At 42.6% G+C, this 134,151-nt stretch overlaps 2 protein-coding genes and 1 non-coding gene across 3 annotated transcripts; 1 reads left to right on the top strand and 2 right to left on the bottom strand.

Moving 5' to 3' along the window:
• Window positions 1-33,811: 33,811 nt before the first annotated feature.
• LOC145394146 (peptide transporter family 1-like) lies at window positions 33,812-63,550 on the top strand. The gene is made up of 8 exons (XM_080268127.1): window positions 33,812-34,055; window positions 36,606-36,826; window positions 45,456-45,622; window positions 48,101-48,236; window positions 53,699-53,921; window positions 56,434-56,658; window positions 59,282-59,497; window positions 62,208-63,550. The coding sequence occupies exons 1-8, from the start codon at window positions 33,816-33,818 to the stop codon at window positions 62,886-62,888; spliced, it is 2,109 nt and encodes a 702-aa protein (XP_080124253.1). The 5' UTR covers window positions 33,812-33,815; the 3' UTR covers window positions 62,889-63,550.
• Window positions 63,551-83,451: 19,901 nt separating this feature from the next.
• LOC145394383 (5S ribosomal RNA) lies at window positions 83,452-83,570 on the bottom strand. Its single transcript, XR_013896407.1, has one exon. It is a non-coding gene; the product is annotated as a 5S ribosomal RNA (ribosomal RNA).
• Window positions 83,571-107,519: 23,949 nt separating this feature from the next.
• LOC145393979 (uncharacterized) lies at window positions 107,520-109,319 on the bottom strand. The gene is made up of 2 exons (XM_080267955.1): window positions 109,245-109,319; window positions 107,520-108,029 (listed from the first exon to the last, which is right to left on the bottom strand). Exons 1-2 carry the CDS (start codon window positions 109,317-109,319, stop codon window positions 107,520-107,522), a joined length of 585 nt encoding a protein of 194 aa, XP_080124081.1.
• Window positions 109,320-134,151: the final 24,832 nt, after the last annotated feature.

Genomic DNA, 134,151 nt, shown 5'->3' with positions numbered 1-134,151 from the left:
GAGGCTTGGGCTGATTTTATTATTATTATTATTTTTATTATTATCATTATTATTGTTATTATTATCGGTATTATTATTATTATTATTATTATTATTATTATTATTATTATTATTATCACCTACTTCATAGGTGGAGACTATTGTTTTCGCTCGTATTATTAATATTCCGGCCTCAGAGTCTCGTGACGATTCCAAGACAACCGGTGACCGAGCAAATAATCTGAATGACCCAGGTTATGTGTCCTTGCATGGGCCATTGCTACTTGAAAAATAAAATCCAAATCCTTTACGCGCAGTGGAAGGGCATGTCAGAATGAGTCATATTATTCTAAGTGAACGAGGTAAGTGGTCGGGTCAAACGGAGAATTCAATGCGAACTTTGATAAGAATGCCGACAGCAGCCTCTCTCTCTCCCACAGAAGGCGATGATCTTTGACCAAAATGCACTAAATTACCACAGAATGTCCCCTACCATGACCAATGAACACTACCGAGGTGTCCTGTTCATGTCTTAGTTATTGTTAGTCAAAGGCCTCCATCCGGAACAGTAGGTGGAGGCTATAGTCTATTTGAATGTCCTGTGCACCTGAGATGTATGGGGCAAGTAGGGTGTGTTTGTTCCGCGGCTGCTGACTGGCCGCCGATGATGTCCTTGAAGTAAATGCATTCATGTATTGTAGTGCAGCATCTGGACGTAGGTGTACACCGTGAGTGGATATTATAGTGCAACATGCGGATGTGGGTGTACGCCATGGGTAATTTGCTTCAGCCATCACTCATCGTTTGATAAAACTTTATAATCAAGTTTAATTTTCTTTGATAACAGTAACATTTTAAAGCTAATTTTGACCTCCAGCTTCAGAAATTATTCCAAATTTAATCTGGTAGCTTGTATTGAAGGCTCTGTAAATATGTAAACATATATGTGTTAAAATAAGAAGAGGTATAGATTTAAATCATCGGCAGCCAATCAGCCGCTGCGATTCACACACTCCCTACTCGCCCCATACATCTCAGCTGCACAGGTCAATCAAATAGGGTATAGTTTTCATTACTATCTCGGCCTCAGAGTCTCGCGACGATTCCAGGAGAACCGGAGACTGCGCAAGGAATCTGAAGGGCCCAGGTTATGTGTCCGGGCATGGGCCATTGCTGATAGAAAAAAAATCCAAATTCTTTATGCACAGGGGAAGGGCATGTCAGAAAGAGCCATATCCAGTATACTGGAGATTTCAATGCGACCTGTGCAAGGAATCTGAAAGGCCCAGGTTATGTGACCTGGTATGGGCCATTGCTGAAAGAAAAAAAATCCATATCTCCCCAATGGGGTAAAGGCCATTGTAAGAAACAGTAGGTGGAGATTAGTGACTATCCATAGGACAGTTAGTGTTCTAGTTATCATTGTTATTATTATTATTATTATTATTATTATTATTATTATTATTATTGCCGTTATGGCGGTTACTCTGGCTGAACTTTGAGATTTTGCCGCTGACGATAAGATAAATAGACACTGACAAGTAGATAGATAGATAGATGGATAGACAGATAAATAGATAGACAGACATGGAGAGATGGTGATAGGAAAGGGGTGCGTCTTGGATTTGGCAACTTATTACCTCTCTCTCTCTCTCTCTCTCTCTCTCTCTCTCTCTCTCTCTCTCTCTCTCTCTCTCTCTCTCTCACACACACATACACACACACACACACACACACACACACACACACACACACACACAGTCACTTTCACTCACACACCCACGAGTCATCGTCTTCTTACATCTCTCTAGATTCATTTAACTTTCTAACCTCGCCTGACCTTTTCTATTCATTCCCCTCTAGGCTAACTTTGCTCAGTCTATACTCCAATCACTTCAAGATGGCGTAAAACTGGCGTCAGTTTCTATAATAAATCCGAAATTGCAGCCAGAGATCGAGACTAGAGGAACGCTACAGGTGAAGAATGTGAGCAAGGTTGTATTTCTGGACTTTTGGGGGGTTACATCTCTCTCTCTCTCTCTCTCTCTCGTTTATTAGATTTGGTTAATTTAGGTTAGTTTTGCTTAGGCTAATCTAGATGATAAGTAGTTCACCTTAAATAGGTTGCTAATCACGAAGAAGTGCTATGGGGAGGATGTAGAGCTGCAAAAAGACGAAAACTTATATTTCAAGGACAACTTCTCGTCCTTATGTAGCTTATTTCTCGCAGCTCAACATCCATTTCATAACACTTCCTCGTGACTAGCATTCTAATCTCGTGTTACAGCCAGCGTGTCCATTTTCGTCTATTATTGCATCTAGATCTCTGTCTCTTTTCAACTAAGGGAGCGGGGTCAGTCTTACAGCCTGAATATTGAGCTGTGGGTGTGTGAGATTTGATGCTTGTGGCGTAGGGTGGAGTGCAGTGTGTTCGGCGATGATTTGGTGTAGTCGCATAACTGGGGAATTGTGTGTGTGTGTGTGTGTGTGTGTTTGCGTGTGTGTGTGTGTGTGTGTGTGTGTGTGTGTGTGTGTGTGTGTGTGTGTGTGTGTGTGTGTGTGTGTTCAGATGAGCCTGAGGTTGCAACTACTAGTACTACTACTATTGCTACCGACACCACCACCATTACCTTCACCACTACTACTACTACTGCTACTACTACCATCCCTTCCACCACTGCCACTACTACTACTGCTACAAACACTTTTTTTTTTTTTTTAATAAACAATTGGAAAGAAAGCCACCTCCATCCATTTGAGACTTGTATTGTGAAGATCAAAACCAACCTTCATAATACGGTTCACCAATTTCAGTTGTAACGTGAAGGTTGCCAATAACTTTCAAAAAACAATCCGTTAGCTCCAAGCAGGCCAACGGCTGTGCATACCAACCACCTAATACTGCTTTCATTACGTTATTTTTATTCATTAACGTTACAGTGTTCATAAAGACACTGATCTGTTGGAGTCGCTGGTCTATGCGACTGTCGACCAGAGCAGTTTCGTAATCCTTATCCGCCAGAGAGACAGGCCTGAGGGCTGATGATCTGGTGCCCCTGAGGCATAAGAGTGCAGACCTCACGAGGAAGATTGACACTCCACATCTCATCAGGCCATTACTACTACTACTACCACTGCTACTACTACTACTACTACTACTATTACTACTGCTACTACTACTACTACTACTACTGCTGCTGCTGCTGCTGCTGCCAGTGCTACCACTATTACTACTACTACTACTACTACTACTATTACTGCTACTACCACCACCACCACCACCACCACCAAAATAGCCTACTTCGCATATATAGCACAGGAGAGAATAAGGAGGTATAATATGCAGAGTAAATGGCTTAAGAATAGGTGTTAAGAAGTGTAAGTGGTAGAAGGTCACGGGTCACAGGTTAAGCAGCGTTTGATTTCCGCAACAGCGATCCGTTAACGATTCATTCTGCACATTTAAACCTCAGTATCCAGCAATATATTATTGATGCTAAAGTGTAATACTCAAAATAAAATCGCAATGGAGGAGGTGCTAGGGAAAAGTCTTGGCCATCTAAAATACGGTCGGAAAAGTGTGGTGGTGGTGGTGGTAGTGGAAGTATTGGAGTGAGGTAAAATGCGGTGGAGTGTGGTGGTGATGGTGGCGGTGGTAATGGTAGTGGTGGTGGTGATAATGGTGGCAGTGGTAGTGGTGGTGGTGGCAATGGTGTGATAGTGGAAGTGGTGGTGGTAATGGTAGTAGTGGCGGTGGTGGTGGTAATGGTAGTAGTGGCGGTGGTGGTGGTGACGATAGTGGTGGCAATGGTAGTGGTGGTGACGATAGTGGTGGCAATGGCGGTGATTGTGGTGATAGTGGTGGCAATGGTAGTGATGGTGGTAATGATGGTAGGGATAGTGATGGTGGTGGTGGTGGTGGTGGTGGCAATGGTAGTGGTGGTAGTGGTGGTATTGGTGATAGTGGCAGCAATGGTAGTGGTGGTGGTACTGGTAGTGGTGGTGGTACTGGTAGTAGTGGTGGTAATGGTAGTGGTGATGGTGATACTGGTGGCAATGATGGTGGTAGTGGTGATAGTGGTAATGGTGGCAGTGGTAGTGGTGGTGGTGATAGTGGTGGCAATGGTAGTGGTGGTGGTGATAGTGGTGGCAGTGGTAGTGGTGGCAATGGTAGTGGTGGTGGTGATAGTGGTGGCAATAGTAGTGGTGGTGGTGTAGTGGTGGCAGTGGTAGTGGTGGTGGTGATAGTGGTGGCAGTGGTAGTTGTGATGGTGGTGACAGTGATAGCAATGATAGTGGTGGTGATAGTGGTGGCAATGGTAGTAGTGGTGGTGTTGTGGTGGCAATGGTAGTAGTGGTGGTGATAGTGGTGGCAATGGTAGTAGTGGTGGTGATAGTGGTGGCAATGGTGGTGGTGGTAAAGGTGGTGGTGGTGGTGGCAGTGGTCGGACAACTTTCACGACCTGCCCACGGCCATCCTATCCCTTCCCCCTCTGTGACGTCACGTGCATTGCCTCGTGCGCTTATAACACCCCCCCCCTCTCTCTCTCTCTCTCTCTCTCTCTCTCTCTCCCTCTCACATACACACACACTCTCTCTCTCTCTCTCTCTCTCTCTCTCTCTCTCTCTCTCTCTCACACACACACACACACACACACACACTCTCTCTCTCTCTCTCTCTCTCTCCCTCTCACATACACACACTCTCTCTCTCTCTCTCTCTCTCTCTCTCTCTCTCTCTCTCTCTCTCTCTCTCTCTCTCTCTCTCACACACACACACACACACACACACACACACACACACACACACACACACACACACACACTTCCATTAGACCATTAGACTCTAAACCGCAGTGTGTTAGGAATCGCGAAATGAAGGTGTATTTTTTATGGCTTGATTTACCTTTGTGTGTGTGTGTGTTGTATGTGTGTGTGTGTGTGTGTGTGTGTGTGTGTGTGTGTGTGTGAGAGAGAGAGAGAGAGAGAGAGAGAGAGAGCTACGTGCTAGTTGTGTAAGCTTCCTACCAACCTAAACGCAATGAAGGTTAGGGAAATTTTCTTGCTTAAACTAGGAAACTACTCGCCTTTACTGACGTCACATCCACACCAGCTACACCCGCTACACCTTCAGTCGCGTCACACTTCCTCTTTTGAACTCTTACTACGGATAATATTTAGCAGAAGCCACACTTGGAATTCACGTGTTTTGGTTTTATATTTTATCATTTGCTAACACTTTCCTTCTATGACAATTCCGTCGAAAATGACAATCTATCTGTCTATCTATCTACAGCCAGACGCCTTAATCACGTAAGGGGTGCCCACAAACAAATCGCCTTCATACTGTCCTGTCTCCTTCCATTTCGCTGCCCTCCCTCCAACTCACACCCCTCTCTCTTATACTTCTCTACTCCATCCCTTCATCCCAACCTCAGTCTCTCTCTCGCTCTGCCTGAGGTTATGAATACCTCAGGAGGAACTGATGACCTCAAGGGGGGAAGGGGAGGAGTTCATAGCACCGGAAATGTCATAGGAGAAAAGTGTCAGCAAAGAGTGAGATATAAACACACACACACACACACACACACACACACACACACACACACACACACACACACACACACACACACACACACACACACACACACACACACACAAAATACTCTAAACTACTTGAATGCCTGTTAGGGTTTCTGCTAAATATTTACCATTACTACTGGCTGGCGTTTGTTTTGAGTTTAGGGGAGGCTTTATGAACTTTAAGGGATAGGTACAATCATCCTTAAACCCTTCAGTACACAAAACTGTCCCTAAATCGAACAGAATCTTGTGGTGGGTGCGGGAAGATGAGAAGTTAATAGGTTACTTAAATAAAAGACTTGTTGGTGAGAGAGAGATTAGTTGTAGTAGCTGTAGCAGTAGTGGTAACAGCAGTAGTAGTAGTATTAATAGAAGTAGCAGTAGCAATAGTAGTAGCAATAGTAGCAGCAGCAGCCCAAGGTTCATCAGAAATTTGAACCCAGTGGACTGCAGGCTTATGTTCCCTTCTTCTGCAGTTCATCATCCTCGTTTTGGGTTGATCGGGAAGTAGACGAGGGACATTTGTATACCCGGGCAGCTGAGCCGTATGTTTATATCGGTGCCACCACGTGAAGGCGTATACGTATTACATAGAGCTTTTAATATAACCTGACAAAACCCTAAACTGTTTTCAGCTGGGTTGATGACCAAATAGTTACCAAGGAGACTCATTAGCACATCGTAAATAAAGTTCATAGAATTCCATACAACCACGATATAGTATTTTGGCAGTGGGATTGGCACAGTTCTGTTAGATGATGATAAACCGAGTGTAGTTATTTTCTGTTATTTCTTAAGTTGGTCAGGATACTTTTACGCACCTGAGAGAGAGAGAGAGAGAGTTTCGATTGAACTTGGCCCAGATTTTCGTCCTTTTGCAGCTTATTTCACGTAGCTCAGTGACAGAAAGAGAATACCAAGACATCCTATGGAAAGTTATGTAAGCCTTCCATACCATGTTCCCTCATAGAAAACGAAAATAGTTACAGGATTACGGTAAGGGGGGACTCAGCCAATTTCTCCCTCCTTCAATTACCCCACTATCGCTCCCTTTAGACTCCCTGGTTTGACATATTTAGTGTACGATATTCATATTTTCAGCGGTTTTCTCCTTCTCACCAGCATGTTTATGTTCCGTGTGAGTTAATTTAATGTTGTTGGTTGTCGGAAATGTGTTTTTAGATAATAAACAACTCCCCGCTATCTCTGCATAGAAAATATAATGAAGGGGACGAGGTGTTTTGGGAAGGGATGCACGCCCTTTGTTGTTGCGCTTGGCGAAGTAGTGCCGTCTGAACACACTGCGGTCCCTCTTGGTTTGGTTAATGAGGTTAGTTTGAACACACCCACCCACACACCTACCCACACCCACCCACAGAGAGAGAGAGAGGGAGAGAGAGAGAGGAAATGGGAAAAATAACGTGTGCCAGAGAATACCAACGTGAGAAATTAAAGATGAAGGGTGAAGATGTGTTACAGACTCATCCTGCATCCTCAGTTTCTTATGTTTTTATTCCTTGACACACGGATTTGTTTGTCTCCTCTCCGCCCGGTTATACAAGCACCCCTCAACGCCCTCATTATCCCCCCGAAAGAGGCATGGTGGATTGCAGGAGGGGGACACCTTCAGTCTGCACTCCACTGGGTTGTTTACGTTTCAGATGAACCTGGGGCTATAGGTGTGTGTGTGTGTGTGTGTGTGTGTGTGTGTGTGTGTGTGTGTGTGCGTGTGCGTGTGCGTGCGTGTGTGTGTGTGTGTGTGTGTGTGAAACAGACACACAGCTATGAGTTTCTTCCCAAAGTTTGGCCGAATACAGTGAGGAAAAATCGAACCATCTGAAATACGCACTAGTACGGATAGGGGTTTTCAGTGTATGTCGCTAGTTGTAAATTATCTTAAGACGGACCTTGGAAGATGATTTGCTTGGAAGATGATTTGCTTTGATTTTACAGTTGTGAAGAATTTTCCGGGAGTGGAAAAGTGACGGTAACAGAGAAGAATACTTCGCAGCCAAGCTTGGGGCTAGAAAGGAAGTCTACAGGGCAAAATCTGAGTCTCAGAAACTTTTACTGGATAACCTTAATAGCACTGAAGGTGTCAAATCAGATGAAGAGGGAAAACAGGGATATCATAGGTGAGCATTGTGTGAAGAATGATGAAGGAAGGGTAGTGGTGAACAATGATGATATTAAAGACGCCTGGAGAGAGCATAATAACCTGTCGCTGAATGAGTTTGACTGGAACAGGGAAGGTTTGGAGTCAGTGGATCCAATGTTTGGCCCTTTGAGTGGTGTTGCTACTGTGAGCAGGGCAACAAGCAGGATGCAGATAGGGAAGGCAGCTGGTGTGTCTGGGTTGACTGCTGAAATGCTGAAGGCATTAGAGGTAGGAGTGAGGTTTGTTACTGATTTGATAAACACAATTATATATGAGTGTGTTGTTCCAGATGATAGGCTGAAGATTGTAAATACAGTAAGTACAAGGGGAAGGGTGGTGCCCTGAAAGAAGAAATTATAGAAGCATAAAACTTTTGGACCAGATAATGAGGATAATGGAAAGAGTCCTGGGAGGTACGAGTAGGGAAAGAGTGAATGTTGATGAAATGTAGTTTGGGTTTATGATGGGCAAATGGGCCACTGATGCCATATTCATTGTTCGACAGTATAAATCAATCAATCAATCAATCTATCTATCTATCTGTCTATGATTGATAGATAGATAGATAGATAAAGATAAGAAAGGTAAGGGATCTGTACTTTGTTTTGTAGATCTGGAGAAGGCCTTTGGGCGAGTCCCTAGCGGGATATTGAAGTGGGCGATGAGAAATCTTGAGATCGAGGAGTGGCCAGCTAGAGTGGCTATGGCTATGTGCGAGTATGTGGGTGCTCACACCCAAGCGAGAATGAATGAGTGATGAGTTCCCATTGAATGCTGGCGCGCATCAAGGGCCAGTCTTCAGCCCCGTAATGTTTGTATTGGTGCTTGAACCTCTCTCACGTGATTTCAGAAATGGACTCCCATGGGAGATGTATGCTGATGACTTGGTGTTGACTGCAGAGAATGATAGGGCGGCTGAGGGAGTTAGGAAATGGAGAGACGGAATGGGACACAAGGGTTTGAGAGTAAATGTGGATAAATCGAAAGTGACGATATCTAGAGCTGGTGGCGGTACTGTCAAAGGAGAGGGAGAATGGTCATATGTGGTTTGCTACAAGGGTGTAGGAAATAACTCCATCTTGTGCAGTGTTCGTAATAAGTGAGTGCATAAGAGATGTAGTTGTATATATAGGTAAAGTGCGAGATAATGCTGATTTCCCGTATGCAGTGTGTCGGTGAAAGCATGTATAGATGGCCAGGTATGAAAGGAATGATCTTGCTGGCGAGTCTCTTGACTATATGGAAGACTTTTGTTTTTGGGGGGACGTTATTTGCTGGAGGTGGAGCTGGTAATAGCTCCGTGGCTAGGGCAAGGAGTGGTTGGAGGAAGTTTAGGGAGCTGTTACCTCTCCTGACATTGCGAGGGCTCTCCCTGCCTGCTAAGTTATCTTTGTATGTGGCATGTGCTAGGAGTGTAATGCTGAATAGTAGTGAGGCCTGGGCAGTGAAGAATGATGATATTCGTATGCTGAAACGTACAGAAGCGACAGTGATTAGATTGATGTACAGTTCGACCTTGACTGCGAAGCCTGGGGGGGCTGTGATTACGACTGAAGGGTTGAGAGGAAGAATGGGACTGGAGTGTATTAGTGTTGTGATGAGGAGGGTGGATTGAGGTGGACTGGGCATGTTGAGAGGATGGGGGATGACAAATGGGTGCAGAAGGTGAGGAGTGTGAACGTCGGGGATAGGACTGCGAGAGGCAGACTGAAAAAAATCTGAGATGAAGTCATAGAGTGTAACCTCAGGGATAAGGGAGTGAATAACGAGGCTGACAGAGACGGAGCTGCGTGGAGGGCTGGCAGTGGGTTACAGAAGCATGTTGGAGCCTTTATAGATTGTAAACAATTCAATACGATACACTATTGTCGAGGCTGTACATTCTAAAACATTACTTATTAGGTTCATACTTGCATAATCACGTACTGACTCTTACGTCGCAACATTGTCTTATTTGTGATATATATATATATATATATATATATATATATATATATATATATATATATATATATATATATATATATATATATATATATATATATATATATATACAGTATGTATTGTGTGTGTGTGTGTGTGTGTGTGTGTGTGTGTGTGTGTGTGTGTGTGTGTGTGTTGTGTGTGTGTGTGTGTGTGTGTGTGTGTGTGTGTGTGTGTGTGTGTGTGTGTGTCTGTGTGTCTGTTGTTTGTTTGTCTATTTGTCTGTCCTATTTTGTCTGCCTATCAGTCTGTCTATCCATTTCTCTCAGAGGTTCTCAGCCATTGTCATGTCACGCCTGCCTCAGCCTTGTCACCTATCAGCACCTCGCCCACCCCATCCCCGCTTCCTGTCATTATGACTGAAATCTTATTCCTGATTTACTGATGTTACTGATGTTGCTGCAGATTCATGTGAACGTTAACTCAATTGAATACAGGCAAAATTAAGCCTTTTGCAATCCACTATATCCTTTTTCGGGGGGGGGGGGGGGCTGCCAGGTATGGTGGCACCACGTGAAGGAGTCCCTCTTCTACACCTGCCTCGTTCAAAATGGAGAAAGCAGAATCCGATTTCACTTTCATTTCTTAACAAGTACACATAACTCAGCTGGACAGTACACAACATACATGAAAATTTGCTACGTTATTGATATTTTGCTGCAGATTTTTAGTGCAATGCCGCGTGTCAGAGAGGACAATGCAGAGTACTATAATGTATATTTTTTTCTTTTGCTGTATTTTGTCTCGAGATCAAGGAACGTGGGAAATGTGTTCTTACAGAGATACTGGCCCCAATTCTCGTAGGGTGAGGAAGCATACTAACACCTCTTCCTTGGCGATTTAATTTGCATGTTGCACCTTACCAGACACCTGTATCACATTTATTCCTTTGGGTTATCAACAAAAATTGCATAAATATGATAACAGCAGTTAAGATGGCACATGCAAAAATAAATTAGTAAGGAAAATGTGTTAGGGAGCTTCTTCACCCTACAAGAATACGAGAGAGATTATAAACACCACCAAATGATAAGGAATACCAGCCCATGTTTATAAATATGGCCACATGGTTATAAACATCATCACATGGTCAGTCATAGCCTCCACATCTAGGTGGTTAACAGCTCCGCCACATGATCAAGGACAACCCCTCATCGTTCTCAACACTGCCACAGTCAATAACATCACCACACAGCCAAAACACCACCACAGCAACACAGCACCATGATCCTAGTCCTAAACGCGACCCTAATATTATGGTCATGAGGCCTCACCACCTGGCCACACGCCGGTTATTAACAGCGAGGTTGTAATACGGATTGATGGTGAAGTACACTGGGGATAATTTGACTTTATTGTCGTAAATTAACTTCTATATATAACAGACACAAAAATTTTATTAACTAATTTCGCCTAATTTATGGTCATAATGTTCTGGCTACGTATTCGTTTATGTTGGTGATTAACATAAGATTGTACATTGTCTCCATCCGGAATGTTTCGTCCGTACAGAATTAACAGACTGTTCAGACCTGTATATACTGTACCCTAGATAACCATTCCTTATATGTTATACAGGCTGCACCTGATGGGCTGCACCTGCTGTGGCAAACATCAACCGTCTTGGCTGATAATGTGTGTCAAAGAACCAAACTCATTGCCCGGTATTCCTCGTACCTGTGTCATAATGTTTTACACTAGCCACATATAGTTTTTGGTGCTATTGTAAGGGCGGATATATATATATATATATATATATATATATATATATATATATATATATATATATATATATATATTGAGAAAGAGAGAGAGAGAGAGAGATTATTATTGTCATTAAGCTCTTGATCAGGTCAAATAAAAACATATGATTTTTTTTTTTTTTTTTAATGAAAATCCTGTTGTACTACAAAGGAAAAAGAATCCCGATAGTTTTTGTGTTGTCAGCGGCACATCACGTGTCAGGTGATGCACCGAATCCAGACACTTCATTACCACTTCTTGCTCCTCACGGCGCCGACCAACAGTGTGCCGCCTGACCCTGTCTGCTCTAACTTGACTCAGATTTTTGCCTTTTTTTAATTTTTTATTTATTTTGGCTTATATCACGTAACTCAGTGGCAGAAAAGGACAACACTAAGGCTGTAAACTTCACATAGTACCTCTTCGTGACTAGCATCAGTTTCTATTGTTAATCACTTGTTACAACTTAGCACTCAATGTAGAAAAGTGGTAATTTTAGGCCAGGTTAGAGTGAACAGGGTATAGCATCGTACAGTCATGTGCAGAAAGCTGCTTCGTCTTCTTCTTCACACTTAGGACACGGCCATCACATCGATTTGCATTGGTAATTCATGTGATAAACAGAGAGAGGCAAAAATATACATGACATAGAGGGACTGTATTGAATGTTTGCTAAAATCTCTGCTACTTATGTGGTAGCAGAGAGAGATCAACACAATGTGGCCTAGGATATGGACGTTCAAGAAAAGGGGAAAAGAGGACGAGTAGTAGTAGTAGTAGTAGTAGTAGTAGTAGTAGTAGTAGTAGTAGTAGAAGCAGTCATAGCAATAGCAGTGGTAGTAGCAGTAGCAGCAGTAGCATTTATTATTATTATCATTATTATTATTATTAGTAGTAGTAGTAGTAGTAGTAGTAGTAGTAGTAAGAAGAAGAAGAAGACAGGATAGGAAATGACTTAGAGAGAGGGGGTCTTAATGAGGGAGGAGGTGGAAGACTGTAATGAGTGGAGGGGGTTAGTTAAGTATGGTGACAACACACAGGCTATAAAAGAAAATAGGAACAGAGAGAAATAATGAGTTTAATAATAATATTAATAATAATAATAATCATAATAATAATAATAATAATAATAATAATAATAATAATGATAATAATGATAATAATAATGAGAGTAATAATAATTTTGAAATATTGATAATGAATATTACCGTGCTATTATTGGTACTGCTGCTACTACTACTACAACAAATAATAATAATAACAATAATAATAATAATAATAATAATAATAATAATAATTAATAATAATAATAACTATATTCTGAAATTGCTGAAGCAATATCCAAAGAACTCAACATTCCAGATGAGAAAACTTTTATCACTGTAGACCTACTATTAAGGATTTTAGTATGATTCAAAATATTTTACGGATTTTGACCTCTGACCTTGAGATCAAGGCAAGGTCATTCATACTAAGCAAATCATGTTCACTCATGACCCATTACATTTCCACCAGGTTTGGTCAAAATAGGCCAAATACTTTCCGATTTAGCTCTTTGAGGCACGAGGCGACCATTTTGATTTTCCTCAATATCTCTGAAAGTATTTGCTGGATCTTAGTATCAATACCCGGGTGCACTAGTTTATGTTGACGACTGCATACTGCAACATTTGCACAGCAATCGGTTCAGTATTTTGTGCTGAGCAGCAGAGCAAAAAACTGAAAAAAGTAACATACAGGGCGCTAGTGCGGCATTAGTGTTAGGGGGAAAAAAATGTTGAACTGTACCAAAAGAAGCCTGCAGCCAAGTTACACTACTCCTGAAATTTCAAGTTTATATCTCGAGCGGTCTTCGAATACCAGCCTTCTAGATCTTCACGAAAATAAAAAACTAAAAAATAAGAAAATAATACCTACAATATCAATAAGAACTCCAAAGAGTGTGTAGTTCTTAACCCACTTGTGCCCAGTGTCTTCAGTGTAGGACGGAACTGGGCATTTTCAAAAGTTAGTAAAGAAGGGGACCTATGGGTTTCGCAACTATGAGCCGATAGACGGAGGGCAGTACGCTTAGTACACTTCCAACACAATCCAGCTAATGGGTTAATAATGATAAAATAAAAGCATCGGCAGATTATTATGAGCGGTAAATGAGGGATGATTGGCGGTTTGTAACTTTGAACGTGTGGATTTAGAGATAATGTGGAGAAAATTGAAAAAGTGTTTTGTTTGTAAGTGTTTATAAGTGTTTGTGGCGTATATTTTCATCTGACGGAACTGGACCACTAACATTACCTAAATACTGTGCCATGAATGTAAGAAATTCTATGAGCCTTAGTAATGAGGTAGTAATGAATCTCCTTGGTCACTAGTCGAATTAGCCCTCCAGTCTAACTATACTGTAGCTGGCCGTCAACCGAGCTTACTGATCTAAGGCAGGTTACTCTCTCTCTCTCTCTCTCTCTCTGTCTCTGTCTCTCTCTCTCTCTCTCTCTCTCTCTCTCTCTCTCTCTCCGTCACACTTAGGGCATGTCGGTCACTACTCTCCCTGTGGTATGTGGATGCAGAGAGAGAAGTTGAAGAGAAACAAAAGGCATGGAAATTTTTTTATAATGTCACCATATTCAAGAGATTAGTATAAAGTATCAAGAATAATTTAGTTTATGGTATTTTTAGACGCGGGAGCTTCCATGCAAGTAGCCCTGTTCGAATATCACTAGCATTTTAAAGAAACGAGATACTTTACTGCCTGTAGACCACGACCCTAGCGAAACCACAGCACACAACACAGCACAACACCCTCCCACACCACACAACACAGCACAACACCCTCCCACACCACACAACACAGCACAACACCCTCCCACACCACACAACACAGCACAACACCCTCCCACACCACACAACACAGCACAACACCCTCCCACACCACACAACACAGCACAACACCCTCCCACACCACACAACACAGCACAACACCCTCCCACACCACACAACACAGCACAACACCCTCCCACACCACACAACACAGCACAACACCCTCCCACACCACACAACACAGCACAACACCCTCCCACACCACACAACACAGCACAACACCCTCCCACACCACACAACACAGCACAACACCCTCCCACACCACACAACACAGCACAACACCCTCCCACACCACACAACACAGCACAACACCCTCCCACACCACACAACACAGCACAACACCCTCCCACACCACACAACACAGCACAACACCCTCCCACACCACACAACACAGCACAACACCCTCCCACACCACACAACACAGCACAACACCCTCCCACACCACACAACACAGCACAACACCCTTCCACACCACACAACACAGCACAACACCCTCTCATACGACTACACACAAATACACCCTTCCACACCACACTCCACAGCATAACACCCTTTCATACGACTGCACCCCCCTACACCACACAACACAGACAACACCCTCTCATATGACTACACCTCCCGCACACACAACACAGCTTAACACCCTATCATATGACTACACCTTCCACACATACTTCACAGCACAACTCCCTCTCGTATGACTACACCCTTCCACACCACACAACACAGCATAACACCCTCTCATATAGGTACACAAAAATACACCCTACCTCATGATACCACACTCAGGGCATTACCGAGAGGCCATGAAATTCCTACATTTAGTACTTGTTCACTTTGGTCTTTTGTCTGTTTGGGGTGTGAAGTTTTATTTTTTATGCAAGAAAGAAGGAACCAAAGGCCAGAAGTCCGCAAGATTGTCCCTTCCCTAGAAGAAATAAAAACAAAATAACAGGAAGCCACATTCAAGATCCGTTCATTTGGTTCCTGGACTTGTCGGGATAAACGAACAAAACAAGTGATCTTAAAAACTGTTTGAGGTGAAGACAGCTTGTAAATACGATCCTTGGTGTGTTGTGCTGTGTTGGGCTGTGTTCTGGTCTGTGTTATGCTGTTATATCAAAGAGAGCTGCTGTGTTGCTTTGTGGTGTATATCAAAGAGCTGCTGTGTTGTCTTGTGCTGTGTTGTGTTGTGCTGTATATCAAGGAACTGCTGTGTTGTATTGTACTCATTCTGCTGTGCTGTATAAGGAGCTGCTGTGTTGTGCTGTATGTAAGGCTGTACTCTGGTCCTGTGTCATGCTGTGGCTATATCAAGATGCTGTGTTACATTACGGCGTGTATGTAGCCTGTCAAATTTGTGTTAGGTAGTAAGAGTATGTGAGTAGTGTGTTGTCGCATCACTGTGCTGTTGTGCTATGTTGGTGCTGTGTTGTGTTGCATGCTTTGTTTAGGTCCATAGCACAGTTTTACTTCCTTGTGTTATGCAGTACCTGTATGAAAGGGGGTATTCCATAGTGTGTGTGTATAGTGTTATGGCATTACAGCGATGTTCTGTTGTGCTGTAGTGTTGTGTTGTGTAGTGTTGTGTTGTGTTTTATTGTATTGTGTTGTATTGTGTTGTACTGTATTGTGTTGTACTGTATTGTGTTGTATTGTGTTGTGTTGTATTTTGTTGAACTGTGTCGTGTTGTATTGTGCTATATTATGCTCTATTGTATTGTGTTGTGTTGTGTTGTGTTGTATTATGTTGTGTTGTGTTGTACTGTGTTGTGTTGTGTTGTATTGTTTTGTATTGTGTTGTGTTGTATTGTATTGTGTTGTATTGTGTTGTGTTGTGATTTGTTGTTGTGTTATGTTGCGTTGTATTATGTTGTGTTGTGTTGTGCTGTGTTGTGTTGTGTTCTATTGTGTTGTGTTGTATTGTGATGTGTTGCATTGTGTTGTGTTGTGTTGTATTGTGATGTGTTGCATTGTGTTGTGTTGTGTTGTGTTGTATTGTGTTGTGTTGTATTGTGTTGTGTTGTATTGTGTTGTGTTGTATTGTGTTGTGTTGTATTGTGTTGTGTTGTGTTGTGTTGTATTGTGTTGTGTTGTGTTGTGTTGTGTTGTGTTGTATTGTGTTGTATTGTGTTGTGTTGTATTGTATTGTGTTGTGTTGTGTTGTGTTGTGTTGTGTTGTATTGTGATGTGTTGTGTTGTATTGTGTTGTGTTGTATTGTGATGTGTTGTGTTGTATTGTGTTGCATTGTATTATGTTGTGTTGTGTTGTACTGTGTTGTGTTGTATTGTGTTGTGTTGTGATGTGTTGTGTTCTGTTATGTTGCATTGTATTATGTTGTGTTGTACTGTGTTGTGTTGTGTTGTGATGTGTTGTGTTGTGATGTGTTGTGTTCTTAAATGTTGCATTGTATTATGTTGTGTTGTGTTGTACAGTGTTGTTGTGTTGTATTGTGTTGTTGTATTGTGTTGCGTTGTATTGTGTTGTGTTATATTGTGTTGTGTTGTATTGTGTTGTACTGTGTTGTTATATTGTACTGTGTTGTGTTGTATTGTGTTGTGCTGTGTTGTGTTATTTTGTGCTGTGTTGTGTTGTGTTGTGTTGTGTTGTATTGCGTTGCAATGTGTTGTGTTGTGTTGTGTTGTGTTGCATTGTATTATGTTGTTTTGTGTTGTTTTGTATTGTATTGTACTGTGTTGTGTTGTGTTGTGTTGTATTGCGTTGAAGTGTGTTGTGTTTTATTGTATTGTGTTGTATTGTATTATGTTGCGTTGCATTTTGTTGTGTTTTATTGTACTGTATTGTGTGTTGTGTTGTGTTCTGCTGTGTTGTATATCAAAGTTGTGTGCTGTAGTGTGTTAGTATCGTGTTATAGCATCACGGGGCTGTTCCTTTGTGCTGCATTGTGTTCTGGTCTTGTGTTGCGTTGTATTGTGTTGTATCTGGGACGTCTGAGGTGCACGTCAGCGTCACGCATATCGCACCACACGCACGTACAGTCATGGACAAAAGTTAATCTATCAATTTATCTATCTATCTGTGTGTGTGTGTGTGTGTGTGTGTGTGTGTGTGTGTGTGTGTGTGTGTGTCAACTTGTTTATGCTTCCTGTCTGCTGACGATTTTATTCATTTCACGGGGTATCTGTGTACTGTGATTTTCTCTCTCTCTCTCTCTCTCTCTCCTCCCAGGCGCATCCTATAATAAAGTATAATACGTATAATCTATGGGCAGAGACATATACCAAGCCCTTCAGCTATTCTATTGGTGTTGGAGAGGGAGGCCTTCATGTGGTGGCACTGTTATGTCTGGGATGTTCAGTTGCCCGGGTATAAAAACGCCCTTCACCTTCCTCCCCATCCCCCAAAAGGAAGATGGCGGACTGCAGGAGGAGAGCAACTTAAGCCTGCACTCCATTGGGTTCACATTTAGACTAGAGGCTACTACTACTACAACTACTACTACTACTACTACTACTACTACTACCACCACCATCACCGCCTCCACCACCACCACCACAACATCTACGACTACTACTACCAATACCACCACCTCCACCACCACAACTACAATAACTACTACTTCACACATATCATTCCGTCACTTTCCTCCCACCACTTTCAAGAGCATCATCTATGGCCACGACAAACATATCAGGCCTCCCTCAGCTCAGGAATATTGGCCATTAGGGGAAAGTAACAAGCAGAAGAGGTGAAAGACACGGTGCTTCATACATAGCGCCCCTCTTGTGTGTTGCTGGGACGGCCACAACTACTGGATACCAATGTCTCTTTTCACATCCTACTCCCACTGCCAAACTTAATATCATACCCCTACAGTCACACCTACGCCCACACCAGCAGACTAAGCCACTTCTACATACGATACTGCCTGTGTCTAGAGTGCAAATTACTGACCACTCTGTATGTAACAAACTTTTATACCCCGCTGGATGTGGATGTGATAGGAAGCGTTAGGAGAAACACACTGAGGTGGTTTGGCCATTTGGAGAGGATGGAGAGTGAGACTGACGAGGAGAGTGTATGTGAGTGAGGTGGAAGGAGAGGTAGAGCGAGGGGGAAGCCAAGGATGAGATGGAGGGAAGGAGTGGAGAAGTATATGAGAGGGGGGGGGGTATGAACCGGGAGCAGGGCAGTGAAATGACGGGGAACAGGGCGACATGGAGGCGATTTGTTTGTGGCCACCCCTTACGGGATTGAGGCGTCTGGGAATAGATAGATAGATAGATGTACACGTCCTCCTGACCAAAAAACGTGTTCTTCCACCTCACGTACCAGCGGCCGGGGTCACTTGGTTGCTGGTGGTGGTGATGGTGGTAGGGCTGGCTTTTCTTCATCTGATGGAACTGGGTCACTAGCACCATTTGTATACAATGAGCTTTGGGTCTGAGGTACGAATGAGTCTCCTTGGTTACTAGTCAAATCAATTCTCCAGTCAGACTACACTTGGCCATCAGGTTAGAACAAATACGCTATAGGCAACCCCCCCTATGTCTGTCTGTCTGTCTGTCTGTCTCTCTCTCTCTCTCTCTCTCTCCTGTGTACCGTGAAAGAGTTAAAAGGAAATATCTAAATCTTCTTTTAAGAAAAATGTTTATAATTGGAGTAAAATCGTCCGGAGCCAAGAAGAATAAAATAAGAAATACATCTGATTGTAGTTGTAGTAGTAGTAATGGTTGTGGTGGTGGTAGTAGTAGTAGTAGTAGTGGTAGTAGTAGTAGTAGTAATGGTGGTGATAGCAGTGGTAGTAATAGTAGTAGTAGTAGTAGTGGTAATGGTGGTGGTAGTAGTAGTAGTAGTAGTAGTGTTAACGAGAGTAGGAGTAGTAGTGTTAGTGGCAGTAGTGGTAGTGATAGTAGTAGTAGTGGTAGTGATAGTAGTAGTAGTAATGGTGGCAGTAGTAGTAATAGTAGTACAAGTAGTTAGTGAGATAGTAGTAGTAATGGTGGTAGTAGTAGTAACAGTAATAGAAGTAGTGAGAATACTGTAGGAGTAGTAGTGTTAGTGGCAGTAGTGGTAGTGGTAGTAGTGGCGGTAAAGGTGGTAGTAGTAGTAATAGTAGTAGAAGTAGTGTTTATGAGAGTAGGAGTAGTAGTGATAGTGCCAGTAGTGGTAGGTGTAGTTGCAAACCCACTCTCATCTGAGCGTGAACCTGGTGGACTGCAGACTGAGGCTACCCCTTTCTTGCAACCCACCATCCTCCTTTCAGGGAACAGGGAGGGCGTTGAGGGACAGTTTGCACCACCAGGCAGGGAAGTTACCCAGCTGTATCAATGCCACCACGTGAAGGCGTCCCCTACCAGCACTCAGCGCTACAATTTAGTCTATAGTGCGTTTACTCTAACTTGGCAGAGATCCCTAACCCCATCCAGCTCGGTTGATGGCCAAGTGTAGTCAGATTAGAGGGTTGATTTGACTAGTAACCAAGGAGACTCATTTCCATCTCATAACTCTCATCTAATTTTATGTAACCACACCCAGGTCCGTTGATGGCCAGGTGTAGTCAGATCAGAGGGTTGATTTGACTAGTAACCAAGGAGACTCATAATATTCAAGCTGTGATAGTGACCCAGTTCCCTTAGATGAAAACAAGAGGATTATATTTATGGTGAAAAGTGTATGGTAGTTGTAGTGATAAAAGAGTATGGTAGTTGTAGTCTGTGTATGGTAGTTGTAGAAATAAGTGTATGGGAGTTGTGGTGCGTATGGTAGTTGTAATAAAAGTGTATGGGAGTTGTAGTCAAAGTGTATGGTAGTTGTAGTAATAAAAGTGTATGGTAGTTGTAGTAATAAAAGTGTGTGGTAGCTATAGTCTAAATGTATGGTAGTTGTGGTAATAAAAGTGCATGGTAGTTGTAGTCTAAGTGTATGGTAGTTGTGGTAATAAACGTGTATGGTAGTTGTGGTAATAAAGTTGTATGGTAGTTGTAGTAATAAAAGTGTATGGTAGTTGTAGTCTAAGTGTATGGTAGTTGTAGTAGCAACCAGCAACCGTCCTTGTGTTGTCAGTCAGTGTGGCAAATGGCTTCCTGGGGGATAGCAAATTACAGGAAACATTTGCCTTGTCACGCCGAGTAGAGTGTAGGTAAGCGCTACAGCCAGTGAGTGGATGGTAACCGCCCCTAAGTTCCGTAATAATAATAATAATAATAATAAAAATAATAATAATGAAAATGATAATAATGGTAATAATAATAATAGTAGTTGTAGTAATAATAATAACCATCATCATCATCATCATCATCATCATCATAAATACAAAGTTCCAGCCACATTGTTATGCACCCTGGCATGCGTGAAATCCCTATTGTCGATTGAGGTGTGTGTATGTGTGTGTGTGTGTGTGTATGTGTGTGTGTGTGTGTGTGTGTGTGTGTGTGTGTGTGTGTGTGTGTGAGAGAGAGAGAGAGAGAGAGAGAGAGAGAGAGAGACGTGTTCGTCCTCCTCATCTCCTTTTGTTGTGTGCTCACTTATAGTTTTGTCTTCCGTCTTGAGTCACGTCAGTAGCTCATTATTCACTCTAGTCTGAGAAGTGAGATGCTTTTGTTTTCGTCTTTCATCATTTATCAAGTGTGTTTCCACTTACATTTATCATACGACTTAATTATGCATTTCTTTTGACATGCACTAGAGTGAATGATGCGTAAGTTCATCTAGGGTGATACCTATGTAATATCTACTTAATCTGTTTCTTGCCAGACGCCTTAATCCCGAGGGTGACCACAAAAAAATCTCCTCCACGTTGCCCTGTCCTTTGTCATTTGGCTCTGCTCCCTCCACCTCATTCTCTTCACGCCGTTCCTTTATCTCATCCTTGGTCTCCCTCTTCTCTCCTCCTCCACCTCTCACATGGACTCTTCTAGTCAGTCTCTCATTCTCCATCATCTCCACATGGCTGCAGGACAAAAAAAAAAAAAAAAAGAGGAGGACAAATGACCATTCCCTGGTGGATGCGTTGGATGGAAAACAGGGTGCTCAAAAGCCGGACGTCTGGTCACCCTATTGAGATCATAACTAGCAGCATAAGCCCGACTCCTGCCTTGTCTTATTGGAAGCTACGTATCCATTCACCCACCTACCCACAAAGTCCACTCCCTCAACCTATCCCATCCTCCTCACTCACCCTGCCTGCCCGCCAACCCAACTCACCCAACCACCTAAGAATCTACCCACCCCACACCAAGCTCCACCAGCAGGATGACTTGCCATCTTACAGAGAGAGAGAGAGAGAGGTTACACCACACTCAAAGAACCTTGAACACAATGCTTAGAGACTGTTTATGGAAGTATCTCAGTGGCACAATATGGTCGCTCTAAAACGGTCTAGTAAGAACATAGCAATCAGTATGAGAAACAGGGAAATACTGTTGATAGTAGTAGTAGTGGTGGTTGTGGAGATAAGGATGATCATGATGATGGTGATTAACAAGGAAGGGGAAGCTGATATAGTTTTGATAATAAAAAAAAAATAATAATAATAATAATAATGAGTAATAATAATAATGATGAAACACCGAACTCAGTCCCCAGTTGTCGATGCAAAGCGTCACTCGGTATGCCTCTGCCTGGCCCTGCCCATGGACTCGATATACAACCTCCATTGCCTTGCTGACCTAGTCCTTTCACTGTTCCTTCATACACTATCACTGACAAAAGTTTGGTCGAAATCCGTCGAGGGGTTCAGGAGATATAGAGCCCACACCCGTACGGCCTTGACCTTTGACCCCTTGACCTTGGTGACCTAATCAGTTCATCGTCCCATCATTCTGTAGCACTGACAAAAGTTTGGTGGAGATACGTTAATGGGTTCAGGAGATATCGCGCCCACAAGCATGTTAGGGACGCATGGACACACGCACGGACACACGCACGGACAGACCAATCACTTAATCCCTCCTCCATTATAGTAAAATGAAACTTGTAAACCATGAAGTAAAAAAAAAAAATCTTAGAAACCCGATAATAAACTTTTTGCCACACAGGGAAACCCCCACAGCCCCAGGGACCTGGAAGTGGGAGAGAGAGAGAGAGAGAGAGAGGGAGGTGTGTGTGTGTGTGTGTGTGTGTGTGTGTGTGTGTGTGTGTGTGTGTGAGAGAGAGAGAGAGAGAGTGTGTGTGTGTGTGTGTGTGTGTGTGTGTGTGTGTGTGTGTGTGTGTGTGTCTGTGTGTGTGTGTGTGTGTGAGAGAGAGAGAGAGAGAGAGAGAGAGAGAGAGAGAGAGAGATCACCGGACCAGGTCCACGTCATTATCCCATGGGCTTTTCCACCAGCGCAATGTCTCTCTCTCTCTCTCTCTCTCTCTCTCTCTCTCTCTCTCTCTCCAGACAATTTTATTCAGCTTAGGAGTGGCTTTTCAACCTAGAGGGGTTAGATATAGCCTTCATTAACTCCTTCGTTTCTATACCCCTTTCACTCTAACTTGGCCTAAAATTATCCCTCCATCCACGGTAGCCATAGAAAACTTGTATATAATGCTAGTCACGAAGAAGTGCTACAGACGTGTTGTGGAGCCATAGCACTGTCTTTTTCTGCCAATGAGTGAAATAAGCGACAAAAGAACGAAAGTCTGAGCCAAGTTAAGGTAAAAGGATTATAGAAACTTTCTGTCCATTCATCCATCGTCCAATATTTTTTTCCCCTCTGGAGGATAGGGGCCCGTGGCTAGGCTGCTCTGACTGGACATTTAAGGCAACAGTGTGCAGCATCGTTCGACTTTGAGTGGTATTATTTGTTATACCCATGCATGCGAAGCGAGAGAGGGTGTTGTGTTTCGCTCGACGTGTGTGTGTGTGTGTGTATGTGCGTGTGCGTGTGTGTGTGTGTGTGTGTGTGAGAGAGAGAGAGAGAGAGAGAGAGAGAGAGAGTGCTGTGTTTCGCTCGACGTGTGTGTGTGTGTATGAGAGAGAGAGAGAGAGAGAGTGCTGTGTTTCGCTCGACGTGTGTGTGTGTGTATGAGAGAGAGAGAGAGAGAGAGAGAGAGAGAGAGAGAGAGAGAGAGAGAGAGAGAGAGAGAGAGAGAGAACTTCTTCGTGACTGGCACAGTATTCTTCAGAACTCAGTATTCAAGACGGAAAGATTATAATTTTAGGCCAAGATAAAGTAAAACTATATCCCAGATGATTTTTTCAGTTTAGGAAGAGGCTCTTGCAGTGAAGGGATTACTGAGGCAGAATCTAACTCCTCCCCAACCTCCCTAACACCTGTTCCTAAGCGATTTGTTTTGCTTATTACTTCTTACTCTCCTCTTCCGTCATTTAAGTCATCCAAATACCTCCACATTCGGTATAAGTAAAATACAAATTCAATTAAAATAAATAAATCGCTAAGGAAGAGGTGCTAGGGAGCTTCCTTAACCGACGAAAATACGGACCTTCAAGATACCAAGAAGAACAAAAGTAACATTGTTGGTCTGAATGGGTTAACTCCTTCACTGCATACTTCGTTCACCTTAACTTGGCTGAGATTTTCGTCCTTTTGCAGATTGGTTCACGTAGCTCAGTGGCACAGGAAGGCAATACTACTGCTCTACGTCCTTTCTGTAGCACTTCTTCGTGACCAGCATCATTCCCTAGCGTTATTTTCTTGTTTCACCTCAGTATTCAAGATGAAGAGATGGCAGTTTTGGCCAAGTTAGAGAGATGACAATTTTAGGTCAAATTAAGATGATGATTTTAGGTCAAGTAGGAGACATTATTTTCGGCCAAGTTAGAGAGACAGCAATTTTAGAGGAAGTTAGAGAGATAGGAATTTTAGACCAAGTTAAAGTAAAATGTGTGTGGTATTCCCTTTTTACTATAGCTTGGCCTAAAACTGCCACTTCTCTGCACTGATTACAGAGGTGCATCAATAGATTAACACAGGAGTATGCTGCCAGTCGTGAAAAAGTGCAATGGAAAGGATGAGAGCCCTACCAGTGTCCTTTTCTGCCACTGTCCTACGTGAAATAAGCTGCTAAAGGACGAAATTCTGGGCCAGGTTAGAGTAAGAACAGTATAGGATCCTCTCGAAGTGAAGTTGAATCATGAGGTAGGAAGCAGAAAATTATGTTAGCGTCCTTATCCTGAAGGGTGACCACAAACACGCTGCAACCTTCAAACATTATTACCTTAGACCTTTTCTTGTTTTGATGTCTTGTTATTTGCTTTCCTATGGCCTTCTTGTTGTGATAAAGTCAGTTTCTTTGCATGCATCTATGTTAAAGTCAGAGTCTGTCTGTGTATGTGTGTGCCTGTCAGTGCTCTTCTTTTTTTTTCTCTCTTTTTTTCACGAGAATAGTATTAGATAATTATCAACTTAATTCTTTTTGTATTAGGTTAGGGTAAGTCCAAGGAATGTCAGAAGAATGACAAACAAAATTTTTGGCTATCGTGTGCAACGCGACGGAGCGAAATTATCGGAAATCGCGACTCGCGAAAATATGCAAAAGTAATTTTTTTCGACTTTTTGGTCAGAACTGGTCATTGTGCGTTCAATAACGGTATTGAAGCGAAGATAACTGTGTTTGCAAACATTTTGTGATGGAAAAGCTATTATTCATGCTGCAAAGTTAGTGTATCTGTATTAACAAGGCGTGTCATGAATGTTTGATTCGACTTGGTTCAGAACTGGCACATACTGAGTGGTTCCTAATATAATGCTTTTCTTCCACACTGCTGTCAATTTCAGTCCTCGCAACACACAAAATACTGCCGGCCGAGTTTCTAGTGCAACACCATTTACAAACTACTCTTTACATTGCTTGTGTGATAAGGAAAGAAGTGATGCGATTATAGTACTGAACGATCAAAGGTAAATGCCATGGTCAAAGCTCAGGATGCAAGAGAGAGAGAGAGAGAGAGAGAGAGAGAGAGAACGTGTGTGTGTGTACGTGGTTCAGTGTCACAGGTAAGATCATTTTCCAGTGCATCGTTTTTGTCGTTTCAGAGCACCTTTAATTTACCACCTAATTTGTACTTATCTTTACTACCCCAGACGTTTTTATTCATATTAAGAAAAAGACCTCTGGCACTGGAGGGGCTAATAGAGGCTGTATTTAACCCCTCCAGTTGGAAAAGTTGCTCCGAAGATGGATAAAATGGAGTGGAGAGAGTAAGGATGGAATTCCAAACAAGGAGGTGGATTCAGCTAGTGTAATACCCACGTCCACCAATTAATCAAAGAGCCTGACATTTAAGTTTGCTTTATGACCTTACTTTTCGACTGAGTTCTCTTAAAATCTAATTCATTCTTGCCTGACCCTCTACCCTTCCACAAAGTTTGTTCGGATAAAAGCTGTTTAGGTTGATCTTCCCATATGACCTTAACCTTTGACCTGTTACTCTAAAAAAGGCAATACAGCTACCTTTTGGATGATTCTCGACCCTTCAATTAGTTACGTTCAAATAAGATAAAACCTTCTATAGTTATATCGTTCACACAGACACAAGGGTCGATTTTTTTTTTTTTTTTTTTTTAATGTGTCCAAGTCTGGGCATAGGATTCACAGCCTGTTCCCAAGCTCAGCAGTTCCCCTACACACCATACACCTCCACATGTCACCACTTCGACGCTAACACCCACCGTCCATACTGAATACATGCTAGGGCTGTCTCATACAGGACTGATGTATCAGCATTAGCGGGGGTATTTTTACGACATGTCTGCGGGTCATCTGGTAGATCAGAAAAATCTACCTATCTGTCTGGCTATTGCCAGACGCCTCAATCCCGTAAGGGATGGCCACAAACAAATCACCTCCATGTCGTCCCGTCCAACGCCATTTCACTGCCAAACCTCCACTCACACCCCCCTCTCTCGTAGACCTCTCCATTCCATCCCTCCACCTCATCCTAGTCCTCCCCCTCCCTCTCCCCCCCTCCACCTCACTCGCATACACTCTCCTCGTTAGTCTCTCACCCTCCATCCTCTCCACATGGCTAAACCACCTCAGTGTATTTCTCCTAAAGCTTTCTATCACATCTACAGTCACACCACAATGCTCCTTCGCTTCCTTATTGGTCAGTCTGTCTCTCCATACAACTCCACATGCTCCTCTCAAATAACCCTTTCCACTTCTCTCACTCTTGACTTGTGTCCTTCCAACAAGGTCTAAGCTTCACTTTCACACGTTGGAGTTGATATCACAATACTGTCACGCAACGACTTCTTTACTTGGCATGCCCACTTCCCTGTTCCTTATCACTGCTTCCAAAGAACCAACAACTACTCTTCTCTGTTGTACCCTTTCAAGCACTTCACCCTCTACACTTCCATCTTCACTCATCACACTATCCATGCACTTAAAAGCACTCACGGTTTCCATTTCCTCCTCATCCAGCCTCACTGTACATTAAGTGACTTCAGTTCTCTCGAAGACCATAACTTTACTCTTCCCTACATTCACCTTTAGATTCCGTTTCTTACACACTCTCCCAAACTCATTCACCAAGCCTTGCAGTTCCCATTCGTCTTCACTTAACAATACAGTATCATCTGCAAACGACAGTACAGGGACCTTCCAAAGCTGCCCTCTCTCATTAGGGCAGCTCCAACATCCACTGCCATACCTTGTATCTTTTATAACCTCATCCATATACAGACTGAATAACCACGGGGACATGACACATGCCTGTTTCAGTCCAACCTTCAAATAGAAAAATTCACTCAGTTCACTGTCCACACGCACTGCAGCCTTAGTCCCCTCATACATACTCGTCACGTCATTCAGCAGCTACCCATTTACTCCATATAATCTTAATACTTTCCACATTACTTGTCTATCCACCCTGTCATATGCTTTCTCCAAATCCATGAAGGCTGCATACAACTTCTTTCCCTTTTCTAGAAACTTTTCCACTAAAGATCTAAGAATGAAAATCTGATCTACACAACCTCTTCCTTTCCTAACATCTCCCTGTTCTTCTCCAGCTAATTCCTTTGTTATTTCCCTAACTGTCAGTAAGTATCCTTCCAAATACTTTTTCTATTACACTAAGAAGACAAATACCCCTCTGATTACCACACACTTCTTTTTCCTTTTTTTATTTTTTTGTACAAGGGATTGATTATTCCTGACTTCCAATCCTCTGGGACTCTACCTTCCTCCCAGGCCAATCTGCATATTTTCCATATCCATTCTATTAGTATCTCGTCCCCTTGCTTCAGCATTTCACCACACACTCCATCAATTCCTGGGGCTTTCCCCGTTTTGACTTTCTTCATTACTTTAACTACTTCCATCCAACTAATGTCTTCCTCTCTTCTCACATCCCTCCTTCTCCCAGCCATTTCCCAGCCACTTCTACTCGCATTACTTTCATTCTCTATGTTCAACAATTCGATAAGGTGTTCTCTCCATCTGCTCACTTTTTTTCCTTTCTCCACTAGCAATCTACCATTTTTACCTTTCACTTCCCGACTTACTTCTTTATCACCCTGTCTAACTCTCTTTACCTCTTTCCAGAACATTTCTTTATATTTCCTCCACTTTACACTCAAATTCCTTCCAAAATCCTTATCCACTCTCCTCTTACTCTGTCTTACTAATCTTTTCACCTCTCTCTACCTCTCTACATGTAACTCTCTCTTCTGTCTCTCAGCCTCCTCCACATCCCTGTTTCTCATCCGCTCACTATATGCTTTCTTCTTTTGCGCCACAGCCTGTCTCATCTCTTCATTCCACCATGCTGTTACTTGCACCCCCTTTCGTCTTCTCTTCACCCCACACACCATCTCAGATTTCTTCTGTGAATGTCTTGCACACACCTTCCACGTCTCTCGTCTGCTCCAAATCATATTTACCCAGTCGCTCCTCCACTTCTGTCTCATATTCTGCTTTTTTCCTTTTTTTTTTTTTTCCATCCTCTCGCTTTATGAAATTCAAACCCTTAAACTGTTCCTTTTCCAAGCCGGAATTTGAACCTAGGTCCTCCTTTCTAGCGATTCGGCCACCACATTGTGCCCTTGAGCTTTTACTTCTCAAAATCGTATCTGTTCGTTCTTGCCATACCCTCAACCCTATTCTTAAGTTTGATCACAATTAAATAGAAGCTTTATGCGTTGACCTTGCTGTGTATAGCGTTGACCTGACCTGTGATCTTCATCTTTGACTTCATATTCTAAACGGTAATAGATCAACTCCTTGTCTTACCCACCAGTAAGTTTGGATAAAATCGGATAAAAACTGTTTGTGTTATTTTGGTTACAGACACACATGCACTCACACAAACACACAAATAAGCACATAAACAAATACACACATCAAGCACATAAACATACACAAGCTAATAAACACACACACAATAAAGCAAATAAACACACACACACACACACACACACACACACACACACACACACACACACACACACACACACACACACACACACACACACATCAGGACGAAACATAACGCCTACGTTAGCTTCACGAGCGCGGGCGTACCTGATTCAACATTACGGTACTGAACACCTGACTTCCGGTAGCTAGGTGAATTGAGGTAACCGTATTGTGGGGAGTGGAAGATTGCAAGATTGATGGCTGAGAGATTTGACCTTGCAAGAAAACAGTTATCGCTCTCTCTCTCTCTCTCTCTCTCTCTCTCCCACACACACACACACACACACACACACACACACACACACACACAATACAGTGCTACGGCTCCACATCCTTCCCACTGCACTTCTTCGTGACTAGCATCATATTCTAGTCTATCTTTTGTTACAGTGTTGCGGCTATACATCCTTTCTATGGCACTTTTTCGTGACAAGCATCATATTCTGTTACTGCTTATTTCACGTAGCTCATTGGCAGAAAAAGACAGTTCTATGACTTTACATCCTTTCTATAGCACTTCTTCGTGACTAGCATCATTGCAGCCTGTTTCACATAGCTCGGTAGCAGAAATGGGCAATGCTACGGCTCTAAATCCTTTCCATAGCACTACTTCGTGACTAGCATCATAATCTAGTGTTAATCCATCCTTACAACTCAGTGTTCAGGATGGAGAGATGGCAATTTTAGGCCCAGTTGGAGTAAAAAGAGTATAGCAAAGTAAGATGATGCTGGGGTGCAATGTGGAAAATGAATCGCTAAGGAAAAGGAATTACGCCATAACCAAGGTCACTTACGGCACGAGAAAACTTCCTGTACGTGAACTGCAATGAGGGCTTTGTGGAAGGTTGTAAGGCTGCTGGTTGATATTGTTGATCTTGCACGTAACTCCCTTAGGTGTTGGTCTGCCATCGTCATCATCATCATCATCGTCATCATTCATGTGTTTGTCTGTTTCTGCCCATCCATTTCTCTCTCTCTCTCTCTCTCTCTCTCTCTCTCTCTCTCTCTCTCTCTCACGTCGTCATCAACATCATTGTCGTCATCATTCATGTGTTTGCCTCTTTCTGCCCATCCATTTCTCTCTCTCTCTCTCTCTCTCTCTCTCTCTCTCTCTCTCTCTCTCTCTCTCTCTCTCTCTCTCTCTCTATCATCATCATCATCATCATCATCATCATCATCGTCGTCATCATTCGTGTGTTTGTCTCTTTCTGCCCATCCATTTCTGTCTGTCTGTCTGTCTGTCTGTCTGTCTCTCTCTCTCTCTCTCTCTCTCTCTCTCTCTCTCTCTCTCTCTCAACCTTTATCTCACTGTCCATCTTCCTCTATCTATCCATCCATCCATCCATCCATCTATCTGTCAATCTATCCATCCATCCATCTATCAATCTATCCATCCATCCATCTATCTGTCAATCTATCCATCCATCCATCTATCAATCTATCCATCCATCCATCTATCAATCTATCCATCCATCCATCCATCCATCTATCAATCTATCCATCCATCCATCTATCAATCTATCCATCCATCCATCTATCAATCTATCCATCCATCCATCTATCAATCTATCCATCCATCCATCTATCAATCTATCCATCCATCCATCTGTCAATCTATCCATCCATCCATCTATCAATCTATCCATCCATCTATCTGTCTATCTATCCATCCATCCATCTATCTGTCTATCTATCCATCCATCCATCCATCTATCAATCTATCAATTTATCCATCCATCTATCTGTCTATCTATCCATCCATCCATCTATCTGTCTATCTATCCATCCATCCATCCATCTATCAATCTATCAATTTATCCATCCATCTATCTATCCATCCATCCATCCATCTATCTATCAATCTATCCATCCATCTGTTTGTCTATCCATCCATCCATCATCCAGGTGCATTTTCCCTCTCAAGGACAATATGAGGAAGGCTCCAGAGACAGCGAATTAAAATCTGTAAATTGGAAAGAACTATCACCAGCCCAAGTAGTGAAAAAAAGCCACACACTCATCCACATATGTCCAAAGTCATTTTAAGTGAGTTGGGGGTGGTGTGTGTGTGTGTGTGTGTGTGTGTGTGTGTGTGTGTGTGTGTGTGTGTGTGTGTGAGAGAGAGAGAGAGAGAGAGAGACACACACACACACACACACACACACACACACACAGAGACAGACAGACAGAGAGAGAGAGGGCACTGATCCGCCCGTGTCATTTTATTAACTGGTGACGCAGGTAAAGTAATTAAGAAAGAAAGAGAGAGAGAGAGAGAGAGAGAGAGAGAGAGAGACGGTGGTGTGAAAAATGAATGCACCAGATCCTAATGATTCATCCACGTAAAATAAATAAATATAATAAAAAACACAAAAATAAAAATGATAATCTGGCATTAGCTAAGACACAGTACTAGACTTGTTCCATTCATGAGCGGGTTAATCGGGACAAAACTGACATCTAGACTACTATGATTCACATTTACCCGAATGTTATCATGGCATTAACTGGAGTAAATAGAGTTGTTTAGCCCATGAGGGTGTTATACTCCCTTCATCTAAACTTGACCTAGATATTATTCCCCTGACAGCCTATTAATCTGCACGTACTTCTTCGCTACTTCCATCATATTGTAGTTTATTGTTTCAACTCAACATTCAATTGGCAGAGAAGGCAATTTTAGGCCAAGTTAGAGTAAAATGAGTGCAGTAGTGACAGTACTGCACAGTCACTCAGAAAGCACCATCACCCTTGACAAACTCTTCTGGCTATCCCAAGTCCATGTGGTTCTGGTAACAAGACGTAACTCCACATCCTAAAGCTCATGTTCAGTTGACGTTGCTTATGATAATTTGGTTCTCAGCTTCTCTTCCATGATTACAATGTACTCCCCTTTCTCTATCCATCACACACCTCTCAGTTTTTGCCTTTCATATCACATTCATAGTATCAGATACCCCGCCTCATAGTCCTCTCAGCCCCCCTCGTATCAACAACACACCTAAGTGTCTTTCTACAAGCATGTAATCAGTTAGGCTCCTCCTTTCCATTCTCTCTCATTATGACAACACATTTTTCTCTTCTAATCATTTCAACATTCTTTCATTCACTCTAAATATTTCAACATTCTTTCCATAGGCTATAATTATTTCAACATTCTCTCTAATTATTTCAGAACTCTCTCAATTATTTCAACATTCTTTCCATTCGCTCTAATTATTTCAACATTCTCTCTAATTATTTCATCATTCTCTCAGTTATTTCAACATTCTTTCTTTTCTCTCATTATTTCAACATTATATTTTTTCAACATTCTCTGTAATTATTTCAACTTTCTTTCCATTCGCTCTAATTATTTAAACATTCTTTTCAGTCATTTTTATTACTGTCTGCGTCTTTGTGACAGTATTGTGATACCAACTCCAACGGATGGAAGTGATGCTTGGACCTTGTTGGAGGGACACAAGTCAAGAGTGACAGCAATGGAAATGAGTTATTTTAGAAAAGCATGTGGAGTCACATGGAGAGACAGACTGACAAATGAGGAAGTGAAGGAGCTTTGTGGTGTGGATGAGGATGTGATAGAAGGCGTTAGGAAAAATACACTGAGGTGGTTTGGCCTTATGGAGAGGATGGAGAGTGAGAGACTGACGAGGAGAGTGTATGTGAGTGAGGTGAGTGAGGTGGAGGGGGGGGAGAGAGGGAGCGGGAGGCCAAGGATGAGATGGAGGGATGAAGTGGAGACGTATATGAGTGAGGGAGATGTGAGCTGGGAGCAGGACAGTGAAATGACGGGGGACAGGGCGACATGGAGGTGATTTGTTTGTGGCCACCCTTTACGGGATTGAGGAGTCTGGGAATAGATATATAGACAGCCTTTGTGCTTAAACTATAAATAATTGCAGTGCGACTCTAACCTGGCAAAGATCCCTAACCTCTCTTAGCTCAGTTGATGGTCAGGTGTTGTCAGATTGGAAGGCTGATTTGACTAGTAACCAAGGACACTCAACCATAGCTCGTCGAATTTCATGCAACCACACCTTTATGTTTGAATTAGGGATGTGAGTCTGTTCCGCCAGATGAAAACAGTCAGACTCTAATGCATGAGATGATTTGGCCATGTGGTGAGGAGGGAGAATGAGAGACTGACTAGGAGAGTGTAAGTTAGGTGGACGGGGAGAGGAGGAGGGGGAAATCAAGAATGGAATGGAGAGAAATGTGAGAGGCTGCCTATGTGGAGGATGGAGAATTAGAGACTGACTAGAAGAGTGCATATGAATGAAGTGGAGGGGGAGAGGAGGAGGGAGATATCAAGGATGAGAAGGAGGGTTGGAGTGGAGAGATATATGAGAGTGGGGGTGCAGGGTGATGAAGAATGAGACTGAACAGAGGAGTGTACTTGAGTGAGGTAGAGGGGAATAGTGGAAGGGGAAGACTAAGGATGAGACAGAGGAATGGAAAGAAATAAGGTATGAGAGGGGGGGATGTAAGGTACGCTGAGGGGGAGAAGGGGAGAGCGACCAAGGATCAATTGTAGGTATGGAGTGGAGAGATATGTGAGAGAGGGGGGCGTGAGCTGGAGGTGGGGTAGCTACATGGCGGAGGACAGGGCTACGTGGAGGCGCCTTGTTTGTAGCCACCTTGTATGAGATTAAGGCGTCTGACAGTAGATAGATGCACAGATAGACAACTTTGCATTTGAGTCAAAGGAGTAGCTCAGTTCTGGTGGATGAAAACTGACTGCCACAGTAACACATAAACTTCAATGGCTCACATCCTTCAACCACTGTCCATTATCGTTGTATCCTGGCACTCTTTAACGACCCATTACATCGTTTACAATGTCATTATTAACTCTGCCATTCAAATATCTCATTATTAACACTCTGTTGGCTACATTCTACAGTACGTGGCAGTGTGTGACTAATTATACCTATTATACGCTAAGACTGGTGTTATTTACAGTTCACTCGTATATTTTACTCTAGACATGGCTTCTGTCAATAGCATTAAAAACGACAGGGAGGTTAAATGTGCTGGATGAATCGCTGAGGAAAAGTTGCTACAAGTTCACCCTTGCCACCTAGAAAAATAATATTTATAATTCTTCACCTTTCAGGTTAAAGAAAAGACAAAAATAATAAGAAAAGGAGTTTCAAGATGGCGGGCTCAGGCGCTGACGGAAAACTCCCATACCCCCGGAGTGCCTTCTTCATACTGTTCGGGTACCTTCTGGAGCGCTTTGTCTACTATGGGCTCTTCGGCGGGGCAGTGTTCTATATGCAGAGGGTGTTGGGCTTCACCTCCTCCACCGCCAAGACTGTTAAGGCTGTCATGGAAGGACTGATCTACCTCGCCCCCATCGCTGGTGCCATTTTAGCCGACACATATCTGGGAAAGGTAAGGATTTTTTAAAAGGTGAAAAAGTAAATTTCGGAATTTTTCGTAATATCTTGTTGCACATTAGACTAGAAATTAATAAGCTTTATTAAAAATGCAAAGGTCTGGAAATTTACCAAACCTGCCATAAAATTTGCATTAGTAACTTTGATTTTACGGTGTTATTTATTCAGTTATCTTAGCCAACAATTATCTGGGCAAGGTGAGATTTTGGTTTTATTACAGTGATTTCATTAATATCTAGGACGCTAATGCCATGCTTTCTTTTATGAAGGTGAAGAAAAAATGGTTGTTATGAATTCAAAACACTGAAAATTTACCAGACCTGTTATAAGATTTGCACTGGTAACTCTGACTTTATTGAATTACTTGTCTGCTGTGCTTCCACTGCTGGCGCCATCCTAGCTGACACATAATTGGGCAAGATGAAGAGTTTAGATTATTATGGAGAGTTATTAAAATTTTTAGGTTATTTCACGTGTAAAACTCAGATTAATAATGTACCTTACATATCAGGTTAAAATTCAGTTTAGACTATGAATTGCACTTTAATTTGGAACTTATTTTTCGTACTCTCATTAACGGCACCGTCCTAGCTGACATATTTGGGCAAGGTGAGAATAATGTATGTTTATCACGATTTACAAAGAGTTCTGGGGAATTCTAGTAATATAAATTGGCTAAACGGATATTAAAAATTAATAGGCCTTGTTAAATATGCAAATAACTGAGTATTTATCAAAACCTTATATGATTTTGGACTTCATGAAGGAACTTATTTTCCGGATTTCCTCTGCCATCTTCATTGTAACTGACATATTTTGTCAAGGCAAGGATTTTTTATTATTATGGCTAATTAAGCAAGTTCCTAAGGATATGTATTGCAAATTTATCAGAGCCATACTCTATAAGGCTCAGCTTATAAAAAAAAAAAAAAAAAAAAAAACTTTACCTTTCAGGTTTGATTTAAATCTGGACACTGAATCCCAATATATATATATATATATATATATATATATATATATATATATATATATATATATATATTTAAATTTCCATCAATGCAACCATTAACGGACTGGTAGGTGGGTAAGTTGATGATTTTGTTTTATTTGGAAAAGAAATTCAGTAGCACTGTTAAGAAATAAATATTTAATGTGAACCTCTAAACTTTTGCCTATTGGAGGGACTTATTTCCTGAGTGTCATCGCTGGTGCCATATTAGGTGACATGAGTTTGGCAAGGTGAGGAGACTGATTTTATTATGGCAAATTAAACAGTATATAGAGCCGTTTAGTACTGTATTTTGGCTTATGTGGGTGAAATTACTTCTGCTTTACCCCTCGGCTGCGTATAGCATTCCACAAATGCCGATCGGTAGGCTGCGTCTTACGTTCCGGAAGAGCCACGTGACAAGCTGTTAACTTTTTGGTCATTTTCTCGCCTACTGCATGCTTATGCTTGATGAGTGGGTCACGAATCGTCAGTGTGGAGGGCAAACTTTGTCTGACTAAAATGTTATCATGTTTGGTTAGGTATAAGTGGATCAAAACACATGATGAAATTACGATTTTATTAACCGGGTTTCCTGCACCACGGACATAGGAAATGTTTAGGGCCGCCACAGTCTAGGCGTTAAAACGTAAAGGGTTGCATATTTAACTCCCAATTTGAAATTTGGATTGGTAACTTTCATTTTGTGGAGGGATTTATTTTCCAGACTTCCATCATAGACTTCATATTAGCCGACACATATTTAGGGAGGGTGAGTAATTTAGTTATTATAGGGAATATACATAAATTGCTCTGTATAGAAAAACAAAGTTGATGTGAACTGCTAAGCTTTTACATCATGGAGGATTTACAGTACAGTTCTCCCATCGCCAGGGCAGTCACAGCTGACATACAACGTGATCCATACATAACATTCCTCTTCTGCTCCACTGGTTGATTTCTCGTGTGATGCTGGGACGGCTTAGCGTTATCAATGTTTATCATGCATTATTTATTCACTCCTCTACTCCCACTGCCACACCCACACCAGCGGACTCAGCCATGTCCACAGTTTATAAGATATTGCCAAATGAGTTTCTAGTGGAGCGCTGTTTACAGAAAACCGTGTACTTAGTCAAGGTAAGGACTGTGGATTGCTAAGGCAATTTATATAAGTTGCTAGGACTTTCAGCGCTGCATTTTATTGTATTAATTTAACCATTTCTGTTCCCACCCTCTATCAGGACTGGACAGGTACTGAGATTGACATCTGATGATTCTGTTCATCTGAGAATAATCTGTATTACTGATTTGTTTGACGCTGGTGAAACCGGGTCATACCCACAACTTTAACTGTAGCTCGCTGTTTAGTAGAGTTTGATGATGATTAGTTGGAAAGTCAGTTAAGATGAAAATTGGTTCAAAGGTGAGAGTCAGTCAGGTTAGAAAACTCAGGATATAGAACACAAGGTAATCCCTTCTGCAACACGGACCAGCCTCCACATCACGTAATCCATTCTCCCTGTAACACGTACCAACCTATCTTTCTCCCACCAGGCGCGTACGGTGTTCCTAATGTGCTGTGGGTACACAGTAGGGGCGGGGATCTACACCCTCTCCTCTGCCACACCCATCATGGCCACAGTAACGGCAGCACAGGTGACGGGCATTGCTGGCCTCCTGGTGCTGGGCATCTGTGCTGGGCTTATGAAGGCTGTGTATTCGTCTCTAGGAGCTGACCAGTTTAAGGTGCCAGAGCAGAGGGATCAGCAGCAGAGGTAATGACACAACTGGATTAAGTTATCTTACTATCTGACTGTAAAAGAAACACTGCCTACTCAACAAATAGTGTAAAGATCAATGATGTCCTATGCCTCCCTTGACTAGGCCCCTTTCCTATCTAACACCACTACTGCACCTTTCAGACCATACAGAAAAACGTTGTATGCATCACCTGCAGCACCAACGCCACCCCCATAATTCACTTACACCTTGAAACTAATGTTCTTCCTGTCAGAGAATATCTTGATATGCGTGGCACACAATTCAACATGACAGCTTGTGCCAACAACACACACCACCTTTGTCATATGACAACCACACAACACAACTGAAATAAAACAGTCACCACACAAATATTATCAGACCCTTTTCAACAACCCCCCACCTCCAGACATTCCAACACTAGCAATGAAAAAACACCTACATACTTATTTCACTTGCAGGGCAAAACAACCCTGTCACGAATCAAATTCGCGACATTTCCCTTTTGTGAGAAGCCACGAACTATTAGTGGAAAACTCACTGTTTATCGTTCAGTTAACCGCTCATTCGGACGGAAGCTTTGTCAAATCAATTTTTCAGTGTCATACGTTATCGTCTTTGCGTGAGACATTAGCGCTTCCGCTGAGTGATTTATTTTGGGCGCGTTTCGCTCACTCGACCGTTAAAAAATGCGGCCTACTGCTCCCCTTTTTTTTCCCACGACTTACTCAGTCAAGTGTTTGCTCTGACGGAGAGAGGTCCTGTGCCAGCAGTGTGAGAGGTCAGCTAGTACCCAAACTCCACTTCACAGTTTCTCCAAGCTCCCAGCCTTAGCTCTCCAGCTTTGGGTGATACACAGCATTCATCGATCAGTATTTCCTTTTTGTATTTTCCTAGGTTTAAGAGTTTAATTAAGGTGTTTTTCTTAGGCTTAAGTATTTAGCTTTTGTGTGATTGAGTGCGATCTCATTAATTTGATTTTGAATTGTAACGTTAAATTTATTTTGTAATCAATAAATTTAACAGTTCTTTTTCTTGAGCTTAATGTAAAGTAAACTCTTGTTTCATTTTTCCATAATTAAGCTTATTTTCCATATAGCTCCTAGCTTGCATAAACGTTTTGCTATTCATAACTGGTACTTAGGCCAGTCTTGTGTATTAAGCTTAAAATCCGTTGTGCCACCGAGGAGTTAAGCATCAGCAAGAACCTGATACTGTTATTAGTATTAGTTATTTATTGTCAGGGGTGAAGTAACTTTCTCCAGAGGCTAACAGTACTATAAACAGCAATTGAGTAATTAGTCTCTGCTGTGTACTATTGAGAAAGTTTATAAATTCTCGTTCTTAGAGAATCGTGCGAAGCAGGCCAGCGTAAAGTAATCGTTGCTTGATTTAGCAAGACAATCATTGTCCCTGCTCGTCAATATTATTGAATATTATTATCAATTAAATAATATTTAGCATTTATTTTAAAAACTACCGTGATATTTTAAAAACCCCGTGACAATTGGCGACCTCATTCCAGGATATTAACTCCTAGCTCTAAAGCTATTCACGAGATAGTGCTCACTCGTTCATATTTAGGTATTTATCATTAAAGTTTATAGGCACAAGCTTACTGGTGTTTACCGTTAATTTAGCAAGTGAATTTTTGCTTTATTAATCCATAGAGTATTTAACTCTATTTAGTACTTTATTTTGGTAACGCCAGACGATTTTATTCGCTCCTGGGCAGCCGCCGTACCCATTGTGTTAATTATTGAGTCTTCCCAGTCATTTGCATTTTTGCCTTATTCTTTGCCAGTTAACTAGATAAGACTGGTCACCATTAGCTTGTGTCTGTACTCTTTACTTGTGTCATTAGCATTCGTTTGCGAAGCAGTCAGTACTCAGTTTCGGCTTGCTCAGTAAATTAGCGCCATGGCTACCACTGTATTTTTACAGGAAGCCAAAGAAATGGGTCTTTCGGACCCAACTGAAATTAAAGAGTACGTACTCTCACGGCATAATCAGGAGCAGCAGCGCGAGAACGATGCCCGTGAAGAGCGTAAGATTCAGCGCGAATACGAGCGTGAACAGCGCGAATACGAGCAAGAACAGCGCGAACAACGTGAAAGAGAGCATGCATATGAACAAGAGCAGCGTGAGAAAGAGCGCGAATACGAGCGTGAACAACATGAACGCGAGCGAGAACAGCGCGAATACGAGCGTGAACAACGAGACAGAGAACGAGAACACGAACGTGCCGAGCGAGAAGCGCGCGAAAAACATGAACTTCAAGTGCTGAAGCTCAAGCGAGATTCCTTGGCTTCAGACACGTCTGGTGCAGTTGGTCCAAGCTCCACGAGCGTTCCCCCTGCACATGTCCTGGCGACCCCACGCATCAAGCTTCCTTCATACAAGGAAAGCGAGCGAATCGAGCTGTACATAGCTCGTTTTGAGGACATGGCAGACATGTATCAACTGGATGAGGCAGCTAAGCAGCTTCAGTTTCTTAGCCTATTTGAGGGCCCTGCCCTCGATATTCTCCACAGAATTCGTGGAGACAATCTCACATATGAGATGATGAAAGCTGCACTCATTAAGGCTTATGGTCTAACAGTAGACGACGCCAAAGTTCAGTTCATGCGAGCTCGTCTCCAAGACAAGGAGACAGCTGTTCAGTTCCTTGATCGTCTCACAGCTTACTTAAATGAGTGGATGGAGAAAGATGAAACTCCTTCCACGCGTGAGGGGATAATTGACCTGATCCTGCGTACACAGCTAGAGAGGTCGTGGCCTGCTGAGCTCATAGCACAGCTTAAGATCTGCCAGGTGAAAGATGCCAGCCAAATGGCAGAAAAGGCTGACGCATTCGTTACTGCATACGGGTATCAAACTCATAAGCAAAACACCTGGAGCAGAAAAGATACTGCCAAGTCTGGGAAGCCGTCTCAGACTGAATCCCAGCACCAAGGCCGTTCTCAGAGTAATGGCCAAGGTCCAAGCAAACCGCAGAAGGACCAGGGGCAAAATACACAGCAGCCTGCTTGGAAGCGGTACAACAAGCACCCCAACCAGCAGCAGTTCCCCAAGCAGCAGCAGCAGCAATACAAGGACAAACCACGTAACCCTCAGTCAGGTCAATTAGTGTATCGGAGGCAGGAAGCAAATGCAGCCTTCATTCCACAACAAGTACCCGGTGGTGCCATCTCTACCAGTACAGGTACTTCCCAACAGTTCACAAGTCCCCCTCCGACCATGAACTCTCCTCAGACACCTAGTTCCCAGGGCGCCACGTTTGCTGCATCGGTTGTTCCGCAGTCTCATGAATGACTGGCTGCTACCTCCTCAGACCCTTCCACCAGCAACACTGCCTTTCTTGTTCAGCCAGGGTCTGTGGGAGGTGTTTCTGTAAATGTTCTGAGGGACAATGGTACCTCAGGTTGCTCTGTTAAGCAGAGTTTAGTTCAGCCTGATGAGTATACAGGTCGACAGAACCAAGTTAGACTTATTGATGGATCAGTGAGATTGTTCCCTGAGGCACGTCTCCAGGTGGCATCTCCATTTTATACTGGTACGACACTTGCAGTTGTCATGCCAGAACCTCTATTTGACGTAATAGTAGGAAACATTCATGGAGTCAAAAATAGTTGCACCGTAGACGTTGCTACTCAGACTTCAGCTGCTGCGATAACACGAGCCATGGCCAAGGCTCCAAATCGCATCACTCCGTTGACCGTCGCAACGCCGCAAGATCTGATTTGTAGTCAAGATGTTGTCCAAGAGCAACAGACTGACTCGACACCTGCCTCAGTGTGCAAAAAGCTGGAGGGTAAAGTGATCAAGTATTCACGGGGAGGACAAGCCAGGTTCCTTCGTAAGCGAGGACGGCTGTACCGTGAGTCACAGACACCCCAGGGTGAGGTTCGACTGCAGTTTGTCGTTCCTGCAAAGTATCGCAGAGCAGTGTTTGAATTAGGTCATTGTTCAGCGATGGGAGGTCACATGGGTCAAAAGAAGACCTCTGACTGCATCCATGCTGACTTTTTCTGGCCAGGAATGGGACGGGAAATAACGAGGCTCGTACGTTCCTGTGATGTGTGTCAGCGTACCACTGACCGGGGACGTGTCCGTCCTGCTCCATTGAAGCCAATGCCTATAACCTCTGAACCATTCGAGAGAGTAGCAGTTGACATAGTTGGGCCAATCTCTCCTAGGGCTAGTGATGGATCAAAGTATATCCTCACTATTGTTGATTTCAGCACACGGTGGCCTGAAGCCGTGGCCCTTAAGAATATAGAGGTCGTCACTGTTGCTGAGGCATTAATTGAAGTGTTCTGTCGTGTAGGTATCCCTAAGGAGGTCTTAAGCGACCGGGGTTCGCAGTTCACTTCAGCAATGATGAACGAAGCGTTCAGGTTGCTGTCCATCTGAGGCTTACGAACTATGCCGTATCATCCCATGTGTAACGGGTTGTGTGAGAGGTTCAATGGAACTCTCAAGAAGATGTTGAGACGCATGACCGCCGAACAGCCAAAGGAATGGCTGCGGTTCATTGCTCCTCTTCTATTTGCTTATCGAGAAGCCCCACAGCATTCATTGAAATTCTCACCCTTTGAACTGGTGTATGGGAGGTCGGTCCGGGGCCCACTTCAAGTCCTTCGTGAGTTATGGGACGATGAAGAACCCGACCCTGAAGTCAAGACCACCTACACCTACGTCCTTGATTTGGCTGACCGCCTCCAGTCGACGTGCGAGTTAGCTAAGGAAGAACTGATCAAGGCGCGTGAAGTTCAAAAGGCTTATTACGATAAGAAGGCAAAGCTTCGGAAGTTTAGTCCAGGCGATAAATGCTTGGTATTACTCCCCACTGCCCAGAACAAGTTGTTGGCGCAGTGGAAGGGTCCATTCGATGTAGCAGAGCGCATTTCAGACCTCAACTACATAATACAGATGGGGAATCTTCGTAAAAGGTTCCACATTAACATGTTGAAGGCTTATCATGAGTCAGACCCCGAGGAGACTGGCCTACGAGTAGCTGATGATAGTGACCAGCCACTGGAAGAAACCGGGGCAGCCGCGGTGATCCCAGCTGATGACCATGATGACGAGCCCTTAACCGCTCAGTCCCTTCAGGAAGAGACTGTCGGAGATGTTTTGCTTAACCCTGACTTAGCAGTAGGAGACCAAAATGCCTTATGGTCACTGCTCTGTCAGTATGCTGATGTCTTCTCAGACCAACCTAGACTTGCAAAGGTTGCGTGTCATAAAATTGAGTTGACCAGCAATGCTCCTATAAAGGTTAAGCCATATCCGATTCCCATGCGACTACAGGGTGCAGTAGATAAGGCAATTGCTGACATGGAGACTGCAGGCATTATCGAAAAGTCCTCATCTCCTTACTGTAGTCCGATGGTAGTAGTCCGCAAGAAAGATGGTGGAGTCAGGATTTGTGGCGACTATAGAAGGCTCAATGCAATCACCAAAGTGGATGCTGAGCCAATGGGTGACCATATTGCCATCTTCTCCAAGCTGGCAGGGTCACGATATTTCACGAAGCTCGACCTAGCAAAGGGTTTCTTCCAGATTCCCCTTCATCCTGAGAGTCGTCAGTTCACTGCCTTTGCTACTCCTGGGGGATTGTACCAGTATAAAGTCCTCCCATTTGGACTTACCAATTCCCCAGCAGTATTCAATCGTGCCATGAGACAAGTGCTCCATGGTATTGTAGGAGTAGAGATGTTCATTGACGATGTCCTCGTTCATTCCGCCACGTTGGAGGAGCACCTCAGACTCTTGGAAATTGTCTTCAGTAGACTCCAGTGTTTCAACATGACTGTGAAGCCTAGCAAATGCAAGATTGCTCACAGTGAGGTGGAGTTCCTCGGTCATATTGTTGGCAACAATCACTGCAGGTGTCAGGGTGACAAACCCCTCGCTCGGAGCACTGTATTATAAGCCCCCATTCCGACATGCATCCAACAGATATATCCTTAAATACAACTGATGGAATTCACTTTGGTATAGCCTTGGATAACACAGCTCTCCTCTGTTATCGGTTTAGATTTGGGTTGAGTGAAACCATAGATGTCACGATTTTTGCTTGTACAGTAGACTTATCATCGACGTAGATCTACTCCCATTTCCTGGGGGAGATTTTTGAGACTTAATTGTAATGTAAAGAGAAGACCGCCGTGGGAGGTGAACTGATACAATTGCTTGCATATGAACTTTTAAAGATAGTCATAATGTCAAATTAGGTAGCACAAGGACAGGATAATTCAATACTTGTGGCCACAACTGGGACCATTACAGCATCATAACGGTGCTCGTTTTAAGAGATGAGTTTGCTGCATCATACTAACTTACATTTTCTGATGGTATAATATTTGCTGCAGGTTCAGAATTTCCTGGTTTTGCAAAACTGCATGCTCAGTGTAAAGACTCGTTTGAGGGTAACTTTAGGCTTAACTTTGCATTTCTTCTGAACGGCCTGAATTGTGGAGACGATGATTACATAGGACATTCCACCCTGACCCGCTGGAAGAGGGTATATCCTCCTCCTTCCTCCAGGATCTACCCTCATGACACCTACACAACATAACACACACAATGGAAAACTGCACAGTACATGCCTCACTAAGACGCACACACAGCGTCAACTGTACAAGGATCCAATGGGACGACGCCATAGGGGGAATTTCTTGCCTGCTGTCGACAGGTCTGTGAGGCCAGGCGGACCGGAGTTAAGCAACAACTATTTCTGTGTGTGTGTGTGTGTGTGTGTGTGTGGTCATTTTTAATTTTTCATACTTTTCCACATAACATTCGTCTTTGCATTGATATCAATATATATGCCTAATTACACTCGGTCTTTTATTAGGTTCACTGTAACTCACCAAACGATCAGACCAAGGAGGTTAGAGATATGGGCCCGTATTATCATCCAGTAAGGCTCCCTAGCACCTCTTCCTAAGCGATTTATTTTGGATATGGTTGGTTGATATCCTTTTGTGTGTTAATAATGCAGAATATAACAATGAAGGGTTTATGTAACAGAGAAAAGAACAGTAAGGTGTAATAAGGAAAATAAATCGCTTATGAAAAGTTGTTAGGGCTCTTCCTTAACTAACGAGAATACGTGCCATGGAAAGGCCACGGTGTTTTCCCTCCCTGCACGAACCCAGAAGACGGGACTTCGCGGCCATATTGTTCACTCAAAACAAAGAATTTCATCGAGTATTATTCATGTAACTAACAGCCCAAAATATTAAACCAAGTAAAAAATTCTGCTGTGGCTACATCGAAATCAGTAACAGATATGATCCTGCATGTGGAATGACAGAAAAACTAGTAATATTTTCACTGTATATTCCACCACCAGCACCACAAAATTACCGCCAGTACTTTATCATACTTGGATCACCCATACCTTCCTAGTTTAGCACTTCCTTCACCTCAGCAGCGCCATCTTCACACTAGGACCACCATTAAGCACTCTCTTGAGCCACACTGGCATCAGACCACCAGTGTTCACCGTACAGTAATTACTATGCTGCACTAGTACCACTTCCATACCTATAGTCCGGGAAACTTGACGACTTCAAGACTTCCTCAGAATTAAGTTGGCTGTACATTCCTTCCCAGCATAACAGGACCTAACCTGAAAATACTTTCCAATATTGGCTGTGAACAAAAGTATTAGATGATTAGCAAGGGGTGTACACTTGGTCAAATGGCTAGCAGAGGAAAATAAAGCAGGTTCCTGCAAGTAAAACTGCAATGGGCTACTGACTGCATGAGCTCATGAAAAATTACTATATAATATATTTGCATTTGAACAGTGCTTTTACGTTATAGAGACATTGATGACAGCATCTGATGGAAAAATCAAAGCATGAAAGGAGGTATGATTTGTACTCTTCAAGGCATCAGTACAGGGTTCATAGTATGGAAACAATTTTCAACTTAAAAATCACAAATCCACCACTGTAAGCAGTAATATGCTTCGTGACAACTGTGTTGGGTTAGGAATGGATACATAATATGCTCGACATATCCATTTTTATAACTTCAAAACTTATCAATAGAGGGCTGTTGAATCTAGCACGTCCCTCTAAGTACACCCAAAAGCCGATAGGCTGGCCTAATGAACAGTAAATGGGGGAGAATGAACACATGTCCAGGAGACCTTGAATGACTGTGGTTATATGTCTTTAATAGACTTTTGCCTAACAAACCCTTATGTATATTACCAATGGAGGGTTGCAGAATCTTATTCATCTGAGTACACCATTTGTACAGAAGACCCTGTGGCCATATATCCATATTTAACTGACTTATACTCGCCATACACATATATATGAAACTACAAAACTCACCGTTGGAGGGTTATAGAATCTCTTATCCCCCCCTCCTCTCTCTCTCTCTCTCTCTCTCTCTCTCTCTCTGAACGACATATTTCATTTTAACAACTTGATCTGTATGTGCAAAACAACATAAGCACTTTATTGCTCTACCTTTTGCTGGATCTATGCAATTTATCTTGTACCTCTCTTTCATTTCAATATCGTTTCAATAAATAATAAATAGGTAAATATATAAAAACTTGAACCTCATCTGCTCAACAACTTCCGCGCTTGATGGTTCTACCCTTCGCAGGTTCTTCTACGCCTTTTACTGGATGATCAACGCGGGAGCCTTCGTGGGGCAGTTCATGACGGCGCAGCTTCGAGACTCGGTTCAGTGCTTCGGTGACGACTGCTACCTTCTGCCTTATGTTATTCTCGTTGGTCTTATGGCTGTGTCGACTGCCATCTTTGCTCTGGGTACGTTTTGAGAAATTATTAATATTGTTATTATTATTATTATTATTATTATTAAAACTTCCCGCATCCCACTGGGAGGTTTTCTTGTTCATATTATTATTATTATTATTATTATTATAGGGAAGATCTAAATCGCTGCCACTCGCATACCGTTTGGGCTACAGCCTCGATTGTTTGCCATTTTATAATACTGGTTGGTCGCTTCATTTGACCGAATGTTATCCTGATCTGTCTAACGGAACCCAAATAGAATCCGCAAAAAGAAAGTGAATCTAAAGCTCAAGAAACACTTAGGTTAGAAGGCTGAAGCTTTTATAACATATACCTGGAAAAAGGTCAGACTGCAGTGCTTAATAGAGTCCAGATCGGATCTTTATTCTCTGAGATCGCCATCATCGCCTATGGTCCATAATTTTGGACTACTCTGGAAGACATAGAAGGCACCTAATTCTACATGAAAGAATAAACCTAAAGCCACCAAACTTGGTGGACTTATAGATCTTGATGACCTAAGAAGACATGCACAAGATCAGTGACCTTGACCTCAAGGTTCATAGCTCATCTTCAAGTACGCAGTACCTGTAGGAAGTTTTTCATTACCGAAATTGTCCTTAGACAATTTTATGTTGTTGTTGTAGTTTTTATTATTATTATTATTATTATTATTATTATTGTTATTATTATTATTATTATTTTGGTTCCGTTCAGTGCTTCGGTTTTATCTGCTACCTTCTTCCGTATGTTATTCTCTTTTGTCTTTGCTTCGGGTACATTTTGAGAGGTTTTATCATTATTATTATTATTATTATTATTAATATTATTATTATTATTATTATTCATCCATCTATCCATCCATCATCCAATCCTACATTACCCCATGAGGAGAGTAGTATCCCGGGGCTAGGGGGTTAGTCCCAACAATTAAGATGAGAGTGACCAGCCTCACTCATCCCTGAGTGGCATTACGTGAGTAATCAACCCCAACCATCCCTTGGATATAAACCTTCACCCGCTCAATCTGATTGGAGCACAATAATTATATTATTATTATTATTATTTCTGTAGTAGTAATGCCGTTTGTGGTGGTAGTAGTAGTAGTAGTAGTATTTGTAGTAGCAACCGCGGTATTTTGTTTAGTCTCTACCATCATCCATCTAGACATTCATTCATCCATCCTTCCATCCATCCATCCCTCCATTCAGCTATATCTTCCTATCTATCACCAAACATATCTATCTCCACCAGTTGTTTTATCGTTATTATCCTTATCCGTCTGTCATTCTATCCATCCATCCTCCATCCCTCCGGCCACTCTCGCGATGCTGATGCTGCAATAGATATCATGCTATTTCCATTTATGCGATGTGTGTGCCATGCTATGCGAATATCTATCAGCATATCTATCTGTCTATCAATTTTTCTATCTACCTATCTATATCACTGTCTGTCTATCTATCTGTCGTATCAATCTGACCATCCACTGAGTTATATAATTTCTCTCTCTCTCTCTGCTTGTCTGCCTGTCTATCTGTCCGTATTCTTATCTATCTATCTATCTATCTGTTTATCTATCTATTAATCTATCTATCTACAAGTCGCTCCCGTCACACAGAAGCTCCAAAATACACCATGAGTCATACAGTCTATCTACCATGTATATCTATCGATCTATCTATCGTATTAATCTATTTATCCATCCGTTCTTTCATATCTAGTTATCAGTCTATCTATCTATCTGTCTGTCTTCCTGCCTGTTTGTCTGCCTGTCTGCCTATCTATCTATCCTGTCTATCTATTTATCTATCGTATTAATCATTCTATCCATACAGTTATTAATATCAAGTTATCGGTCTGTCTGTCTGTCTGTCTGTCTGTCTTCCTCCCTTTCTGTCTATCCACGTAACTGTCTATCTATCTTTCTATCTATCCACATGCCGCTCCTGTTTTGTCGAAGATCTGCCAGACACACGCTGATCTGTGCTGTGCGGTGTGTTTATCTGTCTATCTATCTGTCTATCTATCCATCTATCTATCATTAATTTATCTATCCATCCATTCACTTACATCCGGTTGCCTGTCTGTCTGTCTTCCTACCTAACTATCTACCCGTATACCTATCCAAATATCTATGTCTATTTACCTACCCACCTCATTATCTATCCATCCATCCATCCATTAATCTATCTATCTATCTATCTATCTATCCACAGGGCGGTCTCGTTCCGTCGAAGCCCCGCCAGATACCATGCTGATCAGGGCTATGCTGTGTTTATCTATATATCTATCCATCTCTTCCTCTGTCTGTCTATTTGTCTGTCTATCTACCTACCTGTGTATCTATCTATCAGTCAGTCTACCTATCTACCTATCTGTCTATCTCTCCTATTAATCTATCTATCCCTCTATTCATTTACATCCATTTATCTGCCTGCCTGTCTTCCTATCCATCTATCTATCTATCTATCTATCTATCCACAGGGCGGTCCCGGTACGTCGAAGCCCCGCCAGACACCATGCTAATTAGGGCCATCAGGTGTGTTTGTCATGCCATCCGAAAGTCATGGGACGCCGACCGGAAACCAGAAGCACATTGGATAGACAGGGCGCATGACAGGTGAGGGAGAGAGAGAGAGAGAGAGAGAGAGAGAGAGGTGGATGGATAGATGGATGGATGGAAACAGAATTATGATTAGATTGATGACAGAGAGAGAAAGAGAGAGAGAGCAGGTGTTCATGAGACCTCCTCTAATCAACTTATTATAGCAACTCCATCCCATGCTGAATAAAATCGTCTGGAAGCAGCAAGAATACAGACATCAAAACACTGACACAACAGTCAACGTTATGTCAAGGTCCCTAATTATTCGTGTCCTTAATTTACCTAGTTATGTAGAAGACAGTCCTGCAGTAGTAGTAGTAGTAGTAGTAATGGTAATAGTTGTAGTAATAATAATAATCTATCTATCTATCTATCTATCTATCTATCTATTGCCGGACGCCTCAATCCCGTTTGGGGTGGCCACAAACAAATCGCCTCCAAGTCGCCCTGTCCCCCGCCATTTCACTGCCCTGCTCCCAACTCACACCCCCCTCTCTCATATACCTCTCCACCCCATCCCTCCATCTCATCCTCGGCCTCCCCCTCCCTCTTCCCCCCTCCACCTCACTCACATACACTCTCTTCGTCAGTCTTTCACCCTCCATCCTCTCCACATGGCCAAACCACCTCAGTGTGTTCCTCATAACGCTTCCTATCACATCCACATCCACACCACAACGCTCCTTTATATCCTCATTCGTCAGCCTGTCTCTCCACGTGACTCCACAGGCTCCTCTTAAATAACTCATTTCCACTGCTCTCACTCTTGACTTGTGTCCTTCCAACAATGTCCAAGCTTCACTTCCGTACGTTAGAGTTGGTATCACAATACTGTCATGTAGTAACTTTTTCACTTCCATGCTCACTTCCCTGTTTCTTATCACTGCTTTCAAGGAACCAGCACCCTTTCTTCCCTGCTGTACCCTTTCAAGCACTTCACCCTCCAAACCTCCATCCTTACTCATCACACTACCCAAATACTTAAACGTACTCACATTTTCCAATTCCTCACCATCTAACCTCGCTGTACATTCACTAACTTCACCTCTCTCAAAGACCATCACTTTACTCTTCCCTACATTCACCTTTAGGTTCCGTTTCTTACACACTCTCTCAAACTCATCCACCAAGCCTTGCAGCTCCCCTTCGTCTTCACTCAACAACACAGTATCATCTGCAAACAACAGTACAGGGAGTTTCCAAACACTATCCCCTCTCACCAGGGCCACTCCAACATCCACTACCCTACCTTGTACCTCTTTTATTACCCCATCCATGTACAGATTGAAAAACCATGGAGACATGACACATCCCTGTTTCAAACCAAGTTTCAAAGAGAAAAATTCACTTAGTTCACCATCCACACGCACTGCAGCCTTCGCACCATCGTACATACTCTTCACAGCATTCAACAACTTCCCATCTACTCCATATATTCTTAACACTTTCCACAATCCTTGTCTATCCACCCTGTCATATGCTTTCTCCAAATCCATGAAAGCCGCATACAACTTCTTTCCCTTCTCTAGAAACTTTTCCACTAAAGATCTAAGAATGAATATCTGATCTACACAACCTCTTCCCTTCCTAAAGCCTCCCTGTTCTTCTCCAACTAATTTCTCTGTTCTTTCTCTAACTCTGTCTATAAGTATCCTACCATACACTTTTCCTATTATACTAAGAAGACAAATGCCCCTATGATTACCACACACTTCTTTTTCCCCTTTTCCTTTGTACAAGGGAATAATTATACCTGACTTCCAATCCTCCGGGACTCTACCTTCCTCCCAGGCCAATCTGCACATCTTCCACATCCATTCTACTACTATCTCTCCCCCATGCTTCAGCATTTCACCACACACTCCATCAATTCCTGGGGCTTTCCCCGATTTAACTTTCTTCATTGCTTCCACAACTTCTATCCTACTGATTTCTTCCTGTCTTCTCACCTCCCTCCTTCTCCCAGCCATTCCCCAGCCACTTATACTCGCATTACTTCCATCCTCTACGTTCAACAATTCCTTAAAGTGTTCTCTCCATCTGCTCACTTTTTCTCCCTTCTCCACTAGTAATCTACCATTTTTATCTTTCACTCCCCTGCTAACTTCACTTCCACCCTGTCTTACTCTTTTCACTTCTCTCCAGAACATTTTCTTACAGTCCCTCCACTTTACACTCAAATTCCTTCCAAATTCCTCATCCACTCTCTTCTTACTCTCTCTTACTAATCTTTTCACCTCTCTCTTCCTTTCCACATATAACTCTCTCTTCCACCTCTCAACTTCTTCCACGCCCCTATTTCTCACCCATGCATTGTATGCTTTCTTCTTTTGTGCCACAGCCTGTTTCACCTCTTCAGTCCACCACGCTGTTCCTTGCACCCCCCTCCGTCTTCTCTTCCTTCCACACACCACATCACATGCTGCACATATTTCTTCTGTAAATATCTTACACACACCTTCCACGTCTCCCATCTGCTCCAATTCATATTTGCCCAATCGTTCCTCCACTTCTCTCTTATACTCTGCCTTTTTCTCATCCTCTTGTAACCTTTCCACTCTCCTTGCAACTACTCCTTCCTCTCGTCTTTCCTTTCTTCTATTCCTTCATCTCACTTGCATCCTAATTCTGGCCACCACCAAGTAGTGGTCAGAAAGTCCACTCCCCCAACCTCTATACACCCTTGCATCCTTTACACATCTTCGCATCCTTTCATCCACACACACATAATCAATCATTGCCTTCCTTTCATTCAGTTCACCACCCACCCTTCTCATCACTCGCCATGTATACCTGTGGATCATTTTATGCCTGAAGAGGGTATTGGCTATCACCAACCCCCTCCCAGCACAAATGTCCACTAACGCACTCCCATTCTCATCTATCTCGGCAGGCACACCCCACTCACCAACTATTCCATCCACCTTCACATTACCAACTTTACCATTCATATCACCAATCAAAAACACTCTCTCATTCCTTCCAAACTTTTCCATGCACACTTCCACATTTGTCCAGAACTCTTCTCTCACTCTTCTAGCACGATCTTGCGTTGGCGCATACACACACACAATCGCCCACATTTGTATTCCAACTTTCAACTTTACCCACACAATCCTTGACCCAACTGATCCATACTGTCTTATGCTCTTCTTCCATCTTTTACTCACAACTATACACACTCCTTCCTTTGCCCTCTCATTCTCATCTACTCCTGCACATATACCCCATCCATACTCCCATTCTCTCACACTTTCTCCTCTCCATTTTGTTTCAGTTATTCCACATACATCCACTTTCGCACCCTCAAGCACCTGGACAATCTCTCTCTCTTTCACCTCATCATTCGCTCCTCTTACATTCCATGTACTCATTACCAAGTCCTTTGTCCGGTCCTGGGTCGTCATCGTTTGGTCAGTCCTTGTCCGAGGCTTCTTGTTTGTTTTTTTAGTTAGTTGTTTTCCGGGGAGGGGCACTAACCCTCCGCCAACCCTTTTAGTCGCCTTTTACGACAAGCAGGGATACTGGGGGAGTATTCTTGAAAACCCCCCTACCCCTAGGGGGGTAATAATAATAATAATAATAATAGTAGTAGTAGTAGTAATGGTAACAGTAGTAGTAGTATTAGTAGTAATGGTAACAGTAGTAGTAGTAGTAGTAGCAGTAGTAGTAGTAGTAGTGGTAGTAGTAGTAATTTGATTAGTGTGTGTATTCAAGAGGAAGATTGTGATGGCATGAACTGAATGTCTGACTTAAATGTCATTCTCGTGTAGTCGGTAGGAGCTGATCCTAAGGTGCCACACAAGAAGCGAGTGGAAGGTTGTGAATCACAGGAACCCATACAAATTACAGGCGGGTGCAGGTGAGAGCATAATCTGGCGTGGGTGCAGGCAAAAAGAGCTGAAAATTAACTTCTTTCAGTTAAAAACCCGCTGCCAGTGAATTAAAATGGGTATGCACACCTCATAGCTGATATTTTACTCTCAACCCTTATCCGAGGCGGTATGTGCCCAGAGCTTGTGAGCGGCTGAGGGAAGATGGATGCCTCTGCCCTGCATAGTTCCCGTTTATCCTTGGGCAAGTTGTAGCACCTGTTAGCTCACCAAAAAGGTGGTGGGTAGATGGTTACCATGGTTCCGGGTGGTACTACCAATGTGATGTAAGGCCAAGGCCTGGCAGCTGGCCTTGCACAACATTCCCATACTGGGAACTCAACCACATTTACCAAATAGTTAGTCTGGCCTGAGATTACTACTCGTACATACTTCCTGTACACAGATCATCCCCTGGACCTAGCGGCTTTGTCTCCATTTCCTTGTACCTCACCATATGGAAGGACCCTGTTTTGACCCTGGCAAGGCGCTGTCTGCCACAGGAAGGCTGTTGATGGGTTTGCTTGGCCAGATAGACCGGGGTAGAGCAACAACAACCTTGATTTGAAATGCTTCCCATACCAACCTTAGTGCATTGAGAAACTGAAAAAAAAAGAAAGAGAAAGAAAGAAAAAGAAAGAAACGAAAAGGAAGCTTAATCATAGTTTTACTATCGCCAGCCCCCCGTTGCCCCTGTCGGCCGCACTCGCCTGCTTCTTGTATGGACAGAAATTCATTTTTTTTGTGTGTGTGTGTTTGTTTAAGGCTTTATTATTTTCACTCCGATGATGTATTTTTTCTAATTAATTCCTGCCACTTCAATTCCAGGCACTTGTTGGAAGGGGGATAGGGGGTGTTAGCTTTATCCGAGCAGCTGCCCTTTTTGTGTTGTAATTGCGCCCATTGTGCTCTTAGCGCCCCTTTTGTGCTCTAAGTGCCCCCTTTGTGTTCGAAGCTATCCCTCCTTGTTTTAAGTGTACCCTTTGTGTTCTACGTGCCCTCTTTTTGTTCTAAGTGCACATCTGAATTTGAACCCGGTGGACTGCAGGATCAAGGTGACATCCTCTTGCAGCCACCAACCTCCATTCGGGGAATCGTCAGGCACCTGAGGGAAGAGTGTATAACCAGGCAACAGATCCGCCTGCTTATATCAGAGCCATCAAATGAAAGCGTCCCTTTCCACCTCCTGCAGAGCAATATTAAGACGACCCTCCCTCCCGTGTTTCTGGGCACTCTCCTATCAGTCCTTCCACTAGCGTAAACTTGAAATGATTCCATTTTAACCCCTCTTGCGATCGCGTCTACTCTCGTATTGTCATCCAGCGAAAGTCAGACTGTTATTCTGCCGAGAGTAGTGAGTCACCTGAACCTGAGAGTGCTGATGCTGGTACCATTAACCTTGTCATAAGCGGAACAACTCTGGTATTCAGTTCCAACCAACGCCAGACGATTTTATTCAGCTGAGATAAAAACCATCCTGCGTGCGCAGATGCAATTCTAGTTAGGATATGCTATGTTGTGCTATGTTAGGATAGGGTAAGTCTGATTATGCTAAGCATGATCATGAAGGGAATCAATATTTATGTCTGCAACTGTACCCCACAGATTCGACACTCAGCTGCTTCGCGACGTCAAGACCACCCTGCGTGTGCTGATGCTGTTCTGCACGTTTCCTCTCTTCTGGGCGCTGTTCTACCAGACCTCCACTGGCATGATCTTCCAAGCCAAACGCCTTGATGGCCTGGTGGGCAGCTACCGGATCCCGCCAGAGATGTCCTCCACTGTCAATCCGCTGCTCATCATCACCCTCATCCCACTCTTCGACTTGGTACTATATTATTAGTTTCCAGTACAAGTTAGTTTTTGCTGAACCGTCCTAGGGGCCAGCCTAGGAAAGGGGTTGTCTCTTAGTCACTTCCCGTAACATAGCACGTAAATGTACCACGGCCAGTCCCATGTTGCATCACCAATGCAGTCTACACTGGCATACGATAATACTAGATGTCTTATGTGAATATCATGTTTAGAGTCTCCACTTGTATAAAAGTATATATGAAATATATTGCATATATTTTCTTTGAAATACGCCTAAGAGGACAGGTTAGTGAACACAAACAAATGTGAATAATTTTTCAGCTTTTTGACTTCTGACATTCAGTAACAAGTCACGTCTCTCTCTCTCTCTCTCTCTCTCTCTCTCTCTCTCTCTCTCTCTCTCTCTCTCTCTTTCCATTTATCTATATATCTCATTTGCTCAGTTTGGTTTTAGAACTGGGTGGGGTGACATTAACTGCTCCTCACCCTCCCTCTCTCCTTCCCCTAATCATTCCTAATCAGTGACATACATCTGTATGAAATAACACTACGGTACCTATGTAGCTTAGGTTTATTTTTTGGAGGGTCCAGTAAATACAGTGACCGCTGCTCTAGTATTCCAGCTCAGGCCAGAGAGTGTTGTTATTCATTTGAGGGTGAGTCAGAAGTCTGAGTCGTAGGAGCCTGAGAGTGAGTCATAGGAGCCTGAGAGTTTCAATATTGTTGCCACTTGCCCCGCACATGGTCGGGGTAGGTGGAGGGCCACGTCTTTGTTCCTCTGTCGTGGACGTTACCTTCTGTTGCGTCCGATTTTTCCCTTCGACGATGTTGCATGAAATGTAATTTAGCCTGAAAAGCGTTAATACTCTGCCCCGTGCGAATGAAGGCAGAGTATATTAACAGTGTTATATACAACTTACGCTCACACATTGTAAAGTCTTTCCCAGGTGATTACCCAGTCTGCAGGTGGTCTAGTATTCTGACCTGTGCCACCTCGTGGAGGGTCCAGAGCATGACACTCGCACTACTTACTTTCGCCAACGAAGTTGGACGAAAGTTCTGTTATTGCCTTGTTCTTTCTTCGAGGGGAGGGTTTTGTTTCTCTTTTTGTGTGCAAAATATCTCAAAAAGTCATCAGATTTCAATGAAATCTGGTGGTGAGTAGGTGGGCAGTGGGGCAAAGTTTATTAGATTTTGAGATGGATCCAGATCCGAAAGTAGGAATGTAGGCTGTGGAAGAGGGCAGACGAAGACCGTAGAATTAACTGATTATGTGAGCGTACAGCAGCAAATTGTAATTTTTATTGGCATTGGCGAAGGTATGCACTCTCTGAGTTCTTCCTAATTTGACTGAAGTGTTTGGTCGTCGTAGGAGTGAAGGCAAGTGTACATACTAGCAGTCTTATAAACATATTAAGCCAACGAGTTACATAAGACAGTACACAATCGTCTGTGCGACCGGTTCAACGTTGTCAGCTGTTGTATGAGTGAAAGGACACGTTTTTGCAAATCTGACACAAAACTGAAGCACAGAAGAGTTAATAAATACACTGCCTTGCAGGTTATCTGTCCTCAGTACGATCGATTGAACGTCCTTAATTGCCTTATGAAATAAGAGAAACATGTATAGAAGGAATACTGACCCTGACTTAAGCATTGCAGAGTTAATGAATATGCCATACAAGATATTTTAAAGACACCTGAAGCTTAGACTTAATTCTTCCAAGGTTATGTATTTATCCTCTGTGTGATCGGTTCAGTGTCCTTACCTGCTGTGTAAATGAAGAGAAACACATACAGGTATAGAGGGAATATCAACACAGATTAAGCGTAGGAGAGAGAATGAATCTGGCATACAAGATATCTTAAGGGCACCTGAAGCTTAACCTTAATTTTCCCACTCCCTCTTCTGTCTTTATTTCCTTCATTCTTTCCTCTTCCTTCTGCCTATGGGTGACTCTACACTGAGTGACAAGCCTAATGGTTTGCTGTACACCAGGAAACCATATATTATCCTGGGTGGTAACCGTATAACCAAATTATGGCGCCTGGTGGTTTAGTCGGATATTAAGGTGCTCCAATCGGATTGAGCCTGTGTAAGTTTACATCCAAGGGATGGTTGGGATTTATTGCTCACTCAGTGCCACTCAGGGATGAGTGAGGCTGGTCACTCATCTTAAATATCAGGACCAACTTGCCTAGCCTCGTGGGGCGACATAGGACTGGATGATGGATGGGTGGATGGTTATAATCCTGTGTGCAACCAATTCAGCATCCTAACTTGCTGTACAAATGAAGAGAAACGTGTATAGAAGGAATACTGAACACAATTGTAGGACAGACAATGAACATGGCACACAAGATATTTTACAGACACAGATGAAAGTTGGAGGGAGGGCAGCGAGATGGCAGGGGGTAGGGTGACATGGAGGCTATTTGTTTGTGGCCACCCCTTAAGGGATGAATGCGTCTGGCTGTAGGTAGATTGATGGATGAAGCCTAAACTCAATATTTTTTCCCCTCAGGTGATATATCCTCTGTGTGATCGGTTCAATGTCCTCACTCGCACCACGTCACGCATGATCCTGGGTATGGTGTTCGCTGTGGTGTCGTTCATCTTGTACGCCCTGGTGAACATGAACGTTGAACAAACCATCGTGCCGCCGACGTGGGCTAGGGTGCACGTTTACAACACCCTGCCGTGCGAGATTACAGTTGGACTACCGGACATTAATGAGAATCTTATTAAGGTGGGTGCTGGGGATAAACAGATAGATATAGATTGGTAATGGATGGATAGATAGATGGATGGGTGAATGGATAGACAGGTAGATGTATGGATATGTAGTTAGATATATAGATAGATGGATAAATGGATGGATAGATACAGACAGATAGGTAGGTGGACAGATAGATGGATGGATGGGTGGATGAATGGATGGACAAATGGAAAGATGGATGGAGGAGAGAGAGAGAGAGAGAGAGAGAGAGAGAGAAATGGAGAAATGAATTCCCCGAGCTAGGCAACTAAGGCCATATAGCCCCGCTGGGGTTACAGGAGCGAGCTACCCCTCCCGGCAACGGTAGCCCGGGCGAGGCTCGAACTTGCGACCTCCCGATCACAAGTTCAGCGCGCTACCACTGTGCTGCCGCGCCCCCAGAGAGAGAGAGAGAGAGAGAGAGAGAGAATCAGCCAACTGGACCAAACTTCACTTCTTCAACACTTCACATTGCCAAATCGCTCTTTCAGTCTGGATTCTGGTATTCTATTGCAGCTAACGCCAGACGATTTTATTCAACTTAAATGAGCCACAAACACCTAAGAGTGAGTCATAGGAGCCTAAGAATGGCTAAGATTGAATCACAGGAGCTTGGAATGTTAACAGTTGTGGTTTCTCCCCTAAAGGTCGAAAAGCCCCGGAAAACAACGATTCCAGACTTCGAGATAGTAGATTCGGACATTGTGGTATAGGACAACTCTAATACCCAGCTGCAGTTAACGACAGATGAATGTGTTAACTAAAAATGACCCACAGGAGCCTGGGAGTATTAGCAACTGTGCATTCTCCCCTGAAGGTCGAGCGCCCCAGACAAACTCCTTCGAAACAGGGGACTCAATCAGTGTTGCAACAGGCAACTCTAGTATTGTGTTCCAAACATTGATTGGGTATTATACTGAACTTGTAGTGGGTTATAGGAACTTAGTTTTAACAAATACCTAATTTTCTCTGAAGACCAAGGGCCCCAGATGAACAGTGACTAAAGTTTTTGAGATGGAGTTCGAATAGTGTGATCATGATTAGCTAGTAATATGCAACAGATAATGACTGATGAACATATTGACTGACAATGAGTCACAGGAGCCTTCATGTGTTAAAAGATGCATTTTTGCCTCTGAAAGTCCAGAGTCCCGAATGAACACCTCTCTCTGAGACTTCAAAAGAGGGGGTTCAAACTTTGTGGTAATGAATATATTTAGTATTCTGTTCCAGTTAATGATAGGTGACTACACTGTTCTGATAGTGAGTCATAGGAGCCTTATTATTACTGGATCTCCCCTTAAAGGTTGAAAGCCTGGGGCAAACAGCGATTCCAGACTCTGAAACAATGAATAATGAATTCTGTGGTATTAGGTAATTAATATCCTGTTCCAGCTGACAGTACATGGAATTTTAACTGAAAGTGAGTCATAGGAATCTCATAAATAAAAGATCTCCACAAAAAGGTTGAAATCCCTGGACGAACAGCAATGCTTGAATTCGAAACTATGGGCTAGCAGTAATTGCCATGGATAACTTAAATATTTTCTATTCAGGTAGTGATGTATGATTATAATTACCCGATAGTGACTCATAGTAGCTTCAACATGTTAATATTTTGCATATTTTAAACCTCTGAATGTTGAAGCCCACGACGAACAATGATTCCAGACTTCGAAGTAGGGGAGTTCAAACACCTTGGTAATGGACAATTCTAGTATTCTGCCCCAGATAACGACAACTGATTACATGGAACTGGTAGTGAGTCAAAGAAGTCCGAGAGTTTTATGATTTTTTTTTTCTTTTAATGTCCATGAGCTCTGGACGGACAGCAATTCCACAGACTTCGACATTGGGGGTTTGAACGGTGTGGTGATAGACTTTCTCTCCCAGATAACGATAGATGATTACACTCAACTGGCAGTGAGTCATAGGAGACTGAGGGTTTTAACAGATGCCTTTCTTGCCTCTTAAGACCGAGAGCACCATGCAGACAGCAATTCCAGACTTCGAGACGGTGGGTTTTAATGTAGTGGTAATGAATTGCTCTGGTATTATAATTCAGCTATCGATAGGTAATTACCAAGCAGAGAGCTGTAGGAGCCTGAGAGTGTTAATGGATTAATTTTTTACCTCTGAAGGTCGAGACCCCAGATCGAACAGCTATTCCAGAATTCAAAATAGAGGTTTGAACATTGTGGTGATAGATATTTTCCAAATAATGATAGGTGATTACATTTATCAAGTAGTCAGTTATAGGAGCCTGAGAGTCGTAACAGATGCCCTTTTTGTTTTTCCCCTCTGAAGGTTGACGGCGCCGGAAGAACACCGATTCCAGACTTCGAAAGAGGGACTTTGGACTTTTTGGTGATAGATATTCTTAGCTGATAGTGAGTCACTGGAGCCTGAAGGTTGTAACAGATGCCTTTTTCCCTCTGAAGGTCGAGAGCCCCGAACGAACAGCCGTTCCGGACTTTGAAACACTGGGTCTGAACGTCGTGGTAATGAATAGCTCTGGCATTCCGCTCCAACTATCCATAGGTAATTACATTTATCAGACAGTGAGGCATAGGAGTCTGGCAGTTTTAACAGAGGCCTTCTTTTGCTTCTAAAGGTCGAGAGTACTGGACGGACAGCGATTCCAGACTTCGAAATCGGGGGTTCTGATGTTGTGGTGAGCGTGGCGACGGATTGCCCCGGGCCAGACATGAGCAGAGTGCGTGTGGGTATCGAGGGTGCCCATGAAACCACCCTGGTTGTGACACCGGCTGGACCCTATGTGATGTCACCCACGCTGGAGTATATCAAGGACGTGGATGCTGAGGCTAAGGTAGGAGAGAGAGAGAGACAGAGAGAGAGAGAAAGGGTTGGATAAAAGGAATATGTAATAGTGTGATTTGAGGATGAGAGAGAGAGAGAGAGAGAGAGAGAGAGAGAGAGAGAGAGAGAGAGAGAGATCCTTCCCATACTGTGTGTGTGTGTGTGTGTGTGTGTGTGTGTGTGTGTGTGTGTGTGTGTGTGTGTGTGTGTGTGTGTGTGTGTGTGTGTGCGTGCGTGCATGCGTGCGTGCGTGCGTGCGTGCGTGTCAGTCAGATTGCTGTTCGTATATCATTCGCATGAAATAATCTAACACCACAGTAGATGGCCGTTGAATAATGTCCTTTGATCCCACCTTCACGTTTATAGCCCTGGTTTCATGAGGCTGCAACAGATCACATTTTGTCGTGTTTTCCTATCGGTATTGGTATCATATGCAAAATAGGTTATACGAGATGGTGGGATGGGTGGAAATGTGTATGGTTGAGGGGTGTGTGTGTTGGAGAGAGGGCAGCTTGATGGTGGGCAGAATGACAGGGAAGCGATTCTTTGGTAGCCATATTATCCGTCACATTAAGAGATATATTGATCAGCTGGGATATTTTCAGACCTCTCCCCGTGCTATTATGATGATGATGATTTTTATTTTTATGATATGTTGTGTGGAGATAGACTTGAGCACTTCATTAACTGCTCTGAGTATTTGAGATGTGAGTGGTTGTCTCCCCTATGCCTCATGTTCTTAGCTGTGGATAGCTTCGTAACACCTCTTCCTGGGCGATTTATTTTTGTACAATCTCGGTATTTTCTTCTGTGTTACTGATAATAAAATGGCATAGAAGAGGAACTTGAGCTGTAATATGCAATAATTTAGTAAAAAATAAAAGGAGATACCCCAAAGCCCCCTATGATATGCAGTACATCATTAGCACTGTCTGATAGGGAGATATACCTTCACTCGGTGGCATCATATAACAGGGCGGAACCCCTACCCAGTTATAGAAACGACCCTAACTTCTTCCCTGTTCCCCTGAAAGATGGAAAGTGGGATGCAGGGAAAGGGCAACCTCATCCTGCAGTCCACCGGTTTGACGTCCAGATTAGCCTTAGTGCAGAATTTTCCCACATGGATGTAACCACAAAATGGATGGGTGGAAGTGACATGGGTGTGAGGGTTGGGTTAGTAATGGAGGAAGGATTCTGAGTATGGAGAGATGATGCAGAGGGATAACAGAGACTAAAATTTTGTAATGGAAGGAGGATATGAATATGGAAAGATGACGTACTAGTAGACAGTGAAGAGACCAAAAGTCAGTAATGGGAGGATGTGAGTATGGAGGGATGGTGCAAGGGCAGGGAATGCAGGAAACCAAGAGCAACAGAGCAAGATGGAACTATGTCAACAAATTGCAAGGATATAAGGTGGAATAAGCGTGCTACAGGAACAGGAAATAATGTCTAAAGAGGAACCCAGCCAAACTTTGCGATGAGTCTCCGCATCAGTTAACTGTAGCTACTGATCTGTTTACTTCCCTATTTTGTCCCTTTAATATTCACAGTGCATTCACTTTCCTTGCTGGTGAGGGACGCCTTCATGTGGTGTCACCGATATAAACAAGCTGCTACACTGCCTGGTTATGCTAATGACCTGCAGCTTCTTCCCTGTCCCCAGAAAGGAAGATGGTGAACTGGAGAAAAAGAACAACATAAGTCTATAGCCCACTGGGTACACCTTTCACGTAAGCCTTGGACCACAGCAAAAAATAAATAAATAATAAATAATAATAATAATAATAAATAAAATAAAAGCAGCAACAAGCAATATTCACTCTGATATAAATTACCATGAAGTGATCGGTAACTGTTGTGTGAAGGCAAACGTATATACAAGCAACTCCATAGTCAACACAAGCTGAGGAAAATTTGTAATCACGGGCCCAGGACTGGTTAGGCAAACACAGTAATGAAGGTTACAGGAGGATATACAAATAGTCTTATGCACAACTTACCTTCGGAGGATTTACTAACACATCCCGAGGAGTAGTAAGACAAAAACAGGTATAAGAGGTACATCAGGCCATACAGCAGTTTATACAGAACTTTGCCTAGGAGAATTTATTACATCCGAGGACTGGTAAGGCAGATAGAAGCACAAGGGTCACAAGAGGGAATGGATGTCAACAGTGGCTGAAGCTGGGTATAGCTGAAATTGTGGTTGCTTCCTGAGGCACGAATATGCTTCTGACGAGGGTGTCTGGTATAGGGAAGGGAAAGGAAGGGAGCTCGGAACCTTCAAGGGTTGTCCTGACAGTTGTCCACAGGGGTTTTTATTGTTTTTTATTTGTGTCAGCATCATTACAATGTTTCTCCCTGGGTAGGTGAGGACACTGCATTAGGCAGGTGGCCTAGGCTGAGTTCATCACACTTTTGAATAGTGTTTCCCCCTGTGATTACGTGCCTGAGCAACAATCACAACAATGTCAAGGGGTACCCAACCACTTACTCACCCCTTTTGGTAGGCTTTTCGACTTCAGTGAAATACATAGTATCATTCTTTATTATTTTTTTCAAGGATAATGTGCGTTGTATCAGATATTGATAGCCCATATTAGTTCTGCTTTAATTTTCTGAGGTATGTGTTGTATGTATAGTCTATTTCAGTAGCCCATTGTGTGGATTCGTTGCTACATGTGCATTCAAATCACTCACTTTCTCTCCTCCAGGTTCGAATGATAGCACCAGCAGGAAACGCTGTCAATGTGACCCTCAAATACGACACATTAGAGGAATTCTTTGAGCTGGAGGAGTCTGGTAAGAGAGGCGCCACTGTCTCCCTGTTCAAGCGTATCAGCCCTAAAGATTACAAGATTATTTTAGATGGTGAGGAATTAGGCGAAGCACCCATTAGGGAAGACGGTGTGTACGATGTGGTCATCACAGATACGCTTGATGCTCATCTTTTCCCCATGACTGCTCCTGCGGGGGTTCATATGTTTTGGCTCTTCCCTCAGTACCTCCTCATTACCATAGGGGAGGTCCTGTTTTCAGTTTCTGGCATGGATTTCGCATATTCTGAGGCTCCCATGGCCATGAAGTCCACTCTGCAGGCAGCTAATCTGTTCACAATTACGATTGGTTTGTGGCTATTCGCTGGGTTAACTTCACTGGCATCACTGACTGGTGCCTTTGACCACCGTGCCTCCAACGAAGCCTTCCTGTATGCTGGCCTCATGGCACTGAACACCATCGTCTTTGTGATGCTGCTGAAGCGATACCACAGCACCAGTGAGCACGATGAGGAGCAACAAGAGGTTATTGAGGATGAGAAACCTACTCGGCCCCAGCGCAGGAGCCAACAACCATCATCACATGACAATCCTGCCTTCGTGGAGGAGAATATATAACTGACACCAGCCTCCATTGTACGACAACCCCACCTTTGTGGAGGATAATATATAACAGACATATACAACCATTGTTGCATAAGAACCCAGTCTTCGTAAAGGATAATGTCATGCAGACATTATAAAGTCATCACCGCTAGACAGTATTTCACAACATTTTTCCTTGTATCTCACTTTGATCACAGTACTGAGGCCAGATTCACCAAGAGTTTCTACATTCTTCTCGTCCTTCCTGCAATAAAGAAATCATAATTACGACACGCAGTTACTTGGAAGTGTGTCTGTGCAACCGGGCCCAGGTTGGGATTGTGCCAAACTGTATTTATATCATGACTACAAAGATACTGTTTAGAGTTTCGTACCCTATGACCACTGTGATCTGATTTCACTGCCAGTGGAGGGTGTTTTGTATGGACATTTGAGGACATAAAATTCATTCATTCTATCATTATAAATAACGAGAGAAATAACTTTTAAAATCCAGTGTTGTAAGTGGGGGTGCCCATCATCCACTCATTCGATGTAGTGGTGTATTCAGGTGCGTCTGCACCAAGTGACAAGCCAAATGTTTCTTGTAACCGAGGAACCCATTTACTTCACTGGATCGTAACCATATAACCAGTTGATTCCTGGTGGTCGAATGGGTTAAGGCCTTTCAACCAGATGGAGCCTGTAAGGGTTTCCATCTGAGGGGGGGCTGAGGTAAATTGCTCACATAATGCCTTTCAGGGAGGAGTGAGGCTGGTTACCTTCACTTTAAATGATGGGAATGAATAATTTATTAATTTAGCCCTAGATGCTTACATTCTGATGGAACAAAGAGGGACTGGATGTTGGATGGATGGATGTGATCTTCAGGACTCAACAGCCTTCTCAGAATATTGTGCAGTTGTATCCATCATTTTTCTCCTATATGACTTTTGCTTTTACCCCATTCCCTTTGATAGTTTCATATCTTTTATAATTTTTACTGACTCTTTAAGTTACTCGCATCTTTTATTTCATTTACTCCATATTACTTGCTTGACAAGAGTTTTAATTAGTTTCCTTTAACACTGTCTGAGTGCCACATGGTCTTTTCTGCATGGCGCTAGCTGTTATTTTATCTTGTCTGAATGTTGTATCAGTGTTATAATTGGCCAGTTATAAAGTGGATTGATCAGTTAGCAAGTGGATCGATATGACTCTTTGCAATTGTACCATCAAAAACAAGTCTGTTCACCTTTCCATCCTCTTCATCATTGTAGTCACTGATGCCTGAATGAGATGTAGTGGACAAATGAGCCTAATTTCACCCACAGATGGATAATGTCATGAACCTTTGTCTCTTGTGTCAGACTCAGGCATTTATGAATCCAGCCATGAGAGAGGGGAAGGAGAGGCGAACTTACTTTTGTATTTGACTTTACATAATTATGAAACACTTACCATGCCTTTCCATTTCTCCTGCCACAGTATAATTAAAATTATAGATTCAACACCTAAGCCTATTATATGATTATGGCATGAGCTGCTTTATCCTCTCACTGAATCTCCACTTTTTACAAAACGGTTTTAATCCATCCAGTTTCACATAGTGCCCATAAAATTTCGTCTATCCTCTGAAAGTATCCTGTTACCCATTCCGAATTTTTAACTGGCCACTTGCAAGTTCTGGGCTGCAAGAAGCTGAAAATATTAACATTGATAATTTTCGTAGTATCATCATAAATCATGTTTAAAATTGATAAATGTGTGAAAATAGCCGTGATGTTATTATCAGGTACTTGCTGGAGAATGTTTTACTTCGATTTTGCCAAATATATAGAAAGTACAATATCAATGTCCATCCATTTTTTCACAGTGTTTGAGAAATTGCTTATTATTTCTTTGTTCACAGCTAAATCGAAGCTGAACGTTGTTCGGCAAGTACTTAATAATCATGTCAATGCTATTTTCACACGATACTTTTCGCCGTCCCGTTGACGTATGGATACGTCACCACGTTTTGTCACTGTGACACCCGACGACATATCCATATTTTTTGCAATTGCGAGGTCCATCATTTGCACGTTTTTCAAGTTTCACAGGTGATTTTTGGTAGGCATATGTGGGAGACCTTCCTCTATCTGCCGTCAGGAGGGGATACTGCCTGGCCCCACCTGACCCCCTTTCCCCCCTGCACGCCATTTTCTCGGCAACTCACCTGTTAGCAGTGATCTGGCCAGCAAAGATGTCGCACCACGGTCTCTCCAATGACGAAATTCAAGGCGAAAGTGATTCCTGAGATGGAGGACAAAGGAAGAAACAAGCCAGAGCAAGAAACAAGCAGAACTGATGGGACAGTAATGTCGTAAAAGAATGAGCCATATGTTGATGTGTCTGGTGAGTGAAACAATGCTTACATCGCTTATATTACTGTGTGAAAAGCAATATACACTTGTACTACACATAAATTCGTACCAAATAAATAAATACCGTTTATGAGTGGTGTGGAATAGTTACCCCTCCCATAGAACATTTTCTCTGGAGCCTGCTTCATAGAAAACAGTAAGGTAAGGGGTACCCTTACCTGTATCCGGTATTTTAAACCTCAGGGGAGTGATTTCTCTATGAATTTTCAATGTTTCTCACCAAAAGCAGGGACTGGGCCAATACACGGCCCGGCCCCGTCGACATGACTGGGATATCTTTCAAAAAACAAAACAAAACAAAAGCGGAGGTTTGAGTAAATTTTTTTTTTTTTTCCAAAATCTGTCGGGATTGGGGAAAAAAAATCGGTTGGGACGGGGCAGATTAAACATTATGCTGGTGCTAGGAAAATCATCAGTGTCGGTATTTTCAACTTACTTGTGGCTTGTCACTCACAAGTGGCCAGTTTGGAATGGACTCAAGTAATGGACAAGTAGCTCAGGTTTATGACAATGGTGCTAGAGGATAAGACATGCTGAATTGATAGGCTTGGCAAGTGAGAATGACAGTCAGATATTTGGTTGTGTCTGAATGAATAAGATAAAGTAAACTGCTCTCTTGAGAGAAGGATGATAATAATACAGTATACTTGGTTGTGTTTGAATAAAACAATGAATTGTTCACTTCAGAGGAGGATGAGAATGATGCATTTGGTTGTGTCTGAATTAATAAAGTATAGTAGGCTAAACTGCTGACTTCAGAGGACGATGAGAAGAATTATTTGAGTGTGTCTGCATAAATAAGACACAATGAAATGCTCACTTCACAGGATGATAAACTAATATTACCCTTGTGTTTTAGCAATAGTTTTATTACCTGAATATACACCCTGTTTCTTTATATTTTAATATACTCTGTTTTACTCTTTTTGCCCTAACTTGGTCTAAAGTTTCCCATCTCTCAATCTTGAATGCTGGGATGTAAAAACAGTGCAACACTAGAATGTGCTCTGTAAAAGATTTGGAGACGTAGCACTGTCTTTTACAAAAGGACGATAATCTGGGCCAAGTTAAGGACAGGGAACTATAGTAATGATTATATTAAGTGGGCTTTGTGATGATGAAATTTTAGAAGATATTTGTTCATTTAGATTTGACCAATTATTTTAGTTCACTCATTGTTTTTATGTATACTGTGATAATTAAAAAAGTATTTAGGTTCTGCTAAGGCAGTTGCACATTTGTTAGATCTGAAATAGTTACAGGCTGAGAGTTAGGTTGTTAATGTACGTGATTAAAAAGTAAAGAACTATATATTTGTGCTGACTGTTTGATTGGTGTCCTTTTTTGCTCCAAGGGAATGATTGAATTAGTAGGAGGCAGTATACCACGTTTACTCTAACCTGGCAAAGATCCTTAAGCTAATTAAGCTTTGTTGATGGTTAAGTGTAATCAGAATGGAGGGGTAATTTGGCTAGTAATCAAGAAGACTCATACCTACCTCATAATTAATCTCTCTATCTATAGCCCGACGCCCTAATCCCGCAAAGGGTGGCCGCGACAAAACGCCTCCAAGTCGCTCTGTCACCCACCATTTGACTAACCTCCCCCCAACTCACCCCCCCCTCCCTCATATACCTATCAACTCCATCCCTCCACCTCATCCTCGGTCTACCTCTCCCTCTCCCTCCCTCCACCTCACCTACATACACCCTCATAATTAAGACTCCTCGAATTTCATGGCAAAGATCCTTTGTCGATGGTAAGTGTAGTCAGAATGGAGGGGTGATTGGCAATCAAGGAGACTGATACCTGCCCCATTGTAGGGGGACTCCAGTGAAATCTAGGGCAGGCTGTTGTAACTTTATTGATGACGTGTCAACCTGCAAAACTCACAACAATACTGAAATGTTCACAACATCCTACCCCGAACTAGCTTCCCAATACCCTGAACTAAGTTACCCAAAACCAGTTAATAAAGCCTATCTCAGATCATCTCTCAAATATCATATCCTGGATCAATATACCAACAATATGCCTCACTGCAACATAACAAAGTTTCATTCGTTAGAATACATATAAAGATTTATACATTCTGCATGACTGTCACACGTAAGGTAACTACTGAGAAGAAAAATGTACAGTTATACAGCACACTATACAGTAAACATAAACAGGTCATTAACTTACACGGTACCTCCCGCCACTGGAGACCCATCAAAAAACTGGATCATTCATAGCACCAAATTTGTTCATCCTACAGTACAAGTCCCGATTCCATATGCACAAGCGCTGGTTTCTACTCAGAAATCACCAGTCCAGAGCAGCGGGCTTCCATGTCACAACCACGACTGCCTGACTAAAACTAGCCTACTGTGTTTCCCTAGTCATTAAGGTTACCTCCCCAGATCGTACTTCTTAATACTAAAACAATCACATTACACAAAAACAAATTACATACAAAACTAAATCAGATATAGGTAACACAATGTTTACATAATATTATCTAAATGAAATAACATTAAAATATGTTACTAGAGAAACAGAAAACCTCCCGAACAGGATACACTGCACTAATTCTGCATATCGTCTCTGACGATACACCCATGACTAAGACTCGATCAGATTTCATGCAACCACGACATAACATGGAAGTTGTTAGATGAGCCCAGTTCCCTCAGGTGGGTCGATTCAATTTTGCTGGGTCCCTGGTCATGTTGGCGTTGCCGGTAATGAACGTGTAGACTCACTGGCTCGTTCTGCTGCCTGTCTCTCACGTCTTCTCCTCGACCCATTTCTGCTCGTAATTGTTTTTCTATTCTTACTCGCCTCTTCCGTGACCTATGGGAAACATCCTGGGATTCCCAGATCCCCAAGAAGCTACATCCCGTTAAACCTTCTGTTCTTCCTTGGTCTATTTCCACTCATCCTAATCGTCGATGGATGACTGTCCTTGCTCGTCTTCGCATGGGTCACACCCGCCTCACTCACGGTCACTTAATGAGTGGTGACCCCCTGCCACCTTGTTCACACTGTAACTGCCCTTTGACTATCCGGCAAATTTTTCTCTACTGCTCGTGTACCTTTCGCGACCGTCGCTCTGCTTTCCCCTTCCACTCCTTACCACCCCGGCCCTCGTTGCTCGCTGATTTCCTTGGTGATTCTTCTGCTTTTTCTATTTCAGATATTATTGCTTTTCTTTCTGCTCCACGTGTTCTGCATCTAATATAATTGTCCTTCGTGCTTTGCCGCCTTAGTGCCACATAGCCCCTTTAGGCTTGGTGCTAATTTTTTTCTCACTGTTCATTCATTCATTCCCTCAGGTGAAGGCAAAGTGACTGAACCAGAGCCTCTATTCTCGTCTATTAAAGAAGCTCCCTAACACCTCTTCCTCGCCGTTTTTTTTTTTTTTACTTAATACTGCCGGCTAATAACGTTTTGTGCTTTATTTCTGCAGATTATGCTGATGATAGAATGATCGTGCCACAGCAGTGCACGACAGGGTGTAATAAGCAAAATAAATCACTTAAAAAGACGTGTTAGGAAGCTTCCTCAACTGATGGGTATACGGGCCCAGGAGGAGTGTGAGGCCAAAAACTCTGTAGTTGCCCTTGCGCAAAACTCTTAGGCGGGGGACTCAGCCACATTTAAGTGACTTTTAAACTGAAACTATTTTACATACATGCATATATTCACACATACAGACAAAAATACATATATACATAGATACATATCTACACTACAGGGTGGTCCATACATAGTGTTGGACTAGAAACTTAGCTGGAGATATTTTGTTGCTGGAATGGCTCAGTCTGCTGGTGAGGGTGAAGGTGTGGCAGTAGGAGTAGCAAGTGAATAAATGATGAAAGGTAAACATTGATACCCTATATGTTTCGGGAACGGCTCAACCTTCTGGTGTGGGTGTAGCAGTAGGAGTAGTGAATATTTGATGCAGGGTAAACATTGATATGTTGTGTGTGTGTGTGTGTGTGTGTGTGTGTGTGTGTGTGTGTGTGTGTGTGTGTGTGTGTGTGTGTGTGTGTGTGTGTGTGTGTGTGTTTTTTATAATAACAGAACAGAGGAAGGAAAAACAAATGAATAAAAAAAATAATCCATACACCACATTACTGGTGTCCTCTGTTCATAAAATATCTGTAACAGTTAGACTTGAACAGCTGTAGGTTGAAGTTTGGAGGGAAACAACTCTGGGGAAGCGAGATCCAAAGAGATGCAGTACGGGGGATGAAAGAATTCTGATAGGCAGAAGTTCTGCAATATGGCTGAGTGACAGTCCAGTCATGAGCGCTACCAGGTGCCCGTGTAGCACGAGGGAAGGCATGGAGAGGTGGCACCATAGACGCAACTTCGTCTGAGGATTTGCCATAAAAATATCTGTAAAATAATGCAAGGGAGGCAATATTCCTTCTAACTTGTAGGGAAGGAAGCTTATTTGTACTGGCAGGGTTGTTAACAATTCTAACAGCCTTGTTCTGAATTTTGTCTAATTGTTTTAATGCAACCTCTCCACGTACTGTACATTCCACAAGGGTGAGCAATATTCAAGCTGAGACTGCACATGACTTATAAATTATAGCTAACTGCTCGTCAGTGAAGAAGTTATGGACTCTGTACAATAATCCAAGTTTCTTTGAGGCGGTTTTAGCAAGTGATCTAACATGAGAGGTCCAGCTGAGGGCATTGTTAAGTGAGACGCCAAGAATTTCAATACTTTTGGAGATGGGAATATTAGTAGTACTGAAGGTAATATACGAATCTGGCAATATCTGTCTATTAGTAAATTGTATACATGTAGTTTTACTCGCATTAAATGAGACAAGGTTGTTGTCCCCATTCACTGATCGTAGATAAGTCTTAATTTATGGAGATGGCTGTACTGAGTTGAGAGGTAGAGATATTAGACTTTGTAAATGGGTGTCTGAGTGTGAATGAACTGTGTAGTGTTGAGTCATCTGCATGTGAGTGGATGGCATTGTGGGTGACATAAGAGATCATTAATATGAACCAGGAACAGGGTTGGGGCCAGAACTGATCCCTGCGGCACGCCGGCGTTAATTGAGTGAAAATTGGAATAAACATCATCTACTTTTACTCTTATTTTCCTGTCACTGAGATATGAGGAGATCAAAGGAACGTTAGTCCAGAGCAAGGGAGTATAGACAGCAGGGAACGGTGTCATACTCTATGTTGCGAGGTGGCTCAGTCTGCTGGTGTGGGTGTGGTAGTAGGAGTAGTAAGTGTACAAATGATGCAGGGTAGACACTGATATGTTGTGTTGCGAGGACGGCTCAGTTTGCTGGTGTGAGTATGAGTGTGGCAGTGGGAATAGTAAACAAATACAATAATTATGTACGGTAGACACTGATATAGCCTATGTGTTGCAGGAACGGCCCAGTCTGCCGGTGTGGGTGTGGCAGTGAAGATGATGACTAAATTACACAGGGAAAACACTAATAACGCTGACTGAGCCGTCCCTGCAACGCCCAAGGATTTTCCCAGTGGAGTGTAGAGAAGCGATACATATGAACCATCCTGTGTGGCTCTCACGAACGGGTCTGGCTGTTACAGATTCGTTGCCCTGACATATCTTTTTTTTCTTCCTGTCTGCTTTCTCCTGACGGAACTGAACCACTCCTGCAAGTTGAATACAATGTTGTAGTTGCATGGAAAGTTATGAGCCTTAGTTAGATATGTTAATTACGGTTGCTAAAGTGGCGCCCCTGATGGCCAAGGTTTAGAACTTCCTAGAAATAATTAACATCGAAACATGGTAGCCAATGACCGTAGTGTTTTAACCTGGAGGATTCTCTCTCTCTCTCTTTGTTTCTCTCTCTCTCTCTCTCTCTCTCTCTCTTTCAAGGAAAGTTCGATTATCTGCTCGTGAAGAGCTCTCAACAGTTTTCTTATAAAATACAATGTTGCCCAGCTTGAAATTTTGATGCATCAGCTGACTAATAAGCGATTTTCAATTTCGGTTACAAGGGGACATTTTAGCAACTTTCTTATGAATGACAAAGTTGCTCAACATGAAAACCTGAGTTCCTTTGCCATGTCAGCTGTTGCATCAGATGATTATTTAGCAATTTTCAATTTTGGCCATAAAGAAGCAGTTTAATTAAACATTTTCTCATATACTAGGAGTTTCGCAGAGAGAAACTTCTAAAAATTGGCTGGAATAGTCTCGCTGCAGGTGTGTGAGATACTCCCTTCTTGTTTACTTCTACTAACATATTATTAGCTACAACGGATCCTTTGACTAATGCAAAAAAGCCTTGATTTAATCACGCCTGTTCTAATGCTGTCCACAACAAGGAGAGGGCCTATAAAAGGTACCAGAGCCAACCCACCCCTGAATCACATTTTTTTTATGTTTCTGCCCGGAATCGTGCTAAGTCTGTTCTTCGCTCTGCTAAAAATAATTTCATCTGTACTAAATGCTCTCAACTCTCCAAGTCGAATTCTTCCCGCTCCTTCTGGCACCTTGCCAAAAACATTTCTAACAACTTTACCTCATCATCCTTCCCTCCTCTTTTCTACTCTGATGGTTCTGTAGCTATTTCTTCTACTGATAAAGCAGATCTCTTCGCACAGACTTTCTCCTCCTATTCCACCTTAGACGATTCTGGTGCTGTTCCTCCATCACTTCCCCCCTCCGACTTCCTCATGGCTGACATGAAAATTTCTTCAGCTGATGGATTTTCTGCCATCACAGGCCTCAATACTAATAAGGCATATGGGCCTGATGGAGTCCCTCCTGTTGTCCTCAAGAACTGTGCTTCTGTGCTTACACCCTGCCTAGGCAAACTCTTTCGCCTTTGTCTATCAACTTGTACCTTTCCTTCTTGCTGGAAGTTTGCTCTCATTCAGCCAGTCCCAAAGAAGGGTGACCATTCCTAACCCTCCAACTATCGTCCAATTGCTTCAACATCCTGTATCTCAAAAGTTTTCGAGTCAGTTCTTAAAACAAAAATTTTAAAGTATCTTTCCTATCACAACCTTCTCTCTGACCTTCAGTATGGGTTCCGTCAGGGATGCTCCACTGACGATCTCACCTACCTTTCAGACTCCTGGTCATCCTCCTTTCGGGACTTTGGTGAAAGCTTTGCCATTGCACTTGACATCTCAAAGGCTTTTGATCGAGTCTGGCATAAATCTTTAGTTTCCAAACTGCCCTCGTACGGTTTCTATCCTTCTGTCTCTGCCTTCAGCTACTGTATAGCTTCCTTTCTGGTCGTTCTATAGCCGCCGTTGTAGAAGGCCATCGTTCTTGTCCTAGATCTATCAATAGTGGTGTTCCTCAGGGCTCTGTCCTATCACCAACTCTCTTCCTTTTATTCATCAGTGACCTTCTAAGCTGTACATCTAACCCTATCCACTTGTACGCTGGTGACTCCACCCTTCACCTCTCCATTCGGTTCCCGCAACGTCATTCTCAGCAGTTACTTCAACAAACCAAGGGATGAGGCTATGGCACGCCTAATGTTTGACTTGGCTCGTATCTCTGACTGGGGTAAAAACAATCTTGTTTTTAATGCATCAAAGACTCAGTTCTTACACCTATCAACCCGACAAAATCTATCACAGGTGTACCCACTAATGTTTAATAATATTCAGCTTAATCCTGCATCATCCTTGAACATGCTTGTGGTTTCATTCACTCGGGACTTATCTTGGAAAGATCATATTACAACTCTTGTAAAATCTGCATCCAAGAGATTAGGTGTGCTAAGCCGACTCTGTTCCTTCTTTACCCCTGCACAATTGTTGACTCTATACACGGGTTTTATCAGCCCCCGTTTAGAGTACAACTTTCAAGTGTGGGGAGGTTCCCCACATACAGCTTTTCTCAGTAGGGTGGAGTCCAAGACTTTTCGTCTCATTAACTCTCCTCTTACTGGCTCTTGTCAACCTCTGTCTCTTCACTGCACTGTTGCATCTTTATCTATTTTCTATCGCTGCTTCAATGGTCACTGCTCCTTTGAACTGTCTGCTTGCATCCCTCCACCTCTATGGCGGGCGCGTAGCACCCTTTTCTGTCCAACTCTCTAATGCAAGAGTTAACCGTTACTCCTAGTCCTTCATTTATGGAACACTTCAACTCTGGAACTGTCTCCCTCTGTCTTTATTTCCTGATAGCTATGATCACCAATCCTTCAAACATAGTGTGTCCAGGCATCTCGAAATCATCGGATATTGAATTTGGCTGTCTCTAGTACTATGTTTTTGTCTTGGAAGGAAGAGTTTTAGCGGGCTAGTGGCCTTTGGTTCCTTCTTCCTAGCATGAAAACAAAAATAGAAGCGTGGACAGATTGGTGGGGTGGGTGGGTGGGGTTGGTGAGTGGGCTGGTATTGGGTAAATAGGTCATGGTAGGAATAGGTCCATGGGGAATATATCCCTGGGGTAAAGGGCCCAGGGAGGTACATTGGTTCAGTAGGTACAATGGGACACCGGGGGTCTTCTCCCACAGAGGAGTGGCCATCCAGGGTATGCCGGTATGCATGTTCATAGGGTTTTATCCGGGCAACGCCGGGTACCCCTGCTAGTGAGAAATATGGAAGACAGGACACGGTGTTGGCAGGGAATTATCGACGAAGTTTTTGCTCATGGCTGTACCAACCACAGTAAAACAATGAAGAAGAAGAAGAAAGAAATTAGTAAATAACCCCTTACATCCTGGTGAGGATATTTATAGTGTCTTCCTGCTGTTGTCAGACTATTTTATTCAGCTTGGAAATTTAATAGAAAGTTGTATTAAAGAGAGGGTGGGGGTTAGTTCACAATCCAACTCTCAGAAGATACCGATAAATTTTTTGCTTGCAGTAAGTAGTATTCATCAATGTGCATGGCTTTTCATCTATGGTATTTCCATTGCAAAATGGTCTGACATGGTTGATAAACTTGGGGTGTCTCTGTAGAAAACCAGTCACGAGCAACACAAGAATCCTGCACATGTCTCAGCTTACTTGAGTTTACCTTAAAAACTGCTTATTTTCCTTTATTAAACGCTGTCACGAAATTACCCCTCAGTAGAAAAATTAGCTAAATATCTACGAAAATGCATAGAAAGCCTGTACACTAATTTCGTAATGAGAGTAAAGCAGATTTTCAAGTATAAGCAAGAAAGGGTAGGGTAAAATGAAACCAACTCCCCAATAAACCGAGCCATCAATTAACTCACTATCGAGCCCTAGTCACTTCCACCCTAGCAGTCCTCCACTCTACTCCACCTCCACACTGTCTCTCCACCGAGCTGAGTCACCACACACACCTGCTGGGCCGCACACCGACAGACACAGTAATGGGTTTTCCTGACGTACTTCTGTTGTACTAAAAATCATGTACCTCTGTTGGTTCCATTCAATGAGCAACCTCATGTGCTTATTTTCCCTCTCTTGTTATGATCGTGATGATGATGATGATAATGATGATGAACATTACAATACTTTGATTGATGATGAAAATGATTATGAAGGTGATGATGATGATGATGATGAACAGTACAATACTCTGATTTCTGATTGATGATGATGGTGATGATGATGATGATGATGAACACAGTACTCTAATTTCTTCTGCTTAGACCCTGAGCATATACTGTGCTGAAGTAGTTAAGAATATTGAGGCTGTGTTATAAGTGGCCTTGGAGGCCTGGTAGCACCTCTTCCTAAGCGAATTATTTTTGCACGTCACCCCTCGGTATCATCTTTCATGTTACAGACGAAAACTATGCCAATATCACAACGTTATAAACAGCATACAATACAGAGCTAAAGTGCTATGTGCAAAATAAATCGCTTAGGAAGAGGTGCTTCGAAGCTTGTTGCGTCACTTATAAGGTCTTTGGCATCATATTTTATTTCCCATGGTTTGACTCGTGCGTAGTTTGTCTTTGCACCCGTGTATAAAAACTAGCTGTTTTACTTTGTTCCTTTGACCAAGGCACCAAGTCCCTTTTTACAGGTAGCAGTTGGTGTTGGGGTAAGTGGGAGGTTGTGGGGTCAAACTGGCCACTTTTCAGAAATGGGTCTCGGTCGCAACACAAGGTCGTGGTCTACAAAACAACGTAGCATCTATTTTATTGCGATTCATGCTGCTCAGTACACAACAAACTCTGGGACGTACCTAGAGATTTGGGGGACCGGGGGGCTAGAGTCTTTGCGAGGCCCCCCTCCAGCATCTAGTGAGATTTGACGAAAAAAATTTGCACTGAACAAACATGCTCCACCACTTAATTGATAAAAAAGCCCAAAGCTGACCCACTAGATTAAGAACCAGCATTCAGCTCTATGCACAACTGAGTTAAGATTATAAGCAGATCGGGTTACAACAACAGTGTTTTAATTAGGAAGGTGTGTACAGTTTTTATTCTAGTTGCCAGATATCTCAGTCTCAAACCTTATCTAATATCTCAGCCGGGGTTGTCGGGATGATAAGAATATATATACTTTTATATATTAATAAAAAAGCTTATAAATTTTTAAGCCTTTTGGGGGTCCCCCTCAATTGGGGGCCTGGGGGAAAGTTTCAAACAGCCCCCCCCCCCTCAGGTACGCCACTGCACAAACCCTTCTTGTAAGTTACTTTTGCAAACTATGGTGATACTAACAAGTTACAAAAAGATATTACAGTACTGAAGAAATTAGTACTTGTAAATCTTACTTATATATTCACCATATTTATCACTGCATCAAGTGGGTCAGGGAGGGTAGGATAGATATGATAATACTACAACAGACTGTATGTGCATCAGTATGACATTGACAAAATTTCTCCAGTGATGGTACAGTTGCTTTGGATTAATTTTGATTACAAATTAATATTTACATGTAGGAGCAAAAACGCAACATAGGTACAGCAAAACAGAAAATAAAGAAAATACAGCATCACAACTGTAACTCACCAATGTACTGACTCACCAGTGCATTAACCCACCAATGCATTAACCCACCAATGCATTAACCCACCAATGCACCAACCCACCAATGCACCAACCCACCAATGCACCAACCCACCAATGCACCAACCCACCAATGCACCAACCCACCAATGCACCAACCCACCAATGCACCAACCCACCAATGCACCAACCCACCAATGCACTAATCCACCAATGCACCAACCCACCAATGCACCAACCCACCAATGCACCAACCCACCAATGCACTAATCCACCAATGCACTAACACACCAATGCACCAACCCACCAATGCACTAACACACCAAAACACAAATTCACACAGCGTACAAGAGTGTGCAAAGAAGTACAAAGGAAAGCAAACAGCAACAGATGTTATAGTCCTTTCGAGGCTGTTTGTTACCGAGTAGACTATGATTACGAGATCTAATTCTATATGCTGAAGGATGAGGATATTAAAACAAGAAGGCTTCCCCCGCCTCCAAACCCTCCAGTTAAATCTGGCAGGAAAAAGTGAGAAAAACCACCATGCAGCATGGAAAAACTAACATGGAAATTTCATACGAAAGACTGAAAAGGAAAAGTTACATTCTGTAATACCTTATCTATATGCTACCAGTTTGAATAACCTGAAAGAGAAATTAGTAGATTAAAATGAATAATCAAATATATAAATAAATAAAAAATGCTTGACATTATGTGCGGGTATGTCGAGCTAATGGGGAGTCTATAGACACAGCGTGGGAATTGCACAGTGTGAGTGTTCAGGGGTGGTACGGCTGCCTTGCCTGGCGCTTTCAAGGTAGGCAGCAGTCAATCAGGCCCCAGTCCCGTTCACTCCACTGAGACAAGGAACTTTCCCATGCAGGACAAGCACACAAGTTTCCTCCTGAAGAAGTGACCCCTGGTATATTAAAAGAAAAAAAAGAATCCTGATGGTGGTCACTTGACTAACACGGACCCTCAGTGATCCACAGCCCATCACAGGTTGAAAGTAAGAGTAGTGACCACTAACTCAGGGCTATCTGTGGATATCCTAGTCTGTGCTTATACTATATTTGCATTTAATAAATTGATCCGGACTCTGTATATATATATATATATATATATATATATGTATATATATATATATATATATATATATATATATATATATATATATATATACACGCACACAAGTGTTTTATTTAGGATTACATGTATTGGGGGTTAGACGACAGATATTTATCCAAGCTACATACAAAGGCTAGTACTGTAGTACAATTTACCGCACTGGAGGGCAATTTGTTCCACATATTTACAACTCTGTTAAGGCGGACACGGTGCAGATGGGAGCATGGTTCCAATGGGCTGATTATTTTCTGAGATCGCTTGGGGTAAAGAATGTGGACTTTTCCGGATATTACAGACGTCACGTAATTTTCCATGAAGACTTAAAGCTAAAGCCACCAAACTTGGTGGACTTATTGACTACGATGACCTAAGGTGAAATGCACACGATCAGTGACCTTGATCTCAACGTCCATAATAGCTCGGCTTCTAGTAGTCAATAGCTGTGGGAAGTTTTTCTTTATCAAAATTGTCCTTGGACAATTTCAAGTGATTCTTGTTATTATTTTTTAATTAGCATTAGACAAGTATTAGCATTATCATTATTAGTGATACCTTAAACGTTACTCCTCTGATTATGTTTATTTCTATAAATGAATATCAATGAATTGATACAGCAGATTTATTTAAAAAAAAAAAAAAAAAAACTTACTTGGCTGTGTCTGTGTGTCAGAATTACCATATGCATTTTTGAATTTGGGAAAAAGTGACGGAAATTCGTATTGGTGATGAAAGGCACATAGATACATAGTGCACATAGAAACATAGTGCACATAGATACATAACTCACATAGATACATAGTGCATATAGATACATAGTGCACACAGATATACAGTGCACATAGATACAAAGACTACATAGATCCATAGTGCACACATACATAGTGCACATAGATACATAGTGCACACAGATACATAAGGCACATAGATACATAGTGCACACAGGATATATAGTGCACATAGATACAAAGACTACATAGATATATAGTGCACATAGATACATAGTGCACATAGATACATAGTGCACATAGATACATAGTACATATAGACATACAGTGCACATAGATACATAGTCAACATAGATACATAGTCCACATAAATACATGGTGCACATAGATACATGGTGCACATAGATATATGGTGCACATAGATACATAGTGCACATAGATACATAGTACATATAGACATACAGTACAGTGCACATAGATACAAAGACCACATAGATACACAGTGCACATAGATACATAATTCACATAGATACATAGTCCACATAAATACATAGTGCACACAGATATATAGTGCACATAGATACATGGTGCACATAGATACATGATGCACATAGATATATGGTGCACATAGATACATAGTACACATAGATACATGGTGCACATAGATACACAGTGCACATCGATACATAGTGCACATAGATACATAGTTCACATAAATACATGGTGCACATAGATACATAGTGCACATAGATACATGGTGCACATAGATACACAGTGCACATCGATACATAGTGCACATAGATACATAGTTCACATAAATACATGGTGCATATAGATACAGAGTGCACATAGATACATGGTGCACATAGATACAGAGTGCACATAGATACATAGTTCACATAAATACATGGTGCACATAGATACACAGTGCACATAGATACATGGTGCACATAGATACATAGTGCACATAGATATATAGTGCTCATAGATATATAGTGCACATACCCGAAGATAAATAGTGCACAGATATATAGTGTACATAGATACAGAGTGTACACAAACATATAGTGCACATAGAAACGCATTTGACTACATGGGTCATGCCTATGTCGTTTAATATAAATACGAAAGGTGTTCTTACACTGAAGAGATGAATTCTTGCCATTGTCATTATCACCATCATCAGCATCATCATCTGAGTCGTTATAGGGTAGGGAAGGGAAGGGTACGGAAGGGTAGGATAGGGTTGCATAGAGTTGAGTGGGGTGGGGAAGGGTTCGGTAGGGTAGGGTAGGGAAGGATAAAGTAGGGTAAGGTAGTTGGGTAGGGAAGTGTTAGGTAGGGTAGGGTAGTTGGATAGGGTATACCTGAAAAGGTTAGGGTAGCATACTGTAGGGTAGACTAGGGCAAGGTAGTTGAGTAAGAGGGTAAGGGGGTAAGGGAGGTAGGGTAGGCAAGGGTAGAGAAGAGAGTTAAAATCACGACTGTGTATCCAGGCGGTGATAAGGAAAACACGTCACCATAATCGCCTCAGCTGATAACGTTATCACAACTCTCGGGGGAGGCTGAGAGGAAGGTTAGGGCAGTGGCGGATTAAGGGGGGGGGGGCTGACTGGGCTGCAGCCAGGGGCCCCCAATTCCTACAGTATGTCAACAGAAAATCTAATACAAAAGGTCACCTAAGGGGAATGCATGATTGAGGGCCCTCCAGGGGGGGCCCCTTCCCAATCCCCCATAACAAACCTTCCCTCAGGTATTCCCCCACGGCTACATTAACAATATATTTAGGTTTTCATTATATAAAGTAATAAAAATAACAATAGGCCTACATACAACTTAAATGGACCCCGTGCATAAAAATAAAATAGTTACCGGTTTAATTATGTTTGGGCTGTGGTTTTCTTTCATGACTTCGTTATTTTATGCAGATATTTTATACAGATACTCAGGATAATTTCTCCTTTTTTATTGAGTTATATTATGTTTAGTACATAGTAATTACTATAGTATCTGTGAGACCTACAGGAGAGAATCAGAATATTATTATTATTAAAGTATAATTTTATTCCTACTCAAATGCTGAAGTCTTTGTTGACATGATACTCCGGTACTCGTGTGTAGTAGAGGGAATCCAAGACCGTCCTAGGCGGCCCAAATAGCAACATTTAGACGTAAGTTTCTCTATTTGATATTTTCATTACTTCTTTTATAAAATGGAGTACCTCAAGCATTATTGTGAACTCTACTAAACGCACATCGGAAAGACAGAACAAAGGTGCAATGCTTCTGCAAGCCGACCTGCCAATTAGCAGCTGTGCAGCATGTTATTGTACAGAGAAAAGAGAAAATTACTCTATCACTATTCCTCACTATGGTGCTATCGATAGGAAGTTCCGGTTTAGGTTTTGTGTTCTATTTACTTAGTTTATTTTGACTAAAGATAATTATCGAGTAAGCCTAATGCCTGACGATTTTTCCCATCAATTTTTATCGTGTTCTTCGAGCTGTGAAACACGGAAAGATAAAGTAATTGTAAAAGCATATACCGGTAGTACCTAGTTTGGTATTATTAGGTTCATTTTAATAGGCTAAGTAAACCTAATTACCTCCGCCAACGAAGTTGGAGGGGTTATGTTTTCACCCATGTTGGTTTGCTGGTTTGTATGTTTGTCTGTGAACAAAATTACTCAAAAACGAGTGGGCCGATTCTTACGAAATTTTGCATATAGACTGGACACGGTCTACTGAACAAATGATTAGATTTTGGTGAAGATCGGGTCAAAGGTTAAGGTCGTGGACGCGAAAAGGTCATACCCCACAATTTCGTACTCAAAAATACTTGACGGATTTCAATGAAATTTTGCGGTAGGCTTTGATATTGTCCAAGGAAGAGGTGATTTGATTTTTGTGAAGATCGGGTCAAGGGTCAAGGTCACAAACGAAAAGGTCAAAACATTTTTGGCCATAATTTCTTTTCTAATAATGATTGAGACGTGGGACCAACGAAATTTTGTAGTATTAAGCAAGGCCTTTCGGATGTGTGCTGTCAAATTTGTCAAATGTTTTATTTCTTTGTTTTTGTTTTTTCTTTGTAAGATTGTTTGTTACCAACATGACTCAAAAAGTACTTGATGGAATTGAGTGAAATTTTGTGAGAGGCTTTGATATTATCCAAGGAAGAGGTGATTTTACTTTGGTGAAGCTCAGGTCAAAGGTCAAGGTCATAGAAACAAAAAGGTCAAAACATTTTTGGCAAAAATTCCTAATAATGATAGAGACGTGGGACCAACGCCATTTTGTAGTATTAAGCAAGGCCTTTCGGATGTGTGCTGTCAAATTTGTCATGTTTTATTTCTTTTTTGGTTTATTCTTTGTAAGTTTTTTTTTTTTAAACATAACTAAAAAAGTACTAGACGGATTTCGGTGAAATTTTCTGGGAGGCTTAAGGCTTTAATATTATGCAAGGAAGAGGTGATTTTATTTTGGTGAAGATCGGGTCACTCAGTAGAGCGTATACCTTCGCCAACGACAAAAGAAGAGGAAGCACCAGTTTGATGAAGGTCCCTCGGCTGAAACAGTATTTTCACCCAGAGAAAGTTTCAAGTTTGAGGTATTTTTACCAATCATTGACAAGCTAATTTCAGCTCTCAAAGATCGTTTAAATACTTACAAAGAAATTGAGGATAAGTTCGGCTTTCTTTCCAACCTAACCAAGCTTAGCAATGATTCCATCAGAAAAGCAGCAAATAAATTGATGGAAGAATATTCAAATGATTTTAAAGGCTGCTTTCCTTCTGAATTAATACAATTTTCAGAACTATTGAAAACTGTCAGTGCCCAAGAATGGAATAAAGCACAGAGCACAAGCCCAGAGTCAAGGATGTTATCGCTTCTGAATGAGAATAAGTATACTCAGTGCTTCCCAAATGTCCACATTGCACTGCGCATTATCTTTCAATGGTAACTTCAGACTACAATGGAGAACGATCCTTTTCCAGGTTGAAAAGAATAAAAAATGAAGTTCGAAGTACCATGGGACAGCAGTGACTAAATCAGCTCTCTCTTATGAGTATAGAAAATGATATTGTAGAGAAACTGAGCTTCACTGACTTAATCAATGAGTTTGGCTTGAAAAAGTTTGTAGACGTGCAATGTAAGGGCAGCCTAGTATCATATTTATGAAGTGTTCATTCAAGTTTTTAGGCTTATTATTGTTTTGCAACATTAGAAAGAAATTATTTTCATATAATAAATTTGATACGTTAGAGTTGATATTATTTTATGCTTTTAACTACATTTTTACCTCAGGCTTTGCATATTGATTTTCTTAATGCCTTATTTGAAAGGGGTTTTACAAATCTGCCCTAACTGTGATATCGGTAAAGATAATTTAGCTTTGAGTTAGAGATATAGGTCATTTCAAACCCAATCAGTTGGCTGCTGAATACAATGATTTTCGATTTGAATTAAATAATCGAGACTCGCTTCGCTTGCCAACTGTTTGATAATAGGGCCCCCACCTGAAGTTTAGCCAGGGGCCCCATGCACTCTTAATCCGCCCCTGAGCTTCCTGCAGAACCAGCAGCCTCCTCTGATCTCACTTGTTGCACTCCACTTTCTGATGTCCTGGCTTCTTACAATACCAGCAACTTCCTCTGATCTCCTGTTCCCTCTTCCATTTATAACAGTCCTCTTCCTATGTCCTGGCTTTTCACGGTACCAGCAAATTCCTTCAATTTTTTCCACTTCACATACCTGCCCCTTTCTTGTCTTGAATCCTGCACTACGACCTGCCTGAAAAGTGGCCATATTGGACCTGACATAGGACTCGAACTCTAGAGCCCTGGCTAGTACTTCTTGCAAGCTTCTGGGTTGTGCCTGCTTCACTTGTACTTTCAACTCTGCATCTCAAGAGCATCGATGAACTTGTCCCTCAGAAGAATAGCCAACAGGTTAGGTGCTGCTCCAGGGTCCACCTTGTATGCCATGCTCTCCAGATTATGAGCAAGCTGCTGTAGGGATTCACCTTGAGTCCGTACACCTCAGGTATTTATGCTGGGAAGGTATAGCAATGTTCAGTACACTTTTCTGATTACTTATTACTTCAGCATCTATCACAATTTGCATGTCTTTCTCACTGTGAATGCATTATCTTACACTTGCTTGAAGATAGGTTCAACCTGACTTCATTACGTACAGTCCTGGCACTTACAAGAAGGTATTTACAACTGGACTTCACTATATAGTCCTTACAGTTACAAGAAAATATTTACAACTTACATCATTCATTCATTCATTGCCAGACGCCATGTATCCCACACGGTGTGGCTAAGGGCTTAGAGTTATCTGTTTTACAGGGAGGGGCACTAATCCTCCACCAACCTCACTTGACACGTAGGGATGCCAACAGCATCTGGTGTTCCCAGGCGGTCACCCATCCAAGTACTAACCAGACCCAACGTTGCTTAACTTCGCTGATCGGATGGGAAGCGGTGTACTCAACGTGGTATGGCCACTTACATGAAAATATTGACAAAATGCCTTCATTATGTACAGCACTGGGTAAGGCACACAGGCAGAGTGAGGCAGAGCGAGTGTGAGGGGGGAAGCGAGTGAGTGTATGGCCTTGAGAGCCTGGGGGATGGTAGAGGAGCAGTTATCTTACATGCCTGCCAATTTTTACTCATGAATCTTGAAAAATGCGGTCATAGTGAAGTTTTTTATTTTAGACCGTTTTAAAACGGCACTGGCACACGGCGGGTTAATGACCCTCGTATGGCTGATAGGAAGTCCTACCGGACCCAAGTTCAAATCCCTGCTGGGGCAGGGAACAGTTTAAGGATTTGAATTTCATGAAATCAGACTTTACTGATCTACCAGAAGACCCACCGACATGTTGTAAAAATACCCCTGTTAATACCAATACGCCAGTCCTGTATGAGACAGCCCTAGCATTTATTCAGTATGGAAGGTGGTGGTTAGCGCCGAAGTGGTGACATGTAGAGGTGTATGGTATGTAGGAGGACTACTGGGCCTTGAGAGCAGGCTGTGAAGCCAATGCCCAGAGTCGGACACATTAAAAAAAAATAAAAATTAAAAATTAAAAAAGGGTCACAGTGCACAAATGGCAAAGCAAAAATGGGTCACAGAGAACTTGCAGAGGGAACCCCTGCATTAAAGGAATAATTCAGCTTTGAATTTCTCTACATGATTCGACAGATCCATTCATTGCTGATATTTGTGTTGTGCCCTGGATTAGCTCTCCTGCTGACTTTCTAATAGGTGTACAAACCATGGCAAACGAAAATATCGATGTGTTACCAGCACATGGGGACTTTACTATTCAAGATTTATTTGTGCCAGAGATTGCAGACAAATGTTCATGTTCACGTATTGATACAGTTACCATCTCTCCTATCAATTCCTCATCCTCTGACCTTCCTGATTCCATTACTGACTTTTCTCTTCCAAAGTGGTGGCCCTCTCCTTCTGATTTCATTACTGATCACATTCCTGATTCCCTGTACTCATCAGATTCTCACCCTGATTCTGAAATAGATAATCCAAGTGAGCCATCCCATGGCATTGAAGCGTTTCCAGACTCGTCATTACCTACCTCATTGCCACTAGCAGACCTTATGTAGTCCTCAACAACAAACCTGGCAGTGGTAAAACAACGCACAGATTTATCCCCCAGTGTATATAGTTGCTTGGAGGATTGTTGGGTCACCTAGCAGTGTCACTGTTATTTCTCTGTCCGAAACCTGTCATGTTAAGGGCTTGAGTTACGAGTCTGCAATGTGCTCAGTGTCAGACGATGGCTTAGGTTATTTGTATCTAGCCAACACTACTAATGTCCCACTTAAGCTGTGTACTGGGACACAGATTGGTGATTTTTTGGTATATCCAGTGGCTGTACGTGTATGCCAAGATTTCCTATGCTTTGTTGCAAATGTGTGCTCAGTTGTTCATTCTACTGACAATGTCACCCCAACTGATCTTGAATTTCATGTGAAATGAGGCGATTATCCTGAGTACAGAAGTCAGCTTTTTAACTTTTTTCGAGACAACTGTGAGGTTGTAGCCCAGCCCACCAGTGAGAATATGAGCAAAACAAGTCTAGTTAAATATTCTGTTACATTGCAGCCTGATGCTCAACCCGTGTATATGCCTGCCTATCGTGTACCACATACTCAGTGTCATCAAGCTGATGGTCTTATTCAAGAAATGTAAGAATCTGACGTTGTGAGACATTCTGAGTCCATGGAACAGTCCATTATTCCTCGTTTCAAAAAAAGATGGAGAGTTGCACCTTGTCATTAACTATTGCCACGTCAGTCTCTTGACTGTTCCAGATACATTCCCAATACTGATGCTCACTGATTTACTGGAATCAGTAGGAGAAAATAACTGTATTTTCATCATGGGATTTGTTGAGTGGCTACTGGCAAGTGGATGTGGAGGAATCATTTCAACAATTTATGGCCTTCAGCACCTCATCCGGTCATTACCAGTTCCATAGACTTCCTTTTGGTTTGAGAAATGCCCTGTCAGCATTCATGCGGCCAATACATAGTCTTCACTGGCATGATAGGTCACTCAATCTTTACATAGCTTGATGATGTCATTATCTTTTATCACACTGTTCCAGAACACAGAAATTGGCAGTGGTATGCACTAGACTCAAACAGGTTGGACTTAAAATCAAGCTGTCAAAGTGTCATTTCTTGCATAAGAAACAGAAGTTCCTAGGACATGTCGTTGATGCTAACGGCATACATATTTTGGACCAAAAAGTAAATGCCGTAATCAACTTTCCAACTCCTACCAACAAAGGTGCAGTTCATAGTTTCCTCTGTTTTAGTGGCTATTGTCGTAGTTTCATGAAGGGGTATGCCCAAATTCCTGCACTGCTGACTAAACTGTTATAGTTGAGCCGTTTGTGTGGTCAGATGAACTAGCTATTTCATTACTGCACTGAAAACTGTTCTTGCACAAGCTCCGTTCTTGGCGTTTCCTGATTATTCCAAACCTTTCTTACTATTTACAGATGCTTCCTGAATGGGCCTTGTTGTGGTTCTCATGCAAGATGACCCAGAAGGCAATTAACGTGTCGTTGCCTATGCCAGTCGAGTTTTAAACTCGGGAGAAAAGAATTACAGTGTAACTCATTTGGAAGCACTCGTGGTGGTCTGGTCCCTAAAGTATTTCCGCAACATCATCTGTGGTTACCCTCTTCATATCCAGACAGACCATCTTCCTCTTTGCAACCTGTTTTGAGGGCGTAATCTTACTGGTTTCGTTGCATGTTGGGCAGTAATTTTTAATGACTATAATCCAACGTTTGAATATGCTTCTGGAAAGTTGTAGCAGATGCTGTCTCTTGTTATGTTGCTACAGTCTCAACTGGTTGTGAGGTAAATTTGGCATTCGATCATGACACACTTCGTGGGTTCCAGTGTGTGACACACTCCGTGGGTTCCAGCGTGTGACACACTCCGTGGGTTCCAGCGTGTGACACACTCCGTGGGTTCCAGCGTGTTGACTCTCTATGGTCTCAGGTCATGTACTTTCTTGAGTCTGATGATGATTCTTTGTCATGTTACCAGTTCCAGTATCTGATCTCTTCCTATTTAATGACTTACTCTGCAAAAAGGATGGTACTCACAGGTAGTGATGTGCCTCGTCGTGAAACCAGGCAACTAGTCATTCCAACAGACTTAAAGCCTGCTGTCCTCCATTTAATCCATGACACCCCTCGCACGTTACGCCTGGGTAAGAACAGATGCTTCCTATAGGAGTGTCTTTTATATTATTGGCTTACCATGCGAAAGGATGTGGAAGTTCACTGTGATGCATGTCCATCTTGTGCTTGTAATATAGGAATTACTGGTCAGCCTGCACTCATATTGCAATACCCTGTACTGTTGAGGCCTTGGCAAACTGTCTCCCATGATCTTCTGAAATTACTACGTATGGAATCTGGCTTTGTTTATCAATTAGTGGCAGTAAATCATTTCTCCCAATTTAGTTTTCCCTGGACCACAAACATGTATCAAAACTTGATAGTAAGTTCCTGGGCCCTTTCCGTGTCATCTCTCGTAAGGGTAACAAATTTTAAATATGGGATCTGTCTTACCCCAAGACCAAGTGGGTGCATGCCGATGACCTTAAGCATGCACCGAGGGGCATAGTATCGGAGGAATCACTTGCAAATTCCTCATCATCTTCTCTACCTGGCAATGCTTCTTCTTCTCCCATTCCTTCCTCTGACACTCCTTCTCATTCTGAGACACTGTCATCCTCTCCTGCTGTTAATGACTGTCGTTCAAAATTATGCTCTGCACAAAAGGTTCTGGCATGAAGAGACTGTCAACCTAGACTCTCGTCATAATCATCTTCATAATCATAGTCTTTAACTTGAACTTGTTTTATAGATAAGATGTTGTGGGTCCACCTACTGGCAGTGCTGACCCTAGTTGGGTCTGAGTTGGGAGAGGGCAAAAGTGTCGTGCAACTCGGGGTCTTGGTTGCTGTGAGAGGCGAGGTAATTGTAGTGGAAGTTGTAGTCTTGCACAATGATGTTGAGCCACTGGCCGCCGTGGCCATCGTCCTGCCCCACTTCGCACACCAGCTGGATAAGGCACAGGCCCTTCTATCAGCCATCAAAGAGCAAGGCGACTGAGATGCATTTTGGTACCCTCTTTTCACACTCATCCACTGGAAACTCGAAAATGTCAGGACAAAATTTCTGTCACGTAAATGACACGTTCTCTAACCAAACATCTGTAGGTCGTTCACACGTGAAGCGTGGGCTCTTTGATCTTGAGGGAGAAATTCTAAGTGGCTTATTTGGTGTAGCAACCACTTATGACCTCTCTGGATTCATATCTGACCTTGTTGAATTAGCTAATACCCTTGAGTCTCAAAACAGAGTCATTCAAGTTCAACTCTCTGCTACAGAAGATCATGGCTCAATTAAGTGATGTCACATACATATTAAAAAACTTCCCAGACATTTTACAAAAACATATTTCCAAAGTTCCTGATTTCTCCGAAATCCTATAATATCACACTACACATTGACAACCTACATGTCTCACTGGATTCTCATCTCTCCCAAGTAACTACCTTCATTTGCTTTCTAGTTGATGCTGTCGGTGGTCGCATCACTGCAGACCTTATACCTATCTCTGATCTCCAGTGGTTTCTTTTCCATCTTTAGAAATCTCCAACCGATTACCTGAGGCCCTTTTCCTCACCAAAGAATGTTGTTCACATTTCTCTTCACTCTTCTATCACATTCGATCTCTTCCACATCATCACTTTTCCTTTCTTGGTCAATAATTCCTTGTTGCAGGCTTCTGTTTGCTCAAAGTATTTCCTTCTATCCCAAGATCATGTCTCCATTGCCTTCACATCCTCTAGTGATCTCAGTAGATTTGCTTCTCTTACACCTACTCTTCGACTTTGCACTGCCTATCGTCTGACCATATTACCTAGTAGTGCTGCTCCCTGCGAATCTGCTTTGGTTCACAGTTTTTTAGTACACTCAGTCTGTTCCTTTGTTCTGGCCCCCAAACTCTCAGTGCACCATGCTCGCTTGAACCATATTCGATCGTCCTTCTTCAGTGCCCCAGTCTCTGTTGGTATCATTTGTCTTGGAACTCCTGTTCGTTCAGTGTCTGTAACTGGTTAGTATAGGGCTCCGCACTATTCTGTTGTACTATGAAATCAGACTCTGTGGTTGTTTATGCTACACATCATCACATTGCATTTCGCTCCACACAGACGAGATGTTTCAGCCCATTAATGTGACATTCCATCTCCCTTCTGACAATCTATCCATTATGTCTGACAACCTGCTCATGAGATTTTCTTAACCTATTGGTGCCCAGCATCCAAAATAATGGACAGAACTGGGCGTTTTCAAAATTTAATAAAGAAGGGAACCCCGGGGTAGGGACCTATGAGCTTCGAGACTATGAGGCGATAGGCAGAGGGCGGTACGCTTAGTACCCGTCCAGCCAAATCCTTCTCACAGGAACTCTGGCCACTAATGGGTTAATTAGTGTGCTTTTGTCATGGATCAGTTTTTTTACGTACAGTTCCTGGGTACATCTGGTCTTTGTCTTTCCCCTAGTGGCCATTTCCCTTATCTGATTTTTTGTTACCATTTGGGTGGTTCAGTGCTGTGTAAGTGAATGGACAAAAGACTCCATGAGACAAGATTAGTGTGGCCACCACCGGACCATGAAACTGGCAGTTCTTAGTGACACTTACTGTGACTGCTGAAGATGTAAACAATATGGAACTTGCTACTGAAGGAAATATAACTGTAGAAACAAAAGAAACGATGTCAATTCAGAAAAGTAAATGAAAATTAAGAACTATGATAATACAAGGATATTAAATGAACCAGTATAGTTAACAGAGGAAAACAGTAAATGGTGAGATAGCAATAAACAGCGAATAGTGAGGAGCGGTAGATATTAGAAAAGAGTAACGGGAGTGTGGAAATTATTTGGTGATTATGATATGTCACTCTTACAGTCTTTGTGTAATCAACTATTATATTTTCATTATGCCATGTATCACTATAATCTTCAATGCTAGTCCTATGAAATGGACTTCAACTGTGAACTGGTGAAGAATATTTGACTACATTGTTCCTAAAATTACTATACTTATCATATACTTCTTGAATTAAGAGTAATTTAACCCTCTAAGTTTATACCCAGTATCAATTGTGCCCCCCTTTGCTGAACCTTAACATGGCCATGCACTGTACATACTGTATTTTTTTATTTTAATTGGATCCCACTGCTTGCATTGTAACATTCTGCCCTTTAATTATTGTGATGAACTATAGTAAGAAGCTAACTATATCCCCATTTCCATTGCATGCTTAGTATCTTACTCATATATTTCTCCATTCTCAGTATGATGAAACTTCTTGTATATAAATTGCCATATTGTGTCAGGAGACACAATTTTTCTATCGCTGAAGGAATAGTTGTAACCATGACCTAATAATTTCCTAAACTGGTGAGCTAGACTGGGTATAACACATCTATAGTAGTATGTAAGTGTGAAGTTCTTAGTATGTTGAAGGGCTACGCGACTTTTTTCTCCTAGCTCACATCTGCCACTCTTTTGAATACAACGATGATTTAGTGTATTCTCAAAAGGGAGTGAAGAGCACCGACCTGTGTGAGAGCAGATTCAGGGCCGGCGTGGTAGGGGCAATATCCGTAATCCTACACCGAACTTTGGAATTATCCTGGACTGGACATGAGGGGCATGACATTGGTTTGGAAAAAAGTAATTGAAATTCGTGTAGGTGAATTGAAGATGGTTAAATACATGGGTATATAGTGCACATAGAGATAGTGTGCATATAGATACATGGTGCACGTAGATAAATATATATAGTACACATAGATACATATTGCACATAGATATATAATGCACACAGATACATAATGCACATAAATATATAGTTTACATATGTGTACAGTGCACATAAGTATATAATACAAATAGATATATAGTGTACATATTTATGGTGCACATAGATAATATAGTGCACATAGATATATAGTGCACATAGATATATAGGGTACATTATAATGCACATAAGTACATAGTGCACATACGCGTATAGTGCACATAGATTTATAGTGCACATAAATACATATCGCACATAGTTACAGAGTGCACATTGATAGGCTACATTGTGCACATAGATACATAGTGCACATAGATACATAGTGCACATAGATACATAGTGCACATAGATACATAGTGCACATAGATACTTAGTGCATATAGATACATAGTGCACATAGATACATAGTGCACATAGATACACAGTGCAAATAGATTCATAATGCACAGGAATGCATTTAAGTACATGGGATGATGTGGTATGGTGTGGGACAGGATGGTATGATATACAATTCTATGTTATGCTTCGTTATGCTATGCTATGTTTTGCTATTGTATTTCGCAATACTGTGCTCTGTTTTGCTGTTGTGTTATGCTATGCTATGTTATGATATGCTTTGTTTTGCTATGCATTGCTATGATCAGGAAGGCTTTTGATATACAAGGTGGTATTATTATCAAGCACAAAATTAACGATACTGTCAAAATATTATGCTATGCAACGCTCTACAGTGTTATGCTATGTTATGCTTTGTTATGCTATGTTATGCTGTGCTATGGTATAATATGCTATGTTATGGCCAGGAAGGCTTATGATATACAAAGTGATATTATTAGTCAGGCACAAATGATACTCACAATTTTATGCTATGTTATGCTATATTATGCTATGCTATGGTCAGGGAGGCTTATGATTTGCAAGGTGATAGTATTCACAGATTATAGCGTCACAATGTTATGCTATACTTTTATGCTATGCTGTGCTATGCTATGGTGAGGAAGGCGTATGATATACAAGGTGATAGTCACACACAAATTATAGCGTCACGATACACGTGTTATATAACGTGTCTCAATACAGTAAAAATACACCGATGATCACTACACAAGCTAGATATAACAAATCAATAAGGTAGGAATAACGCCGTGATAACTCTTCAATATATATAACACAAAGAACAAGACCTCCACCTCCATATCAAAAACACAGGGAGACTTTAGCCCCAGTCGAGCAGGGCGGTACTCCCAAGGGTGATGGAAAGCTTGTGACAGGGAGAGCTGGAACTTACGTTTCATCAGCCCTGGGGACTAGTTCCAGACCATCCACCTTTGCTGAACTTTTTCAGTGTTTCAGTAACACTGAGAGTAGGCTAACATACTCTCCAGTACAAGTATCTCTAACTGTTAACACCAAGGAGTAGACTGTAGCACCAGTCGAGCAGGGCAGTACTCCCGAGGTGGATGGAAAGCTGATGACAGGGAGTGCTGGAGCTCCCGTTTCATCAGCCCTCAGGACTAGTTCCTGACCATCCCCCTTTGCTGAACTTTTTCAGTGTCTCAGTTACACAGAGAGTAGGCCAGCATGCTCTCCAGTACAAATTTCTCTATCTATCTTCACCAAACTACATGCACAGTACACACTACACTTCCTATTCAAAATTTACCAAAATGGCGTCAATTCACCCAGCCTCGGAGTCCCCAGGGGGGGGGACCATAAATGCCCCCGCCATCTGCCCCTCTCCCGGTGACGACTCGAGGTGCCTGGAACCACTGTCTGACTCTCTTCTTCTTCATTTCTGCAACATTCGCGGCCTTTCATCTAACTTTCGCTCTGTTGAGCACCACCTCTCCTCCTCTAAACCTCACCTTCTTTTTCTAACGGAGACTCAGCTGTCTGAGGCAACTGACAGCAAACCCTTTTCTGTATCCTCCTACTTTCTCTATACTCATTTCAAAGCCAAAGGTGGCTGTTGTGTATACATACGCAACGACTTATCTTGCTCTCGTGTTCCTGAACTGATTCTTCTGAATTCTCCACTCTCTGGCTTCGGCTTTCCTGTCATTCTCTGACTAAATATATCTGTGCTGTTTACTTATCCCCTAATTCTACTGACTATCAAAAATTCTTCGACTATCTTACTTCTACGATAGAACACATTCTGTCCATTTCTCCTTTCTCTGAAATCTCCATTCTTGGAGATTTCAATGTTCACCACCACCTTTGGCTCTCCTCTCCTTTCACGGATCCACCTGGTGAACAAGCCTACATCTTTTCTATCCTTAATGACCTAGAGCAGCTTGTACAGCACCCTACCCGTATCCCTGACCGCCTTGGAGAGAGCTCCAACATACTTGACCTCTTCCTCACAACTAATCCTTCTGCTTACTCTGTTAATCTTTTCTCTCCGTTGGGCTCCTCCGATCACAACCTTATTACCTTAACCTGTCCTATCGCTCCAGTACGGCCTGCGGACCCTCCAGGGAAACGTCGTCTCTGGCATTTTGGAGCTGCGGACTGGGAGGCCCTCAGGCAGTACTTCTTTGATTTTCCCTGGAATGATTATTGCTTCCATGGCCGTGAGCCATCTGAGTGTGCCTTGCGCATTACGGAGGCTATTCTCTCGGGCATGGAAGCATACATTCCTTTCTCATATCCTTTGACTAATGCAAGAAAGCCTTGGTTTAATCACGCTTGTTCTAATGCTGTCCGCAACAAGGAGAAGGCCTACAAAAGGTACCGGAGCCAACCCACCCCTGAATCACATAATCTTTACGTTTCTGCCCGGAATCGTGCTAAGTCTGTTCTTCGCTCTACTAAAAATAATTTCATCCATACTAAATGCTCTCAACTCTCCAACTCGAATTCTTCCCGCTCCTTCTGGCACCTTGCCAAAAATCTTTCTAACAACTTTACCTCATCATCCTTCCCTCCTCTTTTCTACTCTGGTGGATCTGTAGCTATTTCTTCTACTGATAAAGCAGATCTCTTCGCACAGACTTTCTCCTCCAATTCCACCTTAGACGATTCCGGTGCTGTTCCTCCATCACTTCCCCCCTCTGACTTCCTCATGGCTGACATTAAAATTTCTTCAGTTGATGTATTTTCTGCCATTACTGGCCTCAGTACTAACAAGGCATATGGGCCTGATGGGGTCCCTCCTGTTGTTCTCAAAAACTGTGCTTCTGTGCTTACACCCTGCCTAGGCAAACTATTTCGCCTTTGTCTGTCAACTTGTACCTTTCCTTCTTGCTGGAAGTTTGCTCTCATTCAGCCAGTCCCAAAGAAGGGTGACCACTCCCAACCCTCCAACTATCGTCCAATTGCTTTAACGTCCTGTATTTCAAAAGTTTTCAAGTCAATTCTTAATAAAAAAATTTTAAGGCATCTTTCCTATCACAACCTTCTTTCCGATCGTCAGTATGGGTTCCGTCAGGGACGCTCCACTGGCGATCTTCTCACCTACCTTTCAGACTCCTGGTCATCCTCCTTTCGGGACTTTGGCGAAAGCTTTGCCATTGCACTTGACATCTCAAAGGCTTTCGATCGAGTCTGGCACAAATCTTTAATTTCCAAACTGCCCTCCTACGGTTTCTATCCTTCTATCTGTACCTTCATCGCTAGCTTCCTTTCTGGTCGTTCTATAGCTGCTGTCGTAGACGGCCATCGTTCTTCTCCTAGATCTATCAACAGTGGTGTTCCTCAGGGCTCTGTCCTATCACCAACTCTCTTCCTTTTATTCATCAATGATCTTCTAAGCTGTACATCTAACCCTATCCACTCATACGCTGATGACTCCACCCTTCACCTTTCCATTCGGTTCCCGCAACGCCCATCTCAACAGTTACTTCAAGAAACAAGGGATGAGGCTATGGCACACCTAATGTCTGACTTGGCTTATATCTCTGACTGGGGTAAAAATAATATGGTTGTCTTTAATGCTTCTAAGACTCAGTTCTTACACCTATCAACCCGACAAAATCTTCCACAGGTATACCCACTAATGTTTAATAATATTCAGATTAATCCTGCATCATCCTTGAACATGCTTGGGGTTTCATTTACTCGGGACTTATCTTGGAAAGATCATATTACATCTCTTGTAAAATCTGCTTCCAAGAGATTGGGTGTGCTAAGCCGACTCCGCTCTTTCTTTACCCCTGCACAATTGTTGACTCTATACAGGAGTTTTATCCGCCCCTGTGTGGAGTACAACTCTCATGTGTGGGGAGGCTCCCCACATACAGCTCTTCTCAATAGGGTGGAGTCAAAGGCTTTTCGTCTCATTAACTCTCCTCCTCTTACTGACTCCCTTCAACCTCTGTCTCTTCGCCGCACTGTTGCATCTTTATCTCTTTTCTATCGCTACTTTAATGGTCACTGCTCCTCTGAAGTGTCTGCTTGCATTCCTCCACCTCTACGACGGGCGCGTAGCACCCGTCTGGCAGCAAACTCTCATCCCTTTTCTGTCCAACTCTCTAATGCAAGAGTTAACCGTTACTCCCAGTCTTTCATTCATGCAACAGGTCAGCTCTGGAACTGTCTCCCTCTGTCTGTATTTCCTCCTGCCTATGATCTCCAGTCTTTCAAACGCAGTGTGTCCAGGCATCTCAAAATGATCGGATCTTGAATTTGGCTCTCTATTGTATTTTGTTTTTCTCTTGGAGGGAACTGTTACTGCGGGCTCATGGCCTTTGGTTCCTTCTTCCTCGCATAAAAAAAAAAAAAACTACATGCACATGACACTTTACACTTTTATTCAAAATTCAACCAAAATGGCGTCGTTTAATCAAGCCTCGGAGTCCGGGGGGGGGGGATGGGGCATAAATGACCCCACCATCCTCCCGTCTCCCGGTGGTGACCCAGTGAGATGCCTGAAACCACCGTCTTTCTCACTTCTTCATTTCTACCACATTAGCGGCCTCTCCTCTAACTTTCTCTCTGTTGAGCATCACCTCTCCTCCCCTAATACTCACCTTCTTTTTCTAACTGAGACTCAGCTGTCTCAGGAAACTGATAGCTAACCCTCCTCTGTATCATCCTACTTTCTCTATACTCATTTCAATGCCAAAGGTGGCTGTCATTTATAAACGCAATGCTTTATCTTGCTTTCGTGTTACTGAACTTGATTCTTCGGCATTCTCTGCTCTCTGGCTTCGGTTTTCCCGTCATTATCTGACTAAATATAGATGTGCTATTAACTTATCACATATTTACACTGACTATGAAAAATTCTTGGAGTATCTTAATGATGGAACACATCCTTGCCATTTCTCCTTTCTCTGGAACTTCCAGTCTCGAAGATTTCATTGTTCACCACAACCTTTGGCTCTCCTCTCCTTTCGCTGATCCACTTGGTGAGCAAGCCAACATCTTTTCTATCCTTAATGACCTAGAGCAGCTTGTACACCACCCTACCCGTGTCCTGGACCACCTTGAAGAGAGTTCCAACATACTTGACCTCTTCCTTACAGGTAATCCTTCTGCTCACACTGTAAATCTTTCCTCTTTGTTGGGCTCCTCCGGTCACAACCTTACCACCTTAACCTGTCCTATTGCTCCAGTAAAGCCTGTGGACCCTCCAAAGAAAAGTCCGGTGTGGCACTTTGGAGCTGCTGATTGGGAAGTCCTCAGGCAGTACTTCTTTGAATTTCCCTGGAACAATTATTGCTTCCATGGCTGGGAGACATCTGCGTGTGCCTTGCGCATTACAGAGGTTATTCTCTCGGGCATGGAAGCATACATTCGTTTCTCATATCCTTTGACTAAGCAAAAAAAAAAAAAAAGATTTAATTGTGCTTGTTTTAATGCTGTCCACACAAAGGAGAAGGCCTACAAAAGGTATCAGAGCCAACCCACCCCTGAATCTCTTTTTTTTTATGTTTCTGCCCGGAATCATGCTTAGTCTCTTCTTCGCTCTGTTTAAAAGGATTTTGGTCATACTAAATACTCTGAACTTTCAAACTCGTATTCTTCCTGCTCATTCTGGCATCTTGCCAAAAACCTTTCTAACAACTTTACCCCATCATCATTCCCTCCTCTTTTCCACTCTGATGGCGCTGTATCAACTTTTTTCTACCGATAAAGCAGAACTCTTGACTCAGATTTTCTCCTCAAATTCCACCTCAGATGATTCTAGTGCTTTCCCTCCATCTCTTCCGTCCTCTGACTTAAAATTTCTTCAACTGATGTGTTTTCTGCGATCACTGGTCTCAGTACTAATAAAGCTTATGGGCCTGAAGAGGTCCCTCCTGTTGTCCTGAAGAACTGTGCATTTGTGCTTACACCCTGTCTAGGTAAACTTCATCTTTGTCTGTCAACTTGTACCTTTCTTTTTTACTGGAAGTTTGCTCTCATTCAGCCTTTCCCAAAGAAGGCCTCTAATTATCGCTGAATTGCTTTAACGTCCTGTATTTCAGTCGTTTTCGAATCTATTCCTGACAAAAAATTATTAAGCTTTCTTATCACAACCTTTCTGATTGTCAATATGGGTTCTGCCAGGGATGCTCCACTGGTGATCTTCTCACTTATCTTTCAGATTCCTGGTTGTTATGCAGCGTTATCTGAGCCCCGACTCCTCAGGTTCAGACACGGTGAAGCCCAGGGTTCTTTGTTCCCGACCGGGTCAGTACTAGCAAGGAAGGAAAACACAAATATCACTGGTCAAAAGGCACACTTCTATATTATCAAAAGACAAATACACACATAGTTCTATGAACAAAACTGAGGGACTTACAATGACCTAAAATGACACTTACAACAATCGCCTTCCACCTAGTTCAGCAACTCTGTCCTGTACACTGACTTACACCTTCCTGAGATGGGTTATGTCCAACAGTGTCACAGATATTTCACAAATATGTCAGATACATCATATTCAACACACACACACAGCATAGTGTAGTATACTCAGTACGACAGGTGCGTGACAATGACGACAATATATGTTCAGGTCCTTAACCCACCCCATCCCGACGTTTTCTGGACAGTGGTACACCCCAGTCCCGACATTTTTGGACCTTTTTTTTTTTTTTTTTTTTGCTCAAACGTCCGCTTTTGCTGAGAAACATCGAAAATTCATAGAGAAATCGCTCACCTGAGGTTTAAAATACTCGATCCAGGTAGGAGTACCTCCTTACCTTACAGGGTTTTCTATCAGGCTGGCTGCAAAGAAAACGAGTTCTGTGGGAGGATAACTATTCTACACCACTCATAAACGGTATTTATTTATTTATTTGGTACGAATTTATATGTAGTATGGGAGTATATTGGTTTTCAAACGGTAATATAGGCATTATAAGCATTGTTTCACTCACTAACTCATCACCATTCCTGACCTTTTTTTGCCACATTATCTGATCATCATTTCTGACTGTTTCTTCCTCTAATGTTTGTCCTCCACATTGTTATCGATTGGGGAATCACTCTGGCCCTGAATTTCGTACCGTGGCATGACATGGCTTTACTGGCCAGGTTACTGATAACAGGTGAATTGCTGAGAAAAGATCATGCAGGGGGGGGGAGGTCATGCTGGGTATGGCATTGTCCCTGCCTGGCATCTTGTAGAGGAAGGTGTTCCGTGTATACGTGCCAAAAATCACTTGTGAAAATTGAAAATTGTGTAAATTTGGGACCTTGCAATGTCCTTGCAATGTTGCCGCGTTAATTTACGTCTCCGGGATATGAGTGCACATCATGTGAGGACGTGAATTCACGTCTGCGGGATGGGGCAGGTTAAGCCTTAGGTATTCACGTTACATAGACGAGGTCCAAGCTAGTACAATATATCCGCGTGACATGGATGATGCCCTAGCTAACTTTAGGTTTTGCAAGCGTCACATAGGACGAGAGTATATAGTGTTCCACACTTGGTCGAGTGGGGGAGGGGGGTTTAGTGAGTCTAGGGTGGGTTTATTCCCGTGGGGACAGGGCTGTGGCATGAGGGAGAACGGGGAGCACACTGGGGGAGGGGTGCACTGACTTAATTATGTTGTCGTGTGGGGGCGACACCGGGTGAGAGTTGGCACCGTCGGGGAACTGGCCCGTGGGTAGGTGTCAAGCACTCTGCGCATAAGATCACAGGTGGTAGAGCTCACTATGACACACTAGGGGGGGGGGTAATGCCGCGGCTGCCAGGGGAAGGAGGGAGGGGGACGGAGCAATACTGGGGAGAGGCAACGTGGGGAAAGAGTCACAAAGGTTGGTTCACTGGGGGAGGGGTCCACAGCACTGGGGGAGCAGGCAATCATAGGACCTGTTACTCATGATTCAGGTGGAGGGGAGGACATGGCCCACGATGCGGGAGGGCCTAAGCCGGAAGCTCCAGGTGGCAGCCAGGCGTGGGAGGTGGGCCATCTGGTGAGTGGTACAGGAGAGGGTGGTCTGGGGGGGTTGCCACTAGTCCTGGAGGAGCGGGCGGCGAAATTTTTTTTCCTGCCCAGTTCCGTCACTTTGCACATATGGCAACGTTGCCCTGTGTTTAGTTTGGCAACGCTGCGCAGCAGTGAGCCATATCGGATGCCAGGTGGAGAGAGAGAGAGAGAGCTTGAAACAGTACCGTATAAAATAATAACATGCAGGGTCATCAATAAAAAGTGAGTATGCAAGGAAGATACTCTCTACACTTTGCTAAAATTAGTTATATGTTGATTTAATGAAAATGCGGTACGTCTTAGGGGTGGTACATGACTGTTCGTTGAGAACACTTATCAGTAACATATGTTGTAGGCCTATACTACTTTACCTGTCATTTCTTGTCATTGCTCCCAGACGTACGATTCAATCAGCTGTGTTTACAGGAGAGAGAGAGAGAGAGAGAGAGAGAGAGGTTAATGACCCATAATATTTTATCACCTAAAACGCTTTTCATCATCATTCTTAAGGGTTAACCTTGGTAATTTCTGCTGCAAGCTAGGAAATATTGGTATCAATGATGCCTGAATATCAGTGTTTCATTAGACATTTTCTTAGGTATATATGTCAGGTTAGATTTCAGATTATTTTCTTGTTTTTCTTAGGTATATTAGTAAAATCATATGTCAGGTTACATTTCAGATTATTTTCATGTTCTCATGTCCTTTATTTCATGTTAAGTATACTTGAAGGGTTTTGTATTTGATGAAATGCAAAGCTTTATTTGTTACGGTATAATCTTTATTAAATATTACACAGCACCAGGCACCATATGCTATTTCCCATGTGCTGATGACAGGCATTGGGTCAGACATGAGACATTATAGACCATTGTGTGCAAAATAAGTAAATCAAGAGAAACAAGGAATTAAAAAAATAAACTCACTTAATATATTCTATTTGGTAATAGTATTGGGCTAGGAACACATTTGCTGATCTTCAGCGAGGGACTGAATGTAAAATAATGATTGTAACAACCCCGTTACACCATAGCTTACCTTGAAGTTGATTCATGACCAGCAGATCCAGTGATGCGCCATTGCCAATTGTAAACACAGCTGATTGAATCGTACGTCTGGGAGCAATGACAAGAAATGACAAAGGAATGTAGTATAGGCCTACAACATATGTTACTGATAAGTGTTCTCAACGAGCAGTCATGTACCACCCCTAAGACGTACCGCATTTTCATTAAATCAACATATAACTAATTTTAGCAAAGTGTAGAGAGTATCTTCTCTCTCTCTCTCTCTCTCTCTCAGCAGACTAGTGACGAAGTAAAGACAGTGGTATGGCCCCTTTTTATATTTATTTAAGCTAAGGCAGCGAAAACTATATGACCTCTATGTCTCTATTATTCTTTCAATCCATGTAAAATATAGATAGTCAGGTATTATATTTATAGTCAAGCATAAAAAAAGTAAATAATTGTGATGAATACTAAACCTGGCATCCGATATGGCTCACTGCTGCTCGGCGTTGCCAAACTAAACACAGGGCAACGTTGCCATATGTGCAAAGTGACGGAACTGGGCAGGAAAAAAAATTTCGCGAGCGGGCGGGTAGCATGTGGGGCAGCTCCCTAGCCGCTACGCCCAGCAGGAGGCAGGGCTCTCTGGTCGAGGGCCGAAGAGGGCCAGATGTGCAGCTCATTGTTGGCCTTTAGTCGTCGTCAGGGTCCTGGGGGAGGATCTGGGGAGACCCAGACCTAGGGTTGGCCGGGTGGAGGGCGGTGTCCTGGCTGGGCCGCCGTCACGTCTGGCAGGGGCGGTCGTCAGGGAGGAACTGCGGCCACCTGCACCAGGGGAGGTCCGGCAGCCACAGTGAGCATTTAGGGAGGCCTGCTGACTCCGGAAACTGCGGTCTCGTCTGCAGGAGGAGACCGTCAGGGCTGGACTGCAGCCTCTCATCTTGGTGGAGCACGGCAGCACCTAGGGAGGGCGGAGCTGTAGGGACTAGACACCTGGCCTCGGGGACGTTGGGAGGAAAAGATCTGGTGAGCTCTCTCGGTTTACGCCACAGCTCCGGTGGAGTGTGCACTTTTTCCGTCGTGGAAGGGTCTGTCCCGGTGACGTCAGGAGGAAGAGGTTGGGTAAACTCTCTCGGCTTCTGCCACAGCTCCTGTGGAGCGTGCCCTCCTTCCGTCAGGGTAGGGGGATAGCAACCTTTGAGGCTCCTCATGAGTCCTCTGTCAAATAGGAGGCTGATGCACGGGACTCGGCGTCCTTGGGTTTGCTTGGGACTTTGCCACTACAAGTCCCACCTCGAGTCTGGTGAGCATTCCCTCTGCTGAAGAGTAGTGTACTTTTCCTGTACACTGCTGGGTGGTCTGGCTGCGGGGAAGAGGGGCGTCGGGTCAGGGGGGAAGATATGTCGCTTTTGCCTGGACAGTGAGTCAGGTAAGCCAGCCTCTCCATCATTCCCTTGTGGAGTGGGTATCACCCCCTCATACTCTCCTCCTAGGGTAGTGGTGCCAGGTTCAGCCCACCGCGTGGGTATTTCACTGGTCATTCTCCTTTTTGGGACTTTGGCGAAAGGTTTGCCATTACACTTGACATCTCAAGAGCTTTTGATCGAGTCTGGCTTAAATCTTTAATTTCCAGACTACCCTCTTATTGTTTCTGTCCTTCTATCTGTGCCTTCATCTCTAGCTTCCTTTTTGATCGTTCTATAGCTGCTGTTGTAGATGGCCACTGTTCTTCTCCTACAGCTATCAATACTGCTGTTCCTCAGGGCCCTGTCCTATCAGCAACTCTCTTCCTTTCTTTCATAAATGACCTTCTAAGCGGTACATCTAACCCTATCCACTCACACACTGATGACTCCACCCTCCACCTTTCCATTTACTTCCTGCAGCATCCATCTCAGCAGTTGCTTCAACAAACAAGGGATGAGGCTATGACACCTAATGTCTGACTCGGCCGATATCTCTGATTGAGGTAAAAATAACCTTGTTTTTAATGCATCAAAAACTCAGTTCTTGCATCTATCAACCTGACAAAATCTTCCACATAAGTACACCCTAATTTTTAAGAATATCCAACTCAATCCTGCATCATCTTTAAACAGACTTGGGGTTTCATTCGGAATTTATCTTGGAAAGAAAATATCATCTCTCTTGTAAAATCTGCTTCCAAGAGATTGGGTGTGCTAAGCCGACTCTGTACCTTCTTTACCCCTGCACAGTTGCTGACTTATATACGGGTTTTATTTGCCACTGTGTAGAGTACAACAATTATGTGTGGGGAGGCTCCCCACATACAGCTCTTCTGAATAGGGTGGAGTCAAAGGCTTTTCGTCTCACTAACTCTTCTTCTCTTACTGACTCCCTTCAACCTCTGTCTCTTCGCCGTACTGTTGCATCTTTATGTCTTTTCTTTCGCTACTTCAATGGTCACTGCTCCTCTGAACTGTTTGCACGCATTCCTCCACCTCTACGATGGGCACATAGCACCCGTCTAGCAGCAAACTCACATCCCTTTTCTGTTCAGCTCTCTAATGCAAGAGTTAACCGTTACTCCCAGTCCTTCATTTATGCAACAGGTCAGCTCTGGAACTGTCTCCCTTTGTCTGTATTTCCTGCTTCCTATGATCTCCAGTCTTTCAAACGCAGTGTGTCCAAGCATCTCGAAATGATCGGATCTTGAATTTGCCTCCCTCTTGTATTTTATTTTTCTCTTGGAAGGAACAATATTGCTGGCTCGCGGCCTTTGGTTCCTTCTTCCTCACTTAACAAAAATAAAACCAGTATAGCACCACACCAGTATACCACCACACCACTATACCACCACACAAATATACCATCACACCGGTATACCACCACACCAATATACCACCACACCATTATATCACCACACCAGTATACCACTACACCAGTATACCACCACACCAATACAAGACCACCAATGCACCACAACAGCCGTGTACCACCACACTGGTATACCACCACACCAATGTACCACCACACCAGTAGACCACCACACCTGTATCCCACCACACCAATTTACCACAACACCAATATACCACCACAATAATATACCACACAAAAGTAACACACCAATATACCACCACACCAGTATACCACCACCAAAATACCACCACACCAATATACCACCACACCAGATATACCACCACACCAATATACCACCACACCAGATATACCACCACACCAATAATCCACCACACAGCGCACGACACTGAACTGAGACCACAGATAAAGAGTTCGAGAACGTAAGCCACGTGACTGATAAAGCCACAAAGCCTTTTATCATGGTATAGTGTGGTGTGGTTTGGTATGGTATGGTGTGGTGTGGTGTGGTATGGTATGGTATGCTGAGGTATGGTGTGGTATGGTATTGTATGGTGTGGTATGGTATTGTATGGTACAGTATGGTATGGTGTTGTGTGGTGTTGTGCAGTATGGTGTAGTGTGGTGTTCTATGGTGTGTGTTGTGATAGTGTTGTGTGTTGTGGTGTGTTTTTTTGTGATGTGTGGTGTGGGGTGTGTTGCGGTGTATTGTGTGGTGTGTGTTGTGGTGTTGTATTGTGTGGTGTGTTCTGTGGTGTGGTGTGTGTTGTGGTGTTGTATTGTGTGGTGTGTGTTGTGTTCTGTGTTGTGGTGTGTTGTGAGGTGTGTGTTGTGGTGTTGTACTGTGTGGTGTGTATTGTGGTGTTGTACTGTGTGGTGTGTGTTGTGGTGTTGTATTGTGTGGTGTGGTGTTGTGGTGTTGTATTGTGTGGTGTGTGTTGTATTTTGTGGTGTGGTGTTGTGGTGTTGTATTGTGTGGTGTGTGTGGTGTGGTGTTGTGGTGTTGTATTGTGTGGTGTGTGTTGTGGTGTTGTATTGTGTGGTGTGTGTTGTGATGTTGTATTGTGTGGTGTGTGTTGTGTTGTGTGGTGTGTGTTGAGGTGTTGTGTTGTGTGGAGTGATGTTGTGCGGTGTGGTGTTGAGTGGTGTGGTGTTTCGTGATGTGGTGTATGTGGAGTGGTGTTATGTGATGTGTTGTGTGGTGTATTATGTGTTGTGTTGTGTGGTATGGTGTGGTGTAATGTGGTGTGGTGTAGTGTGGTGTGGTGTGGAATCGTGTTGACTGTTGTGGTGTAGCGTACTGAGGTGTGGTGTTGTGTGGTGTGGCCATTTTTTGATGCTGTTTAAGGTATTTGGCTCTGATAACATACGTCACTTGACCGTCCTGATGTGGTGCTGTGGCTGTGGTGGTAAAGATAAGCGTCATAGGAGAGTGTAATTGAAAGGAGGAAGATATTGTGTTGAAGAGCGTGCTGGCAACACATTTGATCTTACTTCATCCATTCCCCCCAGCCCGCTTTCTCGTTTATTTACCTGTAAATATCAGGACTGAGCGTATTTTCTGATGCTGGTGGATTGAATCAGTGCATATATGATAAGTGAATTAACCCCTGTAGACTGGAAATTGACCTGTGTGTGTGAAAATAATGACGCTACAGAAGTACAGTGTAGGAGTGAGGGTGGAGCAGATCGGGTGATGGGGATGGACGCTCTGACGAAAAATACTGCACATACAGAATTTTTTCCGTACCAGCTGCATAATGGCGCCTTATGCACAGCACAGGTAAAAATATCTGGTATTTTGTAAGATGAGGAATTGCTTTTAAGGCCAATTGGAGGGCGGGGTGGGGGCAGGGGTGAGAAGGAGGAAGGGAATGAATGTGAGAGAGTAAGCCAAAACAACTCATCGCAGCGCCATGAAGTTTCCCATTTCTGTTCATATGACGGACAAACAACACGTTATGTATATCACAGGTAAGACAAGGTGATGTTTATATGCTGAGTTATTATAATTATTTCATGGCCAAGGAAAGAAATAGTAACCATGGAGACTGTGAAATAGAAAGGTGTGTGTGTGTGTGTGTGTCCGGGAGCAGAAACAGTCAGAGGGTCACCAGTCTTAGTAACCAAGGAGACTCATTCCTACTAGTACCAAAGGAAACTCATTCCTGCTCGTAACCAAGGAGACTCATTCCTGCTCGTAACCAAGGAGACTCATTCCTGCTCGTAACCAAGGAGACTCATTCCTGCTCGTAACCAAGGAGACTCATTTCTGCTAGTAACCAAGGCGACTCATTTCTGCTAGTAACCAAGGAGATTTATTCCTACTAGTAACCAAGGAGACTCATTCCTACTAGTAACCAATGAGACTCATGCTCACCTAAAAATTACTTCAGGCCTTTCAGAATTATTTTAGTATATGCATAGACATTTCTTTTGTTTACCGTTTATTATTATTATTATTATTATTATTATTATTAACATTTTCATTAGTCTCTGGGTTGTTTTACAGGGAGGGGCACTAACCCTATGCCAACCCACTTGTTGACATGTAGTGAACAAGTATGGGTTGGTTATATGGTTACCACCCAGCGTTGTAAATAGTTTCCTGGCTTACAGGAAACCATTAGGCATATTACTCAGTGTAAAGTCACCTGAAAAGGAAAGAAGAGTAATAAAATGTGACAGGAACGATGGGAGAAAAAGGAAGAGAGGAGGGCAGACAGAAAATAAAAATGATAAAGGCGTTGGAAGATGTTGCCAGTACTACATCAAGTGAGTGGATGATGGTGAGAATTAGGAAGCGAAGAAGGCAGACACAAAAAAAGAATGATAAAGTTGAATGAAGAAGTAGGCAGCACTATATTACGTGAGTGGATGATGGTGGCCAGCACCTACCAATCAGCTTTATATTTCCACCCAGTAATATTAATATCAATTGCCATCAGGCCAAATTAAGCCATCCTTCACAGGGTGTAATCTCTTCAGGAATCAAATCACATTCATTACAAAGACGCAAGAAAATCATTCCAACATTTTAAATAATACAAATGTAGCTTGATGTATGACCGTTATTATTACAAAGCCTGAAGTATTACCCTTATGTGTACTGTACTACCCTTATGTGTACTGTACTACCCTTATGTGTACTGTACTGCACTTACGTGTTTGTACTACCCTATGTGTACTGTACTACCCTTATGTGTACTGTACTACCCTTATGTGTACTGTACTAATCTGTACTGCCCCTGTGTGTACTGTACTAACCTTATGTGTGCTGTGCTACCCTTATGTGTACAGTACTACCCTTATGTGTACTGTACTACCCTTATGTGTACTCTACTGCCCTTATGTGTACTATACTACCCTTATGTGTACTGTGGTATCCTCATGTGTACTGTACTACCCTTATGTGTACTGTACTACCGCTATGTGTACTATACCACCTTTATGTGTACTGTACTACCCATATGTGTACTGTACTATAGTATGTGTACTCTACTACCCTTATGTGTACCATAGTGCCTTTGTCTTACGTGTACTGTACTACTTTTATGTGTACTGTACTACCGTTATTTGTACTATGTTATGCTTAGGTGTACTGTACTACCCTTCTATGTACACTGTTACCTTTACATGTGCTGTACTACCCTTATGTGTACTGTACTACGCTTATATTTGTGTACTATACAATCAAGTGAACTATAGTACTCTTTAGCCTACCATACTTAAATGTACTAAAGCAATGTACACTTTTGTACACTCAAGTCTACTTCATGGATCTCACGTGCTGGATGGTACTGTACTACAAATGATGGTAGTACAGAAGACAAGAGGACAGTAATGATGAGGGTAGTACAGCATAGTACAGTAATAATGAGGGTAGTACAGCACAGTGCAATAACGGTGAGGGTAGTACAGCACAGCACAACAATGATGTACATAGTACAATGTATGAGGGTAGTACAATGTAGTATAATAATGTTGAGGGTAGTACAGTATAGTACAATAATGATAAGGGTAGTATAGTACATGAGGGTAGTACAGCATAGTATAGTAATGATGAGAGTAGTAAAGCATAGTACAGTAATGATGAGGGTCGTACAGCACATGAAGGTAGTACAGTAATGATGAGAGTAGTACAGTGCATGAGGAGGGTAGTACAATATATGAGGGTAGTACAGCATAGTACAGTAATGATGAGGATAGTACAGTACATAAGGAGGGTAGTACAGAAGACAAGGCCTAATCATATGGGTGTAGAGTGGAACTGAAGTAGTACAATAATCATGAGGATAGTACAGTGTAGTACATGGGGTAGTACAGAATAGTAATAATGGTAGTACAGTACAGTTCAGTACAGAAGAATACATGAGAATAGTAAAATGTAGTATAATGGTAGTACAGTACTGTATATTATTGTACATAAGGATGGGAAAATGAGTACGATAATCATAAGGATTGTACAGTGCAGTATATTAGGCTATTACAAAATAGTACAGTAAATCATGATGGTACAGTGCAGTATGTGAGGATAACAGTGTAGTGCGAGGGTAGTACAACCTAGTACTGTAATCATGGGAGTAGTACAGTACAAAGCAGTACATGAGGTTAGTACAGCAGCACAGTAATAATGGTAGTAGTACACGATGGTACATTATATGAGGTAATACAATGCAGCACAAGGAGGTAGTATAACAGTATAGTAATCATGGCAGTACAGTACAGTACGTGAAAATGTACAATGCAATACAATTATCATGAAGGAAATACATTAGAGCACATTGATGTAGTAGAGTAACTATTGGTTGAGCACAATACCACAGTCCATCACGGTGACCTGTGTGATGTCACTGTGGTTGGCTGCTGCCCTTACCACCTCCAGCCCGCTGACCACCTCACCAAAGACATCAGGGCGCACTAACACAGTTTTCCAGTCCCTGGTGGTGATGGCAAACTGGGCAGCCGTGGCAGCATCACACCACCGCCACCTCACGGCCCCCGCCCTGCCTGGCCTTCGGTACTGCCCACCACTGATGTCTATTATCCCTGCCCCTCCTCGCCCTCCCTTCCCTTCATAGTCTCCACATTCCACCCACTCTCCAGGCCTACCCTTCTTCCCCACGCAGTGTAATTTAGTGTTGCGGTATGAGACGCCGGTCTGGCCGGTACACAGCAGCCTAAACTGCTGTGCTGCAGGCGTGTTGGGACTCAGCCGGATGTGGACCCGCCCTCTTGTTGACCCCCACCAGCCCAGGTCCAGGTATGCCAAGATGGAGGAGGGATCCATGGCTCCCACCACCTCACTCACCTGCACAACACAACAACGTCAGTCACGGAGGCAGAGACAGGAAGGAAGATATACACACAAAAAGCTGGAGGCAAGGAGAGGAGGGAGAGAGGAAAGAAGTGTGAGCAAATGAAGTGGAGGAGAGGAGGAGGGGGCCATGGGAAGGTTAGAGCATGTGGCAGCAGCAGGAGAGAGAGAGAGAGACAGAGACAGACAGACAGACAGAAAGAGAGAGAGAGAGAGAGAGAGAGAGAGAGAGAGAGGGAGAGGATAAAAGGAATAGCTGAGAGAGAGAGAGGGGGGGGGAGAGGATAAAAGGAATAGCTGAGAGAGAGAGAGAGAGAGAGAGGGGAGGGAGGAGGGGATAAAAGGAATAGTGAGAGAGAGAGAGAGAGAGAGAGAGAAAACATTATATCCTCAAAATCTAGCTTAGACGAACTGGAAGTCAAGTCAATCGCTGCCAGTGCCCGTGCCAACAGAATCGACAATGAATGGCAAACCCATCTCGATAAGAGTCACGTATCCAGGACTTGGTGGACTTCTGGCAAGACACGCCTACTCCAACAGTCCATCTCTGGCACAAAAAACACCCCCCAGTTCTTGACCTCAGAAACAAACAGCCCGGAAGAATCACCAACAGGGAGTGAGAGGAGCCCACCTACTTCAAGTGTAGGCCAGCATACAAGAGTTGCCAACCACCTGAGTCGCTTCACTACCATACTGACTGAAACTGTAAACCTGAATGAGACCGCACTCACAGAACGATCAGCCCGCCCAAAACAGTGCACTCAGTCGAGACTCTCACATACAATGACTGGACAACTAACAGCCAAGCCAGAACACAGCACGCAGCTAAGAATTCAATGCACTTCTGCTGGTCAGCAAACAGAAACACCTAACCAAACTTTCCAACCGAGAAACTCTCAGAGACGTAAATTTAATCCCCCTCATCACCCAAAGAGCTCATCTCCACCCAACTGGACCTACACGAATTCACAAGGCCTGTACTGCCAGTTTTGCCTAAGAAGAGGTCACACTACTGACACCTGCCTCAAAAGGACCATCTGTTACTTCTGCTATCATCAAGGCCATACATTTCAAGATTGTCGCACTCGACTAAACCACGGGAGACAGGAAAAGTTCTTTGAGAGACTGTCTGCTGAACAAGGGAAGAACAATCTACTCCTCATTCAAACACTGAACATAATAGTTGCTCCCTAACCTTATACGACTGACTGGACCCCCCACCAAGTATAGCCTTGCACCACGTATGCCAGCTACCCCAATGATGCACGAATCTCCTGGAACCATGTCAGCCACCAACAAGCAAGATAGGCTAACCATCATCTCTGCCAGTGTTCAGGGTTTACAAACCAACATTGGTGACCCGGTTCATAGCTTTATAATTCCCCGTAACCCAGATATAGTTGCCACTGTCGAAGCATTCCTAAATCCTTCAATTCCAGGAAACTTTGGACATATCAAAGGCTATTCAAGGTGACACCGACATGATTGAGCTCAAGGTACGTTCAGTGGTGTTGCAGTGTGCTTCTGTAAAGGTTTAACTGTCCAACCCCTTGAAGTGAATATGCTTGGTTACCTGGAGTTAATGTTCTTCAGATTATGGACTCGCTACTGTAAATCCGTCTTACTGTGTGTCTGTTACTGACTATAGTGGCAAGGATGCAAGCCAATAGTCTTCCTCCAAACCCATCTGGATACCATACTCATCAAACATTCCTGCAAGCACACCGTCCTGATTGGAGACTTTAATCAACATCTCGTGGTAAGACAATTTACTGAGTTACCATACATAGCCTCAAAAATTTTGTTGACTTCCCAACACACATATCTGGATCCTCCCTTGACCCAGTAATTAGTGACCTGCCTGACAGTGTGATTTCGTGCCACCCTTTGGGAAATGTGGGATCATCAGACCACTTTGCCATCCACACTACAGTTCAGATGGCAGCTGACCAAGATGAAAACATAACCCGTACCAACTGGCTATGGAACAGGGGTGACTGGGATGGTCTTCAGAATGAGCTGGATAACATCGAAGGGATAACTTGCTTACCGGTAATGTAGACACACAAGTTGAGATCTTTACTGAGCAACTCCCGTCCCTTCAAGAGCAGTATATTCCCTGCCAGAGATACACATCTATGCCAGGAGACCAGCCTTGGTTCGGGTATAACTGGAGCGTTGCAGCTGATCGAAAAAGCAGGACATGGCAACAATACCTAGCACATCCATCATGAAGAAATAAGCTTAGACACAAGGCAGCATGTAAGATTATGAAACGAGTACAGAAGCTGGCAATCGAACGTTGGAAAGTAAGCATTCAAACAAAACTAACTGACCATTCAGCTGGCAACAAAAGCTTGTGGAGCTGCATCAAACACCAACAAGGCTTCACACGTGATGACTGCATTCCTCCACTCATACGTCCAGATGGAAATGTAGCCACAAGCAACAAGGACAAAGCCCAACTCCTAGCAGTCCACTTCTCTAACAAGATGAGAGTACCCGACCCATACAGCTCTCCTCCAACAGTCCCGTTATGCACAAGAGCATCACTGGGAAACATCACCATCACCAAAGAAAATGTTAGACAACAACTGCTCCAGCTGAACCGAAACAAAGCTGTGGGGCCTGACAACATCAGTCCACACATCTTAAGAAACTGCCACCCAGCTTGCTGTACCTCGGACTGCAATATTCCAGAAATGCCTAAATTCACACGTGGCCAAAAATGTGGAAGCAGGCACAAGTTGTAGTGGTGCACAAAAAGGGGAAAAACAGGCTTTCAGAACTACAGGCCAATATCCCTCCTCTATATCCCAGGAAAAATACTTGAGGCCCTAATAGCACATAAACTAACAACATTCCTAGAAGAACGTCACCTACGCAACAACAAACAGTTTGGCTTCAGAGAAGGCAAATCTGCTGCTGATCTTCTACTCCAATCTACTAAATGGAACCAGTCACTAAATAGCGGGATGGACACAATCGTCATTGCAATGGACATTGCTGGTGCCTTTGACAGGGTGTGGCACCAGGGCATCATCACCAAACTAAAAAGTCTGGGGATCAGTGGTCATTTACATCACTTGCTACACGACTACGTTAACATCAGAACCCTACGTGTGGTGGTCAATGGTCACACTTCCAGCGAACTTCCAGTCGATGCCAGTGTGCCACAGGGCAGCGTCCTTGGTCCAGTCCTGTGGGACGTTTTCTTCAGTGACATACTACAGCTTATCCCTGAAGCACAAGCATACGCAGATGACTGCACTCTAACATTCACTTGTGACAGACGTGATCGCAAGGCAGCCAAAACACACATAAATCAGTCCCTGCAGAGGACTGTGTCCTGGGGGAAACGTTGGCAAGTTACCTTTGATCCTGAGAAAACCCAGGCCATGTTAATTTCTTGGAGACCAGAGCCTGCTAACGCTCCCCTTTCAAACATCCAAATTGACAACAGAACACTCCCACTTCAGGATGCCATCGCTATCCTTTGGGTGGAATTCAACAGCAGCCTTAGATTCACAAGCCATATCAAACGCCTAGCAAAAAATTCTGCCTGGAAATTAGGCTGCATTCGGCGAATGGCCAATCTGCTCGACGATCGGGGAATAGAAATACTATATAAAGCACAAGTTTGCAGTCTTATGGAGTATGCCCCACTGACCTGGTCATCCTGTCCACCCTCTTATCTCTGGCTGCTGGACAAAGTTCATAATCGAGCAGAAAGGTTAATCCAACTGAAGTCACAACATCCAAGAACTGTTCTCCAGCCAATACAGACTCGACGAAACGTGGGTGGCCTTTGTGTAATGTACAAAATACACAAGCAACAGTCTCCCCATTTGGCACCACTGCGTCTCCTTCCAACCCGTGTGCCTGCATATGACACACGGGAATCCCACAACATGGAACACCAAGTGACTGTCCCCTTTGCCAGGACGGAGCAATACCTCGGGTCATTCCTGCCCCACTTTAGTCGCCTCTGGAACTGCATGGTGCACCTGACAGACATTCACCAGTCAGCTACCCTGCACCAGTTCAAGCTTCACACCAACCGATGGCTCCAAAATCAAGCAATATAATATATCTGTGTATATATAGATAGTAATATCTAAGTATACCTTATCTATTCCTAATATATACAGCACTTATAATAGTAAACTCAAAATACACAATTATTATCTATAATTATCAAAATACTGTAATATTAAACTAATCACTAATTATAAATCAAATATATACTTTCATAATATCATTAGCTAAAGATAACTCTCAGTATCATTACTGAAGTTTTTAGCACCGTTGTCTACAACCCACGTACAAAAATCCGAATAAAGTTAAAGAGAGAGAGAGAAAGAGAGAAGAGGAAAGGAACAGCAAACCGGGAGAGAGAAGGAGGAAGGGAGACGAGGAAGAGCTCAGGGAGAGAGAGAGAGATGGTGGGAGGGGGGGGGAAGAGAATGTGGGCAATATGGAAAAAGAAGAATGACAAATAAAATGTGAATACATTCAAGCTCTTCGCACTTGCTCCCGCGAGGGGCTCTCAGGCTGCTGTAGTTTATTTTAGTTCTACGTCTGGGCAAAAAATTCTACGGAGATCCCATGCCGAGTTTCGGGAGCAGCATTTTTTGGTCAAAATGTGATCGCTCATTAAATATAGTAAAAGTTTTTCAATCGTGATGGGACCAAGTTATTTCACATCAGCGATTTTTTTGCGATTTTTGTGCCAATCTTAGTGCGATTTGAACGTGTAGTTTCGGCTGCCCAAAACACACACACACACACACACACACACACACACACACGGCCACTGTTATAATATATTAGAAGAGAGGCGAGTCAAATAAATACCAATAAAGTTGGACAACATGGGACAAAGGCAGGAACATAAATGAAAACAGGAGTGGAAAGGCACAGAGGAAGTAGAAGGCAGTGCAGGTTACGGAGGAAAGAGTTGAAAATATTTTGAAAAATTAATACACGATGAAGGAAAGTAAAGGAAAAAAAACATGAGGGTGAGCAGAGGGAAAGAAAAGGAGACAGAAGTGAAAGAAGGAAGAAAGGAGACAAGAAAAAGGAAATAAGATGAAAATGGAAGAGGCTAAATAAGAGTGAGAAGAATTAGCAAACACTTGAAAAGGGAGACGGAAATGGAATGTGGAGAATATGAGAGAAAAAGTAGAAATAAGAAAGAAAGCAGGAAAGAAAAAGATTTAGAGCAATGTGAAATGACAAAGAAGGAGGAACGTAACAAGGAAGAAGAGAGTGTAGAGACGGAGTGAAGGAGAAAACAAAATGATCATAGAAAAAAAAAGGAAAAGATAGAGAGCGAGAAAGAAACACAATACAAAGATAAGGGATGGAATTAAGTAAAGAATGAGAGTGTGAGTGAGGAAAGGTAGGTAAGAGATAAGGCAATATGAAATGGCGGGGTGGAGGAACTATGGAAGATTGAGAGGAAACGAAACAGAGAAAGACTATTGGAATAAGAAGAAGAGAAACAAAACAGGAGAGGAAGAGGAGGAAAGAAAAAATGTAAATGTGAGGGAAATGAAAGAGAGCAGCAGAGAAATTGAAAAAAACAGGAAGGAAAGATAGGGCAAAGTAGAAAGGAGAGTATGATGAGCAAGAGGAAAGAGAAATGTATGTATGTATGTATATTGATAGACAGATACATACATACATAAATATGGTGGTTTGGGAAACAGGTATGACTCGAAATATATGAATATAGACAGACATATATCTATCTATCTATCTATCTATAACTTTATCTATCTATCTATCTATATATATATATATATATATATATATATATATATATATATATATACAGTACATATACAGCAATCCCTCCACTATCTGATGTAATAGAGCCAAATGCATGTCCGGAAAGTGGTCCCGTCTGGATAGCGGGCCCCAGCCTCCTGGACTTGTACTTATGGACCCTAACTCAGAAAAACACCTATACAACTCCTTCTGGACATGCATAGCACCTATTTAAGACCCAAATCACACCAATAAGTGTCATAAAAGACTGAAATAAATGCAAAAGAACCAGAGAATGAGGTTTTAGAGGTGAGTTTATACAATATTAAACATTCTGTGTACTTACAACAAGCCTCTTGCTCCTAGACTGGTAGTTATGGACCCTAACCTAGCCTAACTCAGAAAAACACCTCCCTACTGCACATGCATAGCATCTAAGCCCCTATTCGCACCAATAAGGGACATAAAAGAGTGAAATGAGGTTTTAGAGGTAAGTATGGAAAATACAATACAATATGAAACATTCTGGGTACTTACAAGTCCCTGGCCATCTCGATGAATAACCCGCCTCCTCTCAGACTATAAAAAAATATAATTTGGTTTTACACCAGGTAACCCCGAAGGGCTAAGGCGTTGCCCCTGGGTAGAGGACCTTTGGACTGGAACGTGTAGTATAGTATTTTATGACCGGATGCCCTTCCTGATGTCTACCAATGACCCTTGGGTGGATTCGATCCTCCGACCCTTCGGACAGAGCGGAGCACTCTAACCCACTGAGCCACGGCTGATATATATATATATATATATATATATAATATGTATTTATAGTATTACAGAACAGAGGAAGGAAAAACAAATGAATAATCATACACCAGATTACTGGTGTCCTCTGTTCATAAAATATCTGTAACTGTTAGACTTGAAAAGCTGTAGGTTGAAGTTTGGAAGGAAACAACTCTGGGGAAGTGAGTTCCAGAAAGATGCAGTTCAGGGGATGAAAGAATTCTGATAAGCAGAAGTTCTGCAATATGGCTGAGTGACATTCCAGTCATGAATGCTACAAGATGTCCGTGTAGCACGTGGGAAGGCATAGAGAGGTGACACCATGGGTGCAACTTCGTCTGAGCATTTGCCATAAAAATATCTGTAAAATAATCCAAGGGAGGCAACATTCCTTCTTCCTTGTAGGGGAGGTAGTTTAATTGCAATTGCAGGGTTAGTAATAACTCTAACAGCTTTGTTCTGAATTTTGTCTAGTTGTGTTAATGCAACCTCTCCACATCCATTCAACAAGGGTGAGCAATATTCAAGAACTGCTCCCTCAGTGAAGAAGTTACGGACTCTGTACACTTCTTAGGCGGCTTTAGCAAGTGATCTGACATGAGAGATCCAGCTGAGGGCATTGTTTAGTGAGACGCTGAGAATTTCAATACTGTTAAGAAGCGAGTTTTGCCAGTTAGGTGCTCGAGAAGTTTCTCGGTGTTTTGTGTACAGTAGTTCCCGTATCGGTACGAGTCAAAGTTGCCAGTTTGCCTGCTGTTTGTGAGTTTAGTTGTCTCGTAAGTTATGCATTAATTTTTGTACTCTTTTTCTTTATAATGTTTTATTTAATTGATTGCTTGTTAAATTATGTAATTTAAGTTCGTATGGGAAATTATTTAGATTGTTATGTAAGACAGCTTTGGCCTGTTTTGGTTAACTCTGAATTGGCAACTGTTGTTCTCGTAGAATGTAGACGTTTCTAGTAAAATGCAAGCTTATATAAAGTTGGGGAGATGCTAGGGCAGGTTTATTCGGGTGTCAAGTCAGTTAGAGTGAAGTGCAGTCGGTTATGGTTCAGTGCAGTGTCAGTGTCCGTGAAAACTGTATATTTTGGGTACTAGTGAAAACAGCGGCAAACAGTGATGGGTTACTGAAGTTTGTATAACACTGGAACTTGAGAAAACAGTGAAGTGTCAAGCATTAATTGTGATAACTGTGAAGTGTTGTTAAGCATTAAGTGTAATAGCAGTTAGTAAACTGTGTACAGTTCCAGTGCTTGTGAGAACAGTGAAGTTGGAAAGCATTAAGTGGAATTACTTGGAAAATAAAGACTGTGAACTTCAAGGAGCCAGTGTTTATTTTCGCCTCAGCTGATCTTGTGTACTGCATACCTGAAGGCTGACCATAGGAAGAACAACTCACTAGGCAACGTCCTTCCTATACTGTACTGTTGCTGTTGGAGCAAGTGGCAGTGAGGGGTGGGCACATAACACTGGTGTCAGGAGTGGGATTGTTTAGGGCCGCAGTGAGTCTAACCTTCGACATGGAAGCAGAAGGTGTGAAGACAAGGTCTCGAGCTGGGTAGGAGGAGGAAATTTCCCTGGTGACAACTGTGAAGCTAATAAAAGCACAAAGTGATAGACTACAGGCAGCACAGAATGAAGGACAGGAAAAAATCCAAGCACAATTACAGGCACAAAGTGAAGAACAGAAAGAGCTCAGGAATGATTTTAAAGAACAGTTACAAGCACAAAGTGCCCAACTTCAAGCACAGAATGAACGACTGAAAGAACAACTGCAAGCACAGAGTGAAAAACTAGAAGCACAAAGTGAAGAACAAAAAGAACGTTATGAACAACTTCAAGAGGCATTACAGGAGCAACAGAGGGAATTACAACTGAGGATGCAAGGACAGCTGGATGCTTTCATGAAGGAAATGAAGGAAGAACAGGAACAATTGAAAGAAGAGGTATACGCTGAGCTACAGCAGCAGAAGTATGAGGTAAGCAATTATGTGACTGAGTGCAGACAGCATGTAGACAACCAGCTGAAGTCAATTAGTGAGGATATAGTGATGGAGTGCAAACAGCATGTGGACAACCAGCTGATGAGTAGTGAGGGAATGGTGAAGGAGTGCAGACAGCATGTAGATAACCAGTTGAAGCATGTAGCTGACCATGTGAAGATAATTAGTGAGAAAATTGAGGCTGTAGAGAAATATTGCACTGCTGAGCCTCAGGTTAATGTACAGGGAGCATATGAAGGGAATGGACAGTGTATGGTGAATCTTGACGGATCCCAGGCATCTAAAGGTAGCATTACAGGGTTGGATAATCAGAATGCAGAAGTTTTAAGACCTGGCCTTAGTTATGATGCCCCAGTTTTTAGGCCCCAAACTAGTGAAGTGCATGGCTATAATGGGGGTCCAATTAAAAAGAAACCTCAGGAATTTGATGGTAGAGTATCTTGGGAAGCTTACCATGCACAGTTTGAGTTACTTGCAGATCAGAATGGTTGGGATGATAGGCAGAGGGCAGTGCAGCTTGCTACTAGCTTTAAGGGTGCTGCAATGGAAATTCTGGGCCAGATGTCAGTCATGGAGAGGAACAGTTATCAGTCCCTAGTAGAAGTGCTGGAGTGCAGATATGGAACCATGTACCAGACTGAGGTTTACAGAGCAAGATTTTGGAGCCGTGTACGTGCTCGAGGAGCATCCCTACAGCAGCTTGCTCATGACCTGGAGAGTATGGCATACGAGGCATACCCTGGAGCAGCACCTAATCCGTTCACTATTCTACTGAGGGACCAATTCATCGATGCTCTTGATAGTGCAGAGTTGAAAGTGCAAGTGAAGCAGGCACAACCTAGAAGCATGCAAGAAGCACTAGCCAAGGCTCTAGAATTTGAGTCCTATGTAGTACATCCACCTTTCAGGCAGGTCGTAGTGCAGGATTTAAGGCAAGAAAGCGGCAGATATGTGAAAAGGAAAAATTTGAGGGAAGTTGCTGGTACTGTGAAAAGCCAGGACATAGAAAAGAGGACTGCTACAAGTGGAAGAAGGAACAGGAGAAGACCGGAGGAGGCTGCTGGTTCTGCAGGAAGTCAGGGCACAAGAAGGAGGAGTGTCACAAATGGAAGAAGGAGCAAGAACAGACCAATCTAAGGAAATCTTCAGCTGTAACAAAAGCGTGTTGGACATGTAGTGAGGTGGGACACTTCCGTTTTGAGTATCCGAAGAAGAAAAAGGATGATATGAAGAAGGTTGCAGAAGACCAGAAAGAAGCGGAAAACTAGTGGAGGCCGGTGTGAATGGGCAACCACGAGCCAGCTTTTCCCAAGTAGCCCCACCACTGAGAAAATGCAAGAGGACGGCAATCGACAGTGAGCGAATACATGGAAGGATAGATGGAAAGAAGTGTTCCCTGGTGATTGATTCGGCCTCAGTGCAGACTTTTGTGAGGCCTGATGTGTTACATTATCGGTATCTACCTGAGTCATCAGAACAACTGTGTGATGTAACTGGGCACCGTGCAGAACTGAGGGGACCCCTGGATGTCCGGATTGAAGTGGCAAGGCAATAGGCTACTCTACCAGTCTATGTGGCCGACATGGAGGATCCTTGCCTTCTGGGTCTGGACTACCTTATGTCCATGGGATGTGAGCTGGACTTCTGCTTCATGAAGCTGAAGGTTCGGGGAAGGTTGGTTCCCATCACAGCAGTGAACATACCAGTTCTGGTGGCGAAGTGAGGGCACTCCATGCTACAGTGATGCCCCCAAAATCAGAACTGTTGCTCCAGTGTATGGTGAGTGGCTCTTCTGACAGCTGTATAGGGGTAGTGGAGCCTGATGTATGGTGCAAGACAAAGGCCGGGGTGATGGTGGGGAGAACGCTGGTGGAAACAGATGCAGATGAAGTGCCGGTTGTGGTGGCCAATTTCTCCCGTGAGACACAGAAGATCAACGAGGGAGAAATTGTGGGACTGTGCCAGGCTGTGGACCCTGAGTGGCATCGGAGGAAGGCCCATAAAATGAGCATAGTCAAGGAAGACGGGTACATAGCAGACCACCTATAAGACCTCTTCTCAAGGAGTTGTCAATGCCTGGATGGTTCACAAGTGCTAAAGTTGAGGCAGCTGCTGGCGGAATATGCTGATGTCTTTTCCATGGCAGACCTAGACCTGGGGTGCATTGATCTGGTGGAGCATAGTATAGACACCGGGGATCACCACCCGATTAAACAGCCAGCATGGAGGATGGGACAAACCCAATGGCAAGAAATGGAGAAGGTGATGGAGAATCTCCATAATCAAGGAGTAATAGAAAAGTCCAGTAGTCCTTGGGCATCAGCAGTGGGTCTGGTGTGGAAAAAGGATGGCTCAGTAAGGTGCTGTATAGACTTTCAAGCCCTAAATGAAGTGACAGTGATGGATGCATACCCCTTGCCAAGAATTGACGACACCCTGGATGCTCTGTCACGTGCTAAGTGGTTCTCCACCCTAGACATGAAGGCAGGATACCACCAGGTCAAGGTTACAGAGAAAGACAAAGAGAAGACAGACTTTTCATATGCGTAGAGTTTATGGCAGTTTAAAGTGATGCCATTTGGCCTATGCAATGCCCCAGCTACTTTTGAATGCCTCACGGACCACGTACTTGAAGGCCTGCACTGGCAGTTGGCTCTGATCTATCTGCACGATGTAACTGTTTTTGGATGGACTTTCGACCAGGAACTGGAGAGGTTGTCAGAGGCGTTGAACAGGATCCGCGCAGCGCACCTCAAGCTGAACCCCAAGAAATGCTACTTGTTTCAGAAGGAACCAAAGTGCCTGGGACACATTGTAGGTGAGAGTGGCGTCCATACTGACCCAGAGAAGGTGGGAGGTGTGGGAAACTGGCCAGTTGCAACTTGTGTGAGGGAGCTACGGAGTTTCCTGGGCTTGTGCACCTACTCTTGGCGTTTTGTCAAAGACTTTGCAACGATAGCTGCACCTCTTCACAAGCTGTTTGGGAAAAGGCAGAAGTTTGCATGGACAGCAGAGACTTGGAAAGCCTTCGACGAACTCAAGCATGCATTGGCCAGCTCTCCAGTATTGCCGTACCCAGACCAGAATCGGCCATTTATCTTGGAGTGTGACACTAGTGACCATGGTATTGGTGGAGTCTTGTCACAGAAGAAGCATGACAAGGAGTATGTGGTTGCATATTATAGCAAGAAGCTCAGCCCACTGGAGCGGGACTACTGTGTGACCCGTAAGGAGCTCTTGGCAGTGATGAAGAGCCTTGATTTCTTCCATGCCTACCTGTATGGGTCAAATTTCATCATCAGGATGGACCATGGGGCACTCAAGTGGCTGAAAACACTAAAGAATCTGGAAGGACAACTGGATGGGTACATGGCAATGCTGTCAGCTTGAGTTGTCGGCCTTGTGATCCAGAGTGCCAGCAGTGTAGTAAAAAGGAAGATAATAGTAAGAAATGCAGCTGTACTGCAATGACAGGGCCAGCGTCAGATGAAGACCTGAAAAGGATGCAGATGGAGGATGCAGATTTACAACCGGTACTAGAGTGGCTGCAACAGAGTGCAGTGCGACCATCTTGGGAAGAAGTTTCCAGGTTAAGCCCTGTGACCAAGAGCTACTGGAGTCAGTGGGACCTTTTTCGTTTGAATAACGGACTACTGGAGTATCAGTGGGAGACACCTGATGGCCTCGGCAAGTATTGGCAACTGGTGGTTCCGAAGAAGATGAGGTCTGAGACCTTGGATAAGCCCCATAACCAGATCACTAGTGGACACCCGGGAGTGAAGAAAACCCTAAGCGGGCTGCAACAGAGGTTCTACTGGATTGGGCATGCATCAGGATGTTGAAGAGTGGTGTTGAGCCTGTGATGTGTGCTGTGCCAAGAATGGACCCAAGAAACGTGGTTGCGCTCCTCTCCAGCTGTACCAAGTGGGTGCACTGATGGAAAGAGCCGCGGTGGACTTGCTGGACCTTTGCCATGCACTGGAAGAGGAAATCGGTATATATGTGTCGCCTTGAACTACTTCACAAAGTGGCCAGAAGCCTATGCCATCCCCAGTCAAGAGGCTGCGACTGTTGCTCAAGTGTTGGTTGATCAGTTTTTCTGTCGTTTTGGGATTCTACAAGAGCTACATTCAGACCAGAGTAGAATCTTCGAGTCTGCTGTGTTCCGTGAGTGATGCAAAATATTGGGGATCAAGAAGACCAGGATGACCCCCCTAAGGCCACAGTCAGATCAGATGGTGAAGAAATTTAACTGGACCTTGGGACAAGAACTTGCTAAGTACTGAGTTGATGGACAAACAGAATGGGACCAGAAGTTACCTGCATTGCTAATGGCATATCGGTCTGCATCCCATGAGTCTGCCAGTTATACTGCAAAACTGACGTTGGGCCATGAGTTACGCTTACCTGTTGACTTGTTAATAGGGAGACCACCTGGTGAAGAGCTGCCTACAGACACCACCGGCTATGTAAGACACCTTCTGGAAAGGCTGGCTTAGGTACATCATCAAGTGCAAGGAGCCCTCAAGTTTTCAGGAGAAGTGATGAAGTGCAAATATGATGCCAAGGCAAGTGAGGTGAGCTTCTAGGATGGTGACCAAGTTTGGTTATACAATCCTCAGTGAAAGAAGGGACAGTCACCAAAGCTGCAAAGCCTGTGGGATGGGCCTTACACTGTGTTGGACCGCCTATCAGACGTAACGTATCGGATTCGGGGAGGCAGGAAGTCTCGCCCAAAGGTGGTACACATGAACCATCTGTGGCCGTGCCATGGGCCAGGACAGTACAGCTGGGACGTCTCCGAGGAATTGTGCTCACCTGCGGCCGAGGATGTTGAGGAGGACCAAGGAGCTGAAGCACAAGAGGATGGTGACAGTTTCCCAAGAGAAGAAGCGAACCAAGAAGAGGACCAAGACCTTCCTGGATGAGTGGACTGTGTGGAGGAGCATGGACATCGTCAGAAGCGGCGTAGAAAAAGACCTGATAAGTTGAAGGATTATTTTGTGTATAGTTAGATGTTCCATTAAGATTAAGATTTATGTTTGTATAGGGAGGGGGTAGTATTAAGAAGTGAGATTTGCCAGTTAGGTGCTCGAGAAGTTTCTCGGCGTTTTGTGTACAGTTGTTCCTGTATTGATACGAGTCAGAGTTGCCAGTTTGCCTGCTGTTTGTGAGCTTAGTTGTTTCGTAAGTTATGCATTAATTTTTGTGCTCTTTTTCTTTATATAAGTTTTATTTAACTGATTGCTTGTCAAGTTATGTAATTTAAGTTCGTATGGGAAATGATTTAGAGTGTTATGTAAAGTAAGACAGCTTTGGCCTGTTTTCGTTGACTCTGAATTGGCAACTGTTGTTCTCGTAGAATGTAGACCTTTCTAGTAAAATGCAAGCTTATATAAAGTTGGGGAGAGGCTAGGGTACGTTCAGTCGGGTGTCAAGTCAGTTAGAGTGAAGTGCAGTCGGTTATGGTTTAGTGCAGTGTCAGTGGCAGCTGAAAATTGTATATTTTGGGTACTTGTGAAAACAGTGACAAACAGTGATGGGCTACTGAAGTTTGTATATCATTGGAACTTGAGAAAACAGTGAAGTGTCAAGCATTAAGTGTGATAACTGTGACGTGTTGTTAAGCATTAAGTGTAATAGCAGTTAGTAAAGTGTGTACAGCTCCAGTGCTTGTGAGAACAGTGACGTTGAAAAGCATTAAGTGGAATTACTTGGAAAATAAAGACTGTGAACTTTAAGGAGCCAGTGTTTATTTTCGCCTCAGCTGATCTTGTGTACTGCACGCCTGAAGGCTGACCACACGAAGAACAACTCGTTGGGCAACGTCCTTCCTGTACTGTACTATTGCTGTTGGAGCCTGTGGCAGTGTGGGGTGGGCATGTAACAATATTTTTGGAGATGAGAATATTAGTAGCATTGAAGGTAATATGCGAATCTGGCAATATCTGTCTATTAATAAATTGTATATATTTAGTTTTACTAGCATTAAATGAGACAAGATTGTTTAGTTCCCATTCACTGATCATAGATAAGTCTTGATTCATGGAGATGGCTGAACTGAGTTGAGAGTTAGAGATATTAGACTTTGCAAATGGGTGTCTGAGTGTGAATGAACTATGAAGTGTTGAGTCATCTGCAAATGAGTGGATGGGATTGTGGGTGACAGATAAGAGATCATTAATATGAACCAGGAATAGGGTTGGCGCCAGAACTGATCCCTGCAGCATGCCAGCGTTAACTGAGTGTAAATTGGAATATACATCATCTACGTTTACTCTTATTTTTCTATCACTGAGATAAGAGGAAATCAAAGGAACAAAAGACGTTAGTCCGAGGGAGTGTGGACAGCAGGGAACAGTGCCATACTCTGTCAAAAGCTTTAAAAATATCAAGGGCTACTGCATGAGTTTCTCCATGTGAGTCGATTGATTGATGGATGGTATGAGTCAGGAGATTGAGTAAGTCACTGGTAGATCTTTCGTGGCGAAAACCATATTGTCTATTACTAATTAAGTTGTTGGATTGAAAGTGTTTAACAATGTGCTTATTAATTAAAGTTTCAAATACCTTACCAAGAGAAGATGTGACAACTATTGGTCTATAATCAGAGAGGTCAGAGGAACTTTCTTTCTTCGGAACTGGGTGGATATTGGCTTCTATCCATGAATTTGGGAATGAAGAAGTACGTATGCATAGTCTGAATAATATAGCTAGAACAGAGGCAAGTTCAGGGGAACACCTTTTCAAAACAATTGACAGAATTCCATCTGGGCATGGAGCTTTGCTGGTAGGTAAATTGTCTAGGATGGATTTTACGTATCTTGTCTGTATTTTAAGTGGAACAATTTCGGGTGAGCCAAGTTCTAGTACTGGAACGTTCTGGCTGGCTTCCTCTATGGTAGAATTTCTGGCAAATGTACTGGCAAAGATATCTGCTTTCCTAATGTGGGTCATTTGTAATGTTGCCATCTGAAGATTTTAGTGAGGGAATGGATGATGACTTGTTAAAGTTATTACTGAAAGAATTAAGAGTTGACCAGAATATTCTATTGTCATTAGGGTTGTTCAGTAGTTTTGATGCTTGCTTTTGAAGAAAGTTTGATTTAGCGAGATTTATTACAGCATCTGCATGATTTCTAGCAATTTTAAATTGGGAGAGTGATTCAGATGTTTTTGATTTTAAGTAAGAGTTATATGCTAATGACTTTTGGACTGTTGCTCTGGCACAGTTGCCATCAAACCATTTTGGAGAGTTCGATCTTTTAGAGAACTGCTGACTTGGTATGAATAAATCCATACCAGCTAGTATTAAGTCGCAAATGTGGGACTGGGTAGAACTGGGATCACTAGAGAAGAAAGACTGCCATGGAATGTCATCAAGATAATTTCTAAATCCATCCCAGTTTGCCCTGTCAAAGTGCCATCGGGTCACCCTGACAGGTTCAGAACGGGGAGGTTTGGGGGGGTTACCTTATGAGGCTTTGATGAGACTGTGGTCAGAGGATCCAAGTGGTGACAGTACCTCTACCCTGTAGTGATCTGGATTATTTGTCAAGAATAAATCCATGAGATGGGCATTATGGTCAGGATTATCTGGTATTCAGGTTGGTTGCTTTACCAGCTGGGTGAGATTAAACGATTCTGCAAACAGCTCGCATTCTAGACCAACGTCGTCAGTCCTGGCAGAATGCAATAGCCATTCAACATTATGTATGTTAAAATCACCCAAAATGGTAATTTCGGTGCTAAGGGCAAGGTTAAGGTTGCTCAACTGAGTGGATATGGAATCAAATACACTGGGTTCCGAAGAAGCATTAGGTGAGCGAAATATATATAGATAGATAGATAGATAGCTATAGATAGATAGAGATAGATAGATAGATATAGATATAGATAGATAGATAATTAATATAAGGGGCTGACCGAGAAGGAAAGGAAAAAGATGAGCACGTGGAGGTGAAATGAGAAGGAAAGAAATATTCTAGTATAGAGGAAACAGAGAAATAAGGAAAGAAGAAACACTGGTACCAAGAAGTGAATTGCAGAGGCAGCAGGAGAGGCACCATACATAAGAAACGAGGAAGAGAAAGAAAATAGGAATAGCAAGAAACGGGTACGAAGTAGGAAGATTTGCCGAGAGGAGAAGGAAGGGAAGAACGAGGAAATGTGAGATGACGGATGACGTGAAGAACAGGTTGAGAGAGAGAGAGAGAGATCAAGGGGATATAGCGAAAGTGGGAGAGAAGGAGAGTAAGTTCAGAAAGAGGCTGACGATGACTGAAATGGAAACAAGAACATAATGAAACAGTAAAAAAACTAGAAAAAAGGAAATGAGCTTCGCTGTTAAACCAACTGTTCAGATTTAGTCATTACTGTAAGCTAATCATTACATTACACTGATCATTAGTTTGTTTATTTTGTTTCTTCATAAAGGCTCCGACATCCGTGTATGCTTAAACCATGGTCGTCTACTGGTGACTCCACGCTGCTCGATCTCCAGTAACCTTTCTGCTGAGTCCATTATTTCTGAGGACAGACTCTTTGACCTCATCTTAAGTCCTTTTCAGTCTTCTCCTCGCATCTCTGCACTCAGTATTCACACAACTCTCCCTCCACACCCAGTTGTCCTCCTCCATCCTTTCCACATGCCCATACCATCTCAATCTACCCGTACTTGTCTCAACACTACTACACACCCCCACCATTCCTTTCAATTCATAATTTACAACACTATCGCACCCAGGGCTGTCATTTAAGGACGCGCTACAAATCTACCTAATTACCTTTTCTATATGTATGAGCCTAAGAATATCCTCTTCAATAAATTTCCAATTCTCACTAACTCACAGGATTACACTCCTAACATGTGGTGTATTAAAGGACTTCTTAGCATGGAGAGAGAGAGCCCTCTCAATGTCAGGAGAGGCAACAACTCCCTAAACTTCCTCCCACCACTTCTTACCCTTGCCACAGAGATGGCTCAAGCCACATATCCAGCACATAACATGTACCCGAAATAATAAAACTCCCTCACGTACTCAAGAGACTCTCCAGCAAGATTAACGATTGCACGCCTCTACATGCTTTTCCCAACACACCACTCATACAAAATCAACATTATTTTGCAGCCTTCCTTTAATACCACTACATCTCTTATGCAGCCACTCATCACAAACACTGCACAAGATTTAGTTACTTCCCATTCTCTTGTGGGAAACTGCCCGAGGCCAGACTCCCTGTATTTTGACAGTATCGCCACCAGCCCTGGATATCATCACTTTTATTTTATCCATATTTACTCTCAAACCCTCGTACTTCATCCCATCTCTCAACTTCGTATCTCTTCTCTGCTACTCTCTCCTTCTCCACAACTACCACTAATTCACCCCTATACAGTACCTCTCATAGGAGTCTAGTTTTAAAGGCAGGTTAGACAGATGCTATAATAGCACCATAATACAATAAGAGTCTAAAACTGACCCCTGATCCACAGAATCATTCGTAGAAAACTCATCCCTCAAACCTTTATTCACTCTCACCTGAGTGTCAGCACGCTCGTACTCTGCCATAAACACTCTATCCAACCACTCCTCAATCCCGGGCTTTCTCACTGTCTGCTTCACCAACTCCCTGGATACTCTGTCAAAGGTCTTCTCCAAATCGACCAAAAGCAAGTTCCAAAAATATTGTAAAAGTTTCAGGCCACTATCTCACAAATATATATATATATATATATATATATATATATATATATATATATATATATATATATATATATATATATATATATATATATATATGTTGCAACAAGATAATGATTGAGAGAGAGAGAATCAATAGCATGACATGCATGTAACACATCTAACTAGGCATTAGAAATGAATGTGAGCTTCATAACACAGATGAGATAAAAATCAGAGGTATATGGGCTGGTACTGAGTAAGACTCAAACAGGTGAGGGAGTTGATGGTACATGTCAGAGTGGTAGAGTTACCTGCAGTGTGTGGGCGTGGGGGGGTGGGGGCTGATCCTGAAGGCAGGACATGTATAGCTGATTATTTTCTAGGTTTATCCTGGAGGACCGGATGTGACCTTGGTCTTCTTGGACGGCAAATACCCGGCCAGCCTCCACCACCATCTTGTTGCACTGACTCATCTCCAGGAGGTTCTCAATCTTTGGGTAGGATCAGTACATTAGAGTATATATGGACAGTCTCAGTACATTATTACCTGTGGACAGTTTCAATATACTCGTATTATTAAATGTGGACAGTTTCTATAAATAACTACATATTGAAAGTTTCAAAATATTATTACATGTAAACACTTTCAATATATTATTACATGATGACAGTACCTATATATTGGTGTATTACATATGAAGAGAATCATTACAGGGGACAATACTGATGAGAGTGTAGTGAGTAGGGACAGTAGTGTGTAACTTACTGTTATTTGCTGTGGTAGTTGTGTCATCTTTGTGATGGTGTTGATCCTGTCCATGATGATGGAGTCTGGGTCTGGGTTTGGTAGAAGGGCAGGGCTGTGTGTTGCATCAGTCTCCACTGGCAGTGCGTCCAGGGCCTTCCTGATGGCCTCATGCACCTGTACATACCAACACAAACATTAATGCTGGAGGCTCTGCCAACTACGAGCTAATGTACACTTCACACATGAAAACGGTCAATGAAAATTTGCATATGTTACTACAGAAGCCTGGTGGTACAAGTAGAAGGGAGTGGCTGCCTACCTTGATGCTGGTGGTGACAGTGTTGACATCAGGGAACAGTTCTTGGCACTTCTGCCTCCAGTCTTCAACCTCCACGCAGCACTGGCGGGCGTGATCAATGGCTGTGACGGCCTCCTGTGCTGTGTTGGCTTTCTGCAGACATTCCAGTCTGGCCTCCAGGTGCTTCTTTCTTTCCTCTCCTTCTTGCTGCATGGCCACCACTCTGGCATACTCCTCCTCTATCAGCGTCATAGCTGCGGCATTGTCGTGCATTAATTCCTCCAGCCTTTCCTGCAGCTGAAGGTGTCGTTCCCTCCAGTCAGCCAGTCGGGTTCTGTACTGGTCCACCTGGGACTGGGTGTCTTGGCAGCCAGTAACTTGGCTCCTTATGTTGCTATTCTGCCTGTCCAGCAGGGACTGAAGCTTCGTCCATATCATTCTTGGCCTCTTCTGGGTTATGCCATCTCCTGTTTCGACTGGCAACACTTTTTCTCCAGATGCATTACCACTTGTCTTCTCAAAATCCCTTCCTGTTTCCTGTGCCAGCTCTACATTTTTAAATATTTTTATCATAGCCTTTAAAACATAGGAGATGGGGAAATTATTATCCAAGGAGGTGGCGGGATGGCTGGCACGACAGTCAGGGCAGGTCAGTTGGTTGAGTGTGGTCAGTTGCAAGATGCAGGACGAACAAAAGGTGTGGCCACAAGGCAGATCGCGTGGCCGACACTCACTCTTATCATAGGTGACGCAGCACACACTGCATTCCTCAGGATTGTCCTGTGCAACAACAATAACACTAATTGCTTACAAGTAGCACATGATGGACATTGCTGACCTTACAACCTAAAAGGCAATTTTAATATTCATAACTCACTGATGACAAGAGAGAAAGCAATAACATGAGTTTTGTATGACTGACGTCTATACTGTACAAGTGATGGTCTAACAGCAGTAATGTGAACATGCCTTAACAGAATAATTATGGTCTTGAATGTAAGATCTACGGTAACACTAATATAAGTAGTGAGAGACAGTACAGTAGTGAATAGTGATCTTTTTATCCACAAACTGTATGTCCAACAACATATGAATTAAGAACCTTTGTACATTAGTCCTGAATGTGACAACCCTTTCTTGTATAGTGTGTGTGTGTGTGTGTGTGTGTGTGTGTGTGTGTGTGTGCTCTTACATAATTGTTCTTACCTAATTGTATCTTTACAGGAATGCGTCAAGCTCGTACTGTCCCGTGTCTTAAACCATATTTATCGTACATATCCTTAAATTTGTGAATTGTTTTGGCACACACTATTTCATTCGGTAGTGTATTCCACTGATCAATTGCTCTGTTTGGGAAACTGAATTTCCTTACGTTTTTATCACCTCACTTCTTATGCAGTTTTTTGCAGTGTCCTCTTGCTGATGCTTCCTCATATGTTAAGTAATCATTTATGTCTATTTTCTCCATCCCTGATATCCATTTATATAGCATTATCATGCCACCTCTTTTCCTTCTGTCCTGTAGTGTTGGTAGATTCAGTTTATTTAGTCTTTCTTCGTAGCTTAGATCCCTTAAGCTTGGTACCCATCTTGTAGCCGCCCTTTGAACTTTTTCAATCTTGTCTGTGTTTTTTGAGTTAAGGACTCCAGACTACTGATGCATACTCCAGGGTTGGTCTGATGAATGATGTTATTATCCTTCTTAGTATGTCTTCATTTATGTATGTGAATGCTATTCTCATATTTGCAAGCAGTGTATCCATGTTCCGTACCTTCTCACTGATGTGGTCAGCCGGAGATAGTCTGTTATTGATGATCACACCTAGGTCCTTCTCTCTTTCTGATGTGTGTAGGGTTTTATTTCTTAATGTATAATCCCAATCATGTCTTTTTCCACTTTTACCAAACTTGATTACATGACACTTGTCCAGACTGAATTCCATTTGCCATGTATTACTCCATTCATGAAGTTTATTTAATTCTTCTTGTAGCTCTTTACAAGAGTCTGTGTTAGCAATTCTCCTTTGTATTTTTGCATCATCTGCAAACATATTTAGATAGCTTTCATTTCCAGTGTTACTGTCTATATCATTTATATACACTAAAAACATGATTGGTGCCAGCACTGAGCCCTGTGGTACTCCACTAGTCACTTCTTTCCATGATGAGTAATTCCCCCTTAGTACTGTTCTCATTTCTCTTTTTATGAGAAAATCTTGCATCCAACAAAACAGTTTGCCTCGAATTCCTCCTTGATGGTACAGTGTCCATAAAAGTCTTTGGTGTGGTACTGTGTCAAATGCTTTCTTGAAATCTAAATAGATATTGTCCACCCATCCTTCTCTTTCCTGTATTGTGTCTGTTACTCTGTCATAGTAGCTCAACAGATTAGTAACACATGATTTTCCTTTTCTGAAACCAAACTGTCTTTCTGTTATCATATTGTGTTCTTCTAGATGATTTACCCAAGCTTTTCTTATAAGCTTTTCTAATACCTTGCTTACAACACTGGTCAGTGATACTGGTCGGTAGTTGAGTGGATTTTGTCTATTCCCTTTCTTGAATAAGGGGACAATGTTTGCTTTCTTCCAAATATCAGGTAGTTTACCTTGACTCAAGGATCTCTTGAAAATTAAAAATAATGATTTACTTAACTCCTTTGCACATTCTCGTAGCACCCAACATGAAATTTCATCAGGACCATTTGCATTTCCTCTGTCTAATTTACTTAATTCCTCCTGTATTACTTTTTCTGCTATTTGTATATCTGGTAGTATGTGTGGGCATGCATGTTCCACATAATCCCTCTCAAAATTTTTTTCTTCTGTAAAAACTGATTGGAAATTCTTATTTAGTGCTTCAGAAATATCCTTCTCTTGTGTATAGGTGATTCCCTCGTCAGTAATGGATTGTATTTTATCTTTTACTTTGGTTTTGCTTCTGATGTAGCTGTAAAATAACTTCAGTTGATCACTACTTTTATTTATGATATCCTCCTCAAACTATTTTTGGGCTTCCCTCCTTATTCTTGTATAATCGTTTCTTGCCTGTTGGTAATTATTATATGCCCTTTCACTATTGTGTCTTCTGTATCTATTCCACAACAAATCTCTTCTTTCTTTTGATTTTTTACATTCTGTATTGAACCATTTCTTTATTTTCTTTTCTGCTTCTTTGTGCTGTGGGATGTACTTCTGGACTCCTATTTCATAAAATTCACAGAATTTTTTATATATAGCATTTAAATTTTGTCCTCTAAGCTAATTTTTCCAATCAATTTCTAAGAAATACTTCTTTAGGTCATGATAATTCCACTTTTTATAGTTGAGGCTCTTTTTGTAACTTTCATTGCTGTTAACTATGTCATATGCTATCCTGAAGTTGCAATTTAGTACTGCATGGTCGCTTTTGCCGAGTGGAGGGTGATATATTAAACTGTCAATATCATTTTCTTGCCTAGTAAATTTGAGATCCAGCATTGAGGGTACATTAAGTCCTCTTTTTCTAGTGGTTTCCCTTACATGTTGCGTTAGGAAAAACTCTTGCACAAGATCCAGGAGCTTTTGGCCCCAACAGCTTTTTTGGCTTATTATATCTACAGTAGAGTATTCCAATTTATATTTGTATTAAAATCTCCAGTTAGTATAATTTTTTCCGATTTCTCTTCCATTTTTTGCAGTAATGCTCTTAAACTCTGAATTGTACTCTCTGCCAGGTCCTCATATTTGTCTCTTTCCCATGTGTTTGATCTGGGTGGCATGTACAAATTGGCTACAGTTACTTTCCCTTCAGATGTATTGATCTCTACTGCAATCGGTTCTACTTGTGAGGGTATATCTAGTTCTATTTATTTGACTTTTAGATTTTTCTTAGTTAATATTATAATTCCTCCTTTTTTTAAGTTCCTATCTCTTCTCCATATATTATATTCCTCTGAGTTTAGTATGTCATTTGATATCCTTGGTGTTAATTTTGTTTCAGTTAGACATATTATATGTGATTCATTTTCTCTGACATACTCATGTTTCTCTAATAATTTCGATACCATTCCATCCACATTTGAGTACATCAACTTAATCATCTTGTTTATATACTTGTCATGACATTGTTCTACTACCTTCCTCCTTTTCATTCCCTCCTGTTTATATACCACTTTCTTACCTGCAATCCTATTATTTTGAAAAAAAAAAAAAAAAAAAAGTATTCTCCTCTTCTGATCTTCCCTCATTTTTTTTTTTTTTTTTCATCCTCCCTCTTCTCTTTCAGTAATTCCAGTTCCTCTCGTGTTAGGCATCTTTTTATCCATGCATTTTTTAACTCTTTTTCCGTAAGATTCTTTGCATTTTTTAGTATCTCCTCCACGGTGTTTGCACTCTGGACGGTTACCTTTAGAGGTCTTGACCTGCTTTTCTCGTATTTCCCTAACCCTTTGTGTTCCTCTATGTCTTTACTACAGATTTTCTCTGATACTTCTTTCAATAAGCTCATTACATTTGCCAACTCCTTTTTGTCTCTCGAGATCTTGTTTTTTACTTCTTCCTCTTCTATACGAGTGATTACTATAGATTTGTTGATATCTACTGAATCTCTGACTAACTTTGGATTGTTTTGGATTATTCTTTTGACTTCCTTTTTAAATAACTCAATTCCACTGCTCTCACTCTTGTGTCCTTCCAACAACGTCCAAGCTTCACTTCTGTACGTTAGAGTTGGTATCACAATCCTGTCATGTAGTATCTTTTTCACTTCCATGCTCACTTCCCTGTTTCTTATTAATGCTTTCAAAGAACCAGCAACCTTTCTTCCCTGCTGTACCCTTTCAAGCACTTCACCCTCCAAACCTCCATCCTTACTCATCATACTACCCAAGCACTTAAACGTACTCACATTTTCCAATTCCTCACCATCCAACCTCGCTGTACATTCACTGACTTCACCCCTCTCAAAGACCATCACTTTACTCTTCCCTACATTCACCTTTAGATTCCGTTTCTTACTCTCCCAAACTCATCCACCAAGCCTTGCAGCTCTCCTTCGTCTTCACTCAACAACACAGTATCATCTGCAAACAACAGTACAGGGAGTTTCCAAACACCATCCTCTCTCACCAGGGCCACTCCAACATCCACTACCCTACCTTATACCTATTTTATTACCCCATCCATGTACAGATTGAACAACCATGGAGACATGACACATCCCTGTGTGTGTGTGTGTGTGTGTGTGTGTGTGTGTGTGTAGATTCTCACTTTTACCTGATAACCCCACACATCCTATTAATCAAGAAACTTCTTACTGACTAGTTTTATTCAACAAATCCACGTGGGATATCATGTCATTTACTCATATCCATTCCAAGTGGCCCATCATTAAAATAAAACAAAGATTCTGGGTGTGGTTATTAGGGAGGGTCGTGCAGTTATCATATATATATATTATTATCAGTGATCATTTTCAAACTACTATACGACATAGGGTATTCGTTTTTAACTTGGCCACTCTCATTTTATAAGGAATTACACTGGCCATCAAAGGACGGCTGGATTTATAGCCACACCAAAAAATACGTGAATTTCGCAAACTAAAAACTGACCTTGCTACCTTTTCGAAGTAGTTTACGTGAAAGTCCACTGTGTGAGCCTTCATGACATAGTTAATACAATATATAACGGATATATTGCATAAATCTATGCTATAATATAACTTAATAAACTGATCGCTGGCAATCCGGTATGCTAACATTAAAAACAGATGCTCCTACAGTGTAATTTTGTAATGATTATTAAAATAACATTATTTTCTCCTGGAAGAAATAGTTATTCATGTAATATAGATTCCATATTACAGTATTATACTTCAGTGTTTTTTATATGGTGTTTTATGTTCCATCCCCAAAACATAATTATAATAACATAATTATGTAACATGCTACAATCTATAAAAAGAACCTAAATAAATACTGAGATGAGTGTCATTAAGTGCTAAAGGCAAAGATTACATATCAGTCTTGGACGTCCTTAGCCATGTATACACACATCCATATTGCCATTATGACACACATTTCATACTCACTATAGCTCCCCCACCCCCACCACACGTATTATCCCACACCCACACCCACACACACACACAAATACTGTATTTGGCATTCTCTGTACTGAATGAAATCATGCTCCGTTTTCTGTTGTTCCAAATGTAAATAAGCTTTTAGAACTGTAACATCAATAGCATGTTCATCAACACTGTACACTGTCAGGCCGGCAATACTGAAACAAACGAACCAAGACTGTGACTGATGCGTGAGAGCAGCAAAGCTCCCACAATATGATCCATAATGTATTGTTAAGAAGCGAGATTTGGTAGTTAGGTAGTCTCGCAGCTTCTTGGCGTTTCTCGATGTTTACGGTAGCTGGTACGAGTCAGAGTTGCCAGTTTGCCTGCTGTTTGTGAACATAGTTATTTCGTAAGTTGTGCATTAATTTTGTGCTTTTTTTTTCTCTATAATGTTTATGTGATTACTTGTTAATTATGCAATTTAAGTCAATATGCTAAATAATTTAGTGTTATGTAATGTAGTGTTATGTAATGTAGAATATTTACAGAAGTATGTGCAGCATGTGATGTGGTGTGTGGAAGGAAGAGAAGACGGAGGGGGGTGCAAGGAACAGCGTGGTGGACTGAAGAGGTGAAACAGGCTGTGGCACAAAAGAAGAAAGCATACAATGAATGGATGAGAAATAGGGGCGTGGAAGAGGTTGAGAGGCGGAAGAGAGAGTTATATGTAGAAAGGAAGAGAGAGGTGAAAAGATTAGTAAGAGAGA

Source organism: Coenobita brevimanus, chromosome 3 (genome assembly GCF_032717465.1).
Source record: "Coenobita brevimanus isolate Jiangsu-jjx chromosome 3, ASM3271746v2, whole genome shotgun sequence".
Lineage (NCBI taxonomy): Eukaryota > Metazoa > Arthropoda > Malacostraca > Decapoda > Coenobitidae > Coenobita > Coenobita brevimanus.
The sequence above is the reverse complement of the archived record's forward strand: the minus strand, read 5'-3'. Positions and strand labels throughout refer to the sequence as shown.

Bases quoted from the DNA above. Each gene is read 5' to 3' on its own strand.
- LOC145394146 (XM_080268127.1), top strand. From the start codon at position 33,816: ATGGCGGGCTCAGGCGCTGACGGAAAACTCCCATACCCCCGGAGTGCC. The intron at 36,827-45,455 runs GTAATGACACAA...TACCCTTCGCAG, and splicing joins CAGAGGGATCAGCAGCAGAG to GTTCTTCTACGCCTTTTACT. The intron at 45,623-48,100 runs GTACGTTTTGAG...ATCTATCCACAG, and splicing joins GACTGCCATCTTTGCTCTGG to GGCGGTCCCGGTACGTCGAA.
- LOC145393979 (XM_080267955.1), bottom strand. From the start codon at position 109,319: ATGGTTCCAGGAGATTCGTGCATCATTGGGGTAGCTGGCATACGTGGT. The intron at 108,030-109,244 runs GTCAGTCGTATA...TGTGTTGTGCAG, and splicing joins TATACTTGGTGGGGGGTCCA to GTGAGTGAGGTGGTGGGAGC.